This window comes from Coturnix japonica, chromosome 1 (genome assembly GCF_001577835.2).
Source record: "Coturnix japonica isolate 7356 chromosome 1, Coturnix japonica 2.1, whole genome shotgun sequence".
In the NCBI taxonomy this organism is placed as follows: domain Eukaryota; kingdom Metazoa; phylum Chordata; class Aves; order Galliformes; family Phasianidae; genus Coturnix; species Coturnix japonica.
Window position 1 is genome coordinate 67,138,038 of NC_029516.1, and position 110,848 is coordinate 67,248,885.

The following is a 110,848-nucleotide window of genomic DNA, read 5'->3' on the forward strand; positions in this document are numbered from 1 at the left end:
TGAGGTGGTCTTGGACTTGCTCTGCCCTTACAATGGAATTGGATTTATGCCCCTAGTTCCCACCTAGAAGCTCAGGAATGTGACCTTCAGGGACACACAAAATACAAGAATGCTGTCTGCCAATGAAGACCAACACAAAAAAATCTCATTTAGTATCTCAGCCTTTCTCCATAACTGTCACAGCCAGTTCTTCTTTCTCATTTGCCAAAGGTGGTAGCCTCTGACATGTAAAATTATAGATTAGGGTGAAGGAATGGATAACAGTAAAGAATATATATATTATATATATATTCTAAAAAACCTACAGTTGCATTTCTAAGTTTAAAAGACATGTCAGCCAGCAAATCTTTGTTTTAAGAAAACTGAGCAGTTTGATGAGTCTAAAACTTCAATAAAGATGATAGAAATCAGCCTACTTTTATTCCTTGAAACAGAATGCATTTCCCAACCACCCCTGGCATGACACCAACCTGTGCCAGCTGTGAAAATGGCCAAAGATCACCAGGGGCCAGGTGCAGGATCAGTGTCCCAGCAGCTGATGAACCTCTGTGTCCAGGGCACTGTGTGTCACACAAGATCCTTCTCACCAGCAACAGACAGGGTGAGAAGTCAACACAAAGAGATACAGTAGTTGCAAAGAGGTGCAAATATGTTTGAAAAGCCATTGTGTGAATTAAAATCTGAATTTTAAGGGTAGCATTCAAGAGACCTATTTTCCATGTCTCCATCCAACCTAATCATTCCTTGCACATGTGCCATTAATATCCATTTTTTTCCCAGCAGAAAAAAAATATTATATACTGCTATTTATCTTGTCCTGCTGCTTACGAAGCTGGAGCTTCATGCTGCTTTGAAAGAGTCCAGAACTGTATATTAGTCTTGCAGTAATTTGTGAAGCCTTTCTACTTTCCTTGCATTAGAAGTATTGGATAATGCTTGCTTCAGTCATGGCCTTCATCAATTACTACTCAGGTTTTCAGATTCAGAAATTATTTAAAATTTCCACAGTAAATATTTCTTAAACCAAGTTTTAGTTTCAAAGAAATTCCACTAAAAATAAATCTAAACTGCTAAAGAGCAACAAATTCAGCAATTCTATTTTAACCATATCATTCACGTTCTGTGTCATCACTGCTGCACAGCACTAAGGCTCTTGGCTAATGATGAGACTGTCTGCATATTTTGTCTTTTGATGGCTTCAGTGCTTCCTTCCTTCCTCTTTGTATTTTTGTTCTTAATTTCTTTGGATGAAATATTTCTATTTCTTTTTCCATACCATAAAATCAACTGAGTGAAATCTGTGAACCAGACAAAGTAAGTTTAAAGCTATATTAGAGCACAGTTTATTATCTATACTCTTTTTCTTTCTAACTATGGAAGATTATTCCAATATTTTATTTGAAACCATCAGTAAACACAGTGGCATCAATTTCTTTAACCAGTGTCATAGAAACACTGAAAAATATAGGTGGAAAGGGGCCCCTGGAAGTTCTAGTGCGACCCATGATTACAATAGTGTCAATTCCCAAGATGGATCAGATCACTCAGGATCTTGCTGTAGCTTTATCACTCTTGTGGGAAGAATTTTTAATTTCTTTCCAACTAAAATTTTTGCAGTTTGTGACTGTAGTGTATTTTACCCTAAATGACTGATGATTATCTCACTGGATTTTAGTATATATTTTCAGTACAGAAATAGTACACTGCAAATAGGTGTTAGAACAGACCATTCGAACCAACCAGCAAGTCTGAGAAGTGGCACAGGAAAGCGAGGATTCTCCAATGGCACATTTCTGTTCGTACTGATCCTGTTTCCAGTACTAAGAAAAACTGAAGTGAAAGTCAACAGTTCTCCTGGGGGCAAAATACTTCACGAACAGCCTTTAAACTACTGAGTAACCCAGAGGAGCCCATTAAAGGTTGCTGTGCTCCCCAGCCCCACAGATGAAAGAGAGGCTATCATAGTTATCCTACAGGGGGGAAATAAACAAACAAATAAAATTTAAACCAATTGCAACACTTATTTTTGCACACATATCCAGTGTCACACTGTGTCTCTCTCCCTGCAGCTGAGCTCCACTGAGCTGCCTGCACCAGTCCTGCAGCTTGCTGAAACTTGCTAGTGTGCTTCTCACATGAAAAGACTAAATTCCAGCTTTAGAGGGGACTTTTGGACTGCACAAGCTTTCTCAGGTTAGACTGAGAAACTTAAGAGCATTTCAAGAGAAAATAGGAACTAACAGCGATAAAAGGAGCATGCAGTGAAAGAAGGGATGGACTGATGGTACAGGTTCTTGCTACTGGGCATGTGCATTTTATTCTGTAGAGGACTGAAATGAATCAAAGTATTCAGACTGGAATATGAGTACCAAAGCAACCATCAAAGAACATGCAGTGAAAGAATGCAGATATCTCCATGTGAAAGCTCAGACTGGCTTGGCTCTCTAGTTTTGAGAACTAAAAACGCCTGAGAACTAATACTAGTTTCTGTCTAAGAACAGAATTAACTTGAAAGTCTTTCACTGTTAAGGTACCTTTTAAGTTGCATGCTGAGAAATCTAAATATGTATTTAAATATATATGCATACATATGTATTTCAAGCCACAGATAACCAGAGCTTACTGTCACAAGACACTGGGAAAGGACATATAGTACAGCCACCTGTGTCCTTCAAGCAGATTACTTCAGAGTTCACTCATGTACAAAGAGCATGTCCTGCAGCCAAACAGGAAATTTGCTCTCTTCCAGGATGAACTCCCCCCAAACTACTACTGCTCACTTTGAACACTTGCCTCTCACACACTCTTGTGCTGGGGCCCACCCCCCAAATCCTCACCAACTTTTTTTCATTTCTCTTACTCTAAACTAAATCCATCCCTTCATCTACTTACCATCAAGGATATTCACTAATCTATGAGGTTGGTTGTATCTGAGTCCTGACTTGAACTTCAGAAGCAGGTTCCCATATGTGGAAGGGTCTTCTCATCCCCAAATGAATAGATACCACAGCTTGGGAAAATCCATTTCAATAAATGGAAGCATCTCTTTGGAAACGGATGGTTTCAACAGCTCTCACTGTGCATTGTGGTCATTCTGTATTCCACAGTACCTAAGAAAACTCAGACACTGAAATAACAGAAACACTTGCTGTTCAGAAAACACAGCCCTTTAGGGAATGTTTCTGCTTTGACTGGGAGCTCTGCCAGTGATTTTAGATGGAGGAGGAATGAGGCCTTTCATTTCAGTCAGTTGGAGTAGAACAGCACAAACAACATCACAAATGTCCATCTGGGATGTTTTCAAGCAGGGAAGTCAGATTTCTTATCTGTTTGTCCTCAGAATATAATGGAAATATCTGGGCTTTCTGCTTTTACCTATCTATATTGCATTACATTTTGAAAGCCCATAATCTCTAAAATCAATGGTAAAAATCTACCTCCCTTTGGGAATTGCACACCAGAGCTGAAAGTTTATACCAATCTTCTGTCTAACAGGAAATAAAAGAACAAAGAGGGAAAAACAGGCATTTGTCAAGAAAACCTTATATTCTGCACCATGCAGAGAGAAGCATCAAAGAAGCTTCTCAAGCATTGCAGATATACTTGACTTAGTACTTCTGAAACTAGATGCGGTTTGGAAATGCATTTCTAAAATATCTGTTACATAAAGAAAAAGTAAGGAGAAAAGTGTGGAAGACGCAAGACAATATATTTGGCAAGTATACTGCAGAAACTGATAGTACGTGCTGCAGTCCAATATCCAGTGGGCTGTGCTTACTTCATTTGTTTCACGTAGCTGAAGATAGCCACGATGTTTGCTTTAGTCGTGGGCAGTTGATAAGAATGGGACATCCAAGTAAGGTCATTCAGGATGTGTTTAACAGCACCGGGTAAAGTCTGTGGCAAAAGCCCATGCACACACATGCACACATCCACTGCACGTAGCATTGACTTAGTGTGTCATTTTCTTTAGAAAAACTAGTAGAGGGGCACTCCACCTTTGTATTTCTAGTGCTAAAGATGTGATTGTCCCAGAGCCAATTATTACAGTGATTTTAAGGATTAGGAGGGGGAGGAAGAAGGTCTGATTTCTCTCACTCTTTGAAGTGATGCAATGCAAATAAAAGTGTTAAAAGCAGAGGTAGTTTCATATCTGTCCTCCCAAACTCTTTTGCATTCTTTGAAATAACAGAGAGAAGAGGCTTTCTGAGGCCATCCTAAATATTTTGAAACCAAAGGGATAATTCTTCCACTATACTCACACACATGTACCAAGTAGAACCTAGCAGAGAAGACAGGCTGGCTGATGGTGAAGATCTCTCTGCCCCTAGATAACACAGAGTTCTGCAAAAGACAAGACACATGCCTGTTTAAATACAGGTCAATATGTTCTATTAAGCAATCATGCTACAGGTGCTCCTACATGATGAAAGCAGTCTGGCACTGTAAGGGAACATGCATTTTTAATGATAGGTGAGCTCTGAAAGCCAATCCCTTTATATTGAGTTTATGAATAAAAAACTCACAAGATGTCTGCAAAAAAACTGAGAGAAAATCACTTGTAGAAACTTCAGTTTGTTATCAAAAGCTTGCCTTTTCCCTGGAAGTCATCTGCAGTTGACTGAAATGAATAATGGAAATGATTTACTTTGCTAGCACCTGAACAAAGGGTGACATATTAGCTGAGATCAAGGTTTTACTCTTACCATATATTTTGATTTTTAAAAGAAGAATCAAAGCAGTTAAACAAGGATAAAATCAGAGCTTAGGTTGCTCCTGTGACCTTAACTCAGTTCCTTTTACTTTTGGTTTTGAGAACAATTTGCAGTTAAAAGATCGTATTCAATCCAATTACAAAACCTTCCACTGCATATTTGCTTTATTCAGCACAGAAATCTAGGCTGTCCATCTACAACTATTCAGTGTGCTCTGCCCATCTCCTCATGTATCCTCATGTACTTCCAGTACACAGTGGATGAGTGACATGCATGACTTCAGGTGTCACAGCTGAGTCACTTGGTCCAGCTGAATGCCAGTGAGACAAAGAGGGAAGGAGAATGGGATCAAGTAAAATTCTGAGCACCAACAGTTTTCTCAAATACATTTCAACCTGAAAGCTGAAGCCTGTCTTACTTATCCCTTTCTTTCAAGCTGTCTCTGAAGGGAGAATTTTCTTGCTTTATCTTAGTGATACCCAGCATCCACAATGGATGGGTACCTCAGGTTGTCAGCATTACCCAGACACCTTTGCAGGCTGTTTCCAGGGCTGTCAGGTATCCCTACAGGTGGAATTGGAAAGCACAGCAAAACATGGCCATCCTCACGGTAGAGGATGTTTTAGTAACTAAGGCATAGTCCAGCCCTGCCTTCTCCACTTCAAGCTTCCAGATGTGCTCCCAGTGCTATTTTCAGAGCACCCACTTTACTTCCCATCCATTTAAAAGTCTGGGTTCCTCAGAGGAGGGACTACCCTATTTTCATGTTTCAGCACTCTGAAACAAGAATGTCTGTGGAAAAGTAAAATCTATATTGCCATTCATTTCCCAGCAGAGTGTTCAATATATTTGTTTTAGCCCAGCAGCTTATAATCAACAGTCTGGAATTTCGCTGTTAAAGTGAGAATCTTCTGAGAATGCATAACAATTTAAGCACATGAAAGTACTTTTCACTTCTTTGAGATATCAACAAAACAAACAAACAAACAAACAAACAAACAAAAGAGAAATAGGTTCTCAAAACTGACACACACTATGAAATGACCTGAATATTTTTTTTCACCAGAGAACTCTTTCTATGCAGCTGAGACCTCAGAGAGAGTTCAGAACATTGCATAGTAATAAGCACAGAAGGGCTTTATCATGCATATGAAATATTGAATGAGAAAAACTGCATTCACAAATAATATTAATTAAAAAACGTGCCTCTTGTGGAAACCTTTATAACTGCTTCTGAGGTATTTATATCCACATTTCTACAGCAGTCAAATGAAACAGAGAAAAAGAAAAAAAAAATAATAATATAAATACTTATGTTTGAATACCAGACCCCTCCACCCTCCTCCTCCCCCCCCCAAACAAAAAGTGAATAACTTTAACACTAAATAGATACACTTAAAAAGGGAAAAAGAAAAGAAAAGAAAAGAAAAGAAAAGAAAGAAAAGAAAAGAAAAGAAAAAAAGAAAAGAAAGAAAGAAAAGAAAAGAAAAGAAAAAAAGAAAAGAAAAGAAAAGAGAAAGAAAAGAAAAAAGCTTCTTTTTCTTCTTAGATAGCTTTTAAATTAAGATGGAAAAAACATTTCAGACACTATAACCATTGAAATATCTGTAGCCTTGATTGCCTCAGAGTAAAGACAGTTTTGTCTGCCCGCTCAGCTTGACCCTTATACACTTTGGCTAATAAATGCTTCCATTTACACAGGTGCAAGTTTCTAGATTTACACAGGTGTGATAGAAGAATTTGGCAGAGTTCTACTAATTTTAAACTTAAAAAATAATCAGATCTACTATGGTAGTTTTATCAAGCTGTATTCTGTGCTGATGGCACTGCTCCACAGCTGTTGATGGGACTAAGAATTTCACAGTGTCTAACTAAATCCTGTAACTTACTAACTTCTCTGCCTGAAAGCAGTGAATCTAGGACTGTTATGCTTAAAATCTCCAGGCGTCTTCTTAAGAAGTGATTCAGTTATTGCTTTGTGCTCTTTTCATTCTGTATTCATTTCTGAAACAAACAAGCCAACAGCTAAATACAGCCTATTGTCACAAGTATTCCTATCACTGCTGCTTAATCTGTATAGCCAGCATCCCCTTAGTACAGTACTTCTATACAATAAGCAGAACAATATATGTTTCTTAATCAAAAAAGTTGCTGATGAACTGTTGTACATTGACAGGACAAACGAAAAAGCAGATATAGTATCTTGAAACCATTTTAACATCACTTTACACTTATTTCTTTTCAATTTACTCACATCCCAAGCTTGTTTGCTATACCTGAATCAATAGAAATGTGCCATTATGAGTGATTTTACTTTTGATTCAGATCCTAGATCTTCTAGCCATGCTAACCTATGTGGCTCTCTAAAAGACCACTAACCAAACATGCAATGAGGGAACAAACTTCAGATTCTAAGTATTCTGCAGCTGATCTTCAGCTGTTTGGTCAACTCCAAATTATTTAAGTGATTCAAAGAGGAGCAATAAAAAGAAGAGCTTAGTTGGAGTGAGGTGTGTGCACATCAAGTTTCACTTGCTTAAATGAGGTGACACAGACATCAATCCGCCAAACTCACTGCTAAAGTCACACCATAATGAAGGAACAGACCCAGAACAATTTAATCTCAGATTATGATGGATCTGTGATTTTTTTTTTTTAACTTGTGTTTTTGGTTTTAATTTGCTGTTTTCAACTAATCAGAATGTAGTTTAGAAATGAAGAGAGGAGGTAGAAATCTAAATCTGAGGGGAAAAAAAACACAATAAATTTAATGGGTCATTCCTTTCTCTTCACAGAAATTACAGTGGATTGCTCTTTCTGGATTTAACAGTAGAGGCACAGGAAACTTTAAGATGTCACAAGTTTGTCGATAACATTTGAACATATGATTAGCTTTGGTGAGCTGTCTTTAGAAACCTTATATTTCTTCCCCCTACACCTTGCCCAGAGATCCTACGTGCTTTCCTTCCCTTGAGGTTTTGGAAAACTTAAAATGTTGCTTTGACAAAAATCAAGGATGTGGACAAGTTTTTTTGTTTTGTTTTGTTTTGTTTTCCTGTGTGATGTCACTTATCCTGCTCTTCATAAAGCCCTGCAAAGAAGGGAACTTATCTGAGGATTCTTGCTGCAGACACAGACAAACAAGGGAAAGTGAAAAGCGCAAAGGAGTATCAAGTTTCAGATACGGAACAGCCACTAAGAGCTGAGAACCATGACACACACCAGTCCCTGCAGCTGCCTGGAGTATGCGCTGCTTGTGCTGTGTATACTGAAGGCTGCAGTTGCCTTCCCTAACTCCTCTCCACTACTGAATCCCAGCTGGGGGAATGGAGATCAGCTGATGCACTTGTACACTTCTACAGAGAGGAACAGCTTCCATCTCCAAATCAATGCTGATGGACACATCAGTGGTGTTCCTCACCAAACCATTTACAGTAAGTAGCTTATTATGGACCCTCTGTCTTCATGGGAGTAGGGGAGGGGGATCAAGACTTTTGCTTTTTCTATACCTATACAAAATTCCATCATCTTGCCAGGCATACAAAGAGAGGAGCAGAGCTATGGGATCAAAAACATACACAATTCTAATACTCATTTTGTTTAACAAATACTTTGCTTTAAAGAAATATAACAGGTGGGGAAGAGGTATATACATAAGGGGTACAAGGGGTATATAACAGGTAGTTATCTTTGTCTAAGATGACTAAAGTTGTGTGGTTCCTGTGATGCTCTGCAAGCAAAAATTACCTGAATTATCCTTCATTTTATGATTTTACCCATGGTTTCTTGTGGAATTTTTTATTAGTGATTACATTTCCACTGCAATGATAGCATTGCACTGAGAAAAATCACCACAGCAGTTGTGGAAACCAGATTATGGTCATAACATATTTTGGGGTGGAGATATTCGATCTACTAAAATTAGGTCATTTTCTTCCAAATGTATCAAAACCACTCTTTATTGAAGATTGGTTTATAAGAGAAACTTTAGTTATGTGTTTTTAATGCAGATGCATGGCAGAAACTTAGTTGTGCATGGAATGTGGGTAACTGAGTGTGCAACAGTTGATAAAATGGGGGGAAACTGTGAAAGTCCAGATTGTAGTTAAGAAGTGCTAAGCCTTCTGAGTCCATCAGAGGTAATTATTCCCTTTTGTAACTCAAAGGTTCCATTGTAGTTTATTTTCATGGAAAATGCAGGTATTCTTTGCTGGATGCCTGCCTGAACAAATTCATTAGTTTAAAAAAAAAAAAAAAAAAGAAAAGAAAAAGAAAGAAAGTGTAGTTTGGTTTGGTTTGGTTGTCTTTTTTTTTTTTTAGGACAAATCATTCTTAGATAGGATTCCAAAATTGCTTCTCTTTTAACAGCACTCAAATCACAAGTAGCTATGCATCATAAAGTCATTTTTATTACTACTGCATAACATGCCCTTCATCCACACAACTATATTTAATAAGCACATCTTGTAATACTTGTGCAAAATAATATAAGGAACAAAAGACAATTTTAGAAGTTTAATTTATCAAAGAGAAAAAATAACCAAGTTCCCGTATTTCTCTTTTAAGGAATTACTGATGAAACACTTATAGGAATGTATGTTCTGTCTTAATGTTATTTTTCCCATACATCTATGGGTTTTATAAAATTTGTTTTTTGGCATGCTGGGCTATAACCAGAGAGAAGCAAAAGAGAAAACAGCCAGTAAAAATCCATGTTTTGCCCATATCTGTAATGAAAAAAATCCACATATATTTGGAAGGATTGAGTAGGAGGGGTTGAAATCAGTCAGTGGGGTCATGAAAGGGAAGGTGACTGAATTTCTGCCAGGTCACCACTAGCAGTGAGATTCCAGGTAAATAGAAAGTCCAAAGTGCTGTGCAGGCTGGGAGGAGGCTGGATGTGTGCAGCCCTTCTGGGCAGGAACTAAGGGTTACAGAGGGCACACACTCAGTTTAAGAAGATGGCAAGCCATGTACTGTGGTCAGCAGGTCAAGGGAAATTACTTTTCAGCCTTTACTTAGCACCAATGAACCTGGTCTTTTTACATTATTATGTAAAAAAACTCTGTTTCAGATGGACGTGGAGAAATTGGAACTGGTCTAGCAGGGAGTTTTCAGGATAGTCAGTGGCCTTGAACATGAACATAAACAATTTTGGAAAATGTTGAGGGAACTAAGTTTATTTAATGTGGTAAAAAGTAGTTTAAAGTGAATACCATGGGGCAGTCACTACAGGCAGTCATAAAGATGAGGCAGTCAGACTCCCTCTGGTCATGGCCAGAGACAGAACAAAGGAAAAACTGGCCCAGAGTGGAATTTGAGGCTTCAATTGGGATGTTAGAAAAAAAATTTCTTTGGAATGTTAGTGCAGCACTGGAACAAGGGTTCAGACAAAGATCAAGATCAGATCAAGAGATGTAGTGGCATCTCCACTGTAGGAACTTTCCAAGGATCAAACAAAGCCACATCGTACCTGATCTAAGGAGCTCAATAGTCCCAGCTGACATAGAAGATGGGTTCAAATCAGCATGTGGACCAGCAAGGCAAGAGTGTGGTGTCAAATGGGATTCTGGATTTGACATCTTTGCTTTCTCAAAAAGGTGCCTTAATGATCAAGTCTGAGGGTGCTGGCTCTGTGATAATCACAGGTGTGAAGAGTGGACGCTACCTATGCATGGACATGAAAGGAGACATTTTTGGATCGGTAAGTTACCTTTAACAGGTAAAAGACAGGCACAGTCTGCTATATATGATCCATTTCCTCACATAGAGCAAATCTGTATAAGTACAGCAGTAGGATGCAGATTTTGGCAAGCTGATAACCTGCTGCTTAGGTTAAACTTTTTCTCCTCTTTGATTGCACTGAATTGTAGACCTGATAAAGAGTTCATCTGAGTTCCTGCTGGAATATATGAAAGCAGAAAGAGATCCAGTGAGATCTTGCAGACTTGCTACAGTATACATTCACAGTAGTTCAAGCAATGCAGCCCTCTGCTGAAACTAGTGTTGGCTCAATAACACTCCTGTTGAAAATTCAGACATTCGTACTGGATTAACATGAGTTGTCTGAGTTGCAGACCTGGAAGATCAGAAAACACCTTCTGCAATGTCTCATCTGTCTTTTTGTCTTTAACAGGTGCTTGTACTCCACCAAATCCCTTTGTTGACGTTTGTCTTTTTTTTTATTTTCTTTCCCTTCCCTAAGCATTATTTCAGCCAAGAGGACTGTGTGTTCAACCAAAGGACACTGGAAAATGGATATGATGTGTACCAATCTCCCAAACACAATTTTCTGGTTAGCTTGGGCAGAACTAAGCAAGTTTTCTTCCCTGGTATGAATCCACCACCGTACTCCCAGTTTTTGTCCAGGAGAAATGAAATCCCTTTGTTTCGATTCAACACACCTGAACCCCACAGAAACACTAGAAGTGCAGATGTCGATCCAATGGATCCTCACCAGATCCTGATCCCACAGAGAAAGGTCTCTGCATTAGATTCTCTGCTGCAGCTGCAAATGGACTTTTCCCATGTGCCCAGAGAACCCGTGAGAGTCAATCAGAATGATGTAGTCAACCCAGATGACCCACACGCTATGATGGATGCCAGGAGGTATGCTAGTCCTCGCTTCTACATTACAAGATGACGGCAACCACTTGCAAATTGATGACGCAGATGAATATAATAGACAGAAGTGCCTAAAACACTCAACCTGATTTCTAACCCTCAAGGTGGCTGCTAGAAACCTGAAGAACATTGACAAAAACCAATTTTCTTTCAAATTTTGTCCTTATGCATGACAGTTTACTGAAAAAGGGTGTTGCACTCTGCTCTACTGGAAAGAAGGTCCATTTTCAAAAAGAATAATATAAACAGAATATTTTACAGTCTGAAATACCTTTAGTATGCATAAGGAAAACAGAATTCACTTGAATGTAATGATGAACTAATTTTGTGTTACTGATGTATCTGGGGGAAGACATGAGCCCTGGAGGATTTGAAACGCCAGCAGGGGCAGAGAATCTTCTTACTAGCTCACGTGCAAGCACAGCAAGACTAACTTACCAACAGTGTGTTATATCATCATTTAAAACTTATTATATATATTTTTAGGCATTGAGATTGGAGCTTCAGTATCTTTTTGTGCCCATAGGAGTCAAGAAATGACAACTCTGGTATGAAAAAAACAACCAGTGCACAATGTAAACTGGAGTAGCTGACAGGGACCAAATGGTGTCGACAGTCATTTCTGACACCTATTGAACCCAAGCTGAGGTTTGGAAAAAAAGAGAAGTTGAGTCTCACCATTCTCTCAAGTCCTCTGTCATATCTCTCTATTCACTTAATTATAGCAACACAATATGGAAATATAATTCCCAGAGAGAAGTACCAGGATCAGTAGTATGCCAAAATGTTAGTTTATTTTGCACAGTGCTGAATTCTCTAGGAAAAAAAAATCCCCCCAAATTTATGCCTCATGGGCAAATTATTAATGGTTAATGCAGACACATCTAACGCATAAAAATTTATGCATCTATTTAGAAAAGGAGCGTCTAGGTTTGACATCAAAGCTTTTGTTTAATTCTAAGCAGATGACAGATGCTTTATGTCTGTAAGAGTGAAACGACTTTAATGTTATCAGATTTCTAAATGTTGACAAAACCTAGACATCTAGATTGACATATGTCATGTTATAACATAACATAAGTTAGTTACCAAAATGTAGCCTCCATGTATACATTCGAAGCTTACTGATCTTTAGCTAAGATAATTGCAGAGTTGAGATTTTCATAGTAATTTAGGTGAAAAGTGGTTAAATTCAGTATAGCTTCATCGATTTTACTGGAGCTACTTAGAGAATTCTGAATATTGTATACATATTTAGCACTTCTCCTTTATTTCATCAGCTTGTAGTCATATATTCCGGGAACTTTAAATAAGTGTGATTCTGAAAATATTCTTGATATACTCCAGCAGAAGTCAATAGCATTAGAAATCAACAGATGAAGAAAATTCCAGCATAGCAGATATATCTCTGTGTTTTTGATGTGTGTGCACTTTCTTTCAAGGTGCAGATTCTTCCATTTTATTCACTTAGCATGTTTAACAGCGTGACACCAATCTGAAAATGATATGTTTCATCCAACCTTTTTCATAGAAGTAGCACATAAGATGTCAGCTTAGATTCTAGTCTTCCTCTTCCTAGAATTTAAGTGAAGTAACTCACTGAAGCCACTGGAGTTGGAATAGTGTTACAATATCAAAAGGCCAAGTGTGTTGTTTTCATGGAAATTGCTCAAGATTCACTGCAGGGTCTGTCCTGCCAACAGCATTTTAAATAATTCACACATATATATACAAATATATACATGTAAAGTATCTGTTCATCTGCAACCTGCAAACTGTTACATTAGAATAACCACACTGCCTGATTCTGCTGCTACAAAGGTTTTGTCAGATAGTGCAGTTCTTAATTCATACAGGACTAGGATTGGACCAAGTGTTATGTCTCACAGATTATTTATTCTCATCATGTCTATAATTAGTTTTTAAACGAATGAGGTTATTGTGATGGATTGGAGAACTGCAGGTCAGGGGGATAGCTATGTGTTTTCTTGCTTATTCAAAATACTACAAGAATTTTTACCTTGTTGCCTGTACAGTGGGAAGACATGATTTTATGTTCTAGTTTAATAATGTTACTTAATTCCTTTACCATTGCTGGCTTTCTCTCCTTAAGAACTTTCTACTGCAATTACACAAGCTTAAATTTCTCTAGGACTCAGAGTCAGCAGACCTACTGAAGTCTGAATCATGAAAAGTTCTGTCTCAGTCCATATTAAGCTTTGATGATAAAAATCTGTAAGGTTAAAATTCTATACTATCTCTATACCAGTGCACTAGAAGAAGGCGAGAAGTGTTCCTCAGAGATTTAATCCTTATGCGTTGAGTGAATGAACAGTAAATTGTGCTTTATCGAAAGTGTCAGAAGAATTTTTATTTTCCATGGAGATGCTGGCCATCACCAGCTAGTTAGAAAGCATAACTTTTGAAACACTGCAATATTTATTTATTTATTTGAGTGGGTCTTAAGTCCCACAGAATATTTATAAATATTTATAACAATGAGTTGTGGTGACTACTATATTGACTATTAAAATATAATGCCAATAAATACTTCCTTCTCTAGAAATGGCGTGTTTTGTGTTGTTCATTTGGGCCCACTGTTCCTTGCATGAATTTGCTTGAACAAACAGTACTACTTGTACCTGAAAATGTGTGTCCAATGATCCTCTGTGATTCTCAGTGTTAAAAATTGAGAATTCCTGTCTGTTCCATGCAGCACACCTATGAAAACTGGGTGAAACATGATGAAAAAAACAAAGCCTTAATAGGTCTAAACACAAAAACAAAGCCTAAAGTAGGTCTGACAATTGAAGGGATTGTCCTATCTACTGGGATCTGCTTCTTCAACAAAACAGCACCAGAGAACTACCAGATAGCACACTCAAGCTATGCACAGGGAAATAAGAAGCAGCATGATGCAGAGTAATCATGCGGCATAGAAGAAACAGACTTGGAGATGCCAGGAATGTGTAGATGACAACTTCTCGACACTGGTAGTGAGGGAACAGACTAGGGATGTGTTGTTAACACAGAAAGTCTGACCTCTTCAATGACCAGCTTGGAAGTATCCTGTGGATTAGAGTGGTACAATGTAGGGGGGCTCAAGAGAGCTGGTTGACATTCAAGAACCACTTCTTCCAAGCTCAAGATTGGTGCATCCCTAAGAGTAAGAAATTAGGCAAGGCTGGAAGGACACACACATGGATTAGCAAGGAGCTCATGCAGAAATATCAAATGGAATAAGAACATTTAGGAAATGTGGGCAAGGGGTCTAGCCACTTGGGATGAGTACAGAAATGTTTTCAGGGCATGCAGGGATGCAACAAGGAAGGCTAAGGCCCACTTGGAATTAAATCTGGTGAGGGAGGTCAAGGACAACAAGAAAGGCTTCTTTAAGTATGTCAGTAGCAAAAGGAAGACTAGGGAAAATGTGAGTCCACTGCTGAATGAGGTAGGTGCCCTAGTAACAGAACACTGAGTAGGCAGAGCTACTGAATGCCCTTTTTCTTTTAAGACTGACCTTTGAAAATCCCAGACCATGAAGACTGGAGAGAATATCTGGTGAAAGGAAGACTTCCCCTTGATTGAGGAAAACTTTGTTAGATATCATCTAGGTAAACTCAACACACATATTCATGGACCCCAGCAGGATACAGTCATGACAGCTGAAGGAGCTGGCAGAAACGACTTTTGAACAACTCTCTATCTAATCTATGAAAGGTCATGGAGAATGAAATAGGTGCCTATTGGTATTCTGGGTGTATTAAAAGGAGTGTGGCTAGCAGGTCGAGGGAAGTGATCTTCCTCCTCTGTTCTGTCCTGGTGAGGCTGTATCTGGTATAATGTGTCCAATTTTGGACTCTCCAGTTCAAAAGACAGGAATCTTATAGAAAGAATCCAGCAGCAGAGGGCAGTAGAAGTGATTAAGGGCCTGAAGCATCTCCTGTATGAGGAAAAGCTGAGAGACTTGGGTCTCTTCAGCCTTAAGGCTGAGAGGAGATCGTATCTCCATCTACAAACACATAAAGCACAGGAGTCAAGATGATGGGGGTGGAATCTTTGGTGACAAGGATAACAGTTGAACAAGGGGCAACAGACAGAAACTGGAACACAGGAAGCTCCATATCAGTGTCTCTGGAGATATGAAAGACTGACATGGACAATCCACCTGAGTAATCTGTTGTTGGTAACCCGTTCTAGCAGGGGGAACAGACTTGCTGATCTCTAGAGATTCCTTCCAACTTCTGCAATTATGTGATTCTGTGATTAGCACAGCAACCAGACAAAATCAAGGCTGATACTGGCACAGGGCAATCAAAGAAATCAAGACTGTTTGTTCCTGCACTTTTCTAAGAGCAGATATCGCAAAATGAAATAAAGCTAAACAAGCAAACAAAAACAACTAAAACCTTCACCCCTATCTCTGAGCCAGACAAATTCTAGGATGTATAAACAAAAAATCAAGTGACGTTTTGCTAGAAGTGTCTGTAAATACTGACATTAAAGAATGATACTTGAGCAGCAATATGAATAATGTCCAGCTTAGGGCATGAGAAAGGCTCAAGGGCATGAGAAAGGCTTATTTAGCCAAGAGAAGAGAAGGCTCTGGGGAGACCTTAGAGCAGACTTCTAATATTTAACGGGACTTAGAAGAAAGATGCAAAGGAATTCTTTAACAGGGAGTGCTGCTTCTTACTCTCTCTGCCACTCATTGTTAGACTGTCCTACAGGAAAATCTAAACCTCCTCTGGCTGCCCATGCTACTCATACAGCAGTGCACGCCCCTTAGTTTTACTTTTTTGTTACATGATTCATATGGAATGTAATATCTCTGATCAATCAACTGTTCTGGTTCTGTCCCCTCCCAGCTTCTTTTACCCCCTCATCTCCCTAGCTGGCAAGACAGCATGAAAAGCTGAAAAACTGAAACCTCCTTGGCTCTGTGTAGCACATCTCAGCAACAATTAGAAACAATGGTGTGTTATCAACATTGTTGGTTTTTTTTTGTTTGTTTGTTTTTCCTAAAGTATCATATCAGACACTATGAAGAAAGAAACTCCATCCCAGGGCAATACCTACCCTTTATTTAATACAATTTACATCACAAAATCTAGGACGGTTTGGGTTGGAAGGGACATTTAAGATCATGTAGTTCCAACCCACCTGCTACAGGCAGGGATATCTCCTCTAGACCAGGTTGCTCAAAGCCTGGCATCCAGCCTGGCCTTGAATACTTCCAGGGACAGGCCATTCACAACCCCACTGGGCAGCTTGGTCCAGTGTGTCACCACCATCACAGTAAAGAATTTCTTCCTAATATAAAGTTTAAATCTATCCCCTTTCAATTTAAAAACATTTCCTCTTGTCCTGTTGCTACATGCCCTTATAAAAAGTTCCTTCCCAGCTTTCCTGTAAATGATATAATATTCCTGTGAATTTCCTTCAGTATGTGAAGAAATCAGTAATTATTTATGAAAAAAACAACCAAAAACCTTTAGATGCTTCTAACATGAGTAATTCCTTATGCTAATGTTGTAATTTCTGTTATTTTGATGAAATAGGCCCTTTTTAATTTCAACCATACATCATCACACAACATGTCAGTAACAGCTGGTTTACTGAGGACGTTTCTAGTTGGCTGGCTTTCTGAAAAAAAATTATTCATGTTCTAAACATTTTATTGTGACTATCCAAATTCAGAAATTTTTATTAACAAAGAAATACTCAAGAACATCTTTGTTTTGAACAAAGACTGCTTACATTAAGTCATTTGACTAAAGCTTGCTTTATGTAATTGGGAAATCTTAATGTTTTCCAGGATCCTACAATGCTGTAAAAACCTTTACATATAAAACTTCCCCAGATATCCTTGTACATTCGTGAACTACCTCATACTGGAAAAGAGGAGCCATAAGGAAGAGGTTTTCCTCTGTATCTGTAAATAAATAAAAAGAAAGTAGTTGAGCAACCAGCAGTAAGGTCAGCCAATGCGGAAATCCTCCAATTTCAACTTGCTGATACAATTCTAAGAGAATCCAGTCCTTCACATTAATTAACTCCCTGCAAATTAAAAGACAAATCCTTGATGATGTGTTACTAGTATCCATATTTACACATCAGGCGATCTACTTTCTTTTCTATGGACAAGTTTTCAGACACAGAAGCAGATGACTTCCCCATAACTTATAATGCGAACAAGCCCCACTGCAAGTAAAAGCAATAGGCTGATTTCCACATTCTGGAGAACTCTGCCTTACTCTACCTATGATTACTACAAGGCTGAACACTTCACATTTTAGTAATAGTAACAAACAGCACAGAGAACAGAAGCAGACCCCCATTCAGTGTTCACTTAGGAATCAAGAGAACTTACCTATTGAATCACTGTCACGGGACTGGAACAAGCCAAGTACGGTTACTATAGTCAGACTGAACAATTCTGTTGTTTTTCAGATGGGCAGCATTTAAGCACATGTACTTATCCGTTCAACAAAACAACAGCAGCCTCTTTTTCCTTCTCAAAATGTAAGTGTCTGCTTCAAGGCAAAGAAGCCAAATAGGGTAAAGTACACAGAACAGTGTATTAAGACAAAAATACAACTTCATTTGAATAGCTAATTTCATATAATTGATAGCAGTTTATCCTTGATATTTTAACATTAGTGTGTTATTTTTTTTGTGTGTGTATAAGAATTAGAATAGCACTGACCTTCCTAAATAAAAAAGTGTAACATTTAATTACTGAATAATAGCCTGGAGTTTCCCAGAAAAACAACGACAACAAACAAAAAAACAGAAACCATGTTAAATCAAGCAAGGTTTCATAGAGTATTACTAACAAGAATCATGATCTCAAAGGAAATCGAGTTCTATTCAGGAGCCTTTATTTTTAAAGCTTAAAATATGCAAATGATGAAAAGGTATGCATAGATGATAAATTAGTCAGATAAGCTTGAACAGTAACTACAGACAACCCAGTGGGGAAGTAAAGCAGCACTACTAGCAGCTACAAGCAATCAATCATCAAGCAATCAGGCCTACCTAATTCTAGGCAAAAATATTCATTCATTAAGTGTATGACTGCAATTGACAATGGGATTCCAGTCAGGTACAGTTTACAGTATTGATAAAGTTACTTTTCAAAATACAGATTGGTGTTTCAATTATGTGCTCATTCTGCTTACAAAAAAAAACAAATATTTTATGTTGTATACAGTGCTCTTCAACAGAGTTCTCAACAACCCTAACATTTTTTACCAAAAATTCCTGCGAGGTAGGTATATCGTCATCCCCATTTTACAAATGGAAAAGAGATTTGCCCAGAGTTTCATAGTTACTTAGAATCAGAGTCAAGAACACCTCACCTGGCTCTGTACTAAACTTGTTCCACTAGGCAATCCTTCTTTTTAAGTTACACTACTGCAGTCAAAAAAGTTATTTTAAAACAATACATATATTAAGATTACAATATAGCATTTTGTAATAAAACAAGAATACAGTATAGTTCATATTTTAGGTACAATTCCTCTCCTCCATTGCTAATTCTTTCTCATGGAGATAACCAAAATAATTATGGGCAAATAAGAAGCAGTTTTTAAAAGTGTGTACTGTAATAGCAGACATGTATGGCTGGAAGTATGTTTCTGTTCATAAAGAACATTAAATGTTATTTCTCCAGTGCCAACTCATACAGGTACTAGGACCATGTGCACCATATGTCAGCGTAAGATGGTAGGCATATCTTCCATTATGCAGTTCAGTGTCAATAACTTTTCATTCTCATTAATTACTACAGATATCTTTTTCCAAGTTTGTATTATTATTGAGAACTACTTCCCTCTATAAAAACTCTTAAAACATTTTTGGAGCTACACATTCAGCACCAACATCCACCAAGTGAGAATCTTGATTAAGACAAACACATATGATTTCAGGTTTTAACACAGATCTGTTTTCAAGTTTTATAATAAAGTGGCTAACTCCTGTATTGGGACTGACAGAAGACAGTTGAGACTTAGTTAAATTTGCTGGCAAAGTACACTTGAGATCTGAAACAAAATAACCAATCCAGTTCCTCATGTAGGCTCCATGACTCACCACTAAGATATTGGCATCTAATAACAATTTAGAAGCTCCACCGTTATCAGAGCTAAGTTCATGTACACTGCAGTGATCTGTCCAAGGGAAAGCAGGCTCTTCTTCACACGTTCCTGAGCTTCTGCTTGATGCCCCATGCGTCTCTTGATCTTTCTGTTCCACTTCAACAGCTAGCTGACACAGAAATTCAAAAAAATCCTTTGCACGTTCTCTTACCTAAAGAGAAAGGTCAGAAGTGTATGTTGTGAAGAATGTAAGAGACTTCAGGTTTCACAGACAAGACTCAAAAATCAGCAATTAAGTTACTGAATGTTTTAAGAGCTGCTCTGTCCTTCAAATACAAGGTTGAAAGCAATTGCCACTAGCCTTCTGCACACAACAGCTTCATGAAGAATCAATTTCAGAATCAATATTTTACTTCTAAAGAACTTCTCTAATGGGTAGCCACTACCATTGGGTCAAACAGCGTTTTTAGCTTGGAAAAATAACTACATTTATTGGGCTATACTTTCAGTAAGAGGATCGTAAATAAGTAACACCCGTATCTGCCCTAATGAAATGGCCTAGAAACTGGGGCCCAAATAGATAAATGCCATACTTCATCCAGTGTTTCTCCTCCAGAAGGTGTGAATGTAGGACACTGCTCTCCAGCAGTCTTTGCCATAGCCTTGAGGTCAGCCAAAGGCCTTCCTTCTGCAACACCATATTTCTGTAAGAGGCAAATTGCAAAGAATTTAGCAAGATACAGCACTTCCAACACACACATCTCTCACCTAGATTTGTTTTCTAGATTCCCAAGTGTAATGTGCAAGCTTAACTACTTTTCACATTTTATTAGTGTTGGGAAAGGAGGTGCTTTTAAATATGTTTTGGACTCATATATTCTTGACACTCGTTTCTACTACACAAAATTCTTAGCATACAAAATTTAACTGAGGTTGCATTGCAAGCACCTCACAGGAGGTGAGACTCCATTTACTCCTCATTTGCAGAAATATTAGAAGAATTTTATTTCTCAAAAGAAGCAAGTATTTTCTCTACAGACCTCAGTAACCTCCACAAGAGAGAAAGAATTCTATCCCCCCTTTTTTCAGGATGTACATTAATTCTATGAACAGGAGGTTTTAGAAAACAAAGAAACTAAAAATAATCTTGAAAACAATATGCAAATGAACTAAAAGAACATGGAATTAATGATTTTCAATGACACCTCCAAATTAAATGCTTATATGAGAAACACAACAAACAACACATACATAGCAACTAGTCATTCTGGTTCAACAGTAGTCACATTATAAATTAATATTTATAATCTCAAATGTATTTTAGAAGAGATATAGTTGGATGTGTATTACCACTTTTTATCTTTAACATATCTCCAGGGCCCATCTCTTAATAGCAGCAATAGAGATTAACATTTCTACTACTGAAGATTAATACTTTACTATCATTAACAGATGAAAAAAAAGTATTCAAGTAGATATTTTTGGTCCTTTCTTGGAAGGTCTGAAGACACTGAAAACACTATAGTTACGGATATTTTGATAAAAGCTTGGACACTTTTGCTCCACTGTCAAAAACCTCAGCTATGCTCATTTCACAGATTGAGATGCTGATGACTGCAAAACAGACACATGCTTATTACTGAGACTTTTCTGATTTCTATGCTGCGTACACACAGTTTGCTGCCATAACAACTTATTACAGTTTTCATAATTTAATTGTACTGAAGCACATTTACTTCATGTTCTTGCTTCTGTTTCCTAAAACAAAATTCACTGTTTAAGGACATTAATAAAGATGTAAATAAATGAATTCTCAGAAACTACTGAAAAGAATATTCTAATCTTGAACATTTTTCTGGATTTCTATCACGAATGCAAGCCATAAGATAATAAAGCTTTTTCAACAGAATCAACAACATACGTTCTTATAAAGGACTTAGCTTCTTTTCAGGCTGTTCAAACTTAATTTCAGCTATTTACAGCATTGCCTTAAAAAATGTGGCCTGCAGAAACTTTAATGGAACTTCTATTCACTAGTATAAGCACCAGGAAAGGAAAAAAAGTAACACAAGTTAAGATTATAAAAAAGATTGTAAAACTCCGTATCACAGTCCAAAATACTTTTTAAAATACCAAGTCATTAAGCAATTAAAGAAGATTGGGAAACATGTAATTTGCTGACTTAAGGGGGTGAACCAGAATTCGTGACAAAGGGATCACAGTGGGAAATGACGTGATCATGTTCTGCTCTTTAAACATTTAACTGCCTGCTGCTAATATGCCATCTCACTTCTGGTTTTGTAGCATTTCCTTATTTAACATTTAGCTGATAATGTCACTGCAGCATCAGAAGGGTGATTAATACTAGCAGAAACATCCAACATCTCAGTTTATTCTGATGAAAACATAGTTAAAAACAGAGTTACTATTATGTCTGTAATGAGGCAAAGGGGCTAATCAGGAAAGAGGATTGCTCCAAGTCTAGCAGGAAGTTTTTCATTAGACTTCAAGCAAATTAAAAGGTATAAACAGATAAAAAATTAGCATCAGGTTGTCATCACGAGAGATGTCATCAGCAGAGAGGCAGAGGGAACTTTATATACTGGGCTAGGAAACATAAAAGTAATTTTCTCCACTTGCAAGCCATTCAACACTTAATTCAGAGCATCGCAGTTACATCACTATCACTAAATTTCAGCTTTCCTTTGGAATTTTGAAATCAGACAATTTTTAGTATCAAATGTAAAGAAATAAATTCTCAGCAACTAAAAACACATCGTATAGCACTCTCTAGTACTAAATACACCATTTACTAAATCAAGATCAGCAACAAATTGCATTTTCAATATCCAATATCTAAGCAAACTCTTACGGCACTTACTCTCTCTCGAAGTCTTGTATCACACTTGATTTCCAAACCTTTGCAGAACTTATTTTTTTCTATAATTGTGGCAGCAGTCTAAAAAGTGAATATACAGTTACATCAATCAACTCTTCTGTTTTCCTATGGGATGCCTAAACTATATTACAACACTACATCCAGTGTAAACTACATTAGTAGTACCCAAGATCCCAAGCACACAAATTTCCAGCTAGTAGTGTCAAAATTGTATATATTGCCTGTGTGAGGTCATAAAAATAGAAAAGACACAATTTTCTGAAAGACCTTTCTCAATTCAAACTCCAGAACAATTGGAGATACTTAGTACCCACAACAGCGGTATGATTCAGTGTGATAAATGCCACATTTCTTATTACGCATGCTGCCATGTAATTTTGTTGCTGCACAACAGAAAGCAGTAGAGAAGTAGTCTGACAAAATGACATCTGATGAGGAAGTACATATGAAGCAGAAGTGTGTAACAGCATTCCTCCATATGGAAAAAAATGGCACATGTTGACATTTATCAGTGTTGGCTGAATGTTTACGGAGACTAAGCAGTGGATGTTAGCACAGGGAGGCAGTAGTTAGTGTGCTTCATGCATTAGCAACAGTGATATGAAAGACAAGCCAGCCATGCAGATTTTGATGAGTATGGCATGCAGGCTTTTGTTCCTCACTGGAGAAAATACATAGCTAACAGGGGTGAATATGTTGAAAAATAGCATTCTGTAGCTCTATCAAAACTATTATTTTGCTCCTTGTATCTGTTGTAATTTCCATGGAAATAAATAGGAGTCATTACTTTCAGAGAGATCTATGTTTTATCTGGGTTGTGCTTGCAACCAGTGTGTTTCTAAAACCAGATCAGTTACAAGAACTGACAAAAATACAGCATCTAACACATGAAAACAGTTTATGGCAAGTGGCTTCTTAATACACCTAAAAAAGAAATATCATAGGATCATACACTTTCCAAGGTCGGAAGAGACCTCAAAGATCATCCAGTCCAACTATTTGCTATATTTCCCACTAAATGATGTCCCTCAGTACAACATCTAAATGTTTTTTGAATACCTCCAGGGATGGTGATTCCACCATCTCCCTGGACAGCCTGTTCCAGGACCTGAACACCCTCTTGACGAAATATTTCCTAACATCCTACCTGAATCTCCCCTATACACTTGAAGCATTTAAAGAGAAAGAAGAGTATTTGCTGACAATAGAAGTGGCAGCCTTGATGTTAAAGAGGAGACACACACAGGCTGATACACTTGGAAAATAAATAAATAAATAAATCCAGGTTATTGTATTCACCTATTTTTTGATAGCATGGCCAAAAAGAGACAGAAAAAACCCAAAGGGTGTTATTTACTTTTAACAACAGACTGGATGCCTTGAGTTTTGTGCTATACATTTCTTCTCCAAGGAAGCACGTAATTTTGGGGATGCAAGGAGGGCTAATAAGGCTAATAAAAAAAACGTGGTCAAGAGGAAATTCTGATACCATTTTGTAAAAAGCATTGCTTAATATGGGCTCTAGTATGATAGATGCTTTGGGCTAAATAGGCAGTAACAGGAACTAAAGAATGGCTAACATGCTCCTGTTCTTTCAAGTACCACAAAATATTAAGGGGGTATGGATTCACACAGATACTGACTAGTAATAGCAGCTAGAAGTCCTTGGCAAATGTCCACATCTACTCTAGCAAACATCCAATGAACTTACTTTGAAAAGACTCCTTGGATTCTGTCAAATAATAATCAGCCTAAGATTATACATCTTATTCAACAGATTGCTTATGAAACACTTTCTGTTGCAACTTTAAATTTCTGTCATACAATACTATCATAATTCAGACAGGTTTGAATCAATTTCCTTGGATTTCTGGATTATATCCAGAAATTTCTCCAGAACAGAGATTTGTTCAATACCTAGAATAGACTACATTCACCTACTATGCACAAATTCATACTCTGAACCAGCTGGTATGCTTTTCTTTACGTTTCCTACTTGCTTTTCACCTATCCTGTTCAAGCTTCAATGTTCAGTTGCCAGGAGAGGCAGTACCAAGAGGACAGCATGTAACTCCTAGTTCCAGTAATCAGTACATGCACCAACCAACAAATCAGAAAGGAGACACTGCAAAAAAACTAAACTTCACCAACAGTTTTGACTTTTTCTTCCCCCCTTTTCAAGGCAAATTGCAAACACCTCTCATATTTGAGCTGTGAAGTGACACTGTAGTAAAACACTCTTAACTGATCTGCAGCTGCCATAGAATGAAGTTCCAAACAAATGGGAACTGCAGCCCTATGCATCATTTAAAAAGCTTCTACAAAGTCTGAATGGCTGTTCAAAACAATGGTAAGACATGTTCCCTTTATGCAAAGGACATTTTCTATATTAAAAGAGTGCAAATCCTTCTCAGGGAAAGGGCTTTCCCTAACGTAACAAAAATACAAAACAAACTCTCAAAGGCTGAGCATTTAAAAAAGAATTTCCCTACAGAGGGCACATAGCACATGCTATGTAAATAAACAATATTAATATTTTTAAAAGCAGTTACCACTGTTAACATATTGAAAGGAAGGAATCTGTCAAGTTCTCATTATTAGGCAATAATAATGCATAAGAAACACTTAAAGTGTTTCTTCTCTCATTTATTAAAATAGCATATGAAAGTGAGCCATATGATATTATGCTCTTGCCAAAATCCAATGTCTCTGCATATTTCATGGTACTTGTCCAGATGTTACCACAAGACTTGATTTTTGCTTAACCGGTCCGCATTCTTTTGAAAAACATAACAAATAGCTTCAATACATAAAACAGTACAAACAATATCCCCACCAATTTGCTTTGTTTGTTCAAAACAAACCAACCAATGGGCTTTGGTCTGTGTTACTTTTAAATTCCAATTACTCCTTCGCCAAGAAGGCATATGCACATATAAAATAATAGCAGATCTATAAGAAAAAAACATTGTACAACATCCTGTGAGTTGTCCTTCATCAGTTCCTAGACATTCTCTATGCACTGACGATTCCAAAAACAGAGGTCTTAGAGAATTCTGTACAACTCAATCTTCAGTTCTAAATCCATTAAAATAGCCTGTGCCTTTCCCTCACGGTATTATTTCTGTATCAGCAACAGCAAATAAGCACCAAAATGTGAAGCTTATAATTACATTCAGTTTCCTCAAGAAGCACTTGCCTGCTTTGCTCGGAGGAGGTCACTTGAGAAGACATGAGTAAACTTTACATTACTGAGAAATAAACCAGCAGCATCTGCTTGTTTGAAACCAGTTGGAGAGAGTGGTTCATCTATTCCTTGACCTACAAAACAAGAAAAACATCAAGATTAAAACATGCAAACTTCAAATCATTTATCAGTTTAGCAAGCAAAGTTGAAAGAGTCTTTTCTGGCATAATATGAGGAATGCTCCAAAAATAATGTCTCATATTTTGTTATGTTGGCCCATGACATCAGAAGCAGATGTCAATAGTATGGCGGTAGAGGGTCAATAGTATGGCAGTAGAGGCTGAACCTTCCTGCTGGTATTCTGTTATGCTTTGTTGCCTTGCAACAGATACCAGCACAGGGGAACAGTGTGTGACATGGTAGTGTGTATAAAGCAAAGGGGTGCAACTGAATTCTACCATGTGAATAAATGGCACCCATTGAGGTTCATCAGTGCTTGCTGAACATTGATGGAGACCAGAAAGAGGATGTTAGCATAGTGAGGTGGAGGATGGTGTTTCAGCACGTGGCAACAGCAGTAGTGGGTCAGTTCCACTTGTGCAGATTTTTATGAGCACAGCATGCAGGCTCTTATTCATCACTGGCAAAAAATGCACGGTACATGGTGGTGACTATGTCAGAGGTCTATCTTTGAGAATTTGCTCTATCAAATACTGTTACCGTGCTCTTGGTATCTGTCATTGTTTCCATGAAAATGAACAAGAGACATTACTTTCAGAAAACCCTATGTAAAATACCTCATGCTCTGCAAGTGGAGTGCAGTGACTACTATGGTTACATGGTATAAAGAAAGGGAGTACAGGCTAGAAAGACAGAACGACCGTTTTCTGATTATATTAATGTACATACATATGAGAAATATAAACAGGAAAACTTTTAAACATGAATCAGAGAGCTACATTTTCTAAACACAAGTAGTCATTTCAGATCACTTGTCCTTTCTAGACTCTGCTAGGCTCCCTGCTAGAGGAATCCCAGAACTGAAAGTCTGAAAATAACTGTGTCTGCAAATAAGAAAAAACAGACAATACAATCGAGATCCTGTTGTTAATAGTAAAATACACACACAGAGAAACATACACATCAGGAGAGAGAAGTCCTAACAAACATGATACACTGTTTCCTCTGCATTCCCTAACAATAATGCCCTGAAGATGAGGAAACAAGAGGTGATTTTGTGTGATGTGGACAGCAGCATGCCCCCTCTCTGCCAAAGACAGTTTCACAAGAATTTTAGAGTTGATGTAAACACAAATTGTTGTAGTCTTTTCCTCTGCTCTCTTCCACCTTACAGGTTGATGCTAATGCTCATGCAGCTGCATAGCAAGTATGCTGATCTAGATGAAAAGTAATCCTTGCAAAAACAGTTTTTAGCTAGCATTATTTATGAAATGAACTATCCCAAATGCTCCAAGAACGTGCTGAGAACCAGAACTTTGGTAAGCCAACATTTCATAGAATGATAGAATGGCTTGGGTTGGAAGGGACTAACCACCTCCTCAAAGATAAGAGATACTTGGAGAAGGATATAGGGACAGAATACCTGTCGGTAAACAGGCTGAGATCCTAGCAAAGGCCCTCTATGTATTAAATCCTTTCGAACATGGTGATGGTAGATGAACCCAAATGCAGAAGCATTGGCAGCCTAAGATGTTAAGATCTTAGATAAGATCTCTTATCCTAATAAGTGTTCTTTCTTTACAGGAGTAGTTGGTGGGGAGTCCGAATCTGGTACCTGAGGCTGTTCTTCTGCTGTTGGTGTCAGTGTTAAGTACCATTCAGACAATAAGAGCGGGGACCTTTAGAATTCAGTCTAAAATTGTCAGGTCACAGCCAACAGTAGACTCACGCTTATCTGTGTTTACAACTTCACTTATCTTATAGGGTGTGATTTTAATTGCTTAGTCACTACATATCAATTATTGCAATCCAATTACACATTAATTTTAGATTTATCACTTGTTTCTATTTAAATGAACCCTGTTTTAGTAAGGAAGCTATTGCAGCATGACGACCACCTGACGATTCAAGATGATGGACGCATTCGAGACTATGGACAGAAAACTTTGACTACTGTTCACCATACAGAGAAGATACATCATGCCTAGGAAGAATGAAGAGGGATGGAAAACATCACGGATGAGAACTGCTTCTTGAATGGTTCCTGACGGCAAGAGGACTATTCAATCACTTGCTCCATCCAGTTGTGGTGCTGCTTTTCTTAACACTGTTGTGCCTTATGCTAATGATTATATTATATAGAGTTTATTAAGGTTTGGTTATATTAAGTTATAATTGGTTATATTAAGTTTGTAATTATATTTATATAGCTATATATAGTTATATAGTATATTAAGGTTATACATAGCATATTAAGGATTAGCAAATTAGAATTCTTTAAGTATTTCAATTAGCATATAGAATACTATAGGCTTTGCAATAGATTATAATTGGGATTTTAGCGGTTGCGCTGTAACGGGGCAAAATGTCACTGAGTCTGGGGATGGGGAGATGTTGTAGGCATTAGCAAGGATTCGGGATGTGACGTGGCAGTACCTCCCCTGTTGTGTCCTCTGCCCTGTGATGTATGTTGGGTGCATATTTCAGACGTGCTCTCAGGGGGTTGTAGATGAGGTGATGAAAGTATATAAGATGCTAACTACCCCCAGTAAATGCCATTTTGCCATCTATCATTCTGAGTTATAGTGGCTTTGGTCCTGGCGTGGGAATAACACTAGACTTTAGGGCAGGGGGTGGTTGAACCATGGAAGCACACGGCAACAAAAGATCTTCTAGTTCCAACACCCCTGGCCATAGGCAGGGCTTGGCAGTCACTAGATTAGATACTAGATAAGGTTGCTCAAGGATCCATTCCAGCCTGGTCTCAAACACTTCCAGGGATGAGGCATCTACAAACTCAAGTAGCCTGTCCCAGCACCTCACCACCCTCTGTTTGAAAAACTTCCACAATAAACCTCCCCTCCTTTAGTTTAAAACTATTCCTGCTTGTCCTATCACTATCTATCTGTGTTAAAAGTTGATACCCGTCCTGCTTATTGTCTCCCTTTAAATATTTGGAAGGTCTCCTAGAGCCTTCTCCTCTGCAGACTGAATAAACCAAGTTCTCTCAGCCTGTCTTCTAGAGATGTACTCTAGCCCTCTGATCACCTTTGTGGACCTGCTTTGGACCCTCTCCAAAAGCTCCACATCCTTCCTGTGTACAGGGTACCAGACCTGGATGCATGTAATGGTTTTTAATCAGTACACCCTATTATGACATCATGCAGCAAGCTGTTCAGGGAATCTGTTCCTGGGTCCTAGCTCCTGACAGTATTGGCTATTTGCACTTCCCAGGTCCTAACTCCTGTCAATCTCACTTATTCTTCTGCGGGTTCTGGCTCTCTGAGAAGATAATATGCTGAGAAGAGACCTACAGTTCCCCAAAGTCTTCAGTACTCCCCATGTGACTTCCCATTCCAAGTGATAAGAGAGAAACTTTTCTTCCTGGATAGAGCAGAGAGCAGCACAGTCACAAATCCCTTCCTATTCGTCTGTTAACCACAATTCCCTTTTTATATAATTACCTTACATTATTTTACTATTTGTAGTGAATTAATTCTCTCTCCTTATCTTAAGTCGGTTGTCTTCTCTATTTGTACCACTGAAAAGGGTGAGAGAGCGTAGAAGAGGCCAGGAAGCCCCCGTCCATCCACTTATGGGGCTTCACACGGTCAGAGTATAGAGAAACAATCATGCCCTTTGCCCTGCTGGTCACCTCTCTTTGAATGAATCCCACTGTTAGCTTTCCAGGCTGCAAGTACACACTGCTGATTCGTGTTCAGTTTTTCATCTATCAGGTTCCCTAAGACTTCTAACCTAGCAGGGCTGCTCTCAAGGAGTTCTTCTCCCAGTCTGTACACATATCTGGGATTGGCTCAAGTGCAACATCTTGCACTTGGTCTTGTTGAACCTCATTTTATTTACATAGGCCCACCTTATGAGTTTGTCTAGGGCCCATTGGATGGCATCACTTCCTTCTGTCATATTCACTGCCCACTACGCTTGGTATTGTCGGTAGCTTTGCTGAGGGTACACTCAACCTCACCACCTATGTCATTGATAAGGATGTTACAGAGTAGTGGTCCCAAGACTGAACCCCAAGGGATATCACTCATGACTGGCCTCCACCTGGACATAGAGCTGTCGACCACATATCTCTGTCTGTGAACATTCAACCTACTCCTCACCCACCAAACAATCCACCCTTCAAACATCTCTCTCCCCAAATTATAGATAAGGATGTGGTGCAGAACCATGTCAAAAGCTTTGCAGAAGTTCAGGTAGATAATGGTTTGGTCTAAAAACTGCATTCTAACTAGGACTGAACAATTCAAGTACATTTAAACAATCTTCACAACAGTGGTCTGGGATATCATGCCATTACCAACAGGTGTTGCTTATCTGATTTACAGGTAACTTCTTTCTGCACTGTAGCAAAAGGAACTGCAACATCGCTGTTAAAACCAGAAATGCACCACTCTACATGGAAATCCTGAGGACTGAATTAGAAACTTTCCATTTTCCACAACTATCAAGCTAACATTTGAATCCACTAATAAAGGTATTTTTTTCTAGTATAAAGTACACAATATTACTCCGTAACAACTCTATAACAACACTCTAAAAGTAATACTTCCTATTTATTTTCATGGAAATGACAACAGATACCAAGAACACGATAGCAGTATTTGATAGAGCAAATTCTCAATGACAAAACTCTAGTTTTTGACAGTCACCACCATGTACCGTGCATTTTTGCCAGCGATGAATAAGAGCATGCATGCTGTGCTCATAAAAATCTGCACAAGTGGAACTGACCCACTACTGCTCTTGCCACGTGCTGAAACACCATCCTCCACCTCACTACCCTAACATCCTCCTTCAGGTCTCCATCAATGTTCAGCAAGCACTGATGAACCTCAATGGGTGCCATTTATTCACATGGTAGAATTCAGTTGCACCCCTTTGCTTTATACACACTTCCATGTCACACACTGTTCCTCTCTGCTGCTGTCTGTTGCAAGGCAACAAAGCGTAACAGAATACCAGCAGGAAGGTTCAGCCTCTACTGCCATACTATTGACCCTCTACCGCCATACTATTGACATCTGCTTCTGATGTCATAGGCCAACATAACAAAATATGAGACATTACTTTTGGAGCAGCCCTCTTATTTAGCACTTCAGTTGTTGATTGTGGGATTTCCCATTTTGGAGGGAAGAATAATTTTCAGTGTCACAGAAGCTAACAGAATAGCTGATACTAACCTTGAAGTATCTTGTCTTTGTTGTATCTTGTTTCTCCGCTGAAAGAGATTACAAACAAACAAACAAAAAATCATGACAATAATTTTAATCAACGTTCACAAAGCTGAACTGTGTGCCAAATGGAAAGAGCCCAAATATAAATAATAATGAACAGTATAGCATAGCCTCCCTTCAAAAGGATATATCTGAAGAGTTCAAAATAAAATCATTTTCAAGTAGTCAACCCCAAATGTGCACCAATATTTACTAAGATATGGAACTAAAAGGAAAGTAATATCTTAAACTCATCATAAACACAACATAATTTATCTACTAATGTAGCACCTCCTCATTGGAGATAGGGAAGAAGTAGGAAAACTCTGTAGTTCTCGTCTGCACTAGACAATAGGACTTCTGTGCATTAGAGGGAAGCCAACTCAAGAGATTAGCAAAGACAGTATCAGAGCAGGCTGCACACCTTGAAGAAGCACAGTACTAGGCAGAGCTGCAGAAAAACTAATAAAATGAACATCATGTGCTTTAGAATAACAGAACATTCCAAGTTGGAAGGGAACACACATAATAACCAAGTCCATTTCCGGACTCCATATGGTACTACACAAAAATCAGATCATATGAATGAGAGCATCATTCAGACACTTATTGAACTATATCACATTTGGCATCATGACCACTGCTCTGGGGAGCCTGTTCCAGGGCTTAACCACCTTGTCAGTGAAGAACCTCACCCCAGTGTCCAACCTGACCTTCTCCTATTCTAGCTTCATGCTGTTAAGTTCTACTGATAGCCTACTGCGAGAAAAATATCAGCTCTAGCCCCCCTGCTCCTCCTCATGAGGAAGTTGCAGGCCACAATGAGGTCTTCCCACACTCCATTCTTCTCTGGGCTTAACAAACCAAAAGGACTTTATCCAATCCTCATATGTCTTCTCCTCCAGACCCATCACTATCTTTGTAGCCCTCCTTTGGACACTCCCCAATAGTTTTACATCCTTTTTTTTTCTATGGATCCCCAAATAGCATACAACACTCAAGGTGAGGCCACACCAGTGAAGTGCAAATCAGGTCAATCATTTTGACCAACCAGCAGTACTGAAACATCTCAGGAGGCAGCTGGCTTTCCTGGCTGCCTGGGCAAACTGTTGACTCATGTTCAACCTATTGCTGGTCAAGACCCCCAGCATCTCATCTGCTAGTCTGTATATATAACCAGAGTTGCCCCTTTCCAGGTACAGAATCCAGCACTTGCTCCTGTTAAACTTCATTCAATTGGTGACTGACCAGCTCTCTAATTTGACTAGAACTCTCTGCAAGGTCTCTCCATCCTCAATGGAGTCAACAGCTCCTCCCAATTTAATAGTCAGCACCCTTGCTCAAAGCACCTTCTAGTCCTACATCCAAGTTCTTTATGAAAACTTCTTAAAGAGAGCTTGCTCTGAAATGGGGATCCCCACTAATGACTGGCTGCAAGCCAGCTGCTTACTCTAACCCTTTGGACCCGAATCATCAGCCAGTTGTTCATAATCACATTACATTTATGTCTAGCTGCATGCTGGTGGACCATTCTCACCAAGTAATGAACCAGTGTTCTCTCTGGCCCTCCTTTTGTTGTTAAGGATATTTAAAAATATATATATATATTTATTTTCTTTCACAGTACTGACCAGCTTCAACTCTGAGGTAGTACTTTCAAAAAATGATGTACCCCTTTCAAAAGCAGTTTCCCAGAAGACCTTTCTAACTAGTTCCCTGAGCAGCCTGAAATCTGCTCTCCCCATATCCAGAGTTGAAGTTTTGGTGGCAGTTTTCCTCCTATCACCAAAGATTTTAAATTGGATTATGGTCACTATAGCCAAGGCAGCGACCAATTACCATTTCACTCATGAGACCTCTGTTCAGAAGCAACAGATCTAGGAGGACAACTTTCCTCATCAGATCCCTTAGGAGCTGTACTATGAAACTGTCATTGATGTGTTTTAGTAATCTACTGGACCTGCTTCTGTCAGCTATGTGGTGCTCCCAGTTAACATCTGATAAGTTGAAGTCTCCCATAAGGACAACAGGGTTTGTTATAGATGACCCTCTTAGTTTCTTAAAGAATAATCAATCAGCGTTGTCATCCTGGATGAGGCTCTCAACTGTGTCACAGCCAGCAGACAGCTCCATACAATTCAGCCCCTCTGTTACATAAAGGACCACTCCCTTGCCACTCCTGCCCTGCCTGTCTGTTCTGGAAAGTCCGCAGTTATTCACCACATCACAACAATCACAGGACTCTTCCCACCAGGTTTCACTTATGCCAATGATGTTGTAGCTCTGGGACTGAGCCAAGGCTTCTAGCTCTCCTCAGCTTGTTTGTTTGTTTGTTACATTTCAGCTGTGCTTCATTGTAACAAGTGGAGCAGACTGAAGGATCTCACTAGCATGCAGCCCCCCCAATTGCAAGGTACCACCTTTTAGTTTATTGCCAGCAGCGTGTGTGTACTTCAGGTGGGTCAACGGTCTCAATCCTCAAGCCTGACATGGTGCCCCTAGACTCATCTCTAGCAGGCCTGGTTTCACCTCCTTCCTCCTTTGAATCTTGCTTAAAGCCCTCTCAATGTTCCTGTCATGGTTTCATGGTTTTCCATTGGTATTCCACATCGAGGTGGCTTGAAGTATGTATACTTGAGGTATTGCACCTCAAGTACTGTGTTCAGTTTTGGGCCCCTCACTGCAAGAAAGACACTGAGGCCCTGGAATGTGTTCAGAGGAGGGCTACGAAGCTGGTGAGGGGTCTGGAGCACAGGACTTACAAGGAGCGGCTGAGGGAGCTGGGATTGTTCAGCCTGGAGAAGAGGAGGCTCAGGGGAGACCTTATAGCTCTCTCTAACTTCCTGAAGAGAGGATGTAGTGAGCTGGGGGTTAGCCTCTTCTCTCGTGTAATCAGTGATAGAACTAGAGGGAATGGTTTTAAGCTGTGCCAGGGGAGATTCAGGCTGGACATTAGGAAGTATTACTTCTCAGAAAGGGTGGTCAGGCATTGGAATGCACTGCTCAGGGAGGTGGTGGAGTCACCGACCATGGGACTGTTCAAGAAACACTTGGATGTGGTGCTGAGGAATATGATTTAGCCAGGAAGCATTGGGAATGGTTGGACTAGATGATCTTCTAGGTCTTTTCCAACCTTGATAATTCTGTGATTCTGTGATCATAACATCATGCAATGCACTAGCAATTAAAGAATTAATGCTGCACCTACATGGATGTTTTACATTTCCACTTTCCTGGTCTCAGAAGAGAAACATGAACTTCCAAAAGACTTCACTTTTCCACTTCTGTTTTCCATGCAGAAGGAAACATAAAGCAGACTGAAAGCCATGAGACTTCCCTCTGTGCTCTCTTGCCACTTTGCCTACAGCATTAAAGACTTTGGTTTTGGAAACTCTCCCTCTTTCACATTTCACTTCTTAGCTTCAATTTAAATCACACTGTATTATACTATATTATCTCACATTCTGCTACTACACTTAGTAAACTAGTTTTTTTCCCCCTTAGCTCATCACTGCTGTTTTTTCTTATCCAGGCCCATCTACCTGCTCTTTCCCTCCTCATACTTTCCTCGGGTGTGGATCCGTGGGTCCCTCTGCCCCCTTGTTGTAGAACCAGTCTAAACCGTGACAGCTTCCCAACAACTCCTGGGGCTGGTATCCACTTGAAACAGATGAACTCAACTGTCACCAGCAGGAAAGTTGCTGAATAAACCACCCATGATAAACAACAACAACAAAAAAACAACCAAAAAAACCCAACAAAATAAAGTTCTTCCAAGAGCACCAGCTTTTAGCCATACCTTGATTGAACAGATTTTTCTGTTCCTTACAGTATATTTCACTGCTACTGAGGAGAACAAGTCCTCAGGATGAGCCCCGAATAGATAACCAAACATGGAAAGCAAGTACTTCTAAGAGAGAACACTGTATTTTAACTTACATATTTAAATGTTTTGAACATTACCCAGCACACACAGCAGCAATTCAGTTTTTCACACCCTCCCCAAACTCTGACAGCTACTTTCAGTCTTCTGAGAAAAATGTGGCAGGCTGGATAGCCCTTCTTGTTGATCATCAATTTGGGGGTGGAGAAGAGCAATATTTGCTGTTTCCCAAGTGGCATAGCATACACAAGTGGAGTCTAACACCAGCTTTCTGATTAATTAATTAATTCCAAAGTGTCTGCAAGAGTCCTAGCTGAAGATCTCAAGTTTAACAAACTGTGTCAGGCCTTCATGCTTACTAGGTGATGTAAAAGGCTGTAAGTAGAACATCAAGTCGTTAGATACTGGTCTTTAAAGGAAGAGTAACTCTTATAAGGAGGATAACTAGAAAAAAAAAAAATTAAAAAAAAATAAAATCATTGCTCCAGCTGCTCTAATCAAGTATTAACCTGTATTATGCTTAAGAGGAAAAACATGTTTAACTTTCATAAAAATTAAACTGTTACCTGCTATCAACTTGAGAAAACTGGAGAGGCTTATTCTAGTTAACTGCAGGTCTTTGTTAATAGCCCCTGGAAGCTTGAAACTAACCTTAACAATTCTCAAGAAGTTACAAATGCGATTTAACATGCCACGGGAAAAAGGTTAGGCTACCACTCCTAAACCAGCTCTTCATCCCTGAGCATGAAGAGTTCATCTGAGACCTTTTGGCAGGAGAAAGGTCTCATGACCGATCGCTACAGAGTTCACAAACAGGGCTTACTAAATTTAGGTGTGATGCTGTATTTCTCTCAATACTATTCTGACCCAGCTTGACTCAACAGCCAACTACAGCGTACCGGGCCAGATTGGTGAATGCTAATTCCATCAGGGACAACAACACGGCCACCGTGTAGGTCAAGAGGTTCCCTGACCACACCGCAACACAGCACAGCACAGCAGCCCCGGCACAGAACACGGACCGCCCGTAGGGAGAAGGGCGGAAATCCGTTAACGTCACGGTGCGGATGGGTGCATCGGACAGACAGAGCAAGGGCAAAGGAAGGGCTCGCTTGTTCCCACAGAGGTAGCGGAGAAGGAGCACGGGTGTAACGGCGGTACTCACTGGCGGACGACGGTCAGCCCGAAGCGAACCATGGCACAGCCGCACAGCTGAACGCAGACCCCCCTACCGGCTCCTCCGCCCTGCGCCGCAGCGCCCGCCCCGCGCCCGGCGGCGACGTCACTGGGCAGCTGATGCCGCCGCGCCTCCCCTCAGTGCTGCGGCCTGGGGGCGTGATGTTGCTTGTTTAACACACGCAAATAAAAGCGATAATATTTGGCAAAGGCTGTGGGTATCAATGCAGGTTCACTCACATTTTGGCAGAAGAAAGGGGGAGAAACTCCAGGTTAGGGTGGTGGTGGGTCTATCATCTAATGGAGAGAAGGTGCTTAGAAAGCTATGTATGAGGAATAGTTGCTTTTAAAAACTAAAAACAATGATATGTACAGTTTAATGTTACAATTCTCAAGGCACATATTCTGACTTTACAGTTCTAATGAGCTGGGTGACTTAGCTCAGAGTAATATGAATAGTGGGTAAATTCTGCTGAATTCAAGTTAGTTAGAAGACTTGGAAGCCAAATGATGATTCCTCAGCAATCATCATCAGAGATGGAAATGGTTTCACAGCAACTGCTTCAGGCCAGCTGTTCACAAGGCAAAGCAATGGGTGGTATAGGCACACACCAGACAGACATCCACAACAGCTGGGGCCAAGATGGTGCTAGTCATGGAGTGGTTTGGAATGGACCTTGAAGATCATCTAGTTCCAATGTCTGCCATGGACAGGAACACTTCCCACTAGACAGGTTGCTCATGGCCCCATCAAGCTTGGTCTTGAACATCTCCAGGCATGGGGCATCCACAGCTTCTCTGGGCAACCTGTTCCAGTGCCTCGCCACCCTCTCAGTAGAGATTTTCTTCCTAAAGTTTAATCTAAATCTACCTTCTTCTAGTTTAAAGTTGTTATGTCTTGTCCTATTGCTACAGACCCTAATAAAATGCTCCTCCCAGTATTGCTGTAAGTCCCTTTAGGCTGCAATGAGATCTCCATTGAGCCTTTTCCATGCTTCTCTGTACATGGGATCTAGATGGGAGATTGATGGGACTGATGCAGATTGATTTGTTGGAGGAAGGCCAGCTTTGCTCTGCAGTCATCACCATTCTTGGATGAAGAGGAACTGGGGAGAGGCAGAGTGAAAAGGAAACTAAACTGAGCAGTCCCACCCACCCACTTACCACCTGCAAGGTACTTTTATGTCTCACACATAATCCATATCACAGTGATGTTTGGTATCTCAAGAATGAAGCCGACATCTCAGTTACATAAACTGCTCCCTACTATTACTTCTGGGCAAACTGACAGCACTTGTGAGAAGATACATCTGCATTTTGTAGTTCACATTCTTTTTGCCTGTGTTTTGCTCCCTGCCTGAGTAAAGGGATTCTTTATTCAGTTGCTGAAGTTTCCCATTCAGACTCTCGCTTTCCCTAGTGTAAGTAAGCAAAGCAAAAGCAGGGAAGTCTTAGGAAAATAGAGATTTGTTTTGCCATTCCTTTCCAACCTCCTGTTTTTGGAAAAAAAGAAAAAAAACCAAAAAACAAAAAAACAAAACATTTATGAAAAAGCACATATGCATCTTGGCAATCTGCAAGGATACTATAGGGAAGATGTATTCTTTAACACTGAACAATGATCTAACTGAGGTTGATATGACAAAGTAACAGAAGAGGCAACCAAAGATAATCATTTTCCCTTCAATTATCTCAAGTTTTATGGTTTACAGACAGTCTAATTGACCATAATATTAGTTGGTCAGACAACTGAGTGTCTTTGCAATAGGATTTCACAACATAATAGAATAAATGAGTCATGTAAAAAAAATGATTCTGGGTTGCCAGAGATTTGACCTAACTTTGAAACTGATTTGTTTTTTTTTATAACACACACCAAAAAAACAAAAAAAAAACCCAAAACAAAACAAAAAAACTATATGATTATATATAATATATATATAATATTATATATATATATTATATATATATATTATATATATATATATATATATTTTATATATATATATATATATAATTGAAAGCTAAAATATATTTTTTTATTTTCTAGAAGCTTAAACCACATGATAAATATTAGTGACATGTCTAGATTCTGAATGATCTGATGCCAAATGACTCGGGTCTGACCTATTTCGGTTGTATCACCATTAAAAACAATTCATGTTTCCTTTTCTACTGTTTAATCATCTTCTCTTTGTTGACGTCTTCTTCATCTTCACAGCATGTATTTTTTTATTTCCTGAGTGTTTTACCTTTCTTTATTTTTATCCTCTCCAGGTGTTTCTCAGATCTGCTGTGGCACATGTCAGTCTATGATTATGGGCCTGTGTTGTAAATTGACTCAGTGAAACAAAATGTTTATAAAGCATAACTGCTAAAACAAGAAGAAAGCTTATCAGATGAGGAATAGTGTTTTGTGGAAATCATCTTAGGAAGAAAAAATTTTTGTGGAGCTGTAAATTATTATTATTCTTTTTTAAATGGGTAACTTATTAAAAAATAAATTTCAACAATGTTGACTATATACTGAAATCATTATCATGTGTATTGCATAACACAGAATCACAGAATGACCCGGGTTGGAAGGGACCTCAAGGATCATGTAGTTCCAACCCCCCTGCCTGGCAGGGCCACCCAACCTNCTTGAACACCTCCAAGGACGGGGCATCCACAACCTCCCTGGGCAGCCTGTTCCAGGGCCTAACCACTCTCCTAGTGAAGAACTTCCCCCTAACATCCAACCTAAATCTTCCCTCTTTTAACTTAAAACCATTTCCCCTTGAGTAACATTAGAAAATATTAATAACACTAACATTAGAAATAACATTAGAAATATTAATAACACTAACATTAGAAAATATTGGCAATCCAAGGAAAGTTATTCCTCTCGAATAACAGCTTGCTACTAGAAATATGAAACAGAAGTCAACAGCTGAGCTGTATTTCCTCCTCATTTTGGATCTGATCTTGCATCCTGCTCTTACAAAGACACCAGCCATGCAGAAACTTACACTGAAATTATCCTCTTCCTTCCTAATAACCTTCTCAAGTACCACTGTTTGATCTCTGCAAACATTCAGTAACCATCCACGAATGTCAATGGGTGCATTTCCTTCTGCATGGAGGAATTGTTCTACACTTTGCTTCATACACAATCCCATGTCAGACGTCATAATGCTAGATTGCTCTTCTGCTGCCATCCATTCCTCATGGCAACAAAATTTAATGGAATATTGGTGGGAAGGTTCAATCTCCACTGCTATCTCCCCACCATCTGCCTTTGATGTACTAGGCCAACATAATAAAATATGAGGCATTACTTTGGGAGCAGCCCTTATATTTTAATTGCTCTTAGGAACGTGTTTGATTGTTTTTAGATAGCTTTAATTGTGATACACCACCTGCAGATCTGTGTGACTGTCCTGCTGAACAGAAAACCTTCAGCACTTCTACAACAGCACTGCAAGCCAATCTGTATAAACCTTGACCTGTGGAAGCTCAAGGCCATGGTTGCATGCTTTCTGGCTGATGAAAGCGTCCAGGTGAGCTCTAAGGTGAGCGAGAGGTTTCAGGCTAACACTTTGCTTCCCAGACGGCTGTTTAACAGTATTTCCTCCACGAGCTCCAAGAGTTGTTGCAGCTGCCGGTTACATTACTGTCATCTAGTGGCCCTCATGAAATTTGCACCCTCAAGTTTTGCAGTTCAAGTTAGGTACCTATTGGAGTTCCACACGTTACTTACATTATATATTTAATCTTTCACTCCAGTGCTGCTAGCTATCAAGAAGAATCACATTCAAATTTTAAAGATTTCTACTGCAAATTTCTGTTTTGTAAGACCAAGTCTTAATAACTAAACTTGGGAAAACATGTAATACTGACAGGGCACTCCAGTAAGATGAATACTTTACCATGTGTAAGAAGCAAATCTAAAGAAACTTAAGTAAAAATCTTTTTAGTGAGGAGGAAGCGGGAAGAATGGAGGGAAACTAATTCTGTTTGGATATGCTTATAACAGGTACTGAATTCATTGCTTATCCTCCAGTAAGTTTTGTCCCATTCACAATTCTGCTCGGGCGCTGAAAAACCTAATAATGAGAAAGGTCAGTCTTTTGCTCTTCAGGGACTTTGTTTGCAGCTAGAAAAACTAGAGATCTTGCTCTAAGAAGCATTACCAAATACTCTGAGCAACTCTAGTTCCCAAATACAGCCAGTCTGATGACCTTTCTCCTTCACTGGCCTGTCCTAATTCTTCAGTAGTTTCTACATGTTACATTTTTAAATAGCTAAAATTGCATCCTGGTTTATTTTTAGGGAAACATTGTTATTAATGAGCTATCAGCACATCATTTCCGCTAAAGGGCAGACATTTAAGGAGACATTTTCCCTTTTTTTTTTTCTTATTTACTGTACTGCACATTAGCCTGATTCTGTAAGCAAGTTGCAGCAGAACAAAGAGAAGCTCCCCTCTGCCCTGCATATTACAAACACAGCTCTTAGTGAGAAGTTTCTCAGCTTTTACTTATTTTAACTTCTTAATAGCTGTTGGTTTAATGTATCTGCTACCATATAATTTCTCTAAAAACTACTCTACATTTATGGCTGCAAGCACCTGTAAATATACAAACTATCAGCAATAGTCAGATGCACGAGCAAGGCTATACTCTTTCCTAACCTGTTTCTTTTCTATGCATCTTCTATCTTACTATCTAGATTGTCATTGACAAAAGGTGTACTTTACAACTCTCAGAACCTAGATCTTAATGTTTTCTGTTGAAAAAAAACCAAAAAACAAAACAAACAAACAACTTGTTGAGACATATCAGAGATTCTAGTTGTCTTTACACCACTTTTGCATTTATTGATGTAACTGGTAATTTATGGTACAAGACACAAATGAACTGAAGTTAGTGAGAAAATTATAAACCTATATTAATTCAACAGTGGAGCTCCCATAGCCTTTAGCAGGAATAGAATTTAACTCTGTCTGCACTGGTTGCATTTGATTTGTAGAGCTTTTTGCTTCTTTAGAGCAGTGTAAAATGAAGAGTGATAACATAATTCCATAGATTAAAAATATAGCAATAGCAACAGAAGTGTTTGAAAAAACTTCTGAAACAAGCATGAAGGGTATCTTTGAAACATGAAGCTAAACACTGTGCTTAGAAAGACATTACATTTGCAATCCCCTTAGAAAGATTTCCTAAAGTATTTAACAATCTAATTCATATGCTGAGATTGGAAACACTGAGGAATTGCTTTTATTCTTTTTTTCCCCTGAAATCTCAATACTAAAACTTTCTTCCCTCTGCCTCCATAATTTTCTTAAACACAAAGGTAAGTCTAGCATACAGCTGTTTTAGATCATGATTTTGCTATGCTACCCCTCCTTAAAGTCTTCAGGCTGCCCTTCTGTAACATACAGGATCATCATGTAAGAAATTGTTTACTGATGGTAAGAAGACTATGATACAAACGGGCCATGTAACAGAACTTAACCCTATCACGTGTGGCTTCTCGGCATTCAGCCAGCTTTCTCTAAAGAAAGCAAATAGGCTTTTGTCCAATTAACCTGAGTTTTAAATTCTGCACGCTATATCCAACAGCTCATTTTCAGCACAGATTTATTTAAGCTACAACACAGAATCTCTCTTCTGCTGAATCTAGATTTAGTAAAGCTTCTTAAAACACAAAGCTGCAGAGCACATCACCGAAGCTTCAGTAGAACACTGAACACTGCAGAGGGAAAAGAATTAACTCTACAAGACCTGAAATAAGATCAGTGGGCATCACTTGAGCTTTACACTGCAAATAGAAGTTGAAAGATCAACTCTTACATATTCCAGTGCTTTGACTCTTAGTTATGTCTATGAAATGCTGCAGGTTGGTAATGTTAAAATGGTGATCAGAGGAAAATGAGGAATAACTATGCTTTAAAATCTCTATCTTTGGTGCTGGTAACTGGTGAAACAAAAGGCTGAGAGTCACTCTCCAAGGAAGTTTTAGAAGACCTTGCCTGAATCCATTGCTCCAGTTTTGCATGATAATTTTATTAGAAAGGTCTGTCTCTCCTGATTCATACCTCATTACTTAGATCGTATTTTCCATACCATCAATAATTTTTTTCTTCTATTTGCTCTTACATTTTTTTTTTAGTCCTATTTTTTTTTTTTCTCCATTTTTGGAACACATTTTATTCATCTAAGTATTTTTTGTTCTCCTTGTTCAATGGATCTTTTTTTTTTTCTTCCTTTTCTTTCTCTTCAGTTGACTATTTTTGTCTATAGTATTATTCAGTTTATGATGCTGCTACTTTTTTTTCCATGCCAAAATACCTTCATTTTTCAGTGCCTCTTTGCTCTACCCAAGCACACTCAAAAGCCATAAACACAGCAGAAAAGAGGTGGTGCCTTCTTACAGTGTTGTGGAGCAAGAGATACTGATTTCAAGCCACAAATGTTACGTGTGCATTTGCATGAGACATGAAACTGGGAGAGAGTTAAGTACCCTGTCTCCTCATCACACACTAAGCAAGGAGTCTGGAAGCACAGAGGGTCATTTCTCCCCATCGCCTTCACCAGCTTCACCATAAAACCCCTTTCAATCACCATTTGCTCAAAACTTATAAGAAGAAAAACTACGTAATGTTACAGTTGACTTTTAAATACAACAAATAATTGGAGATTTAAGTAAAATTTAAATTGGCTGCAAAAATGCGCACTCGCATGCACTTACAAAGACTTTTCCACCAGTTCATTTTAATTTCCAAAAAATATTTTAATCTAGAAACTTACCACTTTTAGGACTTCGTTCTCCTTAAATCTCTTCTTTTCACAGAAGAAACACATCAGAATTTACCCATTAATGATACACGATGTTCTAGAGGAAAACTTCTGTGACTGAAGAATTTGACAGTTCTCATTTTATATGCCTGGTTACATGATCTATCTAGATAAAAATCTGTAGAATCACATTGTCTTTTGCACTCTGAATCAATAAAAACAAGACACGCAAATTTAGGTCAAGGTGAGTTTATTGTCTATACAGCATACCTAATTCCGCCAGAACACTTTTCTTAAAACCATCTTGAAACTAGTCAAAACAACAGATTATTAATAAAAAGGACAACACTGAACAGAGAAGACCTTTTAAAAGGTAATCAAGACTATACTGTATCAGAGTCTTATCCATCCAAAATAATCTCATATACTTTCTAAATACTTTTGTTTACACTGATCATGTCTACTACCACACTTTCTAGCATTCCCTGACCATATAAACATCCATAACTCTTTAAGAACATATTGTGAGAGAATAGCTGACTTGATATTGCATCACACTCGTTAAAGCAAAAAAAAAAAAAAAAAAAAAAAAAAAAAAAAAAAAAGAGTTTGAGAACAGGAACTGTGCAACTGAGAGTGATTTCTGAGGTACATGAGAAAATACTAATGAACATAGTGGAAAAAATCCAGTGGCCATATGGTTCACTGAGTACTTAAGAGACATCCACATAAATCACTGAAAATCTAATACACTATTTTCCTTTTTCATACAAATAAAATGTTTATGAGGTGCTCCTACTCGACATTCATTGGAGGGAGAAGATCAAAATACCAATAACAAATAACTGAGACAAATGCTTTACTCAGTTATGTCAATCATCTGGCACATCAGCAGTAGTTTGTTTTTTATTAATTAACCCACAGGAAACTTTCATGGTATCTGCAATTCAGGGAAAAAATCTTACATCTCATTTGCAATAATATTTTTTTAACATCTTCTAAAAGGGGCACTATGGAGTATTTTTGTTATGAATGCTACTGTGAGACTATTCATGTTCTTTACAAGAATGTCATATACTTTTAAAGAACGCCACTGCAGTGGATGATGCTCCCAGCACTCACAAAGGTTGCATAAGCCCGCTCTGCAGTGGACAAGTCTCTGTTACACAATGATGCTGCCACTTCCAAACCAGCTCTTTTGCCTACTACTTGCCCCTGCAGCTGCAGTGAGGTGTGAGAGCCACAACACTTACGTATTTCTAGTGAAATCTATGAAACTGTGAATGTACAGCCCATGCATGGGGTGACACAGCAGAGAGAAGCCTCAATGGGGAGCCACGTGGTGGACATGGACACTGCAGAACAGAGGGCCAGCCCTTCATCCCCTGCTCCCAAGTAAACCTGTCAGGGCAAAATAGCGAGCACCTCAGTCCACTGACTTGGTTGTGTTTCCAGAGGGCCTAGCAGCCAACATCCTGATGGCCATTTAAAGATGGCAGAAAACTTCCTGTAATTCTCAAGAGCAAGGCAGTTCTCACAGCTACTTCTCCTCTCTATACTCAGCCATGCTACCTGGCACAACTGAGAGGAGCAGAGCCCACGCATATGCCCATGCTTTCTATATGAAGCCATACTAATACCAAGCACAGGCAACGTTTTGCCCACAGTCTTCATGCTTCTCCATTATCATTAGCATAAAAACTTGCGCATGCAAAAGCCTCCAGAAAGTTATCTGATCTCTCAGGGAATATTACCTCATGAGTGTGCTGCATGTGGCTCTGGAGTCTTGCTAATCACAATGCTTCCAAAAATTAACTATATTTCATTTAAACGTGATGCAGTTGCTGAATTTTATGTGCTTTCAGTGTGAAAAGCCACTGTCAGAACAAAGCCATCCAGTTACCATTTTCCAGCAACACAGCTGCTTGAAACCTGCTCGGGCAAGCTGTGAGGTGTAATGCTCCTTTGTATAGCTGCTGTGGCCCTGAAGCCACCTGGGGGAAGAGCAATTGAGCCCTCAAGTCTCACAAGGATCAGTGATTGTTGGCACTTTACCAGACGGATACTTCTGCACACAGAGCAGCAGTTTTGAGCACTATGGCTCAGGACTCAGAGAAGGTAGGGAAAGAGCTGACACCTGACCGCTGAGGCACAGTAGGCAGCTGGGCCAGGTTGTTCACATGGGCTGTGAGGCAGAGCTGGTCATTCTGAACAGCAAGACTCTGAGAGCGGCCATCCTGGCTGCTGTCCTGCTGCCCACCTAATAGCTTGTGGGAGCCACACAGTACCTGTGCATGTGTGGGCACCTCGAGGGGAGGTGTAGTCACCATATACATCATCCACGTGTCCAGGATTAGGGTCTGGAGGCATGAGAGCTGCTCCTGGATATGCCCTTGGACCAATGCATTTTTTCCACTATGAAAAACCGTAAGGGAGCCAAGGCCCCTGCTTGCTGCAATTTTTTCCCCAACGCAGCCAGTGCAACTGTGTTCCGCTGACCAAAGCACAAGCCCTAAGCAGACACCTGCACCGATAGCTCTGCTGAGGCTTTCAGCAGGGAATAAGTAACTGTCATGTTGTGAGGTATTGTGAAAATGGGAACCATTTTTATCTTGTCCAGTAAACCTGAGGTAAGTATACCATCTTTGCAGGATGTGATCAGGAAGGAAAAAAAAAAAAAAGAAAAGAAAGAAAAAAAGAAAATAAAAGTAAATAATGAACACACTATTAGGAAAAAAAAAACAAAACAACCCAACCTGTACAGGGCATTTCCAGTAAATCAAAGAATTCATCATATCTCCACTTAACCATCTACTTCAGGATTTGAAATTTAAGCAGTAAAATAATATATTATAAAAACGTTTATAAAATAGCAGCACACTCAGTGAAACAATACAGCTAAGTACTGTTAATGTGAATAAGAATGAAACAAATCATAGCTTCTTAGCAGCGCACAAAAAAAAAGAAAAAAAAAAAAAGAACAAAACAAAACCCAAACAAAATAACCAAAACTTTACTCCATCTTCTACCCTCATCTAGCCAAACGCAGCTGAGTCCATTCCATATAATATTCTTTAAAGTAGCATGTTCTTTCTGGACTTTGTCTGAAAATTGCAACCATTAACATTGCAACCAACAACTTCATTCTGTATATTTGCAAACTGTTAATACAATTGTGCAAAAAAAAAAAAAAAACAAAAAAAAAAACCCACCAAAAACCAAATTGCTCCAACTCCTTTGCCAACTAAATGCCTCTTCATTACAGATGGAGCAGTAAAATAAATTCAAGTACACTGAATACACCTTTGTAATTAAAATCCAAGTCTCAAACCTCACCGTTTGCCACTTCTGTCTTTTGCACCAGCAAATTTTCTTTCATTGTCCATGGATAACATACAGGTGGTATTCAGATCCTTCTGTGACACTGAACAATACAAATTAATGAGGCCTTTTTCCGGAATGTCATGACGGGAATGTCACCTGAAGCAGGTGCTGGTATTTCCAGAAATACCACAACTAAAAAAGTAAAGTACACCAGATACTGGAGAATATTGACTATAAAAAGCTATATGCTTTTGCTTTTGTGTCTTTTTTTTTNTTTTTTTTTTTTTTTTCTTCCTTGGCAAAATTGTCATAAACCATTTCATTTAATCCCTTAGGAACAATTTTCAAAGTGCTTTTTGAATGAAATGATTTACAATAATGTTCACTGTGGATCAACAGAGTTATTGAAATGCTCAAAAAGCATGACGGGGAAAGTGGAGGAAGCTGGGTAGATAGGTCTCACACCAAATCTCATCTTCCTTAACACAGTGAGTATACATTAAAGAGGAACATGAACACAGCATCATTTAATTATCTTTACACGAAGTTGAAGAGCTGCCAAAAGTTAACACGGATATGAAACATTATCTCTGTAAAGGAACATAATGCTTTTTCACAGATGATCCACTGCATCTTGCAATCCAAAGTTCAGAGGTGGTCTGATTAGCCGACTGGTCAAAATTAATTGTTGCATTTCCCCCATTTATTGGCTTGGCCCACAGTTGGGTAAAAGGGACTGCCCTTATGCCAAAGATGCTGCTGTGTTTAGAATGAACCACTTCTGAAGGAGAAGTAGAAAAAGTCAGAGGGGAGAGGGGAATTTAAAGCAAAATAAAACAAAAAAAAACCACCTTCTCTTCTAGCTGGCAAAATAAAGCATCTTCTTTCTTAAGTAGCAGCTACCACAGACAGCAAGAGTAAACAAAACTAACATACAAAGATCCAACAAACACTTCTGACTATTAACAGAGGTGACAGATCAGCAAATCTCTTCTGCATTGAAAATGGTTCCGTTGCTTCAGGGACCTTTTCCCACATTGCCCTAGCCCCTCTTCTACTGCTTTGCAATCTAGTCAAGCCGTAAAATCACACACACTATTCCTTTCTTAAATTTAAAAAGGGGGTGTGTGCAGTAGGTTGTAATACACAGACAAGTACACTCTTCCCACAAATGCAGGCTTACATTTACCTAGCTACTCTGTATGCTTTTATAAGCATTTAATATCACTGATACATAATCAAATAATAATTACCAAATACACTGCGGGATTCCCTTCTGTAGAACATCATGGGCACCAAATGTTTTTTTTCATTATTCAGTTTTTTTCACCTAAAAGAGCTTTAAATATGCTCTACGTGGGAGTAGATGAAAAAAATAAATCTAAAAACACTAACAAAAATAAAAGGGGTAGGAGAACAAGCCTGACTTTCTGTGCTGATGTCCTCACAGGTTGATATCTCTCACATCTGTTGGAGTGCTGGCCTGGTCCAGTTCCTCAATGGTCTTAGAAGGATTGCTTTGTTGTTGTTGCTGCCGGACTTGCCTAAGATTGCTTACTAGCACCGACTCAATCTGTTCTTGACAAGCTTTAAGGCAGTCCTAGGACATAAAAAGCAAATTGATATGTTAGTTATACTTTTTCCATACTGAACTTATGAAGTTTAAAGAGCAGGAAATAAGTATCTGCTGTGACACAAAATAACCTTAAATTCTCAGCGATTAACATTGTTTACAAACTCCCTTGGATTAAATCACGGTCATCCAACCTTTTGGTTTCCATAGACTACACTGAACGCCAAGGAATTATCTTGGGCTGTATATAAAGTACATAATATAGTTATATATATGTAACAAAACATCTTGTATTATTTTCATGTTTTTTATAAAACATAAAGAAGAAAGCAATAATAACATAAAGCTAGTGCAATATTTAACCTTGTTTTTGTGAAACTAATGCACTGTTGTATGGTTCAAGAGAAGCAGTTGCAGTTCTCAAGGTGCTCATCAGAAATTTTTGATGAAATTTTACTCTTCCTTTTCTTCACCTTTCAGAACAGTTGTTCACAAATGTATGTACTGCTATAAAAACCAATGACAAGAGTCATGTATAATTGTGAAGTAAGGGATATTTTTCTCTAGTAAGATAGAATCATAGAATCGCAGAATGATAAAATGGCCAGGATTGAAAAGGACCTAAAAGAGCATCTAGTTTCAACCCCACTGCTGTAGGCAGGGTTGCTAACCACTAGTACAGGCTGTTCAGAGAGACATCCAGCCTGGCCTTGAATGCCCCCAGGGATGAGGCATTCACAAAACTGATTTAAAATATATCACAAAATATTTTGAACTTTTCGTGAGCTTAAGATATTGAAAATTACAACATTTGTCAGCACCACACTGTTGTGGTTTAATTCAGCAGACAACTAAGCACCACACAGCTGTTCATTCATTCCTCCCTGAAGTGGGATGAGGGAGAGAATTGGAAACAAAACAGAATTTGCGGGCTGAGATGGAAAGTATTTAATAAAACAGAAAACAGAAATAAAACCACAATGATATTTATCTCTCTATATATCCACAGAGCAACTACTTGCCATCTAACTACCGGCACCCACCTAAGTATACAACTGTTTGCTGATCAACAGCCCGATTCTTAACAGTGTCTCACAAGCCCCTGACCAACACCCAATCAATTTCCATGCAGCAGTTGCCCCCAGCCAACTCCCCACAGCTTTATAGCCTTCTGCATGATATCACGTGTTATGCACTAAACCCTTTCCCATTTCAAGCCAGCCATCCTGGTTTCACTCCATCCCCTGCCACACCACCATGGTGGCAGCTCTTCCACCAGCAATCCCAGCCAGGCCCAGCCATAGGTGTTTTCCAGTCACTCAGGAACAACCAGAACATCGATGTCCTCTTAACACTGCCTCAGCTAAATCCAGCATATACACAAGTATTTTGGATATTTCTTCTGCAATTAATGTGTTACCTTATTATTTTGCAAAGTAACACAAAGCCAAGTTTAATAATTAAATAAGAAAACTTACACGTCTGCTTAATAAGAAAAATGCATGTCTTCACAGGCATGTGTGCACGCGTAGGTAAGCTGAAATACTGTTACTGGTAATCACGGCATTTTACTTGTCAACTGGCGCAAGCACATGTAATGTGTAATATGCACAGGTTTCGATTCAACAGAGTACACTGTGGTGGGTGCAAGAGGCAGAGTTGGTGTTGCATTGCACCATTCCCTCCACAGCAATATCATCTCCTGCACAGCACAGCCCGCGGTAAAGCCATGTGCAACTGACTCATGAAAAATATCTCTAACATAAAGTAATAACCTTAGAAGTTTATGGTTTTGTGGAGTTGCACCACTAGCAGTCCAGGCCCACAAGCTGAACACACCTAGGCTGTACAACACTAACTCTACATTTATTAATTTTTCCAGATCTTAATATTTTACCTGTTCTTGCTCATTCGTGCTGCCTTGAGCAAGAACTCAGTGCTCCTTGATGCTCTTGTAAAAAAATGAAGAGTGGGGTATATTTGCACTCCCCTATGGAAAGTTAAGTGATTTGAGCAGGTTTTCACTAAAACAATACTGTGTTTTTCTCTTGACACTACCAACTTGTACTATACCAGTGCAACACAGACAGAAACACATGAGTTTTTCACCAACTCAATTCACCACATAAAACTGAAGGATTTGAGGTTCCCAAAAACATGCGGTGCCCTATCACTGTATGAGTCATGTATTTGGCACCTCAAGACAAAGGCAAAAGAAAGGTGTATTTACTTGTGTAAAAGCAATAAAGAAAGGTCCAGAACAAAAGAAGTATCAAAATTTGAACAGTACAGCTTCCAAAATGCACATTGCAACATGCGCGGCACAGGCCATCAATTCATGCCATTACTGCTTTTTCCTTTAAAAAGTCTTCACTGAATAAGCAAGAAAGAACCATCTCTGAGTTAAGGCTCCAAACAAGAATATTGTACTCTGAACAATGCACTCAAACTTTAATCCCACTGCTCTGTAGCTGGATGCTGTGGAGGGAAATAATATACTATCCACAACAAGGGAACTAACTATACAGCCCCAAATATTCCAGCAGCACCATCCTCTGAGCACATTCCAGAGAAGAAAAGAGATTTCAGCAGCACAGGAAGAAGAGGTATAGGGTACACTCCCCACACTTTTACCTGCAGAATTGGGCTATTTTAACAGCACTAGGAATAGTCATTGATAACTGTTTCACAGAGAACACTGAAGAAAAGACAGCTTAAAAAAAAAAAGAAAAGTTATAAGCCAAAAAATGCATAACCAAACCTCTGAGACCACTATATTACAAATTCTACAACATAACTTAGCAGAAAGAGCAACACAAATCTGGAAGCCTTATACATTACAACTCCTGCAACCGTCATGTGATATGAATGAACAAATAGGAAGGATTCATCACGCTTAAAATCAGACAGTGACAAAAACCAATATGGTTAAAGTATTACCACATGTTCCACATTCTTGATAGCATGTTGGATGGTCAAATAATGTGGTTACTGAAAAAAAAAGGAATGTGAGAAAAGGCTGATGAACTCTTAGTTATAGAAGAAACAGAAAAACAAAACTCAAGCCACAGCTATATGAACACAGTCCCACAGTGCCAGTGTAATGTGCTGGGACTGAGACACTGTCAATACTGCACTGTGTAGAGAGGTAGGTAGTGATGCTATAGGGCAGCCATACAGTGTCCTTCTAAAATATATAAAAAGATATCAATAAGATGAACTCACTGAAGCACTGGCATGTGTCAGAGCTCGTTCAGGACTGGGTTTCTCCCAAGGACCTCCAAGCAGCACAGTTTTAGCTAGAATGAGTTTTAACAAGAGTATTCTATCCAGAGCCCTTGCAGTTTTGGGCACTGACCTAATGCAGGCACATCACACAAGCACTACGTCAGCCCAGAAACAGAATACAGAATGCAAATGCAATTCTGGAGAGCAAAACTCTGACCAGCAACATCTGCTTTCTCCATACAATATCAAGTTATTCAGGTGAGTTTGAAATACTAATGTATGCAATTTGTCATCCTGGTCAGACTTGTAAAAACACACCAAATGCAGAATATCTGTTCCACCGATGGCATCTACATTCTTGATGCATGCAATTAGCTTTCATGTGTCACAAACGTCCATTTTTCTTGGCAAATGGTTAGCAGTCAACAACTGCCCGCTGTAATATCATGTCCTCTCTTTTTTGTGAAACTGCCCTATAACAACCTTCTTTACTTGAAGATTTATCTGTCAAAGAGCAAATGCGAAAAACGGCTTTTCAAATAAGTCCATGAAAATTGAGTCGCTGGGATGCTGACTGTACTGAAGACAAAAATATTCAGCGATGTGGATCACGCCAGCTAAAGCCACCAATGTTCAACTAGAAACAGATGTTTTGAATCTGAGCATCTGGGATACCTGCATGTAATCAGAACCCACAAGTTTGTTCCCTTGGGAAAAATAATCATAGTGAGTAACATCATGGTGAAACAAAGCATGATGAGTCTAAAAAGCTCTGCTACCAAACTACATGCATGTGGACAGATCAAGCCTTCCCTGTGCTCACATCTGTCTTGAAAGCAGGCAACTGTATCCACCCCAGTAAAGCTCTACAATGAGCAATACTCCTACTAGCAGCTTCTCTAAGTTTCAGTCACTGGAGCTAAACTTTTCCATGCTTCACTCTCTGCCTCAAGCTGACATTTTTACTGAAGGGGAGAAATCACAAAAGAGATGTTGTTTCTAACATGAAGAATAAGGAAAGCAGCTAATTTTACTAAAATTAGCCAGTTTTTAACCAAATTTTTCAATCATAGTGTTTTTAGCTCCACTACTTCCCTAGCTCAGAATAGCTTATGCAAGGCTTGGTGCTCACCTCTTGCAGCACAAAACCTATGAAGCAGTTTCTCGTGAGCAGACCTACAGCAGGTGTTGCCTTCTCAGCCTGTAAGAACATCAAATCTAAACTGAAGAAAAGCAAAGCTTCCCCAAGTGGATGAGAGCCCAGATCCTGAACAGCAGAAGGAGTATGGAAACACAGTTACAAAAACCTTGCTACTCTAACACAGGTGTTAACAAGTTTGGTGAACTTCATTCACAGATGGAAAAGATCTATGCTCTAGAGGAAGGCAAAAGTTGTAACTCTCCTAAACTGAACAGAACAATTTGCAGCTAAACCACAGGGATGCAATGAATTCCCTACAGGCACCTGTATTTCCACCCTGTAGAATCCAGATTATAGTAAAAATCTACCATATCACTGACAAAGGATCAGAATACAAATGTAGCACGATGCCAAAGCTAGGAAGCTGGGACAAAGAGAGTTTAAGATCATCTGGTGAGCAATGAACACTGAACTCAGGCATCTGGCTGTGGGCTCATCTCACAGAGCACATCAGTTGCTCTTGCTTGGGCCTGTCCTCATCTAAGCACTGGAAGGACTCCTGCATCAGATGTGTTCTATAGATTACACTCTTCCTATTTGTCTCTGGGCTGCGCCCTGATTTATGTCACAGCCGCTCCTCATCCCAGCGCTCAGATACGATGCTCTTGGAAAATTAGAGGTACTGCACAGGTACAGTAACTGCATTGCCACAGCCAATGCATAACCAGTGTCACTGTCACCCACTGGATAACTGAGGAGCTGAGAATCATAGAGCACCCAAAACGCCAAATTAATTCAGAGATGTGAGGATTCTTAGTATACTAAGGAAATGACAATTCATTAACAAAGGAGTAGCCAGTAACATTCAAAAACGCTGATCTCAGTGTGCTTGCCCTTCACTACACTGGCAATTGCCTGGTCATTGCTTCCCTGCTCCGGAGCCAGGACATCAGCTTGTCCCAGTGCCAGCCCTGGGCTGCATGCCCACATGAGTTTCCGCTGCACATTGCCTCTGCTCCTCACCAATGCCAGCTGCCCTTCCCAGCATTCCACGTTGCAAAACTCCGCACATGGTAACCATGTCAGCAGGAGGTTAATAAAAAAGCATAGTTACCAAACACACACTTTATGAATTTGCTTAATTAGATAAAAATGGAATTTGATTGAGGAAGGGATGCCTAACATCCAACATTCCAGAGCTTGCCCAGCGGGCAGGGGTTTGGGCTGCCTGTCTCTGCTTGTACTCACATCTGTGTATGGCTCTCACAAAAGGCAGAGAACCACAGTCTGCTGGATGACCCCTGGAGAGAAGGGAAGCTTTAAGGGAAGTTTGCTCAGAGCAAGCAGGAAGTCTCAGAAGGGTGAGGACAAGATGAATGTCTTTAAAGATGCACTAAAACATCAGCACAGTGAATTTTGTGATGAGATACTAAACAGACAAGCAAGATTTTAGCACGCCTCACTTCCTCTCATTTTAACAGAAGGCAAGGAGAAAGATTTGCCAGCAGCTACAAGAAAGTGAAGAGAGAAGGAAGCGTAACAAGTTTTGTTAAGGTAAGAGCATGTACTTTTATTGAATCGGGTACATGTTTTTCATAGCTGGGTCTCGCTCTTGCCTATTGGGAGCTCAGTGATTTCCTAGCATTGGAATCTTTTTTTTTTAATGATGGGAACTGGACAAATTCCTTGGCCTTTTTTCCAAGTACTTTATTGCCAAAAGCTATTGGAAAGTCAGATCAAGTAAATTCCCTGGTGTTTGGGTGGGTTTCAAGTCCATCGTAAGCATTTACCTGTTTGAGACGGCAAATAGGGGTACAGAGCTGATGCAGCTACACTGACAAAAACAGTAGACTGTGTGGCTAAAACAGCCACTTGCTCAAAGAAAATGCTTTTGTGCAGCTCCACTTGATAGCAGGGTCACTCTGTGACCCTGGTTTGGGAGTTACCTTTCTCCAAAAGCAGAGATTCAGTGATAGATATGGCAAAACTCAATCCTAGTTGATGCTGAGGGAACCTCATTGTGAGTCATAGAGAGTCACAACCTACGGGCTGTCAGTTCTGACTAAAAGAAGTCTCCCTGGAGCAGATCTCAAACCTGTCTACATTTAAGTCAATGGCCAAACTCAGCAGGATGAGATCTGTAAAAAGAAGAAAGAGCAGAGCCACCCATTTGTAGGTTCCTACAGCAGATTATACTCCTAATGTTCTTTTTGTATAAGAATCCCTTCTTCTAAAGCAGCAATGTAAAATTTCAAAGTAACATGCCCTTCAGAATTTTACTTTGATATTTTTTTACAACTATCTAAACTGACTGCTGAACTTAACAAGGCAACTTCCCTACAGCCAGTCTTGGGGAAGAAAGGGTGGTGAAACATGGAACATAAAGCCTGAGCGCTTAGAGCCAATTCTCTAAATATTCTTACACGTTATCATTTACACCAAAATTATAAAAACTTGTAAAAAGTCTTTATTTAGTGCTTGATTTAATTTATGAAGAGGCTGAAGTCTCTTAGTACCTATACACAAAATTTTGTACATAAAACCAATAAAGCTGTCCAGACTGGAATTGCCACAGTTTACATGGATTTTACCTTATACAGATATCCACAAGCCACCAATGCATTTATTATCATGTGTTAGCTCTGATTTACACCCACATTTTGAATGTGAAAACAGTGTATTACTTAAAGCAAAAAGAACTAAGGCAACATTACAAGCATTGTGCATTGTGTGAAGTTTCCAAAAAACAGTCGCTACGCATGCTTAAAACTCAGCTTTTAACATGAGTTAAACATTCGTTGTAGTTCCACCTGTAAAGCATCCATTCAGGAGCTGAAATTGGCTAAGCAGCTTTAAATACAAGCGGTGACGCTTCATTTTACAGGCTGTCGAGTCCTACAATCAAAATCTACTAAGAAAAAAAAAGAATAAAACAACAGAAACCCCAATACCTGATTCTCAAGCGAACCTCAGGCACACAGCAAAATGAGGTGAAACACACCAGTAGGTTTAGACCAGACTCTTCAGCTCTGATGACAACAATACAATCAAGCTGTCCACCCGAGACTGCACAATCATGAATCCTACCTCTGTGCAACCACTCTATCAACCTACTACGCTGACTTTATGACGATCACACAGAAGCCCATAATGCCAGTTCTGCCAAGGTACTCCGACTGCATGATGGCTTTTCACTGACCACGCTATCTGCAGGACAGTAGATGAAACCTAGCAAAAAACATACCATATAAGCAGCGTGTTTAGTTAGTATCTCACCTGGTACAAAACTTGTCAGTGGTTTTTTCTAGTAAAATGGAATTTGGCAAAGTTCGGATCTAGTCAATATGAGATATGATAAAAATGCTAGAATTCTTACAAGACAAATCCTAAAACCATCTTTGCTGTGTTTTTGAACCACAGCCACTATCTGCAACTAACCTCAAGAATTATGAAATATACCAGCTGGATGGTAATGCCACATGCAATTGGAAAAATAATGTATTTATTCTATCTAATCAGCCCAATGACCATAATGTGATTACAGGAAGTGGTCTATTTTACTACTACTGTTTGTCTCACTGCAACCATCAATGAAGGTGAAGTGATACAACCCAAACAAAGAAGGAAAAAGCTACCAGGGCAAACAAATCTGGCCTTCCCACGAGACAGTGGTTATTATTAACCCTAGAAGTTTCATCTGTGGATCTGCTGGTCATATACATGTTTTTACTAGTAGACGTTCATTTTGCAAGCTCTGGACGGTACTGACAGGAGAAAATTAAAACTTAAAACATTATATAAAAAATTATATATATATAAAATTATATAAAATTATATATATATACATATATATATGAAGTGCACTATTTTCAGCAGATGTTCTTTGAAAGAGCAGTAAAACATACTGAAGTAAGGTCTTCAGATTTTACAGTAAAGGGAATAGGGCATTCCTTCAGAATATCATGTGGTTGCTTTTGTTTTTCAGCTTGTCATATGGATCAACTTCCTCATTCTTCTTTATGGTCCAGTAGATTTAACGATGAAAATTTCAGGTACTTTCCACTCCATAGTTTTATTTTTACTTTAGCATATGCAGAACTGAAAAGCCGATTCATTTCACTGTTTCTTCTTTTTTTCTTTTGATTATGTTTTGGGAGAGTGCTTCATTCCTGGGTGGTTTTACTAGAACAACTGAAAAGGAGCTGAAGGAATATAAACGTTTTTCTGCGTCCTGTGATGAGCAACCTCATAGATAGAATGATAGATAGAAATGTGGATAGCGAAAATGATTGGTAAGAGCAATCACCATAAAATGGCAGACTCGAGTTATTTTTATCAACAATAATTGAGAATTTCTATTTCCACACGTGACAAACTTTAAAGAAAGCAAACATACTAGGAAAGATCACTCAGAATATCATATACAACTCATTTTCTTGAGCTTTTCAACATACTAATACATGACCTACACTGCTCCCTACCTTCCAGTTTGAAGCTAATGTTTGTATTGCCACAATGAAAATGGTTGCAATTAGCAAGCCATCATGTGAGGAACCCCACTCAACTCAATCCAACCAACAGACTCTTGCTTTGCATTAATAGTCGCTAAATTTTCAGACCTAACTGCTCCAAACTCTAGAACCGTCTCATCACAACCCACACAACCCATTCACATATTCTCCCTAGCTTTATTGAAATAAACAGATGCAAAGCCATCAAAGATGGAAAATCTTGGAAGACTATGGCCAATATGACTAACAAAAAGACAGGAGCGGGGGCAAGAGGGCTCGATAGGTACAAAAAGCCACAATAGCATCCAGTTCTGCTCGGCATCAAGCCACCTGTGTCAGAAACCATCAGAGCTTTTCTCAGATTTGCTTCTCACTGTCTGCAGCAGGCAGGAAGGTTTGCCTTGCAGAAGTAAGCTCTTGTGATGAGCTTGAATCTGGTCTTCTCCACAGTGACTTTGTATGTCATGATTTTCTAATTCCCCTTTTGCACCACAGTTTCAACTTTACCCTGGCAAGCCTCCCAATGTTTTAATTATTTTTATCAATAATTATATTTAGAAAAACACTTGGTGACTAAAAAAAACACTCTAGCCAGTATTTCTTTATGCTCCTACATTTCCTAACAACATTTAGAAGCGTGGATCTAAAACCCCGGATACTTTGCCATGTGCTGAAATTCCCAAAGCTGAGAACCCTGCAAAATTCTTCTGGCTTCACTGCATTAAAACATAGTTGGCTTTCCACATATAGATTAACAACCTTCTCAAATAACTGTTAACATTCCTGATGTCTGCTTTAAATATCCCATCCTTAAAATTAATTGTACAAAGGAAACTGGAAAAGGACTTTCTTTTTTTAGGTGCAAGAATTGATAGGATAAATGGAGAAGAAGCTCGAGATACTTTAAATGACAATACTGTTCAACTGTTGTGTAATGATTGCTTGGATTACTTGAAAACAGCAGTGAGACATGCACTGAAGAGCTGGAATTTACAGTAATTCCAGCACAGAACATGTCATCTATACTCCCAGATATAGAAGAGGGCTGGATTCCTCTGCTTCATTTGTTGACATAAACAAGGATTCCTCCTCCAACCCAGGCTTTCATTTGCAAAACACCGATCATCAGCACACCACTATACTTCCAAGCAGTTGAAAAGCAGCTGTGGGAATATTATGCCCGTTTACTGAATGTATTGTATCCCACTGTTCTCACGTTTACTGGATACAGTTTAAAACCAAAAATATTTACCTTGTTAAATTTTTGCTACTGTGACAAATAACATCAATTACAGATAAGCTTGACTGCCTTCCATCTGCAAAGTACAAAAAAGAAATTAATTTACAGTTCCAAAGAACATCTCATACAGATTAGGTAAGACGAGTAGCATGAAGCATGGGAAAGTTGGCACATTTTTCTTGGAGATTTTTCAGTCTTTTCAGCACTTGGAGCAGTAGACTTTGTAGATTTGGTTCCACTGTTTGCTTTAACAGTCAGTTTGTTGGCTTCCTGTTGCTCATGTGGGTATTTCTCAGAGCGACAGGGAAGAACCGGAAAAAGTGACAATAAAGCCAAAACACTATCAGGGTGATCCAGGGGGCAGATGCCATGCTTTAAATTATGCTCCCTGCTTAATGTGGCTTGAGATTTCAAGTTGCTGATTTCTCTCCAACAAGTATAAGAATAATCTGAAACTGCTAGACAAAAGCTGTTACCTTGCCGTACTAAATGCTGTGATTACTTATCAAGATATTAGGTTTTCTGAAATAGCCTATCTGTCTGCCTTACACCAAGCCGCTGCACGGCAGGAGGCCTGGAGGGGATCTCTGCTGGCTGCTATCAGCATCCCTTGTCAGCTCAAGCAGGTCGCACATCTGCAGCAGCATGGGTCAGGGCAAGGCTCCAACCAGATGACTGCAGTCTATCACCAGCCCCTGAGCTTTGACAGCTATGTTTGTGATGTGGAGCTCATTACTTGGGGGCCTCACTTCCTCTGTGCGCTGGCCGGCTCTCACAGCACTGCACTCTCCTCTGCATTTATGAATGGATTTGACGGAACTCGGCTATTAGCCTACAGTGTAACTGCATCACCCCATTGTTACTACACACGCACAGCACTCACTGGGGAACAAAAAGCTGAATGAACTAGAGCAGCTGCCAACTCAGGCAAAGACAACTTAGGAAACTATCTCATTCTTCCTTTCTTTGGAGGCTATTTCGTCTGTTGTTTCCTTGCATACAAAATGTGGTCTGCAACAAATAAAGCTGGATAAGATACAAGTCCTGATACTGGGTTCCAAAACCACAGGCCCTAAACACTACAAACAGGAGAATAAATGGTGTATGTGCTTTAGGGACAATGCTCAAATGCTGTCTGTTCAAGGACAGTTTTCCATGATTTTATACTGCAGCTCAACAGGAAACGAATTCTTGAATGTGGTGGTACTAAATACCATTTTTGTACAGCAATTTGCAAAGATCTTTATGAAGGGACTTTTCAGACCGTGGGGAAAAAAAAAAACAACAGCACTAACATATGTAGTGCATCTAAACGCAGATATTTTAAATGCCGTTTATTATGGACCCAGTTTTCAAAACAGCCCGAATCCACATTTTCAGCAGTTCGCAGACAGTTGTTTTTGACACAACATTAAGAAAACTTCAGTTTCTTTTTTCATTCTACCACAGGCCCTCAAACACGTCTTGGATTTACAAATACTCTCAGAACATACCAGTCCCATGTGGGAATAGACTTTTTAAAAGAGATTTGTGCCTGCATATAAGACCACACGTGGTCTACTTGAAAATCCTCTCCCTGTTCCTGATGCAGGGCAGACAAACTTCTGTCATTTGACCACAGTCCTGAAAGCTGTGCACTACAGAATATGCTCCTTATGCAGACATAAACCTCATCATTACACAGAATGAACCAGGCCAGCTCTTCAGGATGCAACCAGTCAGTTTATGTCACAAGCAACTACTAACTGGTTTAATCTGAGACTTAACCTTGCCAGTTTTCATTAATGATTTAAGTTTGAGAGCGTTTTAGTATGTGAACATCATTTCCCTCTTTCAGTGCTCTTAAAAGAGAAAAACAGTTGGAAAGGACCTCTGGATATCATTTAGTTCAGCCTTTTGCTCAGAGTAGAGTTCTCTTTAAAATATAGCTACACGCCTAATTTACATACATTTTACCATCTAGAATTCTACTCCAAGGTGCTTTGTAACAGAGAAGACCTTTATTTATCCAGCACCGCAATAGTTTCTTAAACTCCTCAAGAGTCCTCTATACTTCTCCTCCATTAGAAGATCTGGGGAACAAGAGAACATACAGTTCTCCAGACTCAAGGGAAAGGCAAGCAATAACTGGGTCAAATATGTTTGACAGGCACATGATTAATAAGAATGATCCCAGGCACAAAGAAAGGCAATTTCCAGACACACAGCTAGCAAGCTGACATGCTAAACTGATGGCAGCTCTTCTAGGAGGTGAAGAGAGAGTCTCAACCAAGGCAGATCTGTGACAAAGCAGAACACTGAACTCAAGTTCTTAAGATGCTGGACTTACAACCTACCCATTCCATTATCCCTCCTCACATCCCGTAAATCTGCACCACAGGAATACTTGCATCCCCTTCTGAAGCATCTGGCTCCACTGGGGACAGGATACTGTGTACACTGGAGTCCTTGTCTGGGATACTAAGAAAATTCCTTGTTTATTTTTCCACTGCAGTGACCCACCAAATGATGCACAGGGGGAGTCCATGCACTTTCTGTGAGAAGTTTGTTAACTATTTGCCTACCAGCCTCTTGATTCCTCTTCTATAAATTGCAAAGGAAACGTTCCCACTCTGGCAGCAAAACAGCTCAGACTGTACAATCCCTACCTTGCAAAAACTGCATAAAGCTGAGCTAGACTAGCTCTTATCAGCTCTTTGGGAGTTATCAGAAAAGGCCACTCAAATACACCAAGTAGAGCATATTCTCAGAACCCATAAGGCTGCTGAGTGCCCTGAAGTTTCTCCAAGAGTTGCTCTCTATTATTTGGGTAGATGGAAGGAGTAAAGAAACCAAGATTTGCACGGGGCAGTTGTCACTGCCTTTTTAGACAGTGATTCAACCTTCACCAAATGGCCAAGGACAGCTACTTATCAAAAACCACTGTTATCACTAAAATGATACTGATGATGCCTTGTACCACTTCATCTAAAGCACAGAGTACTGCTTTGGATTCACACACACAAAAACGACAATGTGTTTTTAAAGAAACACTCATGCTAGTTGTTTGCTTATCCAGCAGCAGGGTTTTAAAATAAATGGTGTTTATTAATAACATCTAAGTCTTAATGAAACCTCCAACATATTACAGCATTTAATGCCAAACTCCACTCTTAGCCATACCACTGTCCACCAAAACAACTCCACTGATTTCATTATCATTCTCCTTCATATGCTTAAAACTTTAAGGCTCAATTTTTTCATGCTTTACCTCACTTTTTTTCTTTTTTTTTTTTTTTGAAAGCTCATGAAAATGTTCCAGTTTCCAAGCTTATCAATCCCTCCACCTCCTATCAAGGCTATCAAGAGATCAGAGGGGTCAAGAGCATTTCCCCCTGCAGAACTGTGGACTCTGTAAATTACCTTGGATTTTCACGCTGTGATGCTCTTACAGTCTCCAAGCTCTAGACTGTTGGTATTCCCCAGCCTACCTTTTGAAAACAACATCATTCACACAGCAATGATAAATTAATTGTGTAATTACAAGAGCAGCTTTCAGGCATCAGAAATTAGGAAATCAGATAACTGAAGCTTTTTATTCCATTTTAATTAAATCCCAGAATAAAGCATATTACAATAGTATTTACATTAAGACAGCCCTCCTTGAGCTAACTCTTACACAATCCAAACAGCACATTTTTTCCAACAATGTTCTACAAATGATGCTGTTACTACCTATCATTAAGAGTGCCTGATAACTCTTTATGATCCTGTTTTCAGCTGCTTTTCCCTGCCTCTAAAGCTTTAACAGATGGAATGAAATTTTTCAGTCCTGGCTACTAATTCTAAAACAGAAGTCATGGGTAACACACCTACCAAGTTATTTCTGCCATTTTTGGTTAATGAAAAATAGGCTATTTTGCACAAGTTAACAATTCTGGCTCCTTCCAGCTGAGCTGAGACTTTGAATCTTGCAGCAGACAGACTGAATTATGACTATGAATCACAACCAGCTCTCCAACGACCATGACAATCTACCAAACTTGGCCACGTGTAACTATCTTGAAAAATTACAGCTTCTCTAAGATCTTTAAAGATTTAAATGTTTGAGCTAAATTATCTATGTGTTCTGACTTAAGTAAGAAGCTCCTTAGTAGTCTGTGCTGCTGTGGGCTATGATCAGATGCAAAGTGAAGAAAGCTTTTCTCTACTCAGTGCCAACAGATTCTTGGAGAGGATGTGACTAAACAAAGAATTCTTAGGATTTTACATTTGGATGAGTGATTTTTTTTTTAATTTTTTAATTTTTTTCCCCTCCTTCAAAGACATATAAGTTCAGCCAAATTTGGGAGGTTTTTCACCAGGACAGAGCAAAAAGCACGTTTTTGACAAAAACATCAACAAGATTTCAAAGAAAAGGCACAATAAGTTTTTCAAAGTGAAAAATAACATCTGTTTTTTTCTGACCACTTAGAAGCTACTAAGCTGTTCTGACAGGTATTGCTTTGCAAACTGAATCAAACAGGTTTAAATATTCGGAATGAGAAAAAGCTGTCCAACCTGCAAGGTGTTGCAAAAACGCCTTACATTAAGAAGCACTGGGAGGCCTGAGAAAGCTTCAAATATCTCCTATAAGAACATGAACTTTAAATGCATACCTATAAATATCAAATGAACAGAATCCAAAAACACTCCTAAAACAGCAAAAAAAAAAAAAAGCCATGTATTCTTTCTTTGACATGGTCTTGCACAATATGCCTGCAGTGTTCTCTGAAAGTCAATTAACAAGGGACATAGAAGAAAGAAAAACCCAAGAGAAAGACATGCTGCCATGACTTCTCATTTGTCCCTAAAAGCCTTCAAAAACAACCCTAATATGCAAACAAAGCATGGAAAGAGCCAGGTTCTGAAACAGCTGGGATCTTGATTCAAGTACAGCCTCACAGGTTGAACAGCAAGACACCTGACAGTAATCAGAAAGAAAACACAAGAGGAGATGCAGTAGGTAAGCCTGTGGTTTTAATCACCACCAAAAGAAGCAACTATGTAAGTGAAAGACTATGCTGCGTCTAGTCTTGCTTGAATATATAAATGTTATCCAAAAATAGTCCCATGCAGCTTGAACTGCAATAACCTAGTCTGAAAGTGAGCAAGGAACAGATTACCACAGCAAAAGCTATGTCAGAAAGTGATGATCAGATGCTGACAAAATTGGCAGGTGAGGATGGGAAATGCCCTTCCCCCTACTATGGAGGAATCCAGGTAAATACAAGTGTCATGCCCCATGTGGTGAGCCTGCTTACCCTCAACTAAGACCTAAGACGAGTAAGATCAGCAGCATGTTGTTACTTGTCCACAAGTGGAAATGGAGGAAAAAGATCTATGTGTCTGCATAAGAAAACTGAAAACCTATCCTGAACAACTCTCTGACATCTCCAGAAAGACAGAACTTAATGGCCTATTAAAACCCACTAAATACAACAGAGAGAAACACAGCAGGCCTACCCTAGCATCTTCTGTCTGACAAAGCAAAAATAGTTTCAGAAGTTTATCTGGAGCTCATGGGTATGGAACATGATCTAGTGACGGAAAAATTGCATCTTTAAAGTTCTCTGACTCAGACAGTGCTGGCTATTCTTAAAAGCCAAGCAACTCCCCATCACCAACCTCAAAATAACAACAGATGGTCTCTCCCTCGTATTTAAATTAGATGAGTCCCAGTATGAGGTTTGAAACAGAGGGACATAAGTGGTTGTGGGGCATACATCAGTAAAAACAAGCACGAAAACAAGAAGCAGTCAAGGAGTCAACTTCACCTGGCTTTTCCATTTGACAAGCAAAGTCATGACAGTTTCACCCTTTCCAATACTCCGTAACATTTTGACTGCTGGTAGTTCCACAAGCTCTTAACAGATAGCAACTGTTTTCCTTATTATTAGGATATTCACAAATGTGACAAAAAGCAGCACCCATATTAACAAGATCGCCGTCTTTCATAAATCTCAGTCTTCCTTTACCCAATTTTCTGATGTCCACTCACATCTGTCCACTTGATATCTAGTGTCCTGCCTAACATTTGCTGGATGCTGCATCTAAAACTTACCACGTTACATCCAATCAAACACCCAAGTAGAAAATTACAGTCAGCCAACAACTGCCAATTTTAATAACTCATAACTCTTGTTTTTCTAAATATATTAAGTAAGCTTTATAGATCTCCTTGCTCTAAATGGAACAACTGTACAAATGAACGCTACGCATTACTTGTATCAGGCCATGAAGTCTGAACTGTTATATAGGATTCTTCTTGCTTCTGCTGTTTATTGCAATGTACCATCACTGTTCCTCCGTGCCTATAAAAATGGCACAAAAAGACAAATCACCTCTGTGAAATTTTCACTTGAAACGAGCACATGTTTAATTTCTAAAGCTACATGATTTACGTTACAAGCATTCAGAATTGGTTATGTTCCTTTTTCTTTGCAAAACTCACTTCCAACCAAAGGAAATGGGAAGACTTGGAAATGCACTTTAAAAATTATGCTCAGCTCACCTAAAGAAAGAAAGAAGAAACTGAAGTTCTTCCCTTTTGGTTAAGCTGGATTATTCCTTTTTTGCCAAAATTTAGAACTACTTCTTTTTTTTTAAAAAAAAAAAAACAACCACCAAACAACTTTGTCTTAATAATGCTATTACGTATCTAATAATTGCACAGAATACCTACTCCACAGGCTGCAAGAAGATTCATGGTGAACACAGGTTAAGGATGACACATTGGTAACCGGTAATTTTACAGGAAGTATATAATCTGTGGTCTGCCTTCCATTAAATCTCACTCATTTTCTTTCAAGTGTATTTCAGCATGGCAAAACTTATCAGCTTATCAAGAGATTAAACTCCTGGTTCATACAGACAAGCAATCCAAGCAATATGAATTTGCAGTAACACAGACCCAACCTTCAATGGCCCACTAACCAACATAGAAGCATAACTGGAGAGTCATATCCCCTACTTAAGGTGATCTGAGCACTCCTCTCAGTCCTCCCATGCTTACTCTACCATGCAGACCTGCCTGGTTTGCATTTTCCATACATGCTCACTAAATCAGGTGCTACTGAACCACTATCAGATTCACCTACCTATTGATAAAAGGATTTTCTGACAATCTGAAGCATTAATTTCTCAAAAAGAGAGCTTAATGAGGTTAGAAACAGAAATCCAGACAGCTTGGGTCACACTCAACTCCTGCTTTGCTGGTGCTGGAGAATCAGCTCAGTATCCACCTCCCTTATACGAAGGATTTTAGAAGGTATCTCAGTGAGGGTCAGAACAGCAGTTTCAAGATGGAGAGCACAGGCCTGCTGTTCCTGTGCACATACTAGGTTACCTGAAGCTATGAGAGATGCTGTCTGCTAACACACATAAGCACCCTCTGGCACTGAAAGCTATTTCTCCCCTATAACAAGCCTTAGCATCAAAGTTGCTGAACAAAACATGGCCTCCCTGTGAGGCCAAGGAGCTCTGAACATCCAGACATCTTCCACCAAGGTGTCCACTCGCACTACAACTTTCCTCTCCCCTTGCTCCACTGAGCTCTCAGGATCAGGCCCAGTTTGGCGAAAAGCTCAGTTTTTCCACAGTGTTCTCAGAAGTGAAACAAGAACAGGAATCCATGACACTCACCGCATCTGTGCTTGTAATCTTGGCCAGAAAGTCTGTTAGGCTGTCACCAGAGAGCGATCTGTCCCCATCATCAAGCTGAAGGCCACAGATGGCTGCTCCCACACTTCCAGTTGCTATCATTGATGGTGGGTACATGGCAAAGTTAAAATCTGTAAGAACAGATCTGGGAATTAGTCCAAGCCCAGACCAGAAAAAGCTGCAAAACAGAGGCATCAACATAAAAGCCACACCCAAGAGTAAAAATGCAGAAAAACTCTTGGGTCTGACTGAGCTCATTAGTCACACTACTCATCACAAGTAGTCAAAGGAGATGTAACAGATCTGCAAATTAAGATGGAAATGTAGTTTAGTCTTTTATTCTCATTGATGCATAAAGAAAATCTGTTATTCTTTATGTAACAATAAAGTTAAAAAAAAAAAAAAAAAAAAAAAAAGGAAAGAGGAGAAAGGCTTTCTGTAATCAACATCGGAAATTTGGCTCTCAGTCACATTACAGCCCCGTGTATAACCAGAAAACTAACTGGAATAAGGTATCAAAAAAACCCAATGAATTAAGATTTTTAGTCCTGTTAAATTCAAAGACTTGATTAACTCAAGCATTTAAAGAACTGTTTGGGAAAGAGATTTTAATTAACAATTCATCTATGTTGAATATCTTTGCAATTAGAAAATGAGAATAATTAGAGCTATGCCATCAAAGAAAAAACAAATGCCATAATTGTTTCTTAAAAAAATAATAACAGTAATGACAAGTCGAGAAGTAGTTCAAAACTTCACACCTATCTGTGGAAATTAGGAGATAAGAGTATTCAATTTAATTTTCATTTGTGACCTTATCTTTCATACTCTTATAGGCACTGGCTTACCTGTATTCCTTTTACTTAACACGATTCTGATTTTTCTTAGATTACAAATACGTTCCTAACATAAAACTTGGTTTGCAAGTTGTTTTAATCAACAATAGCTCATTAATAAACCCTTCTCTACCAATTTTCAGTTGGAGGAGAAAGAAATCCAAGGAAAGAAATCCTCACACAGACTTACCTGCCTCATGGAGCCACTAGAAGGCAACTAATTGCAGATCACAACTGCACACAACAGACCACTGTCCTACCACCAATAAAAACTGAGCCTTTGACCCTTACGTCAATACTGGACATAGCCTGGTAAGAGCTGATTTCTGCACACACTGCAAATTATGGCACTATCATACAAAGAACTACAGTTCCATTGTCAAAATCAGTGTTCCATATTTGCCTCACATAAACTCATCTTGCAAAGGAAACACCCAGGTTGTAAATATGTGATGTTAATAAACAGCGCTGCTTGATATATATCTATATACATAGCACATGCGTTCCCAGAACGTGCTACCTCGGTGCCTGTGTCCTTCACATTTCTTACTGGACCATACCCCAGGAATACATAATAAATACAATGGGATCTTAAGCAGAATTCACTATTTCTTCTGACAAGACACCTTGCTTGATAACAGATGCTCAAAACAGCCTTTGTTTTTAAGACACCCTGTCTCTTTTCTTTCTCATTCACTTACTGGAAGATCTAGGTCTTGAATTTGATGACTGTTGCAGCAGACTGGGCAACTAGCGGCTCTGTGGAAGAAGCACAGGCCTCCAGTTTTCAAAGTTCAGCCATGGAAATGAGAAATGGTTCAGGACTCCGATAAACAAGTATTTTTGTAAAATACACATACATTTATATGCTTGAACGACTGTCCAGAGAAGAGAAGGCTCTGGGAATACCTAATTGATGAGGCTGTACCTGGAGTACTGTGTTCAGCTTTGGGCTCCTCACTACAAGAAAGACATAGAGGTCCTGGAGCACATTCAGAGAAGGGCAACAAAGCTGGTCAAGAGTCTTGAACACAAATACTTGGAGGAGCAGCTGAGGGAACTGGGGTTGTTTAGTCTGGAGGTCACTCTCTCCAACTACCTGAAAGCAGGTTGTAGTGAGGTGAGGGTTGGTCCCATTCTGCCAAGTAACCAGTAATATGACAATGGTTTCAACGTATGCCAGGGAAGATTGAGGTTGGATGTTCAGGAGAAAAAAGAACCCACAACATTCTCAGAAAGGGTAGTGAGGTATTGGAACAGGCTGCCCAGGGAGGTGGTAGTGTCATCACCTTTGGAATTTTTCAAGGGAAGGGTGAATGCAACACTGACTACATGATTTAGTGGTATGGTGGTGATAGGCTGATGGTTGGATGATTTAAGTGGTCTTTCCAACCTTAATGATTCTATGATTGTGGCCTTTCAGTACTAAGAGCTTATAACAGGAGAAAGACCAACTTCTTTACACAGGAGGCTAGTGAGAGGACAAAGGGAAACAGTTTTAAACTAAAATGGGAGATTTAGATTAGATGTTGAGAAAGGTGGTGAGGCACTAGAACAGGCTGCTCAGAGAAGCTGTGGATGCCCCTGGCCAGAGGTGTCCAAGGCCGCGTTGGATGGAGCCCTGAGAAGACTGACCTAGCGGCTGACAATCCTGCCCACAGCAGAGTGGAATGGAACTAGATGATCTTTGAGGTCCCTCCCAAGACAAGCCATTCTGTGATTCATTCAGCCCCAGGAGCAAGTAAAAAATGTTTATAAAATTGAAAAATACTCAAACAATGTTTATGGGTCCCAAAAACCTGTTCCCATAGTGTGACTCACGAGTGAATCCACTGATTTATATAGAAAGGAATGAATTAAAGAAGGACATATCTCCATAGATCTGCTTCTACTCTTTTACATGCTTGGGTTTAGAGCCACCAGGTTAATCCCTTGACTGAGAGTAATGAGTTCAGGCTCTTCAACTTCAATAAATTTCAAATTCAGACACAGCAAGTTGTCATGGGAGCTGATGGCATTACTGACACAACACAGCTAACAATGTAGGCTGCAACACAATACCTGCTTAAATACCTGTGAGAGTACTGACCTCTACCTAGCAGACTTCTTGGTTCATTAGCATGAACAAGTCCATGCTTTACCAAGGAGGTAAAGCTCAAGCCACATGTTCAGTGTTCCCTTCAAACTTCCTTGGCTCCCAGAAACTTATGTCAGGATCTCCACATTACGTGAATATTGGTTTTCTTGTGGTGGATTTTATACCTACAAGTTATGCGCTCCCCAAAACCATCTTCCTAGGAAGCCAAATAAAAGAGCCACAGTGCCCCTGCCAACAAGCACTGCTGTAGGTCGGCTTCCACGTGGGGTCACATGAGAACATTTCCATGCCCAGTAACCTTGTTAGTTCCCTTAATGTCATTCATAATGCAAATGAGACAGCAAGCAAATGGCCAGAGGCCCAGATTGACTAAAGCTCAGCATCCAGAAAGTCTTACATCGCCTCTAGCTCTAAACTAACTTCCCTCCATAACAAGCACCATAAACTTGGCTATCAAAGCTACACATGCCCAGTCTTTGTTGTACAACAGGCAGCGATTTGTATCACTCGCTCCTATTTTTAGCATATTAATTAACTAATGCAACTGGTGAGGCAAGTGTCTCCAAATGGAGAGTGTGGCACCATTGTCTGAAGTCATCACCTCATCTTACGCCATTGAAAATCATGACAGTGACCCTCCTGCTGATATGAATTTAACCTGACATGCCCATAAAGGGATGGGGGGGGTGGTGGACCAATTTTGTGCACATGGTTCTCCAGATCACCCTGGACCCTATTAGTGCAGAAAGAGCTCATTGACAGAAAAGAAGCCACATTGTGCTAGGCCACCTAGAGGGTTGAATAGAAAAGGATAAAGAAAAGAGCAGGCAGTGGAACAAAGGCATTAATTAACATATTTCCATATTCAAACAAAGTAATAACTACGTGAAATGTTTTTCAAGGTGCAATGAAAGCGTAAGTATTAAGCACCATATCTGTTGGGATGCAGAACTCCTCCTCAAGCCTCTTACATTGTAACAAGAAATTGCCAACAAGCTTTTTACGTGTTATTTTAGATTATAATCCCCCTAACCCAGTTCCCCCATGATAACAACTCAAATCTTGCCATCCTTACACACAAGTAAACCCACCCCCAGATTTAAGTCAGAAGTGTAACCTGACATTTATTAAATTATTTATTAAAATAAAATCAATCAATAAATAAATAAATAAAAGGGAGGAGAGAATTTAAAACTTTTGGCTTTTAAACATGTACTTAAAATTCTTGGTGACACTGATAAAATCTGAATCAGAGAGAAAATCTTATAAAAAGTACTTCTTACAAACACCTGAACTTGGGCTATGAGCTAGATCTCTCTTTCAGACCCACACGTAACCCTGGTTAAAGCAAACCTAGTGCCTGCTCTGAAGACATAGCACTGACTCTTAACAACTCTTCGTCAACATATAGGAGTCTCGGTGAAAGTAAAAGAGGTAGCACAACAATGTCTAGTCTAGGACAGTATGAACATTCAAACACTTCATGGCTTGTTAGAAAGCAGGATTTGTTTTAACTTCTATCCCCAGATAACAAGTACAGTGAACCATCCTCATCTCCATTCTTATTTCAAACAGTATGCACTGCACCAATGTATGCACATGCCAAGGTCATTTTTCTGCACGTGTAGCAAATGTGACCAATAGTCAGGTACTCTGCAAACAACATTTGAGCTATTTTGCTGGCTAACTCCTGCAAGCAGATCCAATGAACTTCACTATGTAACTGAACCAGGAAAATCAAAAGCTGATTGTCTGATTAAAGAACTCAACCAGGAGTAACTCAAGAGTAGACCATGAAAGAAAACTGCTAGAAGGAAAAGTACATCAGCACCAGGCTGGACATCCTCAGTGCGCCAAGGTCAGGTGCAAACTCCACCTTCTTACAATGACCTTTGTTACTGCTCTGGCTGCAGGCCATTATTTTAACAGCCAGCATTCATCCCTAGGATTTGACAGAGGCATCTGCAGCTCTGCAAACAAACAGCACAGGAAAATGTTGTCTCGAGAATGGCAACATTTCTTAGGGGTGGGAGAAAAAAAAATATTAAAGAATGGTATGTTAAGTCTATTGGGAGAACAGAATGATGACAGCCAACAAAATCTGTCTGTAAACTGCTATTTATATGCATACATCCCAATTTCACCTAACCTTGAACTTCATCCAGCCAGTAATATTACCATGAGGACAAGCACGGATTTTCATTCAAGGAGATAAGTTTAAAACAAACAAACAAACAAAAAAAAGCCCTAAGAAAACAACACAGGTAATACTATTGATTCTTGCCTGGTTTGATCTTAATGCATGCACTTCAAACCAGCTTCCATCCAAAACTGCTTCCAAAAAAAAAAAAAAAGGGCAGTATTTATTTGAATACAGTTGGTTTTAACTGCACTGGCAATCTTTTTCCTCTTGCTTTTGTATTTTTACAAGGCACAGATTTTTTTTTCCCCCAGCGTTAACTATTTCTGTTTTCAAAAGCATAATGAGCTGACTATTTAGCACTTCAAAAAATGTTATACCAGGGTATACCAAAGTTATACCAGTATGACCAAAGAAAAGACTATTAAGTAAAAGAGAATGCAGATGTAAGTGCTCCTTTCCTTTGAGTAGGTGGGAGGGCAGACATTTAATTCTATTCCTGGACTACAGTAATGCTAAAAAGATTGGCCTTTGTATGAACGTATTTAAAGCATCCTAAATCACACAACCCAAGTGAGACGAAGACTGGAAAATACATTGAGCACTTTACATAAGCAAGTGTATGAGCACTCAACACAACATGCTCATTACCTGGTGATAAACTATTTCTGAACAACTGTTTTTTTAAGATCATTAATGTAATTTGTTCTACAAATTCAATATGACAACTTAATCAAGATCAGGATTACATTTAGCACTTAAACCATGGGAAGGTCAGAACTGCAGCAGGTAGAACATAACTTATCTGACAGCACAGGAATTCCACCAGCACATGTAGTAAAAGCTCTTTTCCCTCACTTTCTTCTGCCTCACCTTCCCCAGTCGGATGGTCCTACAACATAAGGAGGTTCTGCCCACACAAGTACTCCCCAGGCCCTGTCTACCTGATGATGGACCAGTAATGGCTTTGGGGTCTTCACTCTGCTAGAGAGCTTGATAGACTAATATGAACTGCCCCTCCCAGGAGTAATATGAACTGCCCCTCCCAGGAGCAAGCAAGCCTTCTTTTGCCAAGAAATAAAATCATGTGGATTATTCTTTCTTCTGACACACATCAAGTAAGAACTATTTATGCAACTACTGTTACTTCACAACACTTATTTTCCTCCTATGAGTCTGATCCACAAGTCTCCATGGACTTTTTTCTCTTTGTGAGGAGCAAATCCTGACTGAAACATATAGTACATTTCACTTTCTGCAGGGACAGAACCCAACATCTCTTACATTGGCTACAAGGGAAAGGATGCACAGCACATTGCCCAGCAGGGGTCCCGAGGACCTCTTAGTGTTACACAGCATTCCATGTAGTTATCCTCCACGTCACCAGGATTAGGGGATTAATTGCACGGTCTCTGCTCAGATAACACCTCCATTGCATTGACTTCCATAGAACTTCTGTCTGCGTAAGGACCCATGATTTGGTTCAGAATTAAAAAAAAGAAAAACATAAGGGGAGGGGGGAAAACAAACAACACATTTCACCTTTCTTAGTTTCCAAGTGTAGATGATTAGAGCCTCAGAAACAGTGGGTAGATATCTAGCGCATGCACTACAAAAATGACTTAAAACTGAAATACAGAAGTCCATACAAAGAGATGAGTCTAGGGATCTACACAGTTGCCTTCTGTCTCTGAAAACCTGCAACACTTTCTGCTTTCAAGTTTTATACACCATTCACATAAAATGCTGAAAATCTGCTCACTGTTACTAGCATCTCCATTACTGCCTGTGCCCAGAAATGTACAGCTCCTCTTACTGGAAGCCTGTTTTGCCTCTCCTCCCTCAAAATCCATTCCTTTGTAGGTCCATAGACACAGAAAACTATCCTCTGTGAAAGCAGAGCCATGTACAGCCTCCATTGTGACAGCTTAGCACAAGGAAGCTGACTCTCTGATGTTGCACGACCTGAAAAAAGAAAGAATAGAAGGCAAGCTGAAGCAGGGGAAACAAGGAACGAATGGTCCTCCTGTCTGCAGAATGGCATGCCATGCATATAGCTCTGCAGTTGGGTTCCTGTTGTTCCTGCTCCTGCTCCTCCAGGAACAACTCTGCAACTTGAAGCACAGCACATGGGTAATCCCAGAGGTTACCAAATTGGGAAGCACTATGCAAAGAGAAAGAGGTGGGCCCATGGCAGGAGCAATGATGGATAAAATGTTACCAACAGGCAGGATAAGAGCATCAAAGAGATGTGTCTCTGGAGGTCAAAAGAATGATTTCTCTCAGGCTTGCAAATAAGCAGGACCCTCTTAATCTGAAACAGAGGTAAGCATCTGGTTTTACTAAGCTATACTGTAAAGGCAGGAAGTCTAGTTGCAGATCTCAGGTGCCTTTAAGATTCTCAAGACTCCTGAAGAAGATTTTAGCTTAGAGTGATGGCCACCAGCAGGGAAAGAAAATGAATGACACTGTGAGAGACAAGCATGTGTCAGCACATGCTGACACACCTGAACACCGTTACTATGCAGTGAATGAGTGAAGCAGCTTAAAGAAAGCTGCCCTATGTACAGTCAGTTCCTAGCCAAAAGACTGTGCTCTTCCTCACTCAGCAGTATTCTGTTGGCACAGATGCTGCTTTGCAAACACAGGCAAAGCTGGTCCAGGGGTGTGCTTCACTGCCAGACCCTTCCAGAGTAGAATGAGGCTTCAGAAAGCATTTCAAGTGTAGGGTAGGGGAAAGAGAAAACCTCTTGTTCAGAGAACACGCTTCTGTCTTGTCTAGGAGTAACATGTTCAGATGAAACCAACAGTAAGGAGGGACACGCTCCAGTTTAAGTCATGCTCATCTGAATCACTACTCACTACAATGAATGGGAAGAAAGGCACACAGAGAATGAAAAACTACTGGAGAGCAGAAGCCACACTGAGATGAATCAGGAGGTAAAAGGAAGAACGCTACAGTGCTCAAGACTGAAGTCATTAGCCAACCATCAAGGCCAGGTTTAAGTCGGTGCTTAAGAACCAAAACTGGGCTCAAGACACACACGGAAGGAGCAAAGGAGGAGTCTGTTACAACACAACACATGCCAAAGGTGGTCATCTAGCTGAAAGAATGCAAACGGAGAGATGAAACAACAGGCTTAATCCAAGCTGGCTGAGAGCAGAAGCTCTCAGGGAGAAAGGGAAAGAAATAGAGTGGCTGACAAAGAGTGCTCCACAACAAATAAGAGAAAAAAGGGAAATAACAACTGGATCTGGAAATAAGATTAGTAAGAAGAGTTTTGGTTTTTTTTTTTCCCAAATAGGAGGGTAAGAACAACATTCAGAAGAGTGGGGTAGCATTAAGTAGGTAGGGAGGGAAAGCAAAGCCAGTATAAAGCTGATGTAACTGACTAATTTTGAAGTAAAATGCTAATTAGGCCAGACATATCCAATGGGTTACCAAGATTGATCCTGCAGATTTGGAGCAGTATATCTAATGAGCTCCATGTCCTTCTGCCTGAAAAGGATCACACAACAGTGGGAAAAGAAGGGAAAGCTACAACACTGCGGTACCTGAAACATTAATTACCCTAAAACAGTCCAAATTAGCATGCTTTAAAACATATCAGCTGAGGTAGCAAAAACTGGCCTACATCTCAAACAGCAAGAAGTAGGTGTAGCGGTAGGCAGTTATGCACTGATATTACCCAAAAGCTGCATCTGATGATCCTTTTCCCTCATTTCCCAACACACAGTGGGAAATGACTCTCTCACAACTGTGCAGTTCCTATCACAAAAGACTGAGCATATCAAACTGTAGAGAGTCTAAAAATTAAGTCATGTACTACTTCGAAATACCCTTGTAAAACACGGCACGCTGCTCATCTGCTCCAGATTTAGCTCCTGTGAAAGTCTAATATGGATAATCCTTCCAATGAAAATTAGAACTTAGCTTCTGTACACCAGGAAAAAGAAAAGCCAACAGGATTTTACAGATAAACATCTAGTCATTGTTTCCATGGAATAGAGACTTTTGCTCTTACGTAAAGCTTCAGAAACTATATACAACCAAACACAAGAAAAAAAGGAAAACTTAACGTTTCCTTACGAAAGGAATTATTTCACTGCTTGTTTGAAAGCCAGTTAGAGAAAGAATCCTTATGTTCTCAGTTGTTGGTTTTTGGGGTTTTTTTTGGTTTTTTTGTTTGTTTGGTTTTTTTTAATTACTTTTAAAATTTTCATTCCCTGTACTTCAGTAATATAACAGGATCACATAAACTGGAGAAAGTCCAGTTGAAAAAAAAAAAGGTTATGAAACTCATCATTAGCCTAAAATGACTATTATGTCATGATAGCTTCCACTCTTTCGGCTACCCTGTGGCCCTCTGTAGTGACTCAGGCAAAACAGAAAATCAAACTAATTCAGTCTTACTGGCACCACGTGTTAGTCAGCAGCTACAGAACTGCCGGCACTTTACAGGTTCCTGTTACAAGAGCGTCATCAATACACAGCATGAAAATCTTTTGCAAATAGTCCCAAGAAGTGAGAACAGCTCTTCCCACGCCATGACAAGGATCCAGAGACGAAAAGCCTTTGTGCCACCAGCAACTCATCTTTCCACCATATCATCACATGCAGGCATACCCAGAGTACCTTAAGCCTACCTGTGGCACAAAGGGCAATGAATGTTTGTGCATGTTTCCGGATCAAAACCAACTTGTCTTTAGGTAGAGGCAGCTTCCGTAGAATGTGCTCAATGAAATCATGCGGGGTGACTGCTGCAAGGTTCCACTTCAACTTCCCCAGTACCACGAGCTCCCATTCCTGCAGGGGTTTAAGGTGGAGAAGACAAGCTGTAAGCAACCAGCAGAAAACACTTTCTCTGACTGTAATTATATCACTACTAAATTGGTTTTGCTCAAACTTTTTTTGAGTACGCTCCTACTCCTTTGTAGCTGTTTACTGCATTCTCCAACCCACCCGTAACCCCCAACCCATCAACACTGGAAGAGTTAAAACTGCACTGAAAATAATGAGACCTGGCAGCTCCAACCAAGATTTTACTTTTTGTATTGTGCTCAATGCCCACCCAGAAAGTTTAGCCTGCAATTACACGCTGCCGAGGTCATTGTGGTCCCTTCCTAATAACTTCTTTTAGATGGTTATAGTTATTATTTTGTATCGTTTAAGGTCCTGGGGTCCTGACACCAGAATAATTGACATCTACATTCTCTTTCAAAATGGGGGAAGTTCACTTGATGGCATTCTCTCCAAAACTGTAGTCAAAAGTTCCTGCAGACAAACCTGGTGTGCTTAAACTAAAGCTTTGCAGAAAGAAAATGCTCATTAACACAGTCAAGAAACAGCCTATGTAAATTATACACCAATAAATGATGTAGGATCTAAACCCGTGTTATTCACATACCCCAAACTCCTAGCGAAATCAAAGGAAAACTTCAGTGGATACGTAACTACTGGCCATTCCCTACAATGTGACAACATACAGAAATGGTACCTCATCAACAGATCCAATCCTCTTCACAGGGCTTCTATCAGTGCCCCACAGAGTGAACAAAACTCAGGCCTCAGCCTTGCCCTATCCCACACATGCCCTGATTCCTGAGCCTTAATAATGCATTAGCCTGATGGAACCCAGCATGGCAGGGTGCCCCAGCTAAGTTTGTAGAGTTCCCAAGCCAAAAAAAAAAAACAGCAACAACAACAAAAAAAGTCCTTAATTTTGCAGTCGAGGAGACGTCAATGAGCGTTGCTGAGAAACCATAAACATGGACTTTACAATGCAATTTCTGCAGCCATTTCTCTGAATAGATGCCTGCTGTAACAGCAAGCTACTTTCCTATAGACATTCCTACTGGATTACGGCTGGGAAATCTCACATTCATGTAGGTAACAGAGCCTAGAAATGTTTTTGTTTTTTGTTTCTTTCTCAGGGACATTCGTGAAACATTTTAACAAGATGGCAATTTAGATTAACTAAGGACCAGTAAGACAAATAACGGGATGGATTCTGATAGGGAAAAGAAGACTGTACGTACGGAAGCGGTTAAAACAGGCTTCAATCAACGTGACATAAAGAGAGGTATGTTATCATTTCCTTCTCACATGCAACATGACATGTCCTGGGACACCTGTGGCAGCTGTCAGGGCTTGCAGCACACAGTCCTTCATTCTACAGACTGAGTTCCTGGCCCCTCCCTGGGGGAATTCTCACTAGTTTCACAAAGTGATTAAATTCTGGTGAGATTCAGCTTGCTACACATAACCAACAGGATCTGTGACAGAAAACCTGCGCAATACATCTCACAAGCAAGCTTAATGCTCGTCTAGTGCTCTGTAAATAGTGATTTTTCCAGCAAATGACTATGGTTCTGTTTCTACCCTTCCTGATCCCTGTGTTCACCTTGAAGTCTCCAACACCACAGTGTCACACAGGCCTATTAACTTAAGAGCATTTAACTGCACTCAATTTTCACCTCGGAGATAACAACTGGAAACCAGACCCGCAAGAACAAAGTCACAACTTCCGCAGCTGAAACAAGCGCCTGAAGCCAGCCCTTACCAGCCACACAGCACCAGGCACCTCCACGACATCCCGCAGCCAAAGTCCCCTCTTGCTGCAGAACGAGAGCGAACCTCTCAGCCTCCCGCAGCGCCTCAAACCGCAGCACCAGGTGGTACTTGAGCAAGGCCCCGGAAGGCAGATGGCCGCGTCTCCCCGCTCCTCGCAAGGCCGGCAGGCAGCGGTCGAGGTGCCGGGCTGCCTGGCAGCGCTTCAAGGGATGAAGTCATGCCCGGCTCCGCGTGTCTGCCGCGAGGTGGCGCGGAAGGGCCGCTCTGAATCGCGCACGTGTGAGCCCACGGCCACGGGGTAAAGGCCCCGCTGGGATAACCCGGTACCGGGGTGGAAGGTGTGACAGCGGCACACAACGGGAGCTGGATACCGCATGCTTTGCGCAACGAGCCAGCAGCGGTGGCTGTGACCCCCACCCCCCTACCACCCCCCTACAGTGCCGCCCCTCGGGCACAACACACCCCGCAGTTTTGGGTCGATCCCTTTTAAGTCATGTGGGTGCCTCCAGCACGTTTGACAATTCGCACAAGAGCATGTGGAAAGGGAAACAAAAAAAAAAAGTAAGAAATGTGATTTTGAATGAGGGGGGGGGCAACAGGGTGGCACATCCATACTGGGATGGAAGGGGGGGGTTGGGTTAAGAAGGAGAAAAGCAAAGAAGGCTGTGAGTGATACACAGAGTGGATGTGCTGGAGGAGTAAGGGGGCTGCTTACCAGCAGCTCTTGGGGTTTGATGGAATTGTCCGTGTATATGCAAAGCTTCTCTGCTGTGAGGGGGATTGTCTCTTTTAGCTTGGAGGCCAGGAACATGCACACTGCCCCCAACAGTTGCAGATGGCACTTTCGAGTGGGCACCACAGCTAAGAATCTGTCCAAGTAATTCATAGCCAGAGGGAAAACTTCTTCTTCACACTTCTGTTCTTCACAGACCTGCAGGCGAGTAGCACGGGTAGGGGGGAGAAAGAGACAAGGCAATAATAAATAAGTGACTAATCCCACCGAACGTACTAGTGCCTCGGCACTACGGCCCCTCCTGATTTTCTTTCTCGGGGAGCTAAATTTGGGGGGAGGGGGAATATCTCTGGAGAGGCTGGGAAGGCTTGTCAATCGGCTTTCACATTCCTTTAGTCCATTGAATGAGAAATGAATTCAAGACACTGTGTGGGAGAGCCGAAAAGCCTCATCCAACTGCAAGCCAGCAGCCTCCGAGTTGGATTTTTTTTTTTTTTTTTTTTTACATAATTTCGTCATATTTTCAAAAAATCGCTAGAAATATTTGAAGCTCTCCAAGAGTCCCGGTTTTGGTGTTGGTGGCATCCCGGGGCTCTCCCCCATCGTTTCCGACAATTGCAAAAATTCCCCCCGGGGGGCATCCTCCAGACCCGAGCCCTTGAGCCGCCTCGGGAGGGGGGGGGGGGAAAGGAAGGCCGGGAGAGACGCAACAAGAGCGAACTGGGGTGGGGAAAGGCTGAGCAGAAAAAAAAAAAAAAAAAAAAAAAAGCAGAGGAGGAGAATGAAAAAAATAATTTTCAAAAATTTACTAAAAATCAGAGCCGGCGAAAAAACGCACAAATCGCACATGAAAACCGAGCGGGGGGTCCGATCTACCCGACCCGGTCCAAATCCCCCCAGCCAAAAGAGATCTAAAGGGGCAAATCGGGACGGTGGGATCCGGGCAAAGCAGTTAAACCTACGGGGCTCCGGCCCACGACCGCCCCGCGTTAAGTATCGAGGTGCGGAGACGCTTCGCCACCTCCTCGCTCTTCCCAGCAGCCCCCGGCCACGTTGCGGTCTCGGGGCGTGGCGGCAGGGCGCTTCGGGGTGCCCCTTCTTTGGAAGGAACGGGACGACGGGCTGAGCGCCTCCGAGCTGCTGCATGCAGCTCAATATGGCGAAAAAAAAAAAGGCACGTCCTAACCAGTGCATACGTGGTCATCAAATACTCGCCGAGCAAAACGTGGGGGGCACTCGGCACCCCCCGTCCCTTGCCCTACCCCGGCTCCCTTTTCCCAAAGGTCCTCAATCCCAGTCGCGCGCAGCCAGAGATGGCTCTGCTTTTTACTTGCAAATGACCTTTCCAACCTCCTTCCCCCCCCTCTCTGACCTCCCCCCTTTCTTCCCCTCTCGGCACCCCGCTTTAAGTGGGGGCAGCCCCCGGCGGGGCCATTTCCCCCCGAGGACTGCGGGATGCTCGAAGCCCCTGCCCCCACCTTAACGCGACGGGTGCTGGGCAGGCTCTGGAGGTGGAGGAAAACAGAAACGCACACAAAAAGTGAAACCCACCGCTACCGGAGGGATAAATGGGTGTGGGGGTGAGAGAGAGGACGGGACAGACGTAGGTGCTGCTCGCGGGGCTGCCTGCACCAACCTCCAGCATCCAAGTGGCCACCATCCTCCTCATGAAGGGCTGGATGTCCTTCTGCACGCACTTGAAGTAGGAGCACTGGGGCAGATACCGCTCCTCTATCGTCAGTAAGTTGTGCAAAACACGGTCATCGTAGAGCAAGTTCGGGTCCGGCAAAGCTCTCCTCATGGGATCCACCTCGCAGCACAGCAACTCCATGTTCCCAAAGCGATTTCCCTCTTACTCTGATGGAAAAGTTTTTACGGAGGAAGGAGGGGGGGGGGAAGGGGGAAGGGAAGAGGGAAGGGGGTGGGGAAAGAAGGAGGATAAAGGAGGAGGGCGGCAGCGTTTCTAGCCCGTTCCTGCCTCTCTTCAAGTTCGTCTGTCCTCTCTTGATTTCTAGCCTAAAGTTGAAGCGAAGTGACGCAAACCACTAGGGCAGGCAGCTCTCGTTATTATGGAGCACTGCAGCTGGTCAGGCGTAACATCAAACGCGGGTTGCTGTTGGTTTGGGGCTTTTTTGTTTTGTTTTTTCGTGTGTGTGTGTTCTTTTTCTTTTCCACTCTATAAGCTAACAAGGAACCAGGAGGCCCTCGAATAGGGAGACACATTCACAAACGTGTTTCTCTTGTTCTCTACAGCAGCCGAATAGAACCCTATTCCACACTTCCCTTCTGCAGGAGCCTGCCCGAATCCGTACCCTCCTGTTCTGAGAAAGCCACGGGCTCCCCTGGCACCCACAGACACTCTATGGTCTGTGGGCGAAATGCCCTGCTTTGGGTCAGCGCCAGATGCGCGTCCCGGCCCCCCAGGCGCCTGACCCACTCCTCCCCCCTATACACCCTGACTACGCAGCCGTGGGGGCAGAACCTGTTAAACCGCAGCCCAACAGCAAACGCGGAAGAGCTCCTTGAAGGGTGAGCGTTCGGCGGCGTTTGCAGCGTGAAACTCAGCGATAATCGCACGTTACTTTGTCCGCTCCATTTCTAGTGGGCGAGCTGGTTTAGCACCGCGTAGTCACGGCCATACAACTTTTAGGAAACGTCGCGGGTAAAGAAGGGGGGGGGGGGGGGGTCCGGGTGGGGGCAGGGACGGTCCCGCACCGTGCGGTTTCGCCCCTCCTCACGCCAGCCATACTCGCCGCTGCGGTCGAGCGCTCACGCTTCACGTCCGCTTCCTGCACAAACCACCTGCCCCAGCCCCGCACATCGCTGCCTCGCCTACCTCTCGGCCGGCGTAAAGCAGCCGCCTGGAAAATGTATCAACTTTGTGAAGCCTGCGCTGCAGCCCGCTGCCAGGCTCAGGCTCCCGAGGGAGAAAGAGCCGCCGGCTGCCGGAGCCGAGCTCCTGGGGCGCGGAGGCGGCTCCGAGGTGCGTGCGGACAGCACGCTGCCGGCAGCCGCCCCCGATCCCCGACGTTGGCTCCCGGTGGGGAAATACCTCCTTAAAAGTGCGAGTGCGGAGTTTTAGAGCGCCGCTTCCCCTCCCTCTATTTGCATAGCCAATGGCTCTGGGACTCTCGCCGCTGCGCGCTCATTGTTACCGGGCAGACTGGATCTTAAGGACGCGTGCTGCCCGATATGGAAAGCAGCGCTTGTGGGCTGGGGGCGAGGGTCGGCTCTTTACCTGGCCGTGCCGGCAGCCCTGGAGCTGCAAGCGGGTATAGGGGGACATTCGGGCCCCCGCTCCTCCGCAGTGCAACAGGAGGAAGAGTGGGAGGGATGGCACCCCGGGCTGCATTTCTTCGGGGTGCAGCCACCGAGGCTCCTCTGCGACACGGGCAGGGGTAGCTCCGCTTTCTCTTTCGCTCCCACGAAACAAGCGGGGTTCACTCCCCGCGACCCTTCAATTGACGGTAGGCACCTGAGCCGGCGTTTTCCCCACGAAATAATTTGCACGTCCCCATCTCCTCGTCCCGTCCGTGAAGAGAGAGGAGCTTTCGGGCAAGGGAGGAACGCGGCGGCTGCTGACACCGTGTGTGCGGCCCCTTTATCCTCCGAGACGAGCGCTCACGGCTCGCTAGGGCAGGGATTCGCCTGCCCGAGGTTGCGTTGTACGACGGCGAGGGCTCCTGCCGTACGTCGGGAGTGGCCAGCCGGCATCTGCTCCGGCGCGCTTTGCTCCGCAGCGATAGGCTGTTTAACTTCCACCATTCATTTCCCCTTCCTGGCTACTCCCGTAAACGGGGGAGCGTGTTGTGTCAGCCTAAGTTTTCCTTCTCCAAACTTCATGTATGAATATAAGTGCTCCCGTTTGACTTTGTAGTCAGCGGTTGTGGTTTATGCAGGAGGGGTAAGATGACGGGTGTCCTAATTGTTCGGCACCGACTTTCCGAAGCAGAGTGATGGCTGGGGTACGGAAGGGACATGGGGAACCTTGGGAACCACGCGCCTCACTATAGGGAGGCCGTGAGGATCCTCCAGAGGGTCCCGCCTCCCCACCGGTTTGTTTGGGGAAGGGTCCAATTCAAAGAAATAGAAAGCGCTAAGTATTTATGGAATAAATATATGGAAGCATTTCAGCCTCCACACGTGGAGGTGTCGCTGATTTGCAAACACGTCGGGTTAAAAAACAAACAAACAAACAAACAAACGCAACCAAGAAACATCCCCGGTGCCGCGGCTTTTAAGGTCAGCGTAACCGTTCGCAAACGGAAAACGCTGGTCCGCTGCGATGGGACCTCGGTGCAGGAAGCCGGGCCGGTGGCGAGGAGCCCCGGTGGGAGCAGCGCCGCTGGCTGCGGGAGGAGAGACGCTGCCGCTTCGCCTTGTGCCCGTGTTCACATGCGCTGCTGCCGGGTGGGTTTGGAGACAACAGATGTTTTAACATGGCGAGATTAGCGAGTGCCATATGTTAAATAGCGCTCGCCCTCCAGGAAAAAGAAAAAAAAAAAAAAAAAAAAAAACAAAAAAAACAAAACCCAATGAAAGCCATGAGGTACAGCAAAAGAAAAAAAAAAAAAAAGAGTAAAAACACATACAAACTTTTCTCCTTTTGCCGAGCTACTCTGGCCATTTAAAGGCATTAGTCGCTGAACTGAACCGCGCCGGCGTGTTCTCGGTGCCGTACAGCAGCGTGTCAGGTCTGCTGGATGGGCTGAACAGAGCCCAGCCGGTCGCTTCAGGTCATTACTCGGTGTTACGGTACCGATCACCCGATTCCCGATCGGTTGTCATGAAGTCAGTGACATATAACTGCGTTTCATCGGTGTCACTCGGAGAACGCTGCAAAACACCGTGCCTCTTTCACTGTTATTATGACTGTTGATATACTCTTAATCCATCATTACTCCCACTTATTTCTTTTCATTGGAAAACCCCCAAAAAAGCTTTCTTGAATATGCTTCGGAGGATGGTATTGTACCAGGTTTTGTTCTTGAGCCACAGATCAGTAGGAGCGGTGCGTGCGCACACTGGGTGGACACAAGGTATTTGTTTGTTTATTGGAAAGAAGTATTTCCTTGCATTGCTTGAAACCTGAAGACCGGAGTGTGAAACATGAGAATCTGAAAGTGAAACCGACTGGAAGGCAAAAAAACAAACCAACAACCCACAACCAAAAACAGAAACAGATGAATGTATTTCCACTTTCCGCGCTGAGGAAAGCCCCAAAAGCAAACACCATACATAATAAAATATGCATTAGGTTTGAAAGAAAATTATTCCAGTTATTATCTGTTTAGTTGTAAAATTGATGTTGTGCATTCAGTGGGAACAAAGTGAGATCAGTCACTCTTTCCTTTGGTTTCGGATTAAAGGTTGGAAAGGGATTTGTATCCCACAGGAACTGCTGCACATTGACTGTGTGATTTCAAGTTCTTTCCAAGTGCAGTTTTCAGCACTACAGATCTGTCTAGTTGGAGCTTTATCATTAACTGCCCCTTCAAACAACATAATCGCTGAGCAGGTGAAATATGTCCTGTAATAATACTTGTTTCTAGAGGGTCATTTTATGCAGACACACCAATTACAGCTTTAATAGGTTCTGAGTGATGATTAAGATATTTTTATTTCTTCACTCCTTTCTCTTTTATGCAGTTTCTTTGTTATCCTTTCATATTCCTTAGCTTTAATTTTTTTGGAGTGGTAATTATAGCATGTATTTGTGCAGCGAAGAGTACAAGCAGTGCTCAACTCCATGTATGAACGTCTTTAATAGCTGAGATTGGAAAGGACTCACAACAACAACAACAACAACAAGAAAACAAACCTCCAAGAATGATCACATAACTGGAAATCATGTTTCAGTCTTAAATACTGTAAATTCATCACTGTTAGCACAAGGACGTTCCCAGGTCTGACATGAATGTGATCTAAGCAAACTGAGAGAAAAGTAGAAGAATTTAGGAAAGTAGAGGATATGGTGGCACATTTAGGCTAACTAGAGAGTGAGCTCGGCAAGTTTAATTCATTCTTCTGTTTTTAATTTAGGGCTGTGTCTTTAGAGTTAGGTGGGGTTGAAACCCAGAAAGTGCATTCTACAATAAATAACTACCAGAGTGGAAGCAGGCTTTACTACATGATGTTCTATGGCCACTGTTAGAGAAAGGGTCAGATATGTAATCCCCGTGATGTATTCTGGCCATTTAATTATTGGATCTGTGTAGAATCTCTGATAACACAGGTACACACATAACTCTGGCAGAATCTTTCAGGTTTTTTTATGGCAGAAAGGAAATTTCTGCTTCAACTAGTGATCTAGAATTATGATTTTTCTCACTATGTGGGATACTGGGAAATTTTTGTACCCCTTCACTCTCCTGGTGCCACAGCCTTACCTTGCAGGATCGCCACACATTTTCCAGTGAATGCTGTAGACTTGATCTGCTTTATGATGAACTCAGTTATAAGGCTGCCATTCTTTTACAGGGAGCAGGAACATGTAACATGTTCTTCCTACATGCCAGGAAATCGATTGAAATACAGAGCACTTGACATGTACTGTGGGGAAAAGGTTTGATTTGGAAGAGAGAATTCAAAGAGCAAGAATAGTTCTGATGAATTACAGGTATGGACAATTGATATCTCTTTTATTATTAACAACAGTATGGAAGGTACTCAATGCAACATTACATTCTTTCTTTTTTTCATGCTCTGCCTTTGAATGTTTGCATTTTCCTGCTTAAAATTTACTTTGCTGTTATTAACCTCTTGCATCCCATTGTGTGATTCCCATGCTTCTGGGTTGTTTTGATCAGCTCATAGTTCAAAGATGGCTTCAGCATTAAATGCATAATCTTATTTTCTTTCCACACTCTAAGGAGAGCTTAATAAAAGACTCTCTGTCCCCAAACCTTCAGCAGATCCCCAATTTTGGAGCATTTTGCTGTCACAGAATTTCCTTCAAAAGTAATTATATGACTTTTCTCTGCAGTATCTCATTCTTTATCTATTACATGTTTTTTTTTCCAATCAAAACAAATATATTGTTTCAATTCCCTTCTATTTTTCTTTTTCCTGTCTACACTGAAGCAAATACTGTATACTTAATGTAGGTATGTAGTGCACCCAGGTCTTTACAAACAAAGAAGAGAGAAAGATCTTTAGAGCAAATTTTGTCTTTCGTGTGGCACTGGGAAGGGTACTTCAAGCCCTTAGTTGTCTTAAAGTTCCTGTGAGCTGCTAGATAATCCTGAAAATTTATTACCACAAGCAGCCGTATTTTAAAGGCAAGTGTAATGATTTTTTCATCTCTAATAATAAAACTATGCTGATGCACACTGAATAGTTTGCTGAAATGAACAAGATATATATTTTCTGGTGAAGAGCAAGATATTTTATGGGGTGCTACATGAGTATGAAATTTTGTTTTGGAAGCAACATGAATAATTGTGTTAGCAGACAGTGGGTTAAGTAGGGCTTCTCATTTTTGTTCATAAATATAGAGATTTTCCGAGTTCTGAAAGGAGGTTGATTTTTTATTTATTTATCTTTTTTTTCTTTTTTTAAGTGGAAGGGAAGCCAGGTTTTCCCTCAAAACTTGGCTTATTTCCTCCGTAAAAACACCCTGAAATGCTCTGTAAGGAAATACTAGTTTCACCAGTATTTTGGATGTCCCCATTGCATTCCAGGAACTATGAAATACTCACTAGATCTGTTGACTTTAGTCTTCTTAATATGGTCAGACACTGAATGTTATGAAGACAATGTAAGCTTAAATAAGTGATAAATGTCCTTTGTTGAAGAAAACAACTTTTTAAATTTTCTATTGTAAAACTGATGCATTATAAGTTATCCTCACAGATAAATAGTTTAGATATTCTACTACTCTGATCTGCATCAACTACATCCACATCTGGGAAAATTAATTAGTTTAAGAATATATTAGGCTAAAATATGATGTTGCATATGGTGCTAGTGACCATCTGAATGCAATTCTGTTACTTGCTTTTTTTTCCTTACCTTCTCTTTTCGGAATTCAGTATTTTATTCCTGTAATGCAGTATCTTGGCATCAGTGTGCTTCAAATGAAAAGGTGTGTGTATTTCAATATTAGCAATGATATAAAGCCTTTTAAAAGTCTGCATCCCTTACCCCAGTTACAGGAAGAGCCTTCAGTCTCTTGCAAGGAGCTTCATGGCTTCTGAAAATGCAAGAATCTGTAGATGGTGTGAAACCCTCTTCACCCATGAGCTCCTTGCCACCCCTTGGTAACCTGACTGCTGAGGGGCTGTTGCCAAGGTTGTGGCTTTGCTAGGCATTTACATGCATAGCAATGACCAAAGACCTCAGGGACCAGCTCCTTGTCTTTGTGCAATGAGGCAGTGAACATCTTTCAAGCTCTACCTGCAATCCTTTTGGGTTTAAGCCCCTACCACTCTGAGGGTAGCTTTTGTCTGATGAGGTTGCTTTGATAGACATGGTGAAATTCACATCTGCTGTGTCAGTTACAGCCAGGACAAAACTCCTGTTGATGTGGGAGAGAAGGTTTCTTAGGCAGGGACTGAGACAAGAAGGCAGCTGAATGAAAATTGTTCTCTTATTGAAGTGGCAAGCAGTTCTCAGGCCTCTGTGAAATTCACTGCTTCTATTCTTGAATGATTCCCAAAGAATGTCCAGCTCCAGACAGTGGCAAAATGCTTGGGCAATAGCTAGGTAGTGGTGAGTGATTTCCAACAAGCAGCCTCTTCCTATAGCCAAAAGGATTCTCCTCTCCACAGCTCACTTCAACAGTATTTTTACAGCATGTTGGTTTGCTCCTGGCTAGGAAGCGTTTCTTTTTCTTTCTTTCCATTTCCCTCCCTGCTCTCAACTGTTGTTTTCCCTGGTTCTGAAATTGGTCTTCAGAAACCTATACAACTATGTATGACCTGATGTACCTCAGCTCTCTAATTGAACATAAATAGCACAGTTCTGAGAAAAACATCAAACATGTGTAGACTCATTTATGTCTTAGGCTGGAAGGGGCCTTTGGAAGTCATCTAGGGCTGTCTTCCAAGCTACATCAGGTTGCTCAGGGTTTCATCCAGCCGAGTTTTGAGAAGATGAAGATCCAACAGCCAATCTTGACAGTCTGGCCTGGTGAGCACCAATTTCAGAGAGGAATAAGCTTTTACCTGTGTCCTGCCAGCACTTGCCTGGCTGCGACTTCCGTCTGTTGCCTTGAAGTTTCCTGAGTATTCAAAAAAGACAAGAAACTAATAGGTCCTTGCTGTCCACTGATGTAACCCTACATGCGTAGTTCAGAAAATGGTGCAGAAGATGTGGATTTTTCTAGTAAACGTAACTAAATTGTCTTATTAACTAAGAAAATCACTAGCGTATGTTTCATTTTGTTCCCCTTCCTCAGAATCTCTGGATCACCCCTACTTTCTGCTCCCTCGCTTCTGTTCTTGGTTGTGAGTTCTATTCTTTCTTCACCCCTGAAGCTGCAAACTTGTACCTCCAGCAAAAACCTGCTATGTTACTGTTTCTTTATGCTGAAACTCTCACCTGGGTATTCACCTCCTCCTGATACGGCAACTTCGAACAGGAAGTTCCTGAGCAATGTTATTATCTCCTCATCATTTTACATAGTTCTCTAGGTTCTGCCCCGTGAACTAGGAGACCATTTCCCCCTCCCTCCTCCACCTTTTTCTTTTTTCTTTGGGTGGGGGTATTCAAATTTTTATTTTTAGGACTCAATGGCAGAAATCATCATTTTGGAACAGGTGTTTCACAATGTCCCATGGGTTAGGAAAACATAATTTCTATTCTACTATTGTGAAGTGGATGCTATAGGATGTAAAGCAATCTATAGGGTCTCGAGACACAACCTGGAGTAGCACTGCCTTTCCAGTGTTAGAGCAGTACCTGAAAAGAAGCATCTGCCTCAGAAGAGCAGATGTCCAGAAGAGCATCAGATAGAGAATCAGAGCATCAGAGAAAGTTAGAAGGAGAAATAACTTCTCTTCTGAACTGAATCACAATTCTAATGTTTGCTGTCAACTTCTTCCCGATGCTTAATGTAACTGAATCTTTTTTTTTTTTCCCCCTTACACTACAGAAACACCATTTTCTTTTCATGCAGCTGTTGCTCACTGTGTCTTCCTTTTGCTTTGGCTGGATTTTCCCATGTTCATATCCATAGCTTTTGACTCCTGTCACTGAACAACTGCAGGCTGATGCTAGTTAAAGTTGATTTCTTTTCTGCGTTTGCACACAAGCAGGCTTGTGAACAAAAGATTTTTAAGAAAGTTGATAAGTGAACAAGGTCTTTTGAACAATGCAATGTTGCTGGTGTTGCAGACAATGAAAGTCCTTGTACTTGTACTCCCTTGAAGCAAAGGAAGACATAACTCAGTCTGTTTTATCTGTGAGCCTCCAAGCTTCTCCCTGTAGGCTTGAGAGAGGATGTTCTACAATTAACTAATCTTTCATGTGACAGAAATACTATCTCTCATCCCAATGCTTGTGTTTCTATCTGCCACATAACTTGAATGTTCCCTTCTAATGGGAGCCTTGTTTTTTATGGTCAGAGCTCAAGAATGGATTGGGATTTCCCAGATGGTTCCAACTCTGACAGTGCTGACTGCAGAACTTCCTTCTGTCTGCAGAGAAAGCAGACATAGCTATCTCTAGATATGTCGATTTCAGGCATATTATAAGGTTTGACTCAGTAAAGTTTGCCAGCTTTTTGGCAGGCATGGGGAAGTGAGTGCATCCAGGCACACTGATTGTCAGTGTGTCCTGAGCAGGGCAGTAACAGGAGAATATGTGGAGAAAAATCATATATGCTTGTCTTGTTCTTGCATCTCTTTCATGTTTCCTTGCAGACAGTGGGCTTTGGCTTTTGCCTGTGGACCCCTGGGGACACCAGTGTTATTTGTTTTTTTGGTGCTTTTTTGTATGTTTGTTTGTTTTTCTTCACCTTTTTCCTTAACTTCCCCCCTCCCCCTCTTTACCCCCTCTCCCTCCCATTCTTTACACACATGGGTAAAAAGAGATACAAACAGCAAAACATTAGCAACTAACCCATTTAACTGGCCCTATTTGCCATCCACTCTTGTACAAGTGGACACAAGGATTCTGGTGCCCTGAAAGGAGACACCACATGTAATATCCAGGCCAGCCCACCCTGAATAAAGTGCAGAATGTTTTTCTGAGAAGAGGAAGGTCAGAATGTACGGAGCTGGCCGTCCTTTGTCCCATTTGCCAAGGGGCTTTGCCAACACAGACATTTGTGTTTGAAGGGGAGAGCAGCACGGACTCACAATGCAGGGAGTAACATTCAGATAGATGGACAGGGGAGGGTAGCAGGTTTATGTCCAACTCCGCTCAGCCTCATGGGAACAGCCCTGTGTCACAGCTGCTTGGGACACAGCATATGTGGGCTCTGAGGTGGGCATACTGGGAACAGGGAGAAACACCTTAGGCCTGATGTTGGGAGAGAAAAAGGGGACAAAAGAAAAAAAGAAAGGAAATCATGACTGTAGACAGTATACCAGGTTAGTCATGTCTTTGGTTTGAACTGGCTTGACTATGTTCCGCTGTTGTCCTGCTTTGCTTCGTCTGCCTCTTGTCTGTGATATTTCAAGGTTGCTGGGGAAAAGATTGTTGCCTGGATTTGTGTTTGTACAGCAGTTCTGTGAGTCAGATGCATGGGTACTCATGTCCATGTGCCAGCATGAAGACATAGGTTATGCTCTATTTTCTGTTAGGGAAGACCTGCACTCCATCTTCCCAGTAACACAAGAAGTGCAAGGAGTAATATGTTTTCCATTGCATTTACCTGTTGTATGAAGTGCTTACAGCAGACAGAAGGCCAGATGGAAGATGTTACATGATTTTAACAGCTTTAGACAGTGAAGCCAGCCTTGGGCGGATGTCAGCCTGCCAAGGCATGTCATTCTGTTTATATAGATCTATGTGCATTATGGCCTTGTGGAGAAGAGTTAGACTTGAGAAACATTTATCTTGCGGTATACTGAAAAAGAAATGCAGTACTGTGACTAAGGTAGCTCTTACGTAGACAAATACAAAGCCAGAGAGACAGCTTCTGCTCTGGAAGAGTTTTTTTACTGTTTTCATTTTATCAGTAAGATGAAGACGCTTGAATGAAAGGGGTGAGGAAAAGAAGGGTAAAGGAGTTGATGGAGTATGGGACATGGCAAGTCCACTGTGGGCACTTTCCAACAAATGTGCACTTTCTTTTCCACTGATTCTTATATAGGGAAAATGCTCCTAATAAAGTATAGCAGAGCTTCATCGCTCATCAGACCTTCCCATGCTGTTCTTCTCATCCTCCACTCCTACAGAAACTTGTCAGCGGCAATGTATCTGATGTCCTGTGATTTCTGAATGCTGAATGGTACCATCTAATTTCTTCTCTGGGCCCCCTGCCCCAGTTTAGATCCACCTGCTGCGTCTCATTATAATGCCACATGTGTGTCCAGTACCCTAATGGGAGCCTGGGATGTGGTTACCAACCTTACTTGGCACGGTGCTCCTAAGCCGGTGTTGATGAAGTGTCATCCTAAGAGAGGAATCTAATGCTGGGAAGAAGTTGCTGCTAGCTGTATCTTAATGGAAATTGTCATCTGACACTAATAGCTTAGGAAGAAATTCTTCTGAATCTTTCGTTTTCTCTTCCTAATAATGAAGGCTTAATATAGGAGGCTTTTGTGAAAGCAATGTGTATGGCAATGTACATGAGTGTAGATGATTTCCTGGAACCTTAAGTAAAGAGAGAACAAAACCACAGGAGTAAAGGTAAAGGAGCAAAAGCTGGAGTGGGGGGGACTGGGGGGAAGAGGGGAGGGAAACGGGGGGGATGAGTTGAGTTAAAAGTGTAAGTTCTGTGGAAAGCGGAGACCTACAGCAAAAAAACACAGTTTAAACTGTATACAGGGTACTGTGCCAACAGGAGCTAAGCCACAACAGTAGGCACTGATGGAAAATGACAGCTGCAGTTTAAGTCGAGGAAGGACTCAGGGCCATCTTCCATCACATTTTGACAGGCTGCAGCATGGTACTAGCCCAGAGATACTGCATCAGCTCAGTAGGCATGAGGGAGAATTAAGAAATCTGGCAGTAATCTGAGTGAGCTAAAGAGATTAGGTGAAGGAACACAGTGTCAGAGACCACCCAAACATCATAAAATGCCCTTATCTGAAGACTTAAGAAAAACAAAGTGTGTTGAGGACAGTGCTTACAAAGTGACTGTCATGAAAACATTTTGCACTGAAGAAGTCTCACTGTTTACAGAGACTTATTAAGAGGGATGGTACTTCATAAGCAGGCAGGAAAATTGCTCTAAAATAGCACAGGATTGGGAGGGATAGCTGGCATCACCAAGGAAATCACAAGCCATTGAACAGAAGTGATGAACTTGAAACAGCTCACAACCCATTTGTTCCCAGTGACTCCACCATAGCTCAAAAGTTTTTTCAGGACTCCTAAGAAAAACCTTCAGGAAAAAACCAAAGCAAATACATAGGAAGAGGATATTATGGAAGAGAAAGACAGATCAAGGACTTTGCCAGAACAGTTAGCTCCTGCACCAACAGGATATTTTACTACCCTATTGATCTTAGGAGTTGGGTCTTCATCATTGTAGGGAAACTATTAGGTCACAGCCTCTATGGGTGATTGAGCATGCAGGGAATGGTTATGACTGACCCAGGAAACACAGGTGCAAACAATTTACCCGTGCTTCCTACGTGACCAGAAGGGGTGGACTCAGTGTCCACACTCTCCTCTCAGCCCCAGGCTCATTTTAGGGTTAGCCTCTGAAAGGAGAACATCTTCTGGATGAAGGTTCTTTTCTGAGAAGGAGTGCTCGCTCTACAGGCAGAGACTCTCGTGATCAGCTAAGTGAATCAGTTTTTTCTTGTATGTGACTATTTTTCTTGTATGTTTCTAGTATATGACTATACTTTCCCTAGTATTACAAAGAACTTTACAGAAGCAGTTGTAACTTCACAGAACAAGCAATAATAAAGATTTTAAATGCTCTATGGGTTAACAGGCTGCTTATGTTCAGAGAATGTCTACATGACTAGAAATGACAGAGGTTTCTGTGCTATGTAAAGCCCTGTGTGATGACCCACGTTTTCCTTTGAACTGTGGTTGACCAAAGAAAGAAAAAAGAAAAAAAGCCCCATGTTTTTCACGGAAGCACGCTGTTCATCTGCTGGTGACTCAATAGTCTTGCAAACACCCATGGAAATGCTAGCATCTATAGACCCCTCCTATGCCTATGAAGGCATGACTTTCTCTAAGAGTCATCCCATTTAGTCATCCTCTCCATAACTTTCCAATGCTTTATCTTTGTTACGCAGTAATAAAGGGAAGAAAACTAGAAGAATAGTTTAGAATTTAAACTTAATGCAAGGTGTTGCACAAGATCAGGTGTTCTAGTACTGCCTTTAATACTTATTAATGCTGAAGTTCTTTCTGGTAGAGTGAGGCCTATACCATCTTCTCAGCATTAGCATCTTCTGAGGTGTTTGATTTTGATAAGGCTTTCTCCTCCTTTTTTTTTTTTATCTACTAAAACTGTAGCGGGGTTGTGAGCCTGACAGCAGCTGATATGCACCTGTCAGTGTTTAGAGTAACAGAGGAGATTTAAGGGTGTCTGGGAGACACTGATGGGCTGGTAGGGGCTTTGGGGAGGAAGTTTTCTGTTACCACCTGTTGGTGGCCAAGAGAGAGATAGCTTGTGATAGTGCTTAATGTGCATAAACTTTCTACCTGGAAGTTTACTGGAGGTAGTTAGTGTTGCTATCAACTCAAAATTGTTTGGTGTAGCAGACAAAATTGCTTCCAAGGAGCTGTCAAAGAATTTCCTGCTTGTCTTCTTAATGATGGAAGGTCATATGTTCCTTCCTCTGTTCCTGAAGACACTTTCTTTTTTATGCAGCCATTGTCATAACTACTTACGGTCTTCAGAAATCATATATCAGAATTCTGGAAAGTCAAAATGGTGTGAATGGATTCTAGTGGTCAACAAGTAAATAGTGGCATTCCATTTATTTATTTCCTTCCATCTTATGCAGTAATGCCCCCAAGACACTCAGTAGCTAATAGTAGATAGTGTTTTGCTACAGTAGTCATGTAGTAAGTTGTTAGATGGCATGCTGGGGTAACAGTTGCTATTGCTGCCAGCGTAAAACCTTAGCATTCTCTATGCAGAGGTTACTCAAAATGCATAAGCTCAAAAACAATGGAACAACATATTTCTCTTGCACTTGAACACTGAAGCCTTACTTCCAGGCTTATCATTTTTGTTTGTTGTTGTAAGGGAAACTGTTGATCACAGCCTGAACCTCTGATTAACTGCCTGAGGTAAGTGAAAAGTCAGCTACGGGAGCACAGATGAAGGTAATTCAGCTGTGCTCCTGGAAGGGATGGAGCTTGGCTCCACCTCTCCTAGATCCCATTTAAGGGCTGACCACGACTAAGGTAGCATCTCATTCTGGTGATTGCTCCTTTGTGGGGAGCCTCAACATTGGTGAGCATCTGTCTCAACTGAAAGCCTCAGCATTGGTGAGTCTTTCCTGAGATACTCTCTGGCTATCTATTTACTCTATAATTATGAATAATAGATTATATCAATTTTCTATCACCTGTGATTTTCATCCTTGATTGCATAATGCATGTGAATTAATAATGCTGGTACTAACACTTTGGGAAAGAAAATAAAATTCTCACTACTTCTGGTTTAATTGCTGTTTATCATTACTCTTTCCTCCAGTCTTCTATCCAGTTTGCAGCCCATGTGTTAGTAATTCTTTTATCAAGCCAATTTGAACTAATTTACCCACTAATGGTTTCATGGAACACATGATCAAATAGTTTACTGAAATCTAAACACATATCTTTTATATTCCCTTCACCCACTAATTGTGCAATCCATCAAAAAATTAATCAAATATACGTGACAAAGCCCAGACTTTAGACCTCTTGCTGCCTATTTCCATCTAATGATATGCCTTTCCCTTCCCCTTCAGTCCACCAGTTGTTCCCCCTCTGTTTTTTTTGATAGAAATCCCACATGTGGGATGAGAGAGTCTTACAGTCATCCTGAATTGCAGAGGGTTCGAAGTCCTCATGGGATGAAGAGCCAACTGGAGGGGTGGATGCATCTCTAGATGAAAGACTACCTGGCCAAGCAACCATAGATACAGAGTGTGTTTGCAGACTGTCATCCAAAACCATGAAACTAGTGGGATGTTTGATGTTGTTTTTGTGAAATTAATACGTCAGTGTCTGGTTCGGTGGAAGTGGTTGCAGTTCTTAGTGAGCTCTGACCCTCACCTGTTATAGCTTCATACTGTTCCATTGAGTTCTGTTGCTGTCCACTGCAGGAAAAAATTATTGCCTGCCCCTCTGTTTGTTCTCATGAGGAAGCTGGAGGCTGTGATGAGGTCTCTCCTTGCACTTCTTTAGACTGAACAAACAAAAGGACTTCTGCCACGCCTCATGCATCTTCTCCAGGTACTTCACTGTCTTTGTGGCCCACTTTGGATGCTATCCAGTAGTTTCTATATCCTTTTTGTATTATGTAGTCTGTATGCATAACCAGGGTTGACCCTTCCCAGGTGTAGAATCCAGCACTTGCTCCTGTCAAACTTCATTCAATTGGTGACTGACCAGATCTCTAATTTGACTAGAACTCTCTGCAAGGTCTCTCTATCCTCAATGGAGTCAACAGCTCCTACCAATTTAATCATCTGCACACTTGCTCAAAGCACCTTCCAGTCCTACAGGTGACCATTCTCACCAGGTAATGATCCAATGTTCTCTCTGGCCATCCTTTTGTTATTCGCATATTTAAAAAAGAAACAAACAAACACATCTTTACTGTTCCCTATTGTACTGGCCAGCTTCAACTCTAGCTGTGCTTTGGCCACATGACTTTTCTCCCTACAAAGGTCAAGACCAATCGAATCAAATACATTATGATGTTAAAATTTTGTGATCCTGTGAGGCTGCATTACTAGCTGTCTAGGGCAGCACGGGGCTGTACGCTGAATATGCCCACTTTAAACTTTGGGTTAAATCTCAGTCAATACTTTGTTTTATATATTTATTTCTTTATCTAGTAGTGTTTGATTAAATGGGTGTACGTGTAAACATATCATTGTGCCTATGTTGCTGAATACTCTGGGCGATGAGTTAGTGCCAAATACAGAGCTTTTACCCTGGCTTTCTGAACGTATATTATCATCTCAGTACAGTTGAGACTGAACTGGTAAATGACAGCAGCTTGGTGGTTTTTGTTTAGTTTAGTTTTGTTTGTTTTTTTTTCCCTTTCCCTCCCTAGGAAGGTGGTCCACTACTTTGTATTGTTTTGTTTACGAGCTCCATCTAAAAAATATCTAGGCTGATACCCTGTATCATTACTATGTCACAAAATGAATACCTTGTAGTATAAGCTCATGTAATGATTACACCAGCAGACCTTCAGTTAAATAGTGTACATATGGCCTTTTACATGGAAATATGTACTACCGTTGTATGCATAGCTATACTTCTCCCTCACTTTCTCAGTTGCCTCTTTTATTTAAAAATAATCACAAATGTTCACACTTTTCTTTAGGAAATGAGTACGTAAAATTTATACTAGACTTTTCCATCATTTTTGTGGTTTTTGTTCTTTTTTTATTTTATTTTGTAAGTTGAGATATCTAATCTCACTGCACTACTTAGATATAGACCTAATATACATGTTTCCCACCTAGTTCCACCTAGCTTAATGCATTTAGAACACTTTCAGAGTCTTCAGTTTGCTTGTTTTTCCACTATTGTCTGGTTGTTTCTCTAATAGTAATCCTAAATGTGCTTGGCTACAAACTTGTGCCCAGAGGTGAGGCATCTGAGAGCTTAAAATGTGCTCCTAAATTCCCCCACCAAATGGGAGTGAGGTTTCACTGCTCCCAGAGATGAAATGTTTACTTTGCTGAAACAGGAAGAGTTGGCCAAATTGAGTGAGGTGCCTGGGTGTCATACAAGAGCAGTCTTATGCTGTGCCAGAGCTGGGAGCATGCAGGCTCCTGAGCTGTGGAGAGATGGAGTGCCCAGGAGGTGGCAAAGCAGATAGGCTAATGTCTGCTCTGCATTCACCTGTATCTGCAGATGATATTCACAGCTCTTCTGAAAAACCCACAGCTGAAAAAGACTAAAAATTACTGTTACTATCAGAAGGCAGAGCTAGTGTACCTTTCAGAAATGCATCTTGAATACTTGAAGGCCTCAGAAGGCTCTGCAACATAATTCTTGTTTAATAATTTTTTCAATTTATCTCAGGGTATAATTCTCATTTACTCTTTGTTTACTTCAGTAAACTACTCTGAAATCCTTATTTACCACAGTGCTGTCAGTGGTGTAGAGTGGCTTTGGTGTGAAAGTCTATTGGTTTCTCACATATAAAGTGGATTTGCTAGTGTTTTCTTCCACCTGCTTTCATCTGCTATGTCCCTTTAGATAATGATGTGCTTGAGAAAGGCCACTCAGACTAGTGTCTTGTGTACAATGCTATGAGACTTGTGTCTCAAATGAGGTTTTTAAGCATTACAGTAATGTAGATGATACTACTGCTGTAGTAGTATGACAAGAACAAAAGCATGGAAAGATCCCTAAACAGTCAAGATTCCAAAGTTCAGAAGGACTTGGCAGGCAGGTTGAATGTGGCTAAGGGCTTCTCCTACCTCTGGGGTTAAGCACTTTTGCCAGTTTTCCTGAGACAGAATGACATTGGGACTCTGTTTAGTTTTTGTGGTTTTTTTAAGCACCTTTGTATGTGGGCTGTGAAATTACATCATTTAACAAACCTGGCATGTCCTCAGTCAAAAGGATTATCTGTGATGACCCTGCTCTCTTATGTATGTCTTGTGCTAGGGAAGGCTGGAGTGTTGGAGGACTTCTGCCTCGACCTCTGGCTACAGCATGAAAAGCAAGTGCTTTTCTTGTGGCCTACTGCTTTGCTTGTGCCAGCCCAGGTAAAACAACCCCTGCAAAAAAATCTTGAAACTTCTGACCAATTCACTATTTATATACCCTAGAGTATTTGTTTGTGTTAGAGCATGCAGTTCAAGAGCTGGCAAGGAGGTAGTGCAAATCAGGCCACAGAGCTTGAGTCTGCTTGTGTATGACTGTACATACATTAGGTGCCTTTCTTTCTCAAAGCCAAAGACTGGGCTAATTGTCTTTCTGACATGCTGTATTTGCTGGAGGCAACAAAACACAAGAGTATTAAAAATGCAAATAGAGTGAAGCCTATCTGGTGTTTTATACCCAAGAATATTTTTCAAGGGCCAGGTTCAGAGCTGCTGTTGTCATGAAGACCTGTGACACCACACCAATGTATGTTCTTGTTTATACATCACTGAATCATAGAATGGCTTTGATTAGAAGGGACTTCAAAGATCATCTAGTTACAAGCCCAAGCCCAGGGCCCCATCTAACCTGGCCTTGAACACCTCTAGGAATGTGTATCCAGAACTCCTCTGGGCAGCCAGTTCTGGAGCCTTAACACCCTTTCAGAGAAAAAAATCCTCCTTAAAACTGACACTGACAGTTAAAAAGCATTCACCCCTTGTCCTGTTGTCTTCTACCTTTGTAAAAAGTTGTTTTCCCTCTTGCTTATAAGCTCCATTTACTGGAGTAAAGTACTGGAAGGCTGCTATGAGGTCTCCCCAGAGCCTTCTTGTGTCCAAGCTGAATAAGCTTGGAATGCAACTGTTCAAGAGCAGAGTAACCTTTTGGTGAGATGCTCGGCTCTGGAGCAGACAATCTGTGCTGAAGCAGGGAATTGCCTCAGCTGATTGAGGGGTTGCCCTGTCAGAGAGCAGCAGCCCAGTGCCATTGTCTTCTGTGTGGCAGTAATGCTCTAATGTTGTTGGGGTGGAGCCAGGAGCAGAGGCCGTGTATAAAACCATCCACTAGGGAGTGCAGCAACCCAGGAGTGGTACAAACATGATGGGCAAACACAGCATAGTGTGTCAGAAAAGGTGTGGTGTGGCAGTTTGTTTGGGCAGTTTGCACAAGGAGGGCAGAGCGTCTCTGTTCACTCAGAAGACTGGCTCGACTATCAGCTGCCTCCCCAACAACAAATCTAACCATGGTCTCCATTAGGTGGGACCTCTGGCACAAAAAAATGTGACAACTCAGCATGTCCACCTAAAAAGATGGTGGTTCAAGTCTCTGGCTGCAGGGACTGCTTGAGCCTGTTGCTGTTGGTGAAGGGCAGCAGGGATTCCACCTGTGTGAGGTGTGAGCAGGTGGATGATCTTCTCAGTATGGTAGCAGAGCTCAAGGAGAAAGTGGGGAGATTGAGTATGAAAGAGTGCAAGCAGGAGATAGACTGGTGGAGTAACTCTGCTGAAATTGTCAGGAAGATGCCAGGGTGATTTTTCCCAAAAGTGGTAGACACCCTGCTCTGCCATCATTGAGAAGAAGGAGATGATTTAAGAGAAGTGAAAACAAGTCCCAGCTTGGTATCACAGGCAACCCTCATCCCAACCTACCTTGGTTCCCCAGGTGCCCTTCCATAATAGGTTTAAGGCTCTGGAACTTGAGGATGCGGTAGGATGTTCACAAATGAGACTGTCTGGAGTGAGGTGTCTAACTCTACATGCCACTCCACTAAGAAAGAAGGGTGATTGTCATGGACAACTCCCTTCTGAGAAGAATGAAAGGCCCCATTTGTTGGCCCATCCTTACCCATAGGGAAGTGTGCTTACTCTCTTGGACACAGGTCAGGGGTGTTTCTAGGAAACTTCCCAGTCTGATTCTCCCCTCTGATTATTATCCTTTATTGATAGTTCAGGCCAGCAGCAATGAAGTCACTGAGAGAAGCCTGAGGATTATCAAAAAGGACTTCAGGGGACTGGGGCAGTGAATGTATGGAGCAGGTGTACAAGTTGTGTTTTCCTCTAGTGGCAGGGAAGGATTATGAGAGGAGAGGGAAAACACAACTCATAAATACATGGCTGAGAGGCTGGTACAATTGCAAGAATTTTGTTGTTTTTGACCATGGGGTGGTTTACTTGGTGCCTGGCCTGATGTCTGCTGATGGGTCTCACCTGTCTCAAAGGAGGAAATGGAGTTCAGGAGCTGGCAGGGCTCATTGAGAGGACTTCATAGCTAGTCTAAAGGGGATAAAACTAGGCCCACTAGAGATGAGCCTAGGGGAATGATGATGGGACTGGGGGTGAGGCAAGGGGCTCAGCTGAAGTGCATCTACACCAATGCACACAGCATGGGCAACAAACAGGAGGAGCTGGAAGCCATTGTGCAGCAGGCAAACTATGACTTAGTTGCCATTATGGAAACATGGTGGGTCTCTCCCATAGATGGAGTGCTGTAATGAATGACTACAAGATCCTCAAGAGGGACAGGCAAGGAAGGAGAAGTGATGTTGTGTCTCTCTATTTAGAGTGTCCCCGGGGATTGGTATTGGAACCTTTCCTGTTCAACATCTTTATTGATGACCTGGATGATGACACTGAATGCACCCTCAGTAAGTTTGCAGATGACATCAAGTGTCAATCTGCCTGGGAGTAGAAAGACCCTGCAGAGGAATCTGGACACAAGCTTAAAACTCATCAGATGCTTGTGTACTATGGAATATCTCAAAATCATCTCATAGAATCTGCATTAAAAATAAGAGGGATGTGGGTACATTTCTAAGTATCAGTGGGATCTGCAGAAGAAATCAAGCTAAGACAGAACACTTTCCCAAGATAAGGTCTATCTGTCTAAAACTTCTGACTTGAGTTTTCTAAGCCCATTTAAGAGTGTATTCACTAAGGCAAAATTCTGTGCTAAATGGATTCCAGTTAGTTTTCTGCTATGAAAGCATTTCAATTTTAACAATAGCTGTCATTCCCAATGTTATACAGAAATAGTTTAGTAATATAGGCCTTAAAACACCAGTCTGATAAATATTTATATTACTTATTTTAAGTTAAAAGCTTGCTTATGGATTGTTTTCATTCCAGCAGTGTAAACATCCTTCTAGAGTATGCAATGTAATGTTGAGATTGCAGTCACCCACCCTTTTTGCTTAGTGCTGTTTTATCATTGCTAAAATATTCTTTAGCGGATGCTGATAAAAGTATTTTTACCACTTCAATTGTACAAATTCTCATGTTTTCTATTCAACATGGAGGTAAAAATAGTGTTAGACGCTGTTTTGTCTAACTATTGTGTCTCAGTATTGAGAATTAACATTTGGTCAGCAAAAAAGCTTTGGTTCTTTATCACATATTTCTCTAGTTTAAATAGCAATGTGAATAAATACACATAAAACATGCCTCTTTTGTAAAGGGTATATTCCTGGTCGTAAGTGGATTTTGCTTATTGTTTAGTTAATACTTATTGGTAAAGAAAGCTCAGCTTTACAAAATGAGAAAGAAAAATTATTTGAGAGGTGTGAAATGAGGTACCCATTTAAATACCTTCAGCTCTGAATTGATGAGCAGTAATAGATAAATAATTGTTTTTTTGGACTGGAATCTCAGTAATGTTTATAAGGTTAAACAGAAGGATTTGAATGATAGCATCAGGATGCAAATCCCCTCAATATTATCAAAGTCAGAAGTGGCTGCAAAAATTTAATAAATTAAGTAATTTAATAAAAACTTCTCTTTTTATGGAGGCTATAAATTATGCAAGCCTGTCAAGTTACAACTCTGCCTTTGTGCTCAACACAATTGTAGTGTTCTCAGCCCATAACTGAAAAAAGAATTGAAATTCCTAGAAGCTCTGCTGTTTTACAATGATTTGGTGATAGCAAGATTTTGCCAACCTCCTTCTCTCATCTGAAAATTCTCAGTGTTAGAATGAGTGGTGTCTGGTGCTGCTGATGCCTCGTTAGCCATGGATGTTATAGACGTGCAACAATATATGGATTTGTTTTATGTATGCACTAATACATGTTTAAGATTGTTATCAAATTCTTAGTCCTCAGCTACAGTTAGAGTTTATAATCTGTCTTATGTAGGAAAATCAGGGCCACTAAAAAAACATCAAGCAAATTGTTTTCGTAAGATCCAGGACCAGACAGCTCCCCTGAAGGTAGCTATTATTTCAGCTGTCCTCTGTAACAATGACCCCAGAAAGCAATTCAGTCAAGAAAGCTCAAGTGTTGTCCATGAACATCTTGATCACGTCGCTTTTTCCATACATCCTGCTACTTGGAGGAGAAACTAAACAATTCAGCCACCTCTAGTGCTCAAGGCTCTTCCCAAGCTGAATAAAAGGCACATTCTTGCTGTATGCTGCTGATAACTGTGATATTACTGGGCTGCTGTCAAATGTTACCTTGCCTTCAGAAACCACAGTCCATCTCACCAGTGCAGAACAGCCATCTCTCAGAGATGTGCAATTACCTGATTGTTGCCCTGATTGCCCTTTACATGCTCTTTCTCTGCAAGTGCAGGTGAAAATCTGACTGCAGCAACACTGAATTTTGCATTTGACCATGAATTAGATGGAAAGACTGCCACTTGGAAAATCCTTTGAGGAGGTACTTCAGGTTCTGTGCATGGGCAAAGTTTGCTTTCATTGCTCAGAAAAAAGTGTGCTTTCATTGCTTCTGGACCATAAGGCCAGGGCACTGAACTGGCATCCACCTTTCTGCCTTCCCTCTTTCTTCCCTCTGCATGCCTGTGTGCATTACATCTGAAGCCATATCAGGCTTACTTTGAAAGTAGGTTGAGTCAATACAGTCGTAAGCTCATGAACAAGAGTGTGGGCTATTCCAGCCTGCCAAGAGTAGTTTTTGTTGACAGACAATAGAAAAGCCCATAAAATCATTTCCTTACTATCACTGAAGCTAACAAGCTTCTAATTCTATTACTCCATGCTGCAATCACACATCATTTCCATGCAATATGACTGCTTATCTCTCTTATTTCGGAACTAAGACATGTTCCACTGTTGCACGTGTCCCTCTGATAGGAAGAACAAGATGTCTGATAAACTAGAGCAAGTCCTTCAAAGGGCCTCTGGGATGGTCAAGTGGCTGCAGCACATGGTGTATGAGGTGAGGCTCAGGACACTGGGTTTGATCAGCCCAGGGAAGAATTAGATCAGTCTAGATGCAGTCTTCCACTGGCAAAATGAATGTTATAGAAAATGCAGAGCTAGACTCTTCAAGCAGCTGCACAGAGGAAGGACAAAATGCATGTGTTGCAACACAGAATTTGTGATTTTTTTATTTGGAAAAATTGTTCTCTCTGAACAGTACTGTACAGGATCTGGAGTCTAGGGAAACTCTGGTTTACCCATCCTGGAACATTGCCCAAGGCTGACTGTACAAGGTCCTGTGAGATCTAATCTAGTTTTGGAATTAGGCCTGCTGTGAGCAAGGAGTTGGACTAGCGATGTTCAGCACACTCTGCCCGCCTGAATTATTCAGTGACTTTCAGCTGGTGGATGTTCTTCTAGCTCCTGCAGAGCTGTTTTCCATCCTGTATCACTGCTCCTGGTGCAGGCTGCTTTGGGCTTACTAGGTCAGTTGGAGTTTACATCTATTGCTGTGGTGTCTTCAACACACGGTGCCTTGCTGAAAAGAAAATGTCCCCTGTTCTCCTTTACTTTAAGTGTTTTCCTAAACCATAAAATAGGAAAATACAAAATCAGCTCAATTTTGTAAACATCCTCGTCACTCCTCTCCTCCTCCTCCTCACATGTGTGATAATTGGATGTGAAGCTGAAAACTGTTTACTGAAGCGTATTTGACTGAGCAACTTACTATTCTGCAGAAGTTTGGCTGCAAAAACTCTTCCTGGAAAACATAAGGTTTTTCCCAACAAAGTGAAGAGAGTAATGTTTGTATGTATTTCTCTTTTTACTTTCTTTTTTCTTTTTTCTTTTTTTTTTTCTTTTTAAAGAAAACCAAGAAAATCCAAAGTTACTTTTTAAATGAAAATGAGATTTTTTTAATTTTTTTTATTTTTTTTTTTTAGGGGGAAAAGTGACATTCCCTCTTCCTACCTACCTATACCTAGCATGTGTTCCTCAGCAGGTAGATATTCAGGGTTATTTCAGGGTCATTGTACAGCTCTGCATCTTACCACCCACTTCTGAACTCTGCTGTGGGGAGAGGGTGAATTTCCACCTTCTGGTGATTGTCATGATAAGCATCCTTCTCACGTGAGTACTTTTCCAAATATTTACACAGATACTTTCATTAAAAATTATCTACTACCATGTACCTTACTGTTTAAGATCTGAAGTTTCAGTTTTTCCAAGGTGTCCCAAGATAAGTGATGTCCTGATAGAGGCAAGTCTGCCTTGAATTTGAAGAAACTGTGTATGTAAAAAAGCAACACGGCATGGGTATATTCAATCCTCTGCCTTTTACACAGTGTAAGTACAGCAGTTCTCTATGGGCAACAGTTTTTAAATGGACTAGTGAACTTCTGCGCCTTGCTTCCAGCTGTTCTTAACGTGATACCTCAGAGTGATTTGATTTTCTGTGCACTGCATATTCACTGATGAAACTGAATTTCTTTTGACTATGGAGCTCCTTTGAATTAATTTGACATTAGGTTCTGAAAATAATATCCAGAATTACTAGCTGAATAATTTGGAAGTTGAATATAGAAGATTACATTTTAAAAATAACCTTCTATTTATATTATTCCTTCATTTTGAATGGGGCCAGCTCACACCATGAGATTTCAAAGAAAATGTTTTAAAAATAATTATAATTTTGAAAATTATAAACCACTGACAACTTTACAGGTCTTAGAAAAGGTGTTTGTGTTTTTGTGATAGTAACTTCCCATAAATTCTGAAACACTGTAATCTGCACTCAACACTTTAAAGCTTAAACTTAAGAAATATTGTCAGTGCCAAAAGTTCAAGCTGCAAGTATTTACAGGAGTGGCTGAAAAATTAGATTCAGAAAGTAATTCGAGTTCTGTTCTCATTTTCTTTTCAATTATCATTCATCTCCTGTTACATTTTTTGAGCTTTCTTGTTGACAAGGTCTGAGGATTCACTTAAAAAAAGTAGTAATTAGTTACTTGCATCACCACATATATTCAGGAGCTTGAAATTTCAGCAGAAGAGTAAATATCATGAAGTCATGATAAATCTCATGCATTGGCTGAATTATCTTCACTGTAATATGCAACTATTTCTAATGTTATAAATCAGTGCTACACATAGGTGGTCCTGTACCTGCTGACAAAAAGTATGGACTCGTTGCTTTCTTGTGCAGAAGCAAATGGGGAATATTTCAAGTATGTTTTTCTGAATAAATAAATAAATTAAAAAAATCCCAATGGATAAAAAATGCCCCAAGTGTTAGTTACTACCTCAAGACTCAGAAGATTTTGTCTGTACTTTGCATTCACATAAGCTTATTTTGTGATATTGAGTAAGTCTTTGAAGGTGCCAGTGTAACGCTGTGCCTGTGCACCTGCACTGTACCTTTGCAAGGAGATTAAGCTCTGTGGAAGGTCTCCAAACCCTGAGTTCTGGTGGTTATGAGTGATGGTGTCACCAGTGGTAGAAAGGGGCAGGGTTTGGAAAGAAACCATTCCTGCTCTCCTTGCTGTGAAACTGAGTGCTGTTAAAGTATCCCCTTTGAAATACCATCATCCCCCTTTAGCTTGACTGTCCATCTGCCAGCCAACTGCAGATTACACCACCTTCTTTCTTCTACCCTCTGAAGCTTCTGTTCCTCTGCATTCCCAGGTCTTTGAGACAGTGTCCTAACTGGCAGGACTGCTATGAACCTATACAGGTGCCAGAGACTGTTGAAATAATTTTGTCTGAGCCTTTGAGCCTTTTGATCACAATGAAAATGATGCCTTGTCTAGCAATCCCTGTGTGAAGTCCTCAAATCCAGAGGCTGAACTAGACTATGCCTGGAGGGGAAGTAAATCACTGGGATTCAAAGACATCATGTTATATTGCACCCACTTCACACCTGGTGGAAAACTCTCCTTGGAGTGGATATTTTACCCCTAGTCTAAATGTCTCTGCTTTCAAATATCACCTTGAAGTCTTGTTAAGTGACGGCTGTGTGTTCATTCCAAGCACATAGAAACCTTTGGGCACATCTTCCAGACAAAGTAAACAGACTGATGTACCAGTGTTTTGCAAGGGTTGGTTCTGGGGAACCTGGTACTGCATGTGAAAATGAGCTTTCTCAACACTGGTGTGGAGTCAGAGGTGGATGTTTCTGTATGGGGAAGAGTTAAAGGTGGGCCAGAAAGGTAGGAGAAATGTGTGTCCCAGAACATCTGTGGCTGTGCATTATGCCCTCTCTTCTCCCATGGGGTAGTAACCACAGCCAGCCTGGCCATGGCCTGGATGAGCATTGCTAATGTGACTTGTTGTGGGCTCTCTGAGGTAGTAACTGCCTGCCCTGCTTGTGGTGGCTGTCGGCTCTCTTCTCATTGCAGATTCCGAGGAACATTGCAGATATTTTCTGAACCATTCCCAGCTTTTTAATGTCCTCTCTTTTAATGAGCTTTACATAGTGATACAGCTTTCAGTGGCAACAGCTTTCTCCCTGCTCTTCCTTGCTGTTCTCCCACCTAAATCTTGTTTATGAGTTACTTGGGTGTTATACTTCCCATATGAAACCCTGCTAGAGAACCTTTCTTTCCCAGTTACTCTCATACTTGTGTGCATGCTGAGTCACATGCTTACACCATGAGTTGTACATCGCTCTCAATTTCAGCCCAGACCTGCAAAGTATAACACAGACACTGATCCCTCTGATTTGAGTGCTGTGCCAGTTCCAGGGCCTTTTTCCTGGGGAGCAGGATCACAGTTTTGGTACAACATCTAGGGCTTTGCTTATTTTCACAGTCAGCAATTGTCAAGCCTATAATCTATTTGTTTCTTTATCAAGAAGATTAGTAAGCAGTGCTGTGTTGCTAAATCTGTGTAGAGGGGAGAAATGGCCTTTATTCTCATTCAATATCTTATATCAACTTACCTTAACCCAGCCAATTATATTTACATGAAATAACTGAACGAGCTTTTCAATTTTTTTTCCTGCCTTTTTTATTTTAAACAACTGTCTTGACATGTTCATTTCCTCTCCTGTGTGAGCTCCTCTCTGAAATATATTATCCCACTTTATAAAAGCCAATGTACTTTGCTTTTCTTCTACCCTATCAGAAGAAGGGAAGTGCAGAGGATGCTTGGATTAAGTTGAGACGGTATTCTTTATGAATGAGCTCACATCCTTTCTCTGCATGATAGGAGGAATGCCATTTGCATCTCAGTGTTGAATACATAAACATACACACAGGATGGGTGAGAATTTAGCCTGATCAAAAACTGTGATTTCAAAACAATAACCTGCCAGCCCTCTGCATGGTGAGACCACAGTGACTCCTTGGTGGCAATGGTCTGCTCCTTCCCAGTGAAATTTGTCCGTTCTGGGAGGAAGGGAGAAGGGGAGCTGACAGATCACTGTTTGTATTCTTTGGAGAGAGCAACTGCAATTGTTTTACTACACTAAGTCAATTGAAATTGACAGTATAGAATTGTGATAAATCAGGTAGGGTTGTACTTGCAAATAAAAACAATAAGGAGGAAGAAGAGCAGAGGGAAGTTAGGAAGAATGAACTAAAACTCTGGAGGCCTACGAGGTCTGGAAAGTGCCTTTGAAAATATAATGGGACTAAAGACTGAAGATATACACGACAGAAGGAACATACTCTAAAGCTTTCAGGTTGGTTTAAATCTTCTCCACAGTGCTTCTCCTCCTTCTCCTCCTCCTATTTTGAGTACATTCCATAGGAACCTTTCAAAAGTTAATCTGTGAGTAATTGGGAGGGCTAGCCTGTCGCATTTTCTTATGATCCCACAGAACCAGCTGAGCATCTAGTACTCTCACACTGTGATGTGATGCCAATCATTAAAATGTTGTTTGATAGCAAAAAGGAGAACTAGCAGGAGAAAGGCTTCAGCTTCCTGCTTGCTGCATCCTTCCTATCTAACAGAAGTCCTTGTAGTGGAATTCAATATATGTTTCCTTCCTTAAAAATTGAGCCTTCTCCAACTCACAGTTGCACAACACTTGACAGAATGAACATTTATCCAGCATCTTTTTTAAACAATCATAGAATCATAGAATGGTTTGGGTTGGAAGGGACCTTCTAAGATCATCTAGTTCCTGTCCCCCTGCCATAGGCAGGGATATCTCCCTCTAGACCAGGCTGCACAAAGCCCCATCCGGTCTGACCTTGACAGCCTTCAGGGAGAGGGCATCCACAACCTCACCAGGCAACTGGTTCCAGTGTCTCACCACCTTCACAGTAAAGAACTTCTAATATGTAGTCTAAATCTACCCTCTTCCAGTTTAAAACCATTTCCCCTTGTCCTGTCACTACATGCCCTTATAAAAAGTCCCTCCCCAGCTTTCCTATAGGCTCCCTTCAGATACTGGAAGGCTGCTATAAGGTCCCCCCAGAGCCTTTCCTTTTCCAGGTGGAAATGCCCCAGCTCTCTCAGCCTGTCCTTCTAGGGGAGGTGCTCCAGCCCTCTGATCATCTCCATTTCCCTCATCTGGACCTGCTCCAACAGCACAGTGTCCTTGTGTTGGGGTCCCCAGAACTGGACGCAGTACTCCATGTGGGGTCTTACAAGAGCAGGGTACTGGGGCAGAATCACCTTCCTCAATCTGCTGGTTACACTTTTCATGCTGCAACCCAGGATACAGTTGGCCTTCTGGGCTGCAAGCCAGCTCATGTTGCATCTTTCATCAGTTAGCACTCCCAAATCCTTCTCCTCAGGGCTGCTCTCAAGCCATTTTCCACCCAACCTGTATACGTGCTTGAGATTGTCACAACCCCAGTGCAGGACCTTGCACTTGGCCTTGTTGAACTTCATGAGGTTGGCATGCACCCACCTCTCAAGCCTGTCCAGGTCCCTTTGGATAGCATCCCTTCCCTCTACTGTGTCAACTGCACCACTCAGCTTGGTGTTGTCTGCAAACCTGCAGAGGCTGCACTGGATACCACTGTCCATGTCACCTACAAAGATGTTATATAACACCTATCCCAGCAGTGATTCCCTGAGGAATGCCACTCATCACTAGTCTCCACTTGGACACTGAGCTGTTGACTGCAATGCTGTGAGTGTGACAATCCAGCCAATTCTTTATCCGGTGACCGATCCAACCATCAAATCCATTTTTCTCCAATTTGGTGACTTGGTTTTTTCCAAGTTGGCAACAGTGTCCAACAGTAAAAAACAAAACAAAATAAACAAACAGAAAAAAACCACAAACAAACAAAAAAATCAGGAGTGGGACCTTATTTAGCATTTGTGTAGTACGGAGCTGCTCTCTCTGACCTCAACAGGAGCCTCTTTCACCAGAGCCAGGTTTTCTTGCTCATGGACACCTCATGTTTAGGAGAGTCACCAGTCTCTTCTAAAAGCAGCTTAAAAACTTCCACAGATTTATGAGTCTACTGCTTTAGCACAAGGCTGCAAAAGAAAGGAAGGAATTGTAGAATCATAGAATCTTTTAAGTTGGAAGAGACCTTTAAAGGTCATCTAGTCCAATTCCCCTGCAATAAACAGGGACATCTACAGCTAGATCAGGCTGCTCAGAGTCTGGTCCAGACTGACCTCAAATGTCTTCAAGGATGGGTCTTCCACCACCTCTCTGGGATTTTCCAGTATCTCACAACCCTTACTGTAAGAATATCCATCTGTAATCTTCCCTTTTTTAGTTTGAAAACATTTCCCCTAGTTCAATCACCACAGACCCTGAGAGCCTGTCCCCTTCCTCCTTATAGTCCCTCTTTAAATATCAAAACACCTTTTGGGTTTCCCTGTGGCCCTATCTTCTCCAGTCTGAACAGCCCCAGCACTCCCAGCCTGTCCTCATATGGGAAGTATTCCATCCCTTAAATCATTTTTATGGCTCTCCTCTGAATGTACTCTAACAGTTCCACATCTCTCTTGTACCAAGAACTCCTCAGCTCCATTTCCCATATATATTTCTTCTCCAACCAGACAGCTTCATTGTATTTATTTTTTTTTTCTTTTTATTTCTCATTTACTCATAGTATCAACTGGCACAGCTTTTTCAGGCTTTTTTCTTCTTATGAAGCTAGTATGAGTGTAGATATATTCTTGATAATTCTTGAATTTGAAGGCTACAGTTCCCTACTGTGTTATGACCCCTTTGTTTTACTTTCTCTATTTGAAGATAGCAGGATTTTGGAGGGAGTGAAGAGCAAGTGGATGCTAGGCAGCTCAGCAAAAGGAATGGAAGATGGACAAGTTCAGGAAAGCAGGCAGTGTGAAATGATCATATATATCCAACCTCAAAGCACTCTGCAATGGAGGAGCAGGGTCAGCATCATCTTTAAAAGGTCAAGTCTCATTAGTTTGACCTAATGTTCTACCTGCTAGACCATCACAGTCTATATTTATCCAAAGATTAAAATTAGATTCTATGGAACTCACTGTTCCTTTATTTTATTTCGATGATTAATCTTAAGATTTAATTTAAAAATACACAGACCATAAGATAAAATCACCCACCTACCCTGCTATGTGTTATTATTCTCAATCTTTCCTCCTCTGTGTGGTTTTTTTTCTGCAGTTTTTGCAGCGTGGGGCCCAGATTTGCAAGGGAAAATCATGGTACTTTTGCTGTGAATTCATTCTGCAAATCTGGAGCTCCAGGGAGCATGCAGGCGGAGAACAACTGCACTGTAGATCAAGGGTCAGGGTGTTCACTCTTTCCAGATGAGCCTCTTTTGGCACTGGATGAGATTAATGGGCAGCTTGTTCGTGAGGATCAGAGACAAAGCAGAGGAGAAGTCTTAGACTCAGCACCCAAAGTATGCACTTGACTCAGTCCCATCAAACTGAATGTGAGAACTCTCTGTTATCATTTCGCCTTAATGTCTGGGAATTGAAACATTGATAAAAACAGACTGAATTTGAAGGTTACAGTTCCATACTGTGTTATGACACCTTTGTTTCACTCTCACTATTTGAAGCCAACAGAGAGGGACCTAGGGACTGTACTCATTTCAGCAGCTTCTGTTCAGTGCTTTCCTGTAAAACCAGTGTTCTTTCTAGAACAGTTTTTCCCATGTTTTGTGCTGTTAGCTTACACTGTAATTAAATCAGTTTTAAAATAAATATTGTTATTCCTCATTCCTCACTCTTAGTCCTAACCTGTACACTTATTTCCCTGCCCACCTCCCCCCCCATCCCCCCTTTTTTTTTAGTATAGTTTAGTCAGTTGCCTTTACCTATCCTGATCCTTTCTTGGACACTATTCTCTTTCTTCAGCTTGTTTTTATCCATCCCATCCCATCCCATCCCATCCCATCCCATCCCATCCCATCCCATCCCATCCCATCCCATCCCATCCCATCCCCATGTTCTTTCCTCCAGCCAACAGGAGCCTAAACATATCTATCTCTGTTGTTTGAGCCCCTGGTTTCCCCCTGATAAAGCAGGCATGTCCAGTCTGCAGGCTTCATGTGGCTGGGAAAAGCCTGTTCTGTTGCTTGCCCTCTGCCCTGTGCTCTTCCTTGCCAAGAGTCCTGGCCTGGCCCTGGGTGCAAAAACCAGTTTGTCATAGTATTATTAATGCTATTTGAGGTGGGAGGGGGCAATGGAGTGCTAACTCAAGTTACGGCAAATACAGCAAAAAATATGCAGCTGTACTTTCCATTCTGATAAAGAAATTTGAGAATAGGTTTCAAGATTGCTAAAAATTGATCATTTTTTTTGGTATACTTGCAATCTTATTTTCAGTTTATAAATATACTACCTACAAAATTTCACATGGAATGTATTGAGTTGCAATCAGACATTCAGCTCAAAGAAAAATTTGGTCATGTCTCTTTACTAGACTTTTGTAAGACCTATCTTACCAGATAAAAGTATCCCTCATTTTATGACATTCATGTCATTGCTTTTAGTCAT

The 110,848-nt window shown here is 40.8% G+C and overlaps 3 protein-coding genes across 12 annotated transcripts; 1 reads left to right on the forward strand and 2 right to left on the reverse strand.

The window, feature by feature from the left end:
- The first annotated feature begins 7,804 nt into the window (after positions 1–7,804).
- Positions 7,805–12,161, forward strand: FGF23 (fibroblast growth factor 23). The gene is made up of 3 exons (XM_015871292.2): positions 7,805–8,149; positions 10,316–10,419; positions 10,921–12,161. Exons 1-3 carry the CDS (start codon positions 7,927–7,929, stop codon positions 11,356–11,358), a joined length of 765 nt encoding a protein of 254 aa, XP_015726778.1. The 5' UTR covers positions 7,805–7,926; the 3' UTR covers positions 11,359–12,161.
- A 6,040-nt stretch (positions 12,162–18,201) lies between these two features.
- TIGAR (TP53 induced glycolysis regulatory phosphatase) lies at positions 18,202–36,148 on the reverse strand. Of its 5 annotated transcripts, none has more exons than XM_015871306.1 (6): positions 35,996–36,148; positions 30,915–30,952; positions 25,540–25,661; positions 22,323–22,400; positions 20,035–20,145; positions 18,202–19,652 (listed from the first exon to the last, which is right to left on the reverse strand). In XM_015871306.1, the coding sequence occupies exons 1-6, from the start codon at positions 36,025–36,027 to the stop codon at positions 19,191–19,193; spliced, it is 843 nt and encodes a 280-aa protein (XP_015726792.1). In that variant the 5' UTR covers positions 36,028–36,148; the 3' UTR covers positions 18,202–19,190. The 5 variants fall into 5 exon arrangements, with proteins under 5 accessions (XP_015726792.1, XP_015726800.1, XP_032302549.1 ...); XM_015871314.2 differs by lacking the exon at positions 35,996–36,148 and adding an exon at positions 35,730–35,981; XM_032446658.1 differs by lacking the exon at positions 35,996–36,148 and adding an exon at positions 32,908–33,623.
- Positions 36,149–43,021: 6,873 nt separating this feature from the next.
- CCND2 (cyclin D2) lies at positions 43,022–80,922 on the reverse strand. 6 transcript variants are annotated; one of them, XM_015871355.2, is made up of 7 exons: positions 80,703–80,921; positions 79,503–79,723; positions 77,849–78,064; positions 75,207–75,366; positions 65,468–65,616; positions 57,818–57,881; positions 47,601–47,712 (listed from the first exon to the last, which is right to left on the reverse strand). In XM_015871355.2, exons 2-6 carry the CDS (start codon positions 79,695–79,697, stop codon positions 57,855–57,857), a joined length of 747 nt encoding a protein of 248 aa, XP_015726841.1. In that variant the 5' UTR covers positions 79,698–79,723; positions 80,703–80,921; the 3' UTR covers positions 47,601–47,712; positions 57,818–57,854. The 6 variants fall into 6 exon arrangements, with proteins under 6 accessions (XP_015726815.1, XP_015726841.1, XP_015726822.1 ...); XM_015871336.2 differs by lacking the exon at positions 57,818–57,881 and adding an exon at positions 55,142–55,282 and having other exon boundaries at positions 47,611–47,712; positions 80,703–80,922; XM_015871349.2 differs by lacking the exon at positions 47,601–47,712 and adding an exon at positions 55,172–55,282.
- Positions 80,923–110,848: the final 29,926 nt, after the last annotated feature.

What these genes read in the sequence shown, in the direction of transcription:
- FGF23 (XM_015871292.2), top strand. Translation starts at nt 7,927, where the DNA reads ATGACACACACCAGTCCCTGCAGCTGCCTGGAGTATGCGCTGCTTGTG. An exon ending in TCCTCACCAAACCATTTACA is followed by an intron (nt 8,150 to 10,315) that starts GTAAGTAGCTTA and finishes TTTCTCAAAAAG; the next exon opens with GTGCCTTAATGATCAAGTCT. An exon ending in AAGGAGACATTTTTGGATCG is followed by an intron (nt 10,420 to 10,920) that starts GTAAGTTACCTT and finishes CCCTTCCCTAAG; the next exon opens with CATTATTTCAGCCAAGAGGA.
- TIGAR (XM_032446658.1), bottom strand. Translation starts at nt 32,966, where the DNA reads ATGGGAGACTTCAACTTATCAGATGTTAACTGGGAGCACCACATAGCT. An exon ending in CAAAGACAAGATACTTCAAG is followed by an intron (nt 25,662 to 30,914) that starts GTTAGTATCAGC and finishes CTTGTTTTGTAG; the next exon opens with GTCAAGGAATAGATGAACCA. An exon ending in ATACAAGACTTCGAGAGAGA is followed by an intron (nt 20,146 to 22,322) that starts GTAAGTGCCGTA and finishes TGCCTCTTACAG; the next exon opens with AAATATGGTGTTGCAGAAGG.
- CCND2 (XM_015871329.2), bottom strand. Translation starts at nt 79,697, where the DNA reads ATGGAGTTGCTGTGCTGCGAGGTGGATCCCATGAGGAGAGCTTTGCCG. An exon ending in TGGCCACTTGGATGCTGGAG is followed by an intron (nt 78,065 to 79,502) that starts GTTGGTGCAGGC and finishes ACTCGCCTGCAG; the next exon opens with GTCTGTGAAGAACAGAAGTG. An exon ending in CATTGCCCTTTGTGCCACAG is followed by an intron (nt 65,617 to 75,206) that starts GTAGGCTTAAGG and finishes CTGTTCTTACAG; the next exon opens with ATTTTAACTTTGCCATGTAC.